General features: G+C 40.5%; 2 protein-coding genes across 5 annotated transcripts; one reads left to right on the top strand and one right to left on the bottom strand.

Annotated features, from left to right (window-relative positions):
* The first annotated feature begins 11888 nt into the window (after window positions 1–11888).
* ECRG4 (ECRG4 augurin precursor) lies at window positions 11889–29903 on the top strand. The gene is made up of 5 exons (XM_075198058.1): window positions 11889–12029; window positions 22879–22998; window positions 27645–27692; window positions 27896–28053; window positions 29293–29903. The coding sequence occupies exons 2-5, from the start codon at window positions 22914–22916 to the stop codon at window positions 29452–29454; spliced, it is 453 nt and encodes a 150-aa protein (XP_075054159.1). The 5' UTR covers window positions 11889–12029; window positions 22879–22913; the 3' UTR covers window positions 29455–29903.
* An 8342-nt stretch (window positions 29904–38245) lies between these two features.
* UXS1 (UDP-glucuronate decarboxylase 1) lies at window positions 38246–87213 on the bottom strand. Of its 4 annotated transcripts, none has more exons than XM_075200250.1 (16): window positions 86930–87213; window positions 77429–77456; window positions 68698–68749; window positions 67897–67940; window positions 59591–59651; window positions 58089–58269; window positions 56910–57014; window positions 56635–56694; window positions 54109–54230; window positions 47777–47896; window positions 46127–46170; window positions 42370–42430; window positions 41743–41800; window positions 40157–40260; window positions 39104–39215; window positions 38246–38999 (listed from the first exon to the last, which is right to left on the bottom strand). In XM_075200250.1, the coding sequence occupies exons 1-16, from the start codon at window positions 87021–87023 to the stop codon at window positions 38968–38970; spliced, it is 1278 nt and encodes a 425-aa protein (XP_075056351.1). In that variant the 5' UTR covers window positions 87024–87213; the 3' UTR covers window positions 38246–38967. The 4 variants fall into 4 exon arrangements, with proteins under 4 accessions (XP_075056351.1, XP_075056353.1, XP_075056350.1 ...); XM_075200252.1 differs by having other exon boundaries at window positions 38246–38994; window positions 68698–68752; XM_075200249.1 differs by having other exon boundaries at window positions 68698–68752.
* Between the last annotated feature and the right edge of the window lie 56966 nt (window positions 87214–144179).

The raw sequence follows: 144179 nt of genomic DNA on the forward strand, positions 1-144179 counted from the left end.
CAATGTGAGTGACCAACACTTGAACACACCACAGGAGGTCGTTACTGTGAGTTCCTTAGGTTCTAACACCCTTAACAAAAGCCATTGTCTGAATATTGTAAACATCACATGATGTAGGATATCACAGAAGTGTAAGTTTTGTTAAGTATAAATTGCATTTAAAATCTAAGAACATCCTGAGATCTGATGAAAATCTGAGGAAATCAGTTTGATGTGGAAGTTAAATTGAGTTAGATGCAGGATTAGGGTACATCCTGATAACATTTGAATGAAATATTGCAGTCTGTGCGGAGCCTTCTCTGATCAGGAGGCTGGCTTTACCCCCTGCACAGACTAGTCTCTAAACCTGTATAAAAAGTGAGCCCTTGTACACTAAAATGTATCATTCTGATGTTCCATCTGACCTGACCACTGATACCTTTAAGCAGTGGAACTGTCCTTGTCAGGACACTTGAGCTAAATAAACATTACTATGCTTCAAGACCCTGCTTGACAACTTCTTCAATATTGCTGTATTCCTGTGACCTACAGATTAGACCCTAAATCTAACCCGTCCTCCGGCTGTTTGAAGTTTGGACCCAGCTCCTAGTACCGCCACTCTGCCGCAACCCAGCAGCTCTGGCCAGTGTGATGGGCCAGGGGGATCGATCCACAGCACCCTGATCCATAGTAAGCGGTCAGGGGTACCAGCCCAAGTGTACTAGCACAGGAGTACACTAGCAGCGACAGTTACCCAGAAGAAACCTTGTTCTGGATGCCATAATGGAGTCCAGTGGTGGCAGCAGGCTCCTCCAACTGCAGCAAGAGGGGCGTATTCGGAATAACGAAAGGGGTCGGTGGAAAAGTAAGCCCAGCTGGTTCCCAGCAACAACACACAGGGTGGCATAGGTGGTCCATCCTGTCACAGAGACATTATAAGCTGGACTGCTGTGAGAGATATGAGTGAAGGAGCAAAGTAAAAAGAGAGAGGATGATAAGTACCCATTTTTCTTATATTATTCAAGTGATTGGACTGAGCCATATTCGTTAGCTAGATAGGGATAGTTAGAGTGATTGGGCTTAATCATATCAAGAGAAAGCAGCAAAAGTGTTCTGTTACACAAGTAATATTTACAGAGGACATTTTCTTGCTTAATGAGGACTGTATTGCTGTTTTAAATGTTTACAGAGGTTTAAAGTCATTTAGATAGATATCGCATATAGAGTTCTATCAATATTTTAGTATAGGAAGTATTGTGTAAGTGGTAATATAGGTACCTCAAGTTTATAATATACTAGAGAGATCTATTTTAGGTGCTATGCACAAAATGTTGTAATGTGTTTTTTTTTGTTATGCTATTGTATTGTACATACTATAGTAGTATATTTTTATATAAAATTAGAAAGACCAATTTGGTGTGAGAATATTTCCTTGTGTGTGCCTGTGGTCCAGTGTAGTGGGCAAAGGGTTCCTTGGTTTCTCTGGTGTTGCTAACTCCAGAGCACTAACCCACGAGGCGCTTACAGTACTTAGACTAAGGTGGAGGCACTGCGTGATACTAAATACAAGGTAAATAGTCCATTTGCAGACAGGACACAGAAAGACTAGTACACCCTAGTCGAGGAAAGGGGCCGTTACACGAAGAAGAAAAGGAAGTGAGGTGAGGTAAATAAATTAAACTAATTGCTGAGGGAGGGGGGCTGGCTTGAAAAGCTAGTGTGTTGGAGTGTGAGGACTCTCTTCAATCAGGGCAGCACTGTTTTATGGCACATGGCTGGATCTGTATTTAGTGAAGCCTTCATTTGTTAATGAAACAAATCCTGTTTGCCTTTGTATGTAAACTACAAGCCTTTTACATAGATTCCTTTATTCCAATAATTCTCTGCTCTGTCCTAAATAAACAAAACAAATCTACTAGGCCACGCTACCTAAGCTTTATAATCGCATGCCACAGGGCTAAAGCTAATTTAAATGGACCTGTCTTCCTAGCTCTTCCAGATACCCCTCCACTTTCCTTTGCTATGCTCTGTAGTACCCATCACCATGGTAGTCTCCATACAGCAAAGGATGATTTAATTTACTATTTATAACTTTTTACCTAAATAAATCATTCTTGGGTTCAGTTCCACTTTAATCAGAGCCAACGGGAGTATTGGTCTTGTTGGATGCACCACTTCTACACACAACTTAAAGAGGTATTACAGTCCAATGTACATGTGCAGACATTTAGCGCTTCCACAGAATCTCTTTCACCTTAATTCCAATTATATAAATATTTCAAATTTAGTGAGAACAATTCAGATGCATCTTTAGCAAAGTGAGAGGGTGACTCTTCCAAATATTGTAAGCAGTCGTACAAAAAGAAGGGGCAGTGTTTTTGTTTTTAACAGATGAGTAAAATAGTTATATTAATAATTTCTTCACATGATAGAAGAGAGAAACATTGTTCCCTTTCAGAAAAATCAGTATATTTACACACACTATTACAATATAATAAATACAGGCCTCCTTATGGTTGTCAGTCATGTCAGTACATAGACACAGGTCCGTTCCTTGCTGTCAGACACCCCATCTGCCACATTCCTCCTCCCTGCTGTCAGACACCCCATGCTGCTGCACCTCATCTGCCACCATTCTCCCCTACTGGACTCTGCACATCACAAGGTAGAAAAAGAAAAGTAGAAATGATATATACATTGATCTCGGTAACTGCATATACAGTGTTTTTATATATATTTTTATGATTAAAAAATAGACTTAAGGTGCGAAATATTTCAAATATAGATAATATACTGTATAACTTATATACAAGGTTTATTAAACTTATTTAAATGAAGAACGTTTTTTTGTTTCCCTGTACACTGCCGAAAGCACCTACAATGAGCATGTGAGCGCCACTACTTGACCATGGAGCAAAGGTAGAAGGTGGCCTGGTCTGAAGAATCATGTTTAAGTTTGCATTATATGGACAGATGGGTGCATGTACATAGTTTCCTGGGGAAGAGATGGCACCAGGATATGCTATGGGAAAAAGGCAAGCTGGCGGAGGCAAAAAACTAAAACAGGTTCCCCTAGGGGATTAGCCTTCGGGGTTTAGCAATAATCCAAACCGAGATTCTGAAACAGCCACTCAAATTAACAGTTGCAGAGAATAGTAGGAACCTGCAGCTTCTTTAATGGGTCATCAGTCAAATATGAAAACAAAAAATGTAAAAAAGCAAAGAGCGCTGTGAACCTACTACAATCGCAAATGTAACAACCAGTAACAGTATAGTGCACTGTAAATCTTAATATTGATAAGAAATGTTTCATATTTAAGATAAACGCTATCTCATTAGAATTGAGATCAGAACAATATGTGGGTAGTAGTATTATCACATAAAAAACTATTTGATGCACATATGTCCTTATAAGCAATATAAAAACAAAAAGCACTATAAACCTGCTAAAGTCCCAATTAAAACGAACAATATCAGTGTAATAAACTATATAACTTCAATATGAAACATATATAGGTAACATCAATAATAAAATGAACAATGTCCCATATAATTTATATCAAACCAATAGATGGATAGTTATATTGTCACATACGAAAACTGTCCATTGCGCATATATCCTTGAAATTGTATTTATATAGAAGCCCGGGCTCTATGATAAAAAACTAATAAAATATATTTAAAAACATTAAAAAAACCTCAAAAATAAGAAACCATACCAGATGCCTCTGGCTAATGTGGATATTAGAACATGTTGCTCTTCCAAATATAATCGAAAGTTCAATTCAGGGAAAAAAATGTATCCCGGCAATAGTAACGTCTCCCAAAGACAAACTTCAGTGCCACAACTTGTACCTTCCTAGCATAGGGGAAAATAATGTACATTATGTCATTACCACCCTTTGCCACTAGGCCTTGCCCACAAGTTATTGTATCATGAGGAGTTTACCTAACTAGAATAAGACTGTAAGGAATAATTTAGGAGGAGAAAAGGAAATTTGTGCACAGGAAATTATGGCTATCTACTGAATAGTCAGATCTGGAAGACTTAATAATACAATCCTATAAAATATATAAATCCCAAAAGTAAATAATAAAAGAGAGGCGTTAGAGTGTCTTAAAGGAAATGCCCACATTTTAATATTGCCCTTTCATAAGGGCTGTTTTGTACCCACTACATGGTACTTGCAGCAGTGGACAGCCCCTATTTCGGCTCCAGAGAAGCCTCAACTGTCTTCATTACTCCACTTGGAGAACACAAGTTTGCAGTAACACCAGCAGCCGTGCAAACTAGAATCGTAATATAAAAATAATACAGAATTAAGTGACACCATTTGGCCACATAGTAGTAGTAAGATGCTCACTAATAAATTTGGGAACCCAACATACCTGCTCCCATATTTAAAGAGGAATATCCAGACTTTAGCCATATTCACTAAACAAATTTTACTTTATTGCTTTAAAATTTGACGAAAATCATTCTAGAGACAATTCACTTAAATGAACACATATTCTTAAAATAGGTAAGGATTTAAAGTTTAGTGGATTTTAAATGAATTGTTGCTTATCCAGACTGAAAAGTTCTGTTTTAAATTTAGCAGAATAATTATGGATTTTATAAAAGGCATCTTTAGCTAAAACCATAATATCTTTGTTAGGCTGCTGGCCCTGATCACCAACCCCCAGAACTAGATGACGGAGTTCTTCTCCTATAGCAGCCGCCTTTCCCTTAGAGCTTGACGCGCTCACCGGTACTCGGATGCCCCCAGGACTTAGCTCCAAGTGTAGTGTGGTTTGGTAATGCAGGACCACAGCGGCGGGCCAGGAGACTGGTAGAAAGCAGCTGGTAGTCAAACGGTAGCCGAGGTCAAGGGTCACAGGCAAGCAGGCTAGTCAGTAAACACGCCAGAGGTCGGGGTCATGGGCAAGGAAGCAGGGTCAAAAGTACAAGCCAGAAGGGTCCAAATCCAAGCAAGGGGCCATACACAAGAAATCCAACAGAGTATCCACAGGACAGGAACAAGGCGCAAAGCAGGTCAGCAGAACTATAACAGCAAAGCTATAACCGGCAGTGAGGCTGCAGACCTCACTGCCTTAAATAGCAAAGTCCACCAATCAAAGCCTAGCTCTGAATCATACACAGCCCCCTGCAGATAATTACATTAATCAGCCCACAGGCTGTACCTGTTTGCGCGCATGCGCCCGGCTTCCAGCACTGCAGGGACGTGGCGCTACACGAGAGGCGTCCGGCCTTGGCAACAGCTGGGCAGAAACTGGAAATGACAGAGGGCACCAGAAGTGAGCCGCGGCGGCTGTGAGTGCCGCCGCGGCCCATATCATTCTTTAGCAATATTTAGAATGAAGGTAAAATTTGACACAGAAGCAACTTGGTAAAGAATTTTCTATGACTGTGGGCTTAAAACTGATATTATTCATTGTAGACAGGAAGTATTTCACCCAAAAAAGTATCTTTTGGAACTGAAAATCCTTCCACCACTTTCACAAACTGTGAATTAATCTGTGTTTTAAGTGCACATTGTTTTGCTTATTACAAACATTATTATGCAAGTTAGTATCAACTAGAGATGGGCGGGTCCGGTTCTCCGAGAACCGAACCCACCCGAACTTTGGGTATCCGAGTACCGAGCTGAGCAGCTCAGTACTCTCCCGCCCATTCCGAATCCAAATCGAGGCCGAACGTCATTGTGACGTCGTCGGATCTCGGGGCTCGGTTCTCGCGATACTTCAACTTTATAAATACACGCCTCCACAGCAATCCATCGCCATTTGACAGAGGGAGAGAGCAGGGTGTAGTCATAGGCTAATTAGAGCAGGGACAGAGAATACAATATTGTTCTTGCAATTGCTCTAACCAAAATCGCTAGTGCAGAGAGGAGGATAGAGGTTTATTATTTTTTCTTCATATATGGCACTCCCCAGCGCTTTTGGGGTGTCCCCCATAATTGTGCATTAATATTTCTGGCTGTCAAAAGTCATTTCTGTCAGCAGTATCTACTAAATAATTTTTAGCACACCTCAGTTCTTTTGGGGTGTCCTCCCTAATTGTGCATTAATATTTCTGGCTGTCAAAAGTCATATCTGTCAGCAGTATCTACTAAATAATTTTTAGCACTCCTCAGTGCTTTTGGGGTGTCCTCCCTAATTGTGCATTAATATTTCTGGCTGTCAAAAGTCATATCTGTCAGCAGTATCTACTAAATAATTTTTAGCACTCCTCAGTGCTTTTGGGGTGTCCTCCCTAATTGTGCATTAATATTTCTGGCTGTCAAAAGTCATATCTGTCAGCAGTATCTACTAAATATTTTTTAGCACTCCTCAGTGCTTTTGGGGTGTCCTCCCTAATTGTGCATTAATATTTCTGGCTGTCAAAAGTCATATCTGTCAGCAGTATCTACTAAATAATTTTTAGCACTCCTCAGTGCTTTTGGGGTGTCCTCCCTAATTGTGCATTAATATTTCTGGCTGTCAAAAGTCATATCTGTCAGCAGTATCTACTAAATAATTTTTAGCACTCCTCAGTGCTTTTGGGGTGTCCTCCCTAATTGTGCATTAATATTTCTGGCTGTCAAAAGTCATATCTGTCAGCAGTATCTACTAAATAATTTTTAGCACTCCTCAGTGCTTTTGGGGTGTCCTTCCTAATTGTGCATTAATATTTCTGGCTGTCAAAAGTCATATCTGTCAGCAGTATCTACTAAATAATTTTTAGCACTCCTCAGTGCTTTTGGGGTGTCCTCCCTAATTGTGCATTAATATTTCTGGCTACCAAATAATTTTTAGCACTCCTCTGTGTTTTTGGGGTGTCTCCCATAATTGTGCATAAATATTTCTGGCTGTCAAAAGTCATATCTGTTAGCAGTATCTACTAAATAATTTTTAGCACTCCTCAGTGCTTTTGGGGTGTCCTCCCTAATTGTGCATTAATATTTCTGGCTGTCAAAAGTCATATCTGTCAGCAGTATCTACTAAATAATTTTTAGCACTCCTCAGTGCTTTTGGGGTGTCCTCCCTATTTGTGCATTAATATTTCTGGCTGTCAAAAGTCATATCTGTCAGCAGTATCTACTAAATAATTTTTAGCACTCCTCAGTGCTTTTGGGGTGTCCTCCCTAATTGTGCATTAATATTTCTGGCTGTCAAAAGTCATATCTGTCAGCAGTATCTACTAAATAATTTTTAGCACTCCTCAGTGCTTTTGGGGTGTCCTTCCTAATTGTGCATTAATATTTCTGGCTGTCAAAAGTCATATCTGTCAGCAGTATCTACTAAATAATTTTTAGCACTCCTCAGTGCTTTTGGGGTGTCCTCCCTAATTGTGCATTAATATTTCTGGCTACCAAATAATTTTTAGCACTCCTCTGTGTTTTTGGGGTGTCTCCCATAATTGTGCATAAATATTTCTGGCTGTCAAAAGTCATATCTGTTAGCAGTATCTACTAAATAATTTTTAGCACTCCTCAGTGCTTTTGGGGTGTCCTCCCTAATTGTGCATTAATATTTCTGGCTGTCAAAAGTCATATCTGTCAGCAGTATCTACTAAATAATTTTTAGCACTCCTCAGTGCTTTTGGGGTGTCCTCCCTATTTGTGCATTAATATTTCTGGCTGTCAAAAGTCATATCTGTCAGCAGTATCTACTAAATAATTTTTAGCACTCCTCAGTGCTTTTGGGGTGTCCTCCCTAATTGTGCATTAATATTTCTGGCTGTCAAAAGTCATATCTGTCAGCAGTATCTACTAAATAATTTTTAGCACTCCTCAGTGCTTTTGGGGTGTCCTTCCTAATTGTGCATTAATATTTCTGGCTGTCAAAAGTCATATCTGTCAGCAGTATCTACTAAATAATTTTTAGCACTCCTCAGTGCTTTTGGGGTGTCCTCCCTAATTGTGCATTAATATTTCTGGCTACCAAATAATTTTTAGCACTCCTCTGTGTTTTTGGGGTGTCTCCCATAATTGTGCATAAATATTTCTGGCTGTCAAAAGTCATATCTGTCAGCAGTATCTACTAAATAATTTTTAGCACTCCTCAGTGCTTTTGGGGTGTCCTCCCTAATTGTGCATTGATATTTCTGGCTACCAAATAATTTTTAGCACTCCTCTGTGTTTTTGGGGTGTCTCCCATAATTGTGCATAAATATTTCTGGCTGTCAAAAGTCATACCTGTCAGCAGTATCTACCAAATAATTTTTAGCACTCCCCAGTGCTTTGCGCTCAGAATGGATTCAAAGCAGTCCACATATGATCAGAATGAGCAACCAGGTACTGTCACCAGTTCTGATGTTAGTGTTCCCAGTACGTCATCTGGCCAAGGCAAACAACAGAGTGTTTCCAAATTAGTGCAAAAAACAAAAAACAAATTTTTTTTTACTGTATTGAAGCGAAAAAGAAGTGTAACTGAGCAAAAGTTAAGTGACAATAAAAAAAAAATTGCAAGCATGCCATTCTACACACGCAGTGGCAAAGAGAGAATGAAGCCTTCACCTTTGGCTATTAGTGGCAGATCCCAAAAAGTTACCCAGCCTACAATTGGTGCACAACTACTGTTATGCGTCAAAGCCGAGCTGCAAGATAACAGTAAGGCATTAGAGGAGAATGTTTGCTCTGATTCACAAATGACAACAATCCCTGTAGAGAGTCCATCCAACAGTGGGATGTCTAATCGTGAGCATTCTGCTGATGTGTGCCTTAATAGCCCGAGTGTAGCCGGTGATACCCAAATTGAGGATGCCACTTTGGAATTAGAAGAGGATGAGGGGGAGATTTGTGTATGCGATGAGGGCGCTAATGATGATGTTGATGATTATGATGCAGACAGATACCAAATTGCCTTTCTCAATTTCTATTTATATTCTAGATTATATAACGGCTGAATAGTTTTCTATTTTACTCCTAGTGGAGAGAGGATCTGATGCAGACAGATACCAAACTGCCTTTGTCCATTTCAATTTTTATTGTACAGTCTATAACGGCTGAATTTATTAGTATTTTATACAAGTGGAGGGGGGCCTAGAGAGACAGAAACCAAACTGGCTTTCTCCATGTCAATTAATATTGTACAGTCTATAATGGCTGAATTTTTTTATTTTTTTTTAAAAAGTGGAGGGGGGGCTATAGAGACAGAAAGCAAACTGTCTTTTTCCATTTCTTTACATATTTAACTATAAGTGTAGGGTGTAATATACATTCAAAGATGATGGCTGCATTGCCAATATGCATAGATGGAGAGGAAGACAATCTGTTTTGTGTGTAGAATAAATGAAGGCCTACCAACAAAGAATTAAACTGTTTTTTTGGATGATTTATTACCTCAACAATTAGATTACTTATCTCTAAAACAGTTGGAGCACTAAATTGGGTTATTTTAGGCACAAAAACATGGATTTTCCAACAAAATAGCAAAACAAAACCAAACAAAACCAAAACCAAAACCAAAACACGCAATGGCGGTTTTGCAAAACCAAAACCAAAACCAAAACACGACGGTAATCCAGATCCAAAACCGAATCCAAAACCAAAACACGGGGGTCAGTGACCATCTCTAGTATCAACTAAGTCCTATGACCAATTTCAATTTATTTTCTTCAGTCATAAGCTAATTCACTTGTCTCACAGAAATGACATACAGTTCTTGCCAGTGGTACCCTATTCATCATCAGTAGTGATCAGGCCTAGGTCAATGTGAATCAGAAAAGGCTGAAGGGCAGTAAACCTTTGGCTCTGGAATAATTCATAGATTGCTGAAGTAGACAATACTGGGAGCTGTTCGAAAGAGCAGCACTCAGGAACAAAGGTGTTTGTTTTTTTTATCAATAGCTACTGAATATTTCAGGTCCTACCTCTTACCACCACTCATGTATGACACATGTTAGTATATAGAGGCATGCTGCAAAGCAGACAATTGCATAGTGCAATGCTATACAGAGCATTGATTCCCCCAGTGTGTCTTAGTTTCCCTTCTGTGCTACCTATCTGACTGTTCCCAATGTGTTGGGCAGGGTGTCACGTTGAAAAGCCAGGGATATCAGATAGGATATAGACAGTTCATCATTATCATCTATTTATATAGCGCCACTAATTCCACAGCGCTGTACAGAGAACTCATTCACATCAGTCCCTGGCCCATTGGAGCTTACAGTCTAAATTCCCTAACATACACACACACAGACAGACAGACAGACAGACAGACAGACCAAGAGAGACTAAGGGCAATTTAATAGCAGCCAATTAACCTACCAGTATGTTTTTGGAGTGTGGGAGGAAACCGGAGCACCCGGAGGAAACCCACGCAAACACGGGGAGAACATACAAACTCCACACAGATAAGGCCATGGGCAGGAACCGAACTCATGACCCCAGTGTTGTGAGGCAGAAGTGCTAACCACTAAGCCACCGTGCTGCCCATAGATGACTATGGAGACAGCGGTTAGCTCCATTAATGGTGCTAACCCTTCCTTGAATAGAAAAGGCAGTGAAAGAGCCTTTTGTCGGCATTTACACTGGTATTTTGGCACTTCACCACTTTTGGTAAGTTGACCTCATAATCAACTTAACCAAATTTAATTGGATGCTTCAAAATCCACCTTTATGTGACAAGTGTAATTATCCTTTAAAGAAACCTATATTGTCCTTAAGTGGAATAATACATCAACTTGAACAAAGCTGTCAAGCGTGGATTGGGAGAAATTAAGTATGACATTAGTGTTGATGCTAATTTCCCTGAAAAGGTTCTGTGATCATTGTGGGGTGTCACGGTCACACTGGAACCAAGGGACCCTTTTCAATGTGCCTGTATTAGCTCCACCCACCACGAAGGCGCAGACTCTAACATGGCAAAGTTTTTCATCAGGAACCCACGTAAGGAGGTTTGATATTTGCTGCTTCACCACGTAGGTCGCGGTTCCTTGGATGGGTACCAGGCAAGACTGAGAAGAAAATAGGATGTTAAACGGAATGGAAAATCAGAATAGGAATGTCAGGATATAAGGATAACTTCAAGGGTAGCGGGTACAGAATACCAGAATTATCTGAAAAGCATATAGTGCTGGGTACCAGAATCTACTGAATAAGAACAAATACAGGATACTAGGATTAGCTGAGAAGCTTATGGCGCTGGGTACCAAGATCTGCTAAATAGGAACGAATACCAGGATTAGCTGAGAAATTTATAGTGCTGGGTACCAGGATCTGCTGAACATGAATGTATACAAAATACCAGGATTAGCTGAGAAGCTTATAGTGCTGGGTACCAGGATCTGCTGAATAGGAAAAGACAGAATATAAGGATTCACAAGTGTAACAGGAGCAAAACATTCCAGCAACTAGCAGGCAAACTGGACATGAATAGAACCAGAACAGGTGCCTTAAATACTCAAATACTCTGGAGGATGTGGGGGGGGTGAAAGGTAATCAGCCAATGGCTGAACAGGGAAATCTATAAAGGACAGGATGCATATTCATCACTTGATTCCTATCTTCATGGTATTAGCCTATTGCACCGTATTGTCTTGATCTCTAACCAGCAACCTAAATCTTTTCTCTCTTGGTGCAGCACTAATATTCAGTGCATGCTGCTCTGGGAAAAAAAGATTTCTACTTTTCGTACTTGCTTATTTACATTCCATTTCAATACAGGACAAATAGCTAAAACAAAAGGTCCAACCATTCAATTAATTTAAACTTACACAAAAAAAATGCAAAAAAAGATATAGCGATAAACCTTTTCCACACATCTGCAAGTAATCCCAGTTTAGGATGTGGCATTTGTGATTATACAGAAACCTGATTCCTCAGGCTTAGAGTCCCTAGCCAACGTTTTTAGAGAGGGTCTGGTATTCATAAGTTATGTTTTTTTTCCTTTTCATGAAAGTGCCTTTCATATGAGTTCACCTCCTGTCCATCTAGACACCAGTGCAAGTCTTTAAAACACTACCTACAGAAACAGGGTATATAAGGCATACCTTGTGCTGCAGAGGAATACAAGACACCATTGTATACTGACAAGCACTTGGAAAGGACATCATTTCAGAGGTAAAGTAATAAATAAGTTTGCATTTTTTTCAGGAGTTAGAAGCACATTAAGAAAACAAACACATGCTCATTCCAGAATAGCTGGTCGGGTTCAGAAATGAAGAGGTTTACATATTACAGGTCAGTGATCTATGTAACAAGTCAGAGTATGTGGGATGTACTACAGTGTGTAGACCAGAAATTGTGCTTGAATGTCTATGATTTATTGCTTGCAGCTCTTATACAGTAAGATTGTAATTCTGACTATAACTTGTTGCTGTCATTTTATGCTTTACACGTGTATTATTGTTTGAAACTATATAATAAAAAATAAAAACAGAAAATAATAAATTCAAACAACTTTTGAGTTGTAAAGATGATGTAGTAACAGTGAGTTTAGTGTCATTTTCATGGTGGGATATAAAACACGTATGTACACGCATATTGTAGTATACACTTAATTACCAAAGATTTGAAAGCATTTTATTTATTTTTACTGTATATTGCTCAGAACTTTTTGCTTTGTTTCAATTATTTTTTTTACAAAGATCATACAACATAATAAGGTAAGTAAGAACCAGATATTTGCTACATTACTTTGTAAATTCTGATTTTACTGATTTAAAGACTATAACACACCTTGTATTTGTTTTTCCTCACTCCTATTGTTCCCAACTTAAGCAACTATTTAGAATATCCAGTTTCTTATGAATCTGCATTTTTTTCTAACAATCTGTATCTCCTTACTTCTTAACCATATCATTATCCCCCTTTATGACCTAGACATTTTTTTTTATACTTTTGGGTCATCACAAAGAACTTTAGTAGCATAATGTAACAAATATGTTTTTGTTGAGTTTGTTTTATATGGAAAATAGGGAAAAATACAAATTTTTGGAACAGTTACACGGGTAGTAAAATGCCATTAATTCACCTTCAAATGAAATCAGCTAGATCTCATGAGTATAACAATACTAAATATATGTAATATATTTAAAATGTGTAATATTGATACAGCTATAAATATAAGCTGTGTATTTTTTATTTGTTATAATAGTTTTTTCAACAATTTATATATATTTTAATGTTTTACTATTTTGCAAGACCCAGGTTAGGATTTAGTGTAAACTGGATCTAAAAAAGCATCTTCTATTAGATCTATGAGTCTGCTGGAAAGACCTGCAATGCCTTGGGACTACTTTCTGCTGGGGGAAGTCCTTGTGACACCACTGTAGTGAAATCACAGGATTATTTTTTCAGATGAGGAAGTAACACATAACTTTGAATACATAACTTAACACATAACTTTGAATGCTACGTGCTATGATTGGGGTGCTAGGAACCAAAGGAAATGAAATATGGCGACTTACTCTAGTTTCTTAAGTTTAGTGATACTAATTGTTCTGGATTTTTAAAACTGCAGTGTATGGTTAAGCAGCAACCGATCAACCATTTTAAATGATCAGCAAGTGGTTAAATATTCTTCTAAAGCAGTATATAATACTAATTCATAAATATATTGTTGACTTTACAACTGCTTACTAATGCTGACTAAACTGAACACCAATAGACATCTCCTTTAAATAGAGGATTGGATACTCTCAAGGCAGTTATTTCCTGTTAAAAAAAATAATTTGCTAATGAGTACAATTATTCGATTTAATATATTATTTTTATATTACATTATTGTTTACAAAAGCAAGAAATCATAAAATACAGAGTGGTCCATAAGTGGGGAAACACCCTTTTAAATTATTTTAAAAAATTAGGGTTGTATCCAAGATGGCCGACTTCAAAGTGGCCGCCATATTGGCCACATACCTTAAAAAGTTTTCCACCACACCCAGATCATATGTGTAGACACTTCACTAATATTGTAATATTGCTTTACTCATTTCCGTTATAAAGGGTGTATCCACACTTATGGACCTGTACAATAAATCATTAACAAAGTATACAGCAAAATAAAGTAAAACAAATAGTAAACTACACTTTTATTTTTATTTGACTTTAGTCTATGTTATATTAACACAAATCACACAGGTTGGCTATTACACCAATCAATTGCCCTTTCGACATCAGATAAAATATAACTTGTCTATGTGTCTTAGAATTAGAATAGAACAAATTACAAAGCTGCAATTCAATTTCCTATAGTTTAAAAATGAGATGCTTAATTATGAATATAAATGATATTATGCCCTAATGGGGAGAGTTTAATTAAGTAAATTAAAACCGACAGCCTGCTTATCTGTATGCCAATTTTTTATCAATTAATGTTACTGGGCCACAGTGTAAGATCTCTAAAATGGATTTAGTGTTTGGCAATTCTTTTAGTCCTATTTGATTACTGCTTTGTGTCTTCAATCAATTAAGAGAAGTATCAGCCACATAAGCAAACTAGTGAGTGAGTTCCCAGGCAACATCTTACCATGCACACAGGTTTAGGCAGGAATGCTTGGCAAGAGGGTGTCATGTAGACTGTGAATGACACACACACGAAAATATGCAACGAAGGTACTAAAACCTGAATGAATTTACTATTTTACATTATGTCAGAAAAACATATTACACACTACTGGATTACTGGGCTATGCAGGGGAATTAAAAGCAGAATAAAAGGAAGAGCCATCGGAAATGGTGACGTTTATTAAAGTTGGATGTGTTAAGCAGTACTATTTAATGGCTGAAAACTACATCTACGTGCAATGTACAAAGGATGATGGGAGATAGCAGATTCATTATTGGGGGTGAGGGGAACATGTAAGGAAAGAGAATCAATACACATTGACTTTTTAAGGCAACACGTTGCATTGTATAGCGCATATCTAAATTACCTGCAATACGTTTTGGCAGTTTGACAGAATTGTACTATGCATGGCAGCGGAGCGTAAAGTACGCAGCACATGCATACTGTGCATTGTGAATTAAATTTCTATGTTTCTCTCCAGCTCAAATGAATGAACTGGCAGCATCTGTGGTCTGAGAAGAGCTGTCAGTCACATGCAGAAAACAGACAACTGAATAGTGGAGAACTGCAAGTGATTGACAGTTACCATGCTCAGACCACAGATGCTGCTCTGTATAATTAAAATAAAAAAAATTCAAAAGTCATACCCATATTATCAAACAGCCCCAGAGCCCAGATACAGTCTTGGCTGATTTACATTATATCAGGAAGACCATGAGTATGGAGTCCTCATAATGCATTGAAAGCTAATTCCAGGCTGGTCAGCACAGGGCTGGTGCCTCTATGGGGAGGAGGGCTACAAAACCCAGCATGCACCTTCCCTCGCCAGTCTGAAAAGTGCTGGGGCACATACTGGCCCCCCATTGGCTGTGGGCGCCAAGATAATTAATAAGATCAGGACCCCTAGAGTGGCAACTTTGCCACCCAGTTGTTCCAGGATAAATCATACTACATGGGAAAGTCATGGCAGTAGAATCACCACATGTTAAAAGATAGTTGTATATTTCTGTTTTTTTCTCCGCCTAATCATCATCATCATCACTATTTATTTATATAGCGCCACTGATTCCGCAGCGCTGTACAGAGAACTCATTCACACCAAATCAGCAAAAAAACTGATTAAATTGTTGTATGTGGCTTATATAATCTTGCAAATATTGCAAATGCCGTTTAAACACATAGTAAACAATCATTACTTGCTTTGAACAGTATAATAAGATTAAGGAAATAAAATGTTTGACAGCTTCAGCCTAGATACAGTGGTTTACAATCTTTGTTGTGTTTGACACCTCTGTCACATGTGAATAAATTAGAGATGCTCACTGACCCCCGTGTTTTGGTTTTGGATCTGGATCTGGATTACCGTCGTGTTTTGGTTTTGCCAAACCGCCCTTGCGTGTTTTGGTTTTGGTTTTGTTTTGCAATTTTGTTTAAAAATCAATGTTTTTGGGCATAAAATACCCGAATTTAGTGCTCCACCTGTTTCTTGGATAAGTAATGTAATTTTAAAGCTAATAAATTATGAAAAAAACTGTTTAATTCCTGGTAGGCCGTCATTAATTCTAAACACAAACCAGATTGTCTTCCTCTCCATCTATGCATATTGGCCATGCAGCCATCGTCTTTGGGTGTATATTACACCCTACACTTATAGTTAAATATCTAAAGAAATGGACAAAGGCAGTCTGTTTTCTGTCTCTCTAGGCCCCCCTCCACTTCTAGAAAAAACTAAAAAATTCAGCCGTTATAGACTGTACAATATTAATTGAAATGGACAAAGCCAGTTTGGGGTCAGTCTGTGTATGACACCCTACCCCTATTAAGAAATTGCCAAAACAACAGCCTTTCAAGACTGTACGTGATATAGAAATGCCCCAAGTCCCTTTCCTATTTGGGGGTAGATTGCACCCTACACTTATACTTATAAGTATACTTAATTTTTTTTGTGTGTGTTTTTTTCCCTGATTTAAAAAGACTATGTACTTTTACATAGGCTTTACCAGATGCTGTACAGGGAAGACTACCATCAGGACTGGTGTCAGCACCTGCTTGCTGATTCTGCTCATATGTGGACTGCTTTGAATCCATTTTAATGAGCCCGAAGCACTTTTTGACTTTTGACAGCCAGAGAAATTAGTGTTTCACACTGGGGAACATGGGACACCCCAAAGCACTTGTAGTGCAAAATATTGTCTTATATAGATACTGCTGACAAAGATGACTTTTTTTGACAGGCAGAAAAATTACTGAAAAACACTGGGGAATATGGGCCCCCCCATAAAGCACTTGTAGTGCAAAATATTGTTTTAGATACTACTGAAAAATATGCCTTTTGACAGCCAGAAAAATTACTGCAAAACACTGGGGAATATGGGACACCCCAAAGCACTTGGAGTGCCAAAAATTGAAAAAAAAAAGCCTCCTCTATCCTCCTCTATTACTGCTCTAACAATTGCAAATCCAATTGGTATTAATATTAGAATTGTATAGAATAGAATAGAAACGATTATGTGTACAATTATTACTCTGTCCCTGCGCTAATATAGCCTGTGACCTAACCCTGCTCTCTCCCTCTGTCAAATGGCGATGGATTGCTGTGGAGGCTGGTATTTATGCTTTTCAAATCTCGCGAGAGCCAAGCTCAGAAATACGAATACGTCACAATGACGTTTTACCTCGATTTCAATTCCGAATGGGCAGGAGAGTACCGAGCCAAGTACTCGGATAGGCGAAATTCGGATGGATTCGGATCTCGGGGAACCGAGCCCGCCCATCTCTAGAATAATAATAATGCATGTTTAAAAAGAAAACTACATTTTGTCATAGGAGATTAATATTTAGGTGCATTTATTCACCTTTGCTTGTATTCAATTTATTTTAAGCCTTTTTACCTGTTATCCCTGAATTGACAAAAAAGAGCATCTGCATTTTGAATGAAGGTCTGACTGAGTATCACCAAGTTCGTGTAAACAAACTTTCAAGGGCTTCTGTGTGTAATATGTCTTCTTCGAGGTGACAGAGTTTAGAACATGTAGCCCAAGTTGCTACAGATCCAAGTGTTTTCTACATTTGAACGTCTTTAGCTCAAAAATAAAATAAAAATGCAATAAATGAATATGCAAACTATTACAGGTGCCTAAAACATTCTAAAATTATGTTTGGTCTCCATAGAGATTTTTAAAATCACACCACACAAAGCAGATGTAGTCATCTTTTTGCTAAAATTAACTGTTTATTAAGACAAAAAAAAACAACAAGTTTGTTATTGGTATGTGTACAACCTTATCTCCCCCATTTAAAATGCAAGCAAATGAAGCACAAATTTTAAAGATAAATAAACAACAAACTATGAAACATATATTAGTGAAGCCTCACAAAATGCCATTACTCCTAGTAATTTAATTACATTACAGTAATTATACATTATTATAAATTAGTTGTAAATCTTGTTGTGAAGATTCATTTACATTGTAATGTTCTTTTCTTGGGCTTACTGGTTAGGATATATCTTTTCTGTAGCCAGCCACTACATGGTAATATACTTCAGCATTAACAGTTTTAGTGTATTTTCTACCATGGTTCTACCAAAATCAACTATTTTTATATAGTTTGGTAATGTTATTGAGTTAATATTGCAGTGATATTTTATTACATTTGTAGATTTTTAAATTTCAATTTCTTCCAAAACTATCTTTTGACCCAACCAATAACACCATTTGCTTCATTTCTTGGGTACATTCGGTCTTCTGTATGGGTGCTTAGAAAATTAATTAGGAAATAAAAAGCAACTATTTAAATGAAAAACCTCAAGTATTATTTTAAATTTTAAATTATTAATATGTTCACCACAAATCAATGCACTACTTCAGGTATGGACATTAAGTTGCAGCAGAAATTATTTTTCATAGCAATTTATCGTTTTAGTTGTTTAGTCTCCGATATATATGGCTGTCCCGACAAACACATACCTGTCCAGTGTAACCTTTCATCTCTTGCTGTACACTCTAGACCTGCCATTGTCTACTGCGCCTTCACAGTAACATGGCCTCGACCAAGAGGTGATCTGTGATGACATTTCACAGAAGACAATGACATCTCGGTGTTTGGTATACTGTCATACTGCCCCAGTGTTTACAGTACTAGAGCGGCTGACAGACTGTGACAGACATACCTCTCACTTCTCACTATGCCTGTCTATCACATGTAGTCAGGTGTTGGTGTTACAGGATCCATGTGCTGGTTTTGTTAAAGGCCAATCTGACAATCCAATTAGCAACTGCAAATGTGAACTGGAAGGAGGAGAGTAGCGTGCAGCCTGCCGGGGAGTTATCGGTAGAAATCCCTCTACATCAGTTATGGACATCAGATGGCCCCCTGAGCTCTCACCTGCGGCCCCCATCTCCTTCCTCATTCTTTATCACATTTGTTTGTTATATCTTGTAACACGTGGTATAAATGCCTATGGATATGTTATTCAGATAGGTGTCTCTTTCTTTTATTAAATGTATTGTTATAACTTATTACTGAGATCGGGGGTAATGTGCGACCCTTTTGAAGGTTAGAGGGCCGCATCATGCGCCCTTGAAAATGTATCGGGTTGCCTTATGTGGCACTCTTCTCTCTGGTGGACATTTACATAAAGGAAAGAGTTGCTAACATCGAAGACAAACTCTGAAAAGCTAAGCTTTTGTAGCTTGATAAATATCCCTGGATAAATTCTCCTTCCCCATAAAGAACTATGAGGACGGTGGTATAAATCGTTCCTTTAGTGAGCACTGTAGATATCTATTCATGTATTAATCCAATACTTAAATTTGCTTCAATCGTGTGGAAACTTCAGTTTTCACAGAATTTAAGGCAATGAAAAGTTTGATATAGTAAAAAACTGTGGTGGAAATCAGAAATTGTGCAAAATCCTCAGTTTGCATCCATAATGTAACACTAAGGCTAGGTACACACTGGAGCGTTTTCGTCCAATAATTTGGCAAATCAGCCAACATACGACTGTTCGGTCGGAAGTCGGGTTAGTGTGCATAGTGACACGATGGTGGAAAGGCATTCCAAAGTGTTGATTGTCAGCTCATTTGATTGGTTGTACTGTTTAATATTATCCGACCAATCACCTAATGATCACGTAGTGTGTATGCACTCATGCTCATGATCCCCATAGAGTTTACAGAGTCGTGTTCTTTTTAGTCAATGCTAGCAATGAATGTCCTGGTGAATAAATGTAGAGAGTACTGTAGTTGGAATAATTAATTTGCTTGTTCTGAGACAGAATGTTTTGTTTCAGAGTCACAGAAGCTAATGAAATTCGTTAGAACATGTGTATAGCTATAACAAGACGGTTTTAATCAGTGTGACAATAATGAATGAATGAATATTGTGCTGTCATTCTCTGAAGACTAGAGGACCAGATGAAGAGCACAGATCTGAAGGTAAATCGTATCAGTGTGTATGCATGATCTGCTAGACCAGGCCTGTCCAACCTGCGGCCCTCCAGGTGTTGTGAAACTACAAGCCCCAGCATACCCTTCCAGCTATCAACTGCTTGTCTACCGGCAAAGCATGCTGGGACTTGTAGTTTCACAACACCTGGAGGGCCGCAGGTTGGACAGGCCTGTGCTAGACTGATCGGACCTTCAGTTGTAGGTTCAATCGTTTGAGATAAAATGTCGGTCGGAAAATTCTTCAGTGTGTACCTAGCCTAAGAGAAGATATGTTAATTTATAGTATCAATAAATACACACTACAAATAACAAATAACATTTCAGTTAAAGAGGTCAAGAGGAAGAGTAGAAAAATATAGTAACATTTACAAGTACATATGTAAAAGTTTCAGGAGTTTATCAGAAAGGAAGATATTTGATATATATAAAAAAAAAATAGATTGTAAGAATTGTTTAACTATACATTGCAGAAAAGAAAGTTAGTTACAGTATAAAACCAGGTACATAGGTAACAACACATTTTACTTGACAGTGATCAAACAAATGTATTTCAATGACGTGTTTAGTACTTTTTCCATATTGTACTTGGAAAAGGTCAACAATGCAAAGAGACATTACAAGAGGAAGCATTTTTTAACTTTTTTAAAAATCTTTTTGGAGGAGCAAAGTAAGAAGGCAGAGGGCAAATAGATATGGGAGAAATAAAGGGCATGGGTTAGAGGAGACAAAGGGGGCAACCATGACACAGGGGATCAGGAGAGGCAAAGAGAGGAGCAATAGACAAAAGAGACATGAGAATGAAGGTGAAGGGCCTGGTTCATCAAGGCACACATACTGAGCGCAACTTGTGCTGGTTTTAAACCACAAACCAGCTCTGCGCACTCCCGAATTCATCAAGAAATGGATCTGAGGATACGATGAATTCAACTGTAGGTCTACTATGTTCTACTACACAAGACACTGCAGGAGAAGTCCAATACCTATGTGGATTAGAATGCATAGAAAAAAATATAGAATGGATGTAATCAGTTAATAATAAAGGCCTTAATGATAAAATGGTAAAACAAAAAAAAGGACTTAGACTAGCTCTGTAGCTGGAGCAAGAGATATGGCAGAAAAATAAGTAATTTTGTGATGTCCAGAGCTTGATTCGGACGTGGCTGCGTGGGCTTGAGTTTGGCACACCTCTACTGTAAATTGACTACAGCAAAACACTCCTTCCTCACCCTGTTCATTCCCTGAAATTGTTGGCTGTAGTAAATAAATATTGTGCCCGAGGACAGAGCTGACCTGGCTGCGTTTACTGGCGTGTGGTCCAGTTCTGGCCATGCGCAGAGTGATTTTGCGTATGATATGCTCACAATCGGCAGATAGTGCCTTGATGAATCAGGCCTGAAGATGTTAGGCAAATGGATGGGTGAAACAAGAATCAAAGATAAGTCAGGGAGGCAGTGGAAAGATGAAATATAGGGGGATACAGGATGGTAGGTAAGGGGCATATACATGAGAAAAGGGGCAATAGTAACAAAGACATAAAGGGATAGACAATTCATACAACCACCCTGGAAAATAATGGCATCACAGAAGAAATATCTGAGAACAACATACGGCTAATTTACAGCCAGGTGCAAAATTTACCCAGGCCCAGAATTTGCAGTATTGTAATGTTGGCTTCAGGGCCCTATCTGTGTGAAGTTTCTATGTTCTCCCCGTGTTTGTGTGAGTTTCCTCTGGCTGCTCTGGTTTCTTCCCACAGTCCAAAAACATACTAGTAAGTTAATTGGGTGATGACAAAAATGACCCAAGTGTGTGTGTATTTCATACAACCCATCTGTATAAAATATGTGGGCCTCAAAAGGGGCAGGGCTTGCAGACGAATGGGTGGTTTTGTCCCAAAGTGGGCTTTTTTGAGTGGATGAGGGTGGGGTTTTTACAAATGGGGGGGGGCTTGTTTTGTCACTATTTTGCATGTCTAAAAAGTAGGAAGAATTTTATGCTTATATGTGTTTGTGTGATAAAGAATTTATACTGTAAGCTCCAATGGGGAGCAGGGACTGATATGAATGATTAAATGTTTTCTGTTCGGCCCTGTGGTATACGGTAGTGCTCTATAAATAAACTTGAATAATAAATCCTATTCCAAACTAATCATGTCCTGGTCACAAATACTATAACACACACGGAACTGACATAGTACATGATATTTTGATTAACTGGCCTTAAGTTTTCTCTATATTTCCCTTCTTGTCAGAGCATCATCAAATTTGTTATCACCAAAATTGTATATCTTTTCTATATTCCAGGCATCTTGGTCAAAAGTAAAACTGTTTTATGTACACTGTAATGAAAGTGCAAGTGTTTATCAGCCATGACTTGAGCAAAATGACAGCAACATTTCTTATATAGAGTTTGACACAACAGGTTAATTTGAGGTGTGATGTTCTGGTGATATAATCTTTGGATTCCACTTTTGCATTTCAATTTCAGCAGTGCGTTTGTAAAGTTGCATTTTGTGGGAAGAATAGAACAGGGGTGACAATGGTCAATTTATTCTGCTGAGGTTGGGGTAGGACTAGAACCACTGAAAGCCAGTTACTGACGGCAAAACTTGTTAAACTTTGTAGCCAAATGTGGAAGTCTTAATTTTCCAGTTGAGCTGCTTAGAATTTATAAACATTAAATATTCCAAGCAGTTTGTAAATAAATCACTGTACACAAGCCCAAGAAAAATAAGATGCGTTTCCACCTAGATGTTATGTACTTATTCATGTTGATTACTGCCAGCATTCATTAGAATGAACTGAAGTAACCTTTCACATAAAGCGGTCACTGCTGAAAAGATTTTATTCTGTTCTGTGCCTCCCTTTTATTCCCACCTACTTAATGGAGTTATACTGGCATGGGAAGGTTACTGGGCATTCTCACTGACTATCGCCCATACTGTTCCTAGGTAACGAGTGACAGGTTTCTTTACCAGCAAGCAAGATGGGACTTCTTACTTTCTTACAGCAGCGCTTTGGAGTCTCCTGTTTGGTCTTGGTAGTTCTTCTCGTTGTACTTGTATGCCCTGGTGAGTATTATAGCTGACTATTGTGCAATGTAATGGTGCTTTAAAGATGCATAATTGCATTATGCATAATGGTGCTTTAAAGATGCATTTAATACATACAAAGATGACCAGAAACACCCTCTTGAATTATATGCACAGACACCTTCAAATAATGACATGTTCACGAAGCTGAACACAAATACTGTTATAATCGTTTTTTGCATCCAGTTCTCTAGTATTTTTCTCAGTTGACCACGCATTATGCATTTTGTCTATATTTTTTGCTTAGCAGTACATTTAGTGCAGTACACTGGTGGAAAGTTAGTTGGTTTAATTTTTAAGCAAAAATGTATTACAGTGCTTAACTTTAACAATCAAACTTATTTTATGCACCCACATTCTATTTTTATAGTTATGTTTTAGAATAGAGCATTGAAATAAATAAGGGATTAGATATGCTGCAGTGTCAGAAATTGCATACACATTTTAGAATAAGCTATACAATATGCTGAAGGACTTTTGCCTTCGGTCCAATGTCTTCTCATTGTTTGAAATTCCTCATTCAGGTGTCATTATTATACCACCCTTTATCGTTAGAGTGGTGACCACGGCCAGCTTACTTACACTGGTTTCACATTTGTGGCACTAGTGCAAGCTGTGAAGATTGTTCATATTTGCTCTAATGCAGTCAGTAATATGGTATCATTTGATATGTAACACATCATAACATATGAAGAAATTGAGACTTGTGTTATTTATACAACCACACTGCTTTGATCACTCACATATTCTGCCTTTTCTCGTGGATTTAAACGCATCAGAGGTAAACATAAGGATCGTAGTAAAACGAATCTACAAAGTTGCAATAATAAAAACTAAAATTCACTGGTTGCTAGTGTTTAGTTATGTAGCAGTTTTACCTGAGTCAAGATATAGTGAGACCTGAAATAGTATTATAGAAAATACAGAGTATAGAAAGAATGTCCGCACCATTATGTATGTTCCAGAACTACCTTATTCAATACCAGACACAGGTAAGTAGGTACAATATGCCATGGGATTACTGGGAATAGTGGGATTACTTGGTTTCACTCAGCAGTGGGTACCACCTGACCCATACATCACAAAAAGTTATTTCTGCAGACCCTTGTCATGGGCATCTGAGGTGCACTAACTTGTAGATCAAATTGGTATCCAAAAGGGTTGTACTGCTCAGGACCCTGAATAGTTTGTCCAGATGCAAAATAATTTGCAGGCGTCTTTTGCAGGCGTAATTTGCAGGCCCATTCCTGAATGGGCAAAAGTGGGCAGTTATCAATTTATCAACTAAACCAGTTATGGAATTTATTAATAAAGACCCCTACGTTGATAATCTTTTTTAAGCCAATTTATGAAGAAAGTGTCAACAAGGCGGCCAAACAATGCCCAGCTCCCTGGTGATACTGGCTGGCAGCTGTAAGAGGAGTGTTACTTCTTGCCATGCCAGTCCTGGGACCAGATAGATTGTGAGATAGCATGCCCTGGAATGCTGAAGCACAAGCAGAATTTAACGATTGTGTAGCTTGAACTCTGCACCTCTGTGAAAGGGCCTGGTTGCCATGACGCCATGGGTGCGCGGACACCCAGACACGGTCTTTATTATAGTATCGGTTACATGACCAAACTTACCTCCTCCCTGCCCCCTTACCAATCACCCTCTATATATAGCTGTTCTGTTCTGGACACCACTAGGGTTTCAGAACGGTTATCTTCGTTATCATGCTTGTGCCGTCTCCTGGCTGCCATATTCCTGGTACTTCTCTCTCACGCTCACATCCAGGGATGCCGACCTGAACTACCATATTACTAGAGCATCTCATCCCTGCACATGGACCACACTCAAGACACAGCCCAGGGGCCGTGACCTGCTAGACGCACCCAGCCAAACCTATACCTTTTTCCAGGGGTCCTGGGTGAATATCAGCCTCTCATTAGACTCCATATCCTGGGTACCAGTAGTGCAAACTTGAGCTAGTTCAGGACATTTATCATCAAGAGTCCTGATCCTACACCTATTAATTTTGGTACAGCAAAAGAGCAGCATTCTGGACAGATTAGTCTTTTGTTGAAGGTCAATTGTAAATTTTAATTGGCAGCTATTTTTCCTTTTACTAATAGCACTTAAAATATAGCGGTTATATTATCCAGTGAAGGGGCCAGAAAACAGTTACTTATGGATGCTGGCCCTCAGATCACTCTCCATATTATTCAAAGTGTATACTATGAAGAACTCAATGGGGATGCCTAGACTTCCTCATTCCGCACAGGAAATCCGGTGGCATCACAAGGGTGACATCATCAGGAATTCTCCAGTATAGGAAAGAATTTGGTGCTTGAGGGAAGCTCTGTTTTAGATCTTCCCTGTGGGCCAGCACTGGTATACTCAGTTTTAATTGGAACTCATAGCGGCTGACAGGTCAGACACTACTAGATCCATGTTACACTGAATCTACCAACTCTGAACACATGGGAAAACTGTGACAGGCTGCTTGGTTAATAAATAATACAAATTAAACTTAATTAAATCTAATAAAAATAAGATAAAAAAAAAAATGCCTGGGCTTTATAATTCTGTGATACCCTACACATGTTTGATAAAAAAATATACTCAGACCTACTGTAGACAATTGTGGTTTTTTTTGTGGCGTGATTTCCCTATTTTTACAGTCCATCCACTGCCCTAATGTATTTAAAATAAGTTTTTATTTTGCTATGCAACCAATGGAAGGTTCAATCAGTCCTAGAAAAAAAAGTGAAATATACCAGGGGCAACAAAGCACTTTAACAATGACTCCAATTTAACAAACACATAGCAATACTGAAATGAAATTACATATGAACATAACAGTACTTCCAGATATATTATTAAGCTCAGTTATAGTCTGATATTTAATGCCCAAACTTTGCTTTACAGTCTGAGTATACTTACAAGTTAAATTCTGATTGCAATAAAAATAATAGAAATAAAGTAATTAATCACATGTCACTAAATACCAAAATTAAACAATTTTCAATTCAGGCAATTTTACTCTTCTGAGCAAAAGACTTTACAAATAATCACACAATTGAAATACTTTGTACACTGCAGCTGTACCCAAATCCCCCCCCCCCACCCCGTGGTTCATGTTCAGGCACAAGCGAAATGTCATGACGTTGATTGCTCCCAGGAGATTATTGCCTTTGGTTGCTCATCCTACTCACATCCCAGGGTAAATTTATGAAGCTACAAGTTTCCGGCTGGTTAGAAAAGTGGAGATGTTGCCTATAGCGACCAATCAAATTCCATCTATAATTTTGCAGAATGTACTAAATGAATAACTAGAATCTGATTGGTTGCGAACCCGTCAGAAACTTGAAGCTTGATAAATTTATCCCCCCACCCCCTTCCAATGTGGCCAATTAACAAAGTTTGCTGGTTCTGTATTACAGAACTGGCAGATCCCCAGAATAAGTAGCTGCATTTAGCAGGCTCCAGGGATCTAGCAGGGGAATGATTTATATAGGGAAATATTTACTAACTGGTAATGCAGCTCTAAAGGAGAATATTCATTACAGGAAAGGTTAGTTTTGTGACATATGGACATCATTTCCATTTTTTTTTATTACTCTAGTTGAATGCACTGGATTTTTTCTCTTGAAGAAAATTATATAAAATATCATGACTCTCTATTACTTTACTTCTGAGTATGATGATGCCTGGGATAAAGCTGAAGGAGTAAGCATGGATTGCAATGCATGACATCATTAGGAGGACTTTGCTAGAGAACAGATTACACTTCAGTTTTAAAAACAAAACATGTCACCTAAGCCCGCTGGAGGCAGCCATTTTGTGAGCCAAGTCGATAATTAAGAAAATGCTTCATTCCTAGTGAATTGATCATTTAAATATCTGTTTAGCCTACAAAATGTGATATTACTGCAGCACCACATGAGCAAATATTTTCTGGAGACATTGGAGGAAAGGTATAAGATCAGTTCACAAAATGTACCCACTCTGTGCCACAGTGGCTTTGAATTGGCACATGGAGGCCGATTGCCGGAGAAACCAGGTGGAGGATATTGGTAACAGCCCTAAAACATGCTTCATTCAAAGAATGATTTTCATCTAAGTTAACCCTTACTGTTCCAGGTTAGTACCACTGAGCTACCCTGGCAACATTTTTTTTTTATAGAAATTACAGCAATAAAGATTTTTTATCGCCACAATAGAAAAAAAAAATCATCATCATCATCCCTGGTATCCCTATTAATAAATCAGCCCATGATCTCTAATGCAGTGTATGCTTCATTTATAAAGACAGGACATCCTGGTAGAAAATTGAGCAGTGATCTGTAAACATTTATAGCTCAATCAGCCATACCACAACAGTTCATTGATTAGGCATTGTTAGGAAGCCTGGCAAACATATTGATTTTGATATTGGAAAGTAATACTTCCTATTTCAAAATGAAATGGCTGTGTAAGCTCAGTGATCGTGTAGAACTTCCTCCATTTAAGGGCTTTTACCTCCAATAAATGTGTCTGAAAATATGAAGATATCCTTAGATCTGTAAACAATAAACAGACGTTCTGTAACCAGCCCTTATTTGTAGACACAATATATACTATATACTTTTTATATTTGTAGATGTTTCAAGTGGGAACAAACTCCGAAAGATGCTCCAAAAAAGAGAAGGTAAATTAACGTCCATTGAAAATCAAGAGGAAAAATTGTTGATAATTATACAATTACCATTTTCTTTTTGAGCTATTATGTGTGAAAACTTTAACTGTTCAGCTAGCGTATAAATAAGTGAAACTAACACATGTCTAACGCAACAATATGTCAATTTCATTTTTGAGTTTTTCTTTTTATTATTCCTCATTGATTGGATGTAGCTAAGGAACCTGCCAAAGCCATTGTGGCTGTAGAAGGAAACAAAGCCAATGAATTTTTAAACTCACTAAAGCGACCAAAGCGCCAGCTGTGGGACAGGAGTCGGCCTGAAGTGCAGCAGTGGTACCAACAATTCCTCTATATGGGCTTTGATGAAACTGTAAGTGGAAGGAGGTGGTAATTGTAAAATAGTAGTATATAATGGTCCATCATGCATTCTAATCAGGTGACCAGGAGAAGTAGAGAATACTACATTCCATAATAGAAGATCCTAGTGCTAGGAGAATACTGTATCACCGATACAAGTGTCAAACAATTGGGGTGGGAAAAAGTCAGAAAGGGTGGAAATTAAATCCTTATTTTATTAACTTAACTAGAGATGAGTATAATACAAAATATAGTCACAGTTCCTATGTGAGAATAGCACAGGATCCTCAGCTGAACATATAGGCAAGGTGAGCTATATAGTAACAGAAGGGGCGCAGATATGTAAAGCAAAGTAAGAGAGAAAGGGGAGGAGGGGCAGTGGTGGATTTCCTAGTTATGTCACCAATATAGCCAAACAAATGTAACTGAAATTCATGTCAGAGGCAGCAGGTATAGTGTCTCTTGGGAGTAATGTCAAATTTAATCTTCACAGTGTTGGAGAATGATATGAAAACACTGCACATAGTGTACACTTTGGAGCAGTTTACGTCTCCAGAGTCTCTAAAGAAAGTGTACACACTGGGGCACACAACAAAACAGCTGATTCAACATTGGTAGCAAAGCTAGCGGCCTGTGTTTTACTGGGTAGTGTGGATGTTGGGTGCTAAAGGTGCCAAATAAACAAAACAAGCCGCACACTGTCCATATCACGTGCATGATACCAAAGTGCTTTTTTGATGCATTAATTAACCTGTAAAGAACAAACATGACTTCCCTTTTGGCCAAATTGGTAAATTTTTAAATCATAGTGGCAAGCACTACACCATTACCTTTATGTGATAAACAGCACAGAAATTTCCATGGAAAATAATTCCAGCAAGCAGTAGATTACAGAAATTGTTAGTAGTAATAGATTTTGCCTATCAAACCATTTGGAGATCTAGTTCTAATCACAAGTTTATTCTATGGAATGTAATGAGCATCATATGTGCAATTTTGATGTGCTGAGCACCATTAGTTATATATAATAAAGTACTGTTCAGTGCAAGAGAATACATGTCCTCTGAGGGGATATTAGTGTAACTTGCCTAAAAAGACTTCCTTGTGCAACAAACATTTTCTGAATCATCTGTAAACCCAATAAACTGGAAATAGCTGAATTTGACTTATGTATCCAGTTTATACAGCAGTATATATGATCATAAGATGTGAAGGAAAAAAAAACATCCCACATAATTGTTTTTAACTGTAGAAATATGAAGACGATATGAACTACTGGATGAATCAAGGCCGTGGTGGAAGTGAGTACTATGGCGGTTTCCATCAGCACCACTATGACGAAGATGCAGCTATTGGACCCCGCAATCCATATACATTCCGACACGGAGCTGGCGTGAACTATGACGACTATTAGCTCAGAAATTTACCATTGCACTGAAAATGAAAATCATTAGCCGTATCTTTGAATAAAATGCTTTTTAAGGAGGTGCATTCTGGTAAATAACTGGTAGATGGTTAAAAAACAGTTGAAAAGAAAGCCTTGATCCGTAATCATGAGTTACTAGGTCAGTTTATACCTATGGTGTCTTTATTCTGTAGTTTTGTTTAACTATTTGTAAGTGGTCACACTGTTGACTATACAATTAAAATTTAGTATGAAGAAAGCACTGATATTTTTGACGCACAAAGACAACTATGCTTTCCTTATTTTATCGGTTTTCTTACAGTAATAAAATATCTGTTCGTAACTTTTTCCCTTTATATAAGCAGACAGTACTGCAAATAAATGTAACTGTGGATGCTGTAACAAAAGCATATAAATGTTTAACATGTGTTTACTATAAAGAAATGTTGTGGAACTTTCTGGGACAGTCTTCATAAGAAACTCAACTGAACAGTCTGCCCTCAATTATAGAAAACCTATAAACACTAGTTATAGGCCCCAACTGTGTTTTCCCTCCACTGACACAGTAGTCCTGTAATCCTTCCACTAAACGGGCAAAGCCTCCAAGCTCATAACCACAGTTAGGTCAAGCAAGCACAAAGGGGCATAATCAATTACACGCGATGTTCCTCCGAACACTGCTGCACACCATTGTAGGTGCTAAGGTACCTCAACATCATGGATTTTTCCTCACACCTTAATTCTGGAGGGGGGTGCTGTGGGTGAAAAGTGATGTTACATCTCCGGAGTGCCATCAAGGCTATTCCGGAGGCACCATCGCCGCTAATTGAATATGCCCCAAAATGTATACATGGTTTTCTATAAAACACATTGAAGGAGAACTCCAATCTCTTTATTTTTCCCCAAAATGCAACCCAATTTCACGCTTTTAACTACTAGTAAGTTAACAGAGGATAAAAAAGTTAGCACTCAGTTAATCCGATATTATACATGGAACCTGTTGCATAGCAATATATAAATGCCCTATCTGTATCTTGTGTGTATCTAGCAAAATGAAAAACATGAGGTATTTGTTCATATAATGATAAAAACATTTGAGCCTCCATCCTGTGAAGGGTACCTCATTGTATACAGGTCCTACCCTAACCTATCTGCCTCAAACACCAGTAAAGTGGAGTTAAAAGGCCCTCAGCTTCCAGGTCCACAGACATCATCATATTTTTTTCTCTGGTTTTGTTACAAAATATTGCCTTGTGTTGTCTTGCCAGCTATTTGGCCTCTTTAAGGCCTTGTCCGATGTGGTTTACAAGCCAGCCCTTGTTAGATGTGAGCTCCTTTATTTATTTTCTAGTAAATTAACAAGTGAGCAAAGTTTGTTGTAACACACCCAAGACATGTTGCAGCAGCATTTTTTTTCCCCCTTTTATTATTTGGCTTCCCAAGTTATCTCATCAATGAAACCGACTGGACCATCCCTGGAATTCTGTAGCTAGTGCAATCAGTTGTCTCAACAAAATCACGTAACCCTGCTCATCTTCAATTCTTCAGGCACATAAGGAACGAAGCAGGGCTGTGCACCAATTTGCTAACTGATGAAGTCCACGTAAAATCTTTTGAAGGCATAAAGTGAGCCCTCCTGTAAAAGATAGGCAGTTGCAAATGTCTTATTGGTTATCTGCAACAAACAGCTCTTAAATGAAAGCACAAAAAAGGCAAAAGCAGATGGGAGTTTAAATTTGAACTGTACTAAAATAGTATAAGATAATAGGATGTAGAGGAGAACTAACTATAATGTCTTGCCCTTCCTGAAATGTCAGAAATATGTTTATTCAGAAAATCTGTATGCAGCCATATTTGTGTATATAAAGGTTTATCCCATATACTCAATTACTAAACAGATGTAGCTACCAATTTACATAAAAGCTTATAAAAGTAGAGAATCTATAGTAATCCATATAGTTCTGTTACCATAACATTTTCTTAGTTCTAATATATACAGCACAGTGCCATACATTGTAAGGGATCATCGTGGAAACAAAAAACTGCAATGGCAGAACTGATGAAAGTTGTTATGTATTATCTATTTATTACCTTCAGTATACATATATGCTTCTAACAACTGTTTTAAAAGGAGGGTTTTCATTTTTGGGCAGTTTAGATCCACTTGAGAAAAAACAAACACCTATCCATGCCTTACAACCCTACTCAATAAGTCTAAGTTCTGCTATGTATAATATCTCTTTTCTCTAGTAGTTGCTGCTTGTCTTGATACAGTGTCACTTGTAATTAACTAAAGGTTTATTTTTGTTTTAAATGATAAAATGCATTCAAGTTTGTATACAGAAATGTACTGAAGCAGAAATCTACCCTCCTTAACTTGTATGATTATGTACCATAAGTCAGTGTGAATCCTCTGAACTGAATGTGGTTCTCTAATTGCAAAAGAAAGAATACAGTCCCACAATCGCACTTGATTTGATGACAGTATTGAAAACAACAATTTCTTTCTGCTTACCTCCGAGTTATTCACAGTACCACAAGCTTCCATTTGAGGATAACTAAAGCGGACATTAATAATTCATTTATTCAGCAAGATTATTCTGGCAGGAACCCAGCTTTTAAAAATGTCAAAAGATATTCCTTTGTTAAATTTAAAAAACTTGAAATCAGCATACAAAACCCGCAGCAAACAGTGTTTGTGGCTTAAATTGCAGTGGACTGTTACATGTAATGAGCTTATTGTTGCCAAGTCAAAAAGTGTAACAGATATACTATTATATGATACTGTAAAGAGAGCACAATAACTGACAACATATCTAAGATGATACATAACAGCTGTCAATAAATTTACAGAGCTGCACAAACGTGGCACAATCTTTACTGCAACATTGGCTCATATTGTTCCTCGGGGAAAGATTAGACTACTTTTTCCATTGAAAAACTATGATACCCACACCCACACCCATCATGGGACATGCTATGTATTTTGTGTCTGTGATGAACGATTAAAACAGCTGACCGACTATTGGGACCGAAGGCTGATGCATATTACCAATAATTTTTTTGCTATGGATATTTTTTTTCTATATATATATATATATATATATATATATATATATATATGTTTAACCTTGATGGATTAACACAGAATAAATATATTATAGTATGTTACAACTGAATTTGGTGCCTCTTCCTCACAAGCACTACAGGCACAACCCTCGTAGAACCATACAAGTGACAAAAGGTGGTTTGGCTCCTAGAATGTCTGTGCCAGTGTATCCAACACCAAAAGGTGCAGCTATCCACTGTGATGTATGGTAGGTTGCAGCTGGAACTATTGGATATGCAGAATCCTCTTCTCTCTGTCAGTGAGTGGCCACATCTGGCTCTCATATCTCGCTCAGCAGAGCCGTTACTGTATTTCCTGACAACAATCCTGTGCAAGTGAAGAGAGCTGGCTATCTTTAGAGCATTATATACAGATATCACATACTTGCAGAAGCTTAGTTGTGAACTATATGTAAGGCAATTAAATTTGCAAAAAAAAAAAAAGGAGCACTTACCTAAAAAGCATCATGACAGGAAATTAATTTAAATTCTTATAAGAGTTTCTCAGTCCTCAGGAACATCATATGGTTGAAGCAATTGATAGACATCCTAGGTCAAACGTAAAATGCCAACATTATCCTAATTCTCTGATCATCATTTATAAAAGCATCAGCAAACTTCATAGTGCTTTACTATAAAACAATACTGGGTAAGACAAGCAAGAGGGCCCTGCTTGCAAATTTACAATCTATGGGACAATGGGAGTTTGATACATGAGGTTAAGTGCTATATAATGTATATTGGCCCAGCCAGATTACAGAGGAGTTTTGTGGGCTATACTATCCAGTCACACAGAAATGTTGGTCAAAGGGTTGATGTCTTGAGTGAACTGTGTAAAGGGTGGTAATAGGGTAACCTAATGAGGTTTAGAGGGTGGTTGAGGAATTTTATAAGCTTGCCTGAAGAGGTGGGTTTTCAGAGAATGCATTAAGTTTTGAAGACTAGAGGAAAGTCTTGGGCTGGGTACACACTACAGTGTTTCAGCAGAGTATTGGTTCAATCAAACGATAAACGACTGTTTGGCCCGATGAACAAGGATCGTTCTAAAGCACCGATCATCATTTGATTTGATTGTTCAGCAGAACTACAAATCCCGTTCAGTTATGGAACGACATCTTTACAATCCTGCAGTGTGTATGCACTCATGATCAAGATCGCCAGAGAGGCTAGAGAGTCACGTTCTTTTTAGCCCATGGTTATGATAGTTGAAGGGCACAGATCTGAGGGTAAATCTTTTAAAAAACATGTATAGTGCGTACGCAAGAATTGTCATGCTGGTTTATTTTTTTTTTTGCTAGTCGTTGGTACAATTGTTATAGATAACACATTGGTTGGAAAATTCTGTAGTGTGTACCAGCCTTATTGTGCGGTGCAGCCTGAAAAAGTTCCTGTAACTGTGAATGGAAGCAGGTAATGAGTGTGGATGAGAGACCCAAATCTTGTGCAGAATGGAGGTGTTGACTTGGGAGATATTTTGAGATAAGTGAGGAGATGTATGTTGGTGCAGTTTTAATGCTTGTCTATGTTAGTAGTAGTATTTTAGATTGGATTTGGTGAAAAACAGACAACCAATGTAGAGACTGACAGAGTGGATCAGCAGTAGAAGAATTTGCAAGGAACATCAATCTAGCCGAAGCGTGCAGAATAGATTGTAGGGGTGAGTGTCTAAATTGGCAAAGACCAGTAAAGAAAGAATTGTAACAGTCAATGTGGGAGATGGGAAGTGCACAATTTAAATTAATTTTTGAAGTGTCTTGTACAAGATATGTGTGCATTATGGAATTGTTTTTTAGATGTATATAACAGCACTTAGATATAGGAGTCTATGTGGGGAACAAAGGATATTTCTGAGTTAAGGATAACACCTAGGCAGTGAGCTTGTGGGGTGAAATTTATTGTTATGTTATCAAGTTATTGCAATCCATAACCATTAGTGCAATGTCAAAAGACTGCAAAATGCCTGTATTTACCTAAACAAAAGTTTTTAATCAATACATTTCCCTATTATAATCAGGGTTGATGTTGGTTTATTCTCACATGATCTTTTTTACAACTCTACATAGACAATAAGAGAAAGACAGATTACAAATAGCTGTAAACACTATTGTTTGAAGGTCGTGTCAGTCATATCCCTAACCCAAGTCCTAAAAATAAGAACAATAAAAATATGTTAAACTTTAGGTTGCAGACAGGATAAACAGTCTATATCCTATTGGTGATCTAGGTTCCAGGTGATAATCACGTATCTCAGCAACTGTACAAAATTCAGCAAAACTGCAATGTCAAAACTAGCATATTTCTAACAAGACTTCAGAATGGCACATTAAGTCACTGTCAAATGGTACTTGGTAGTGAATGAGCAGATTGTCTACTGACCAAATTGTAGTGTTTTTCCACCTCCTTGATCCACAGATCTGTGGTCCTTATGGAATGGTTCAGTGCAGCTGCAAATTAGTGTTCTTAACGTGTGTTAAACTCCACCTCCTTAATCCACAGGTGTGCGAGTATCACCACCATTAATTGGTTTCTTTTTCTCAGTGTATGTAGAAAATGAGTTCAGAGAACGGCAGTGCAGACATCTCCACCTCCCACACTTACTTTTGGGTTATCCAAACTTGTTTTCCAGATTGCTCTGCTGTGGGCTATTCACCTAAGACAGATCCTAGACTAGAGTCTATGGGGCATATTCAATTAGCTTTTGGATTTGCGGTAACGCGCCGGAACAGCCGCGAAACGTAATACACGGTACCGCAATAACGTGGATTTTCGTTCGCAACCCTATGGGCTGTGAACGAAAATCCGCGTTAATGCGGTACCGTAATACCCGCAAGAACGCGCACTTTTCGCGGTAACGCGCGTTACCGCAAATCCAAAAGCTAATTGAATATGCCCCAATGAGTTCATCTACAGAGTCCTCAATTTTGTTCTCCGTAAAGCTATACTAAATAGTAAAATTGAAAAGACAAAAAGAATTAATTCTTAAGCATTTATATTTTTAGCCAGCAGGCAGACTATAGATAAAGCATATAAAAATTCCACTCAAAGGGGCCAATTCAATTACTAGTGATGTGCTGCGTAAATTCTGTGGCTAAACAGCACAGATTATTCCTCACAGCTCATAGAGGTGCGGTGTTATCCTACATACTGTACTATAGTATGCATGATACTGTAGTACCCGGAAATGTGTGTAGCGGGACATCGTAGTGATGTCCAGCGGCGCGTCACTAGTAACCGAATCGGCCCATACATTTTGTGGACATTGCAAACCTAATGACAAAGCTCACAGCCATCCTTAACAACTCTCCTGTTCCTTGGATACTTTACCAGTTTCTTCAAATCTGATGAACCACCTCACGTACGAAATAAGCCCACGTGGTCTGGCATGTCCCCATTTGGACCCTTCTTTTCCTTTACTTCTCTCTTTCCCCCTCTCTTCTCCCTTTCTATTCTCTTTCTCTGGCTCATTTTCGCCTTTCTATTCTACTTCTCCCCTTATCTTGAAAATCTATGCAGATCATTTGAGATCGATCTTAAGAAGCCTGTCAAAAGTTGATTTGGGATATGTTCTGGTGGCCTCGAATGGATCCCAAGTTACTGTTCTTCCTGACCAGATAAACTCCCAAAAACCAAAACACACACAAAAAAGCCACACTCTCCTAATCTACCAATTGTTGTCATTTCATAGTGGATAATAATAAAGGGGGGAAAAGTTTATATAAAGTTATTATTATTATTATTAATATTGATGAAAGTTCTTTTACAAAATTTGCTCCTATTTATCCAGTGCAATATGGGTCTTATTCATCAGGGAACTTAAATGCCGATACGTGCCGTACTTTGCGTAAAATCGCTCTGCGCCTGCTTAGAACCAGACTATACACCAGTGAACCCAGCAACAGCCGATTCCCCTTCAAGTGCAAAGGACCCTTATGTCAGCCTACGAATTCAGGGGTGGGAAGGGGAAGGATCATATGCACAGTCAATGTACAGTAAGGGTGTGCCAAGCATGTGGGCAACCAGCAATGTCCGATTCAAGCTTTGTGTGAAGTTCTGCAATACAGTGATAGGGAAATTGTAATATAAGTAGGGTCAATGAGACTGTCCAGACAGACAGACTGCAGAGTTGAAAATGGATGAGGAAACAGATGTATATCAGTGCATTACCCTATTATAATCAGAGTAGATTCTGGCTTCTTCTCACATGATCTTTTTTACAGCTCTACATAGACAATAAGAGAGACAGATCACAAATAGCTGTAAACACTATTGTTTGAAAACCCTGTCAAAGTCAGTCATATAATATATAGCACTTCCAGTCAAATTTTGATAAAATTCTGTCAACTGAGATATTAAGCTTCTACCTGAAAGCAACTATTCAAAAAGTCTCCCTATAATTTGACTCCACATATGGAATTAAAATAAATGAAAATAATTACAGAGCGCAAGACAAACAACTATCCAAATATTAGAGTATAAAGCAGTAACTACACAATTTGTGAAATTCTGACAGCACTGACAAAAGGCTGGTAACACAAGCACTATGCAGATGCTTCCACATGATCACTTGTTGCATAGGGGGTCAGATATTACTGTGGTAATTACATGAAGTAAAATGCATAAACTGCAAAAAGGACTGTGTGTGTAAATACCTCTCCATCTGACATGATTGAACACTAATTATATATATATATATATATATATATATATATATATATATATATACACACATACACACACACACACACACACACACATACATACAAGTTAACCCGTGTATGATACTCATGCATTCTAGTCAAATCAAGCTGCTTAAGGTGTTAAAAAGGTTCTTGTCATGCATTTGGGCCATAGCCCAGGCCTCAACCACCAACCACTCCCCACTGTCACCCCCGGCAACCACCAACCACTCCCAACTGTCACTTCTCCTTCAAGAAATATATATATATTTTTTTTTTAAATCTTTATAAACACTTAACAATTAACAAATTAAATTAACAAATTAAAAACATCTTAGTATACCAAATTTCAGCCCTTTCTGAATTTTTTTCCCCACACACAATAAGAATTTAGTAGGTCAGTGTATAACTCCGCCCAGCAGGTGGCGCTGCAGCTTGGTTTTATTTTTTCCACACACACAGACAGACTAACACACACCACTAAGCATTTATATTATAGAATATATATATATATATATATATATATATATATATATATATATATATATATATATATATATATATATATATATATATATATATATATATATATATACACACACACACACATATATATATATATACACACACACACACATATATATACACATACACACACGTTGTAAGCAACATTAAAGAAATAGACGTTAAAAGAGCTTTCTTAGCCACAATCCTTATATTAAGCAGTGAAATATAATGTGTGGAACTAAATATATATATATATAGCAGGCCAACTGCGAGAGACTAGCAATTAATGTTTTCCCATTCCCAGTTTGGAAAAAAAAACAACCCATGTGATTACAGATGGAGCAAAGCTCAGGAAACATGGCACCTGTGGTGTCACAATGCGCAATCCTATTTTTTCCTTCCCCCTATCATCCCAAGGGAAGATGCTAGTTTCACTTGAGACAAAAGCGCCTTTCTAATAAAATACAAATGACAAAGATAGTTTATATGGACAGAAAAGATGCAGTAGATATCTTACTTTTCTTATTTTATTAAAATAGCATATTCAACCACCATAAACTGATAATACTTTATTTTTATCCAAGATTACACTTGACAACACAATAATGATTCAAAATATTCTTATTTATAATAGCTGCTTTTAAATTCAAATATACAGCTTGGTGAATCTTGAGGAAAACCAAAAAATAATATTTAAGTAAAAACAAACCATAAAAAACAACAAACAAACAAAAACCCACAAAGCTTTCTCACATAATTTGTACACTCTCCAACCTCATTACCTGTAAATGAGTTTATCAAAATCGGCAGGATGTCAAAGCTGATCCAATGGCAACACTGCCACCATTTTATGCATAGAATACATCTAATATTTAAAAGTACCCACCAAATCTTTGAACATATATAAATAAAATTGGCATTTTCTGTTTACGTTTGTAGCGTCAGCTTCAAAAAGAAACCAGTTTTTAAACCCGTTGTTCTCGGCAGGGTCTGAAAAAGGACTGAACGGCAATACTTAGCTGGCCCCACCACCAGCAACAGGGCTGACCTGTCCCGAGACAGTAGTCAAAAACAGTCACAGCAAGATATATAAAATGTGGAGATTTCCATGTATTTCCTACACTACTGTACATAGAAAGACAAATTTAGAAAGTGCAAGGCAATGATTGCAGTTCAATGTTTTTAGGCACATCCATTCCTTTAAAGCAAGCTTCATAGGGAAATTCCAGTTTTATTCTTCATGATGCCCCTCAGAAGTCTTTTCTTGTAAAAGAAACAAAGGGGAAAGGGAGAACAAAAATTACATCCTGTAAACCGTCAAGATAGCCTTCCTTCTTTATGGAGTGTTCAGTTCTGTCGCATTCTACCTTTTTTTATTCTTGCCGGCTTAGGCTTGGGGATATACTGGTTGTTTGCTTGGTATTCAAGTTCTTTGCTGAAGTAGTGGATGGTTTTGTTCAAGCCTTCCTCTAGCGGAACCTGAGAAGAGAACAGAGGAGAGCAACAGAGACTGATATTTTATAAGGAGCGTAGCAAATATGCACAACGAAGGGTTCCGTCTCAAAGCTTAATGTACTAAAGTGGTTAGGAATGAAATACCAGAAACAAATATATTTTACAATAACAGTGCTGTGCTTCAATTCTTATGGGACCACAGCTACACTACATATCATGTTTTTGTATCCAGCAGCAAAATATAAATTTAAGAGATCGGTTCTACAAAATTAACAGAGCAAACAAAGTCAGCATCGCACTTAATAAGCAAACAAATGATAATAATTAAAGAAACCAGAGAAACTGAAGTCATTACAGCAATTCCAGAGAGGCTACAAACAGCATAGCAAAGTGAAAACAAATGTCTCTAAATAATGTAGCTCTTGCTGCAGTGTAAAATAAACATATACAAAGATAAGGACAACAAGGAATGGCTGTTGTCTATCACAGGATATCTTTGGATATATACAATGTGCGCATAAACAGAGTGCATTAAGCCCTATTCACAGCAGTGTGTTTATGGTGGGCTTATATTGCGTTTATAACATACTAACCGGGTCACTCGGCGTTGCGTGGGTCCAATTTGTAATTTGTAGCAGTGTTTATATATTGGCAAACTATTTGGTAAATAGGCCAAAAATGCTATTTAGAAAATAAGATTTGTCGCTTTGTCGTGTTGTGGCGAGGTTTCCTTCCAGCAGTCAAACAATTGTTTACAACCCAAAAATTATGTTTTCAGTATTTGTCACTATGTGGTCTAATAGGTGACTTTTCCATACTAAATAACTATGTTTATATCTTCCACAATGCAATACATAACACAGAAAAAAACAAAAACACACAAAACTGTGCTCAAGAACTTAAACTCAGTTATACATATTTAACAAACAAAAAGTAAATGCAAGTGTGTCTTCAAATTTACATACCACAGGCTCCCAACCAAGCAAAAGCTTGGCTTTCCTGATATCTGGTTTTCGTCTTTGTGGATCATCCTGAGCTTCTGAAAGAAAGTGGATTTCCCCACCACTCCCTACAAAGAAAGCAGACCACTGACTAAATACAATATTAAACTTGGCTAGTAACTTTTTATGCAGCTTAAATAAATAGAAAGAAAACTTTGTTCAAATAAAGTGATTTTTGGTTTTAAGTGCAAGATTGTAAAGCTCATAGCACTAAAAAAAAACAAACAAAAAAACAAAAAAAACGCAACCTGATCCAATGGGACATTTCCTACAAACAATCAAAGCAGTACTTGCTAAACTTTCCTCTTGTCCCCTGATGTATCCCCATTACCAACATATTGAACTGAATGGACCAGATCCAGCACTTGTGGACAAATACATTAGCAAATCCATGTATTTCTGCATTAATTCAATTTCAACTTTACATGTATATGTGAGCCTCTTAAAAGGGTGTGGATTTCTTGAATTCTGTCAGTCATGTAAATGCAGTGTTAGACGAAAGGTTTAATTAAATATATGGCAAAGAGGAGCTAAACTAGTGAGAGTTGGGAGGTCCATTTAATACACACAAAATACTGGAGTTACAGGAGATAATTACTTCCAGAGAAATGGCATTGTTCATACTCCAAGCACACAGGACAAGAGAAGTGGTACTGTGCAGTTGTCCAAGGACAAATATGCTAGAACTGACACTATCTTTTCAATTTAGAATACGGAAAGGAAGTAACTACATAATATGTATTATTCTTTATTTAAAAGTGCCAACATATTAAGCTGTGCTGTAAATGGAATGGATCATAATACAAATAAATTACATATAATGACATGAAACAAAAGGTATCGATGAGCTTACAATCTAAAGCTGGGTGCACACTATTGGAAATCACCAGATGCAATTTCTGTAATGATTTCACCGATGACTGAAAGTCCCGATGATCATACCGATTCATGCCTACATACTTACACAATTTACCTGTGATCATCTCTTATAACTATCTGCTGAAAAGATCGCGACCATACACACTCTACAGATATTTGACTACACTGCTGGTCCTGAGTGTATATGTCCAGACATGGTTCCAAAACCAAATCAAACGATACAATGTGTTTTATTGCGATAAAGCATGACCGTGGGAGCCTACACACTCGTGCTACATCTGACCAAACGGTAGTTTATCCTGTGATCTGCAGGATGATAGCACCAGGGTGTACCCAGCTTAAGAGGTGTGGGGAACAATTTATACATAAAATTGTAGAATTTATGTATTAATACAAGAACACATTCTTCTAATTATTTTATCTTGTGTGCTTCATCTCAAGCCAAGTGTAACAGCAGATTTAATTTGATTACCCTCTTGGGAATTTATGTAGATATTGGTGAATTAAAGTTTTAGTATATATACTCTTCCCTTTCACATGCATTCAAAACTTTTGTCACTATGAGCAGAGCTCTAATTACAGTCCCCGAGGCATCCATGTAATTATCCACCTCATGATTACACATCTAAATCAACAATTGTCAGGATATCTCAAGGGCAGAAAGAACTCACCAACAAGGTGTTTAATTAATCTGGCAAATTCCAGGATCGTGTGCTCCTCTGGATTCCCCTGTGGGAAAAAATGAAAGTACATTACAAATTTAATTGCAAGTTGCAATTATTAAATTCTCAGCTGCTAAATTCAATACATAATTAAGTTTCATGTTGTGAAACTTTTCTGCAAATATTTGGCATTTAATTTGTGCTTTATTTTGGAAAAAAAATACAATTGGTACAAAAATACACATTGAAGGATTTCAAATAGAATGTAATTATTTCAAAGACTTCTATACCATTTCATTACATGTTATAGCTGCCTTTATTTTCCCTCTGCGCCAATCTACTTGTAACTCTCCCAACAACTTTCACTATACAGTTCATAAAATCCGTCAGCCTTCAGTTTCATATGAACAGCTGGAGGTCAACAAGTCACCATCTATTAATCCGAATGGCTCAGGATGGTAAAGGGTTTAGCAGGGGGCACCAACAAAACATTACTTCCAAAAGTTTCCACTCTCTTTATTTGCTTTGTAAAGTCCTGCCTGGTAAATGCATTGGTAACATTTCATACTAATGTACTGTAACTTAACAGTAGGAAAGAGATCAGGTGGAAAATAAATCAACAAAACAAGGACTTACCAGATTCACAGGGCTGCTGACATTGCTGTTCATTAAACCTACAAGTCCATTAACCAAGTCACTGGAAAAGAAAAGACAGCAGTATTTATGTTGTCCAAGACTCCAGAACATGGACAATGCTGATAGAACTGCTAACCTATGTTATATTTATTTGATAAGGGATTTAGAAGAAGTTCTTCGCACCAGCCTCCAAACATGTTCTACATATTGTTTTAGCTTTCAAGAAAGTTCTTGGGTCCTAAACATCTGCCTTTCAAATGGGATACTTTTGTACAGTTCTGCAGCTATATTGGCATTATACAAATACACATGTATTTATAATAATCCTTTATGAATCATCTGAACATTTTCCCAAATAAGGAGTAATTTTCCTATATAAATATTACTAGGGTCTTTACATGGCAAGATATATACTGGTAGCATGAGTACACTGCAATAGAGTTAGCTTAACCTATAGTACTTTCTACCACACTTTAGAGTGACTGTCAGTAATAACAACAATAGATATATGTGCGCACAGGTACACAAATGAATCATAAAACAGCAGCTAAGGATCTACAGGTGATCCTAATCTGTCAATACACATTAACAAAGGGAGTTGATCCAGCGCTAGTGGGTAAACTAAAAGGAGTGAAAAGTCATGAAGCTATGGATTATAATAATGCAGATTAACCCCTTAATATTCTAGGTAAAGTAGGAGATTAGAACTAGTGTCTAAATAATGAAGACCTAGAATATGTTGTTCATTAAATCTGTGGAACTCCACATAAAACCGAGGATAAAAAGTTAAAATAGATTTATTACATTAGCATAAGTGTACAAAAGCAAGCAATACCAACAATATGCAGATACAAATTGGAGTACATATAGTACACAATACTAAATTCAATACAACTGTTAGTCCAGCGTCTCTGCTCAAGATATGTAGTTCATACCCACAGAAAAAAAAATACCATAATTTACTGTTTTCAGGACAAGAATTCAAAGATTGAAAATGAATTGTGATTGCCAGTAATGATGATTGCCAGTAATATCCCTGTGATAGGGGAATACTCCAGTTTATTACCACTCTATCAGACTCCTTCATTTAATTATGCTAATCACAGGAGAGATTTTATTATTATTTATTTATGTAGTGCCAACATACTATGCAGCACTGCTAAAAGAATGTTAATTCATTCACATAATCTTCTGCCATCTTGAAGCCATTTAACTTGCATTTTAAACAGCGTAGTTTAGGTTTGACCTGTATTAATATACTTAATTATTTATTATGGTGTAATAGGTGTTACCCTTTATGCCTTGTTTTCAAATATTAATCCAATAAAACCAATCTGAGCAGAGGACCCATTTGATCCCAGTATAAGGCAACTACATGCAAACATTTAAATGTTCATAAGGGAAATTAAAAAAATACATTGTTTGTCTTACTCTTGACTCTCCATTGCAGCTCTTTTAAAAAGTTGAATTACTTAGCTACTCCCTCCTCCTTCAGAAACTGCTATAATCTTCCCAACAAGTCTTGGGGTTTGATATAGCATGGAATACCTGCTATGCTGGTTGTGACCGCACTGTCCTTTTGTACGAATTCATTACTCTACAGTCTGTGCCTGGCATTTCTGTTACCTATGTTACTAGCAAGCCAACCACATGAGCTCCAACTTTGTACAGCCCAGAGTGTGGCAAGACCGATAAGCACAACCTAGCAAAGCAGATCAAAGCTAAGCTTTCGCTAAACCATACGGGACACGTTTAGTTACATAGTGTATATGTTAAAGGCACATGTTTTTAACCATCAAATACACAGACTTTAATTCAGATATGGATAAACCTCAGGAGTCAAGTAGACAAATTGCCTAAAACTTGGAAATTCTGCTGTCATTTATTTCCCAAGTCTCAAGGATTCACAACTATACTGAGAAACCATTTATAACCTTAAATGGTGTTTACAACCACCATTCCTAACAATAGTACTTTGGTGGAGGTCCCTCCCTGGGACCCCCCAGTATTTGCTGTATAGTGCAGGGTCCAGGCACTTTAATATAGCTGGGACCGCCAACAATCACTTAATAGTGCTGCTCAGGTCTCTCTGTAGCAAAAGCAATCCGACACAGCTGCTTTAACGGAAAGTCTTAAATTTGCTTTGTCCCCTGTTAGAACCAAAACATTGCTGAAGGGGAATGGAAAAGACTCCAGCAATATGTAATTGTTGGGACACAGTAAACAGTAAGGGGCAGATTCAATTGTCCGCGAGGTTCCTAGCAAGTAACGTAGATTTTTGCTCACACCTCTAAGGGGAGCAAGCAAAATACAGCGTTACTTCTTAAAAAAAAAAAAACAAACGGGCAAAAAAAAACCAGCGCGAGATGTCTTGCGCCCGTTCGAGGCACCTCGCTCATACTTTTTAGACTGAATCTGCCCCTAAGGGGCATATTCAATTCTTTAGTTTCCCCACGGCGTTGAAACGATTACCGGTATTACGATAATAGTAAGCTGGATTTCAGCTCGCAGCTCCCTGAGCCGCGAGCAGAAATCCAGCGAGAAAAGTACCGTAATACCGGTATTTACGCGCACTATTATCGTAATGACGGTAACAGTGCACGCGCCGCGAGATTTTTGGCTATAACGCCAACAATTCAATATGCCCCTAAGTGTTCCAGGGAAGGGAACTCCACTATAGGACTAATACTGACAAGAGAAGGGATTTGATGACATGATTGAAGTGTAAGACCCTTTTAAAGGGGGTAAAACTATGTATACATATCCACCCTCATGTACTTTTCCAATGGGGATTTTCCCTGCCAATACTAGAATACAGCCGCAGGTCTTGCAATGCTGACACCAGAGGAGGAAAGAACCCAACCCATCATAGGTTTTCCAGCAGAAAAGGCTGGGGTGTGTTGTGAACATAGCTCCTGAATGGATCCACATCAGCTCCACTGAGGAGTCACATTCACAATTTACATACTGAGTGGGAGTTTGAGTCTCCCTCTAGCTGTCACAGCCAGTGCTGTCAGCCCTCTTCTCTCATGGCTTTCAGTGTGCAACTGTAATCTGGTAATGGATGGAATTCCTGAGGTGAGGACCCCACCAAAGGAGTACATTGAGATATGCTTTAGCAGCAGGGGTTGTGAAATGTGTAGAATTCCTTTAAAAAGGGGGATAGCTATAAAATTCATTCATAATTTTGTTTGTGGAAATGTTAAAAGGAATGTATACAGATCGGTCACTAGAGGGCAACAAAAGTCAAGTAGATTTAGTGTCTTCATCACAGAAAAATGTATGATAAAGTCCATAATTACCTCAATTTTGAACTAATCTTACTGATAAATTCACTGATCAAGCAAACCCTAATCAGACATAAAACAAAGTAACTTCTGACACTATTGTTTAGCCCCAGGTCCTGATGTGTACGTATGTGCACTTGCCTTTAAAACATCACTTTTAATTCTACATAGTGTCTGTATGTTTTACCAATATATAATTTATACTGTAAACTGTAGTTTTTCCGTATCTTGTCACTTTTGTCTTTTTGTAAGGAGCGGAGTATGTTAGTGCCAGTATAGAAATAAACAAAACATACTGCAACAGAAAGTGTCAGTGTGGTAGGAAGAGTGCTCTAATAATGTAATTTCCACTTATGCTGTTACATTAGGTGCTTCGGCATTCTGAATCATCACAGAATAAACACAGACTTAAAAATTCTGAAAAAAAAGAAGTATCCCGAGAAAACAGATAACATGTAAAAACAACTTACCTGACATATTGAAATGCTCTGGTTTGAGATCCTGATCCATAAACCTACAGAAGACAATTATTAGTGACTATATTCATTGATCATTCAATAGTCATATTTGCAGAAGATCTTACAGGACTGGTGCAATATATGACCATAACAAGTTAGAGAATATGAGAAGGGACTGAGCTTATAGAACCACAAGAGGGATGCATTCTACAAAGACAGAAGCAAGATCATAACCTTCAATACAAACTATTAGACATAAAGCTACAATTAAACAAGGGTACAGAATAGAACAAAAAAAAGGAAAAAGGTCATGAATATTCACAACAAAAAAAATAAATAAAAAGGGGGAATATTAGGCACAAGCTTTTGGGATGGAAAAACCATATGCAGCAGAGCAGGCAGACCGTGTGGGGGACATGTTAACATGGACGTGCTTTTTTTTAGTGTATATATATATATATATATATATATATATATATATATATATATATATATATATATATATATATATATATACACATACATATATATATACACACATATACACATACATACATACACACACACACTAATCTGTAATCATGTAAGTGATCATTTTGTGCGAGTATAGGATAGTTTCAGCTACCCACTGTACTTCAAGGATGTGTCTAATTGTCACATGATTAGCGGTTACAGTATTAGATATTGATGTGGTTGACTAATTCTGTGTGCCAGTCAGCAATGGGTGGTGCAGGAGTTACGTCACTAATGACTTGGAGTTACGTAGTTAGTCTCTTTGATGTCGCTGTGCGTTTTTATCACTTCTTAGCGGTCTGAAGTGGGTAGAGAAAAAGCTGTGCCAAAGATCAGCCGGACATGTGGAACAGAAGGGTGTATATTGATACATGTATCGTTGGCGTTTTACTTACTGGTAATGGAACAACAAATCAAATTATTCACAAACAAGCCCTGCTAGGGAAACACTATTTCCAATTAGTTAGATTCCATGTTTAGAAGTATGGACACTCCCATTTCTGGTTCTAGAAGAAATAGACCGCTATATGGCAGGACTCATAGCATTCCTGCTTCCAACAGCACTGTCAAAATAAGCTGGAAAGGGGACAGGTTTCCATACTATATGTTGTCCGAGCATTCACTCTGCTGACAGGAAGAACACCTTAGAAAACAGGAATATGTGATGTATTTTACCACAGGGACACTAAATGAAAGAGAGCATTTCTGTTAGTGGTTATTTTATGTTTATGGTGTGCGCTTTTAGTTTAAAGTGACATCCACCCAAGTCACAATATAGCTGGACAGCTGTTTTGCCTTGTGGGTGTCAGTACTACCACAATGATGCCACCACAGCACTGGTGCTCACTACCACGAGAGATCAGGCACAATATGCTAGGAAGTGGTGTTCTACTGGATATAAAAATTAGCCACACCATGATTACTTTCTAAATAGGGTTTCTGCCTTGCTCCCTTTAATAAATGATAGCCCTAGGGGCCAATGTGGGTGCCAACATATACAGCAGTGCTGTACGATCACAATGGTTCAAGTTGAGTGTCTCTATGCAAAATGGGAAACAAACAGAATCCCAGGTGCAACTTTATATTACATGCAGAATATTCATTGAGCTTGATTGTGCACACCACAGTATGACATTAGTAAGTACTTACAGTTAAAGGTTCTCCTTGTAGTGCCTGCAAAACAAAGTTACTGACAACCCTTCCATCATTCATGTGCATACGTGGGCCAAACGTATTAAATATCCGAGCCACTCTGACCTCCACACCTTCCTGTCAACAACAAGGACATCAGTTCAGATAAAAAGAGGAACATGGCAAGATAACCGTGAACAATACCTATTTTTTTCCAAACACACAAATATATTCAAATATTTCCTGTACTTTATAAGGCCTCTGTAAGCCACTGTCTTGCAGCTAGACTGACCACATGAATGATTTTAACTCTGCCTATTGCATACCCAACATACACTATTTTGACAACTGGGGTGCATACATTACACTATAGCATTTGAACAATAAATCTCATTTATCTACACCATGTAATAATATATTTTTTGTACATTTCTGTTCTTCTGTTAGTAACTTAAATACTGTATAAGCTCAGGCATTTTTTTTTTATTTTTTTTTTAATTGAAACAAAGTTTTACAATTTTATTATGTAATTAGAAACTCGCCTACTTGAGCCAGAAACTTCAAGTGTAATAAAATATTTGACAAACATTTGTTACAGAAGCCACCTGTTCTCCATCAACAGCCAAAACAGAGAATGGCTCCAATGCACATCTGAAATATTCTAGGTTGGCTGCCAGAAGTTTTTTTTTTTCTAAATCAAATCTCAGCATTTTCGAAGACATCCAATATCTAAATAGTCAAATCTATTTTCACAGGGAAAAACAATGTACAATTTCATGGTCTATTGGAATAACCAGTAGTCCATGACAGCTTCAAGTTCCAGTGCCACAGAAAATGGTTCAAATCTATTCCCAACCGTGGTCCCTTCTGCATCGAAATTAGAAGGTGTTTATGTCATTACCAGGGTACCTGGACACAATGGGGATTCCCTAAGCCTAATAAAACCCAGAAAGGTTTGCAGAATGTGCTTCCAGTTTTGACACATGCATAAATAACTAGACCAGTGGTTCCCAAACTTTTGCAGTTCGCGGCACCCTTAGAGTCTGCATAATTTTTTTAAGGCACCCCTCCAAAATAATTACCAAGCAGTCCTGTTTTAGAAGTAGTTGGGTCAAAAAATTGTATGCAAGTATTTAGGTCAGGACAGAAATGCTTATTTAGTTGTATGCAAAAATTCCCCCTCTGCATCCAGACACTCTGCCCTCTCTCACGCTGTCCCCCTCCACTGGCCCTCTCACGCTGTCCTCCTCCTCTGCCACGCTGTCCCAGCTCCTCTGCCCTCTGTCACGCTGTCCCAGCTCCTCTGCCCTCTGTCCCCCTCCTCTGCCCTCTCACGCTGTCCCCCTCCTCTGCCCTCTCACGCTGTCCCCCTCCTTTGCCAAGCTGTCCCAGCTCCTCTGCCCTCTGTCACGCTGTCCCAGCTCCTCTGTGCCCCTCCTGTCACGCTGTCCCTCTCCTCTGTCCCCCTCCTGTCACGCTGTCCCTCTCCTCTGTCCCCCTCCTGTCACGCTGTCCCTCTCCTCTGTCCCCCTCCTGTCACGCTGTCCCTCTCCTCTGTACCCCTCCTGTCACGCTGTCCCTCTCCTCTGTCCCCCTCCTGTCACGCTGTCCCTCTCCTCTGTCCCCCTCCTGCCACGCTGTCCCTCTCCTGCCACGCTGTCCCTCTCCTCTGTCCCCCTCCTGCCACGCTGTCACTCTCCTCTGTCCCCCTCCTGCCACGCTGTCACTCTCCTCTGTCCCCCTCCTGCCACGCTGTCACTCTCCTCTGTCCCCCTCCTGCCACGCTGTCACTCTCCTCTGTCCCCCTCCTGCCACTCTCCTCTGTCCCCCTCCTGCCACTCTCCTCTGTCCCCCTCCTGCCACTCTCCTCTGTCCCCCTCCTGCCACGCTGTCACTCTCCTCTGCCCCCCTCCTGCCACGCTGTCACTCTCCTCTGTCCCCCTCCTCTGTCCCCCTCCTGTCACTCTCCTCTGTCCCTCTCCTGTCACGCTGTCCTTCTCCTCTGTCCCTCTCCTGTAGCTCTCCTCTGTCCCCCTCCTGTCATGCTGTCACTCTCCTGTGTCCCCCTCCTGTCACGCTGTCCCTCTCCTCTGTCTCCCTCCTGTCACGCTGTCACTCTCCTCTGTCCCCCTCCTGCCACGCTGTCACTCTCCTCTGTCCCCCTCCTGCCACGCTGTCACTCTCCTCTGTCCCCCTCCTGCCACGCTGTCACTCTCCTCTGTCCCTCTCCTGTCACGCTGTCACTCTCCTCTGTCCCCCTCCTGCCACGCTGTCACTCTCCTCTGTCCCCCTCCTGCCACTCTCCTCTGTCCCTCTCCTGTCACGCTGTCACTCTCCTCTGTCCTCCTCCTGTCACTCTCCTCTGTCCCTCTCCTCTCACGCTGTCCTTCTCCTCTGTCCCTCTCCTGTAGCTCTCCTCTGTCCCCCTCCTGTCATGCTGTCACTCTCCTCTGTCCCCCTCCTGTCATGCTGTCACTCTCCTCTGTCCTCTCTCACTTTACCCCTCTGCCGCGCGCCAGCCATAAAAAAACCAAACAGAAACACTTACCAATCCGCGCGGCGCTGGGACCCAGCATCCTCCTCTCTCATGCAGCAGCTGTCACTGATATGACAGCTGCGTGAGAGAGGAGGATGATGGGTCTCGGCGCCGCGCGGATTGGTAAGTGTTTCAGTTTGGGTTTTTTTATGGCTGGCGCGCGGCACTCCTGAGACAGCGCCGCGGCACCCCTGGGAGCCGCGGCGCACAGTTTGGGAACCGCAGAACTAGACCATAATTTTTGAAGACTTTTCTGACCAATAGATGAACATTTCAGTGACAAGCTTTTACTCTCTTGGGAGAACAATGCTAGCCAACCAATAAGGGGGTATTCTGAGGAACAGAGGTTGCACAAGCACTTGCTCACAATGCAGGATCATAGGCCGCTGTTTGGCTGCATTTCAAAAACTGCATCATTGTTACGCAGGTCACATTTAAGATAAAATTACCTCATATTTGAAAGAATAAGCACTTTCATGAATTTAAAAAAAAAAAATAATAATTTTGATTTTTGATTTTTAAAGTGAAGGCTCTTGGATTTCAGTGTCCACAAAAAATTAGCATGATGGAGATTTATGTCCCAAGTCTCTATCGAAATGTCATTTTAAGGCTTCTTAAAAATTTACCAGACTATAGATAAAAAAGCTATATTCATATTCACGTTAGAACATTTATGCAAGAATATTGAATCTGCTCAATTTTGACCGATATCATATTCTGTGACTGAGATTAATATTGTTCAGAAAATATTTTGAAACTGAAAGTCACCTAGACTACATTTTGTTATGGGGGATAGTTTGATAGATCTAATATTAGTTGAAATATTACCGTATAGACTTGGATCAGTAGTAAAACTTTATGTTCATACAATTTTTAAATCACTCATTTGGTTGGAACACCATGTAATTACTGGGGCAAAACATATTACATGTGTATATACAATACTGTGCACAAGTTTTAGGGAAGCGTGGAAACAATGCTCAAAACTAAAACTTTTGCACAGTACTGTTTGTACACACTTTTTAACCCCAATTTTAGGCAAATCTGTTTGGCTATGAGAAAATATCACAAAATAGTTATATTTCTGAGTGCTTATTGTAGAACCTGAAATGTTAATTTAGTAACATTAAATTTAGTGTAACATTTCCAATAAACCATATAAATTGATTTCAGTGTCTAGCTTGCATTAGAAATATGCAAGCACAAAAGTAGGGAAGGAAACTGTATCTGAAGCACTCTTAAGACTCACAAAATTATAATAAAATATAACTTTTATTGTTTTCTTTAAAAAGAGGTAGAAAAATCCCCTTACTCATATAGATAGTATAATCCTTAATAGAATAAAGACTTGGCAGCGAAATATTAAAAGCTAAATAAAGTGAATGCTGTGCAAATAAAAATGTGATGTAAAATAGCAGAATAACTGCTAATCTGTGTTGCTGATTGCTCCTATATCAGGGACCACTTTACACATATTCTCTCATTGGACTCCACAATAAGCTCCAGTCATATTGTTTATTAATATTTATTCCCCTATATGAACATTGATACATTATATATGATAAGGGGACATTAAGCAGCAACACAGATTAGCAGTTATTCTGCTATTTTACATCACATTTTTATTTGTTTGCACAGCATTCACTTTATTTAGTTTTTAATATTTTGCTGCCAAGTCATTATTCTATTAAGAATTATACTATCTATATGAGTAAGGGGATTTTTCTACCTCTTTTTTAACAAAAACAATAAAAGTTATATTTTATTATAATTTTGTGGGAGTCTTATGAGTGCTTCAGATGCACAGTTTCCTTCCCTACTTTTGTGCTTGCAATTAATAACACTGTGTGAGTGCACCGTCCCTGGTTAACAACTATTAAGAGAAATTTTATGCCAAAATACAACAAATATAAATTTTTGTGTTATTAATATACTGGGGAGGACTCATCCAGTGCGGTTCACATTTGTCTAGTTGCATTAGAAATATAAAAGCCAATTCCTGATTGGTTACTGCTCTGGGCAAGTACAAAAACCCTAAATTTAAATAGACTAATTCTCAGAGATACCAATTATGTGTACTCTATACCATACTTGCCAACTCTCCCGGAATGTCCGGGAGACTCCCGCATTTTGCGAGAGTCTCCCGGACTCCCGGGCGAGTGTGGCAATCTCCCGAATTCTGCCCACTTCACTAGGAAGTGCCCACTTCCTAGTGAAGTGGGCAGAATTAGATCCCAAACGCCGCGATTCCCGATGAATCGCGGCGTTTAGCCCCGCCCCCCGCTGTCAAATGACGCAATTTGCGTCATGACGTCACAGGGGGCGGGGCCGAAATGACGCGATTTTGGCCGCCCCGCCCCCTCACGCCCCCCTCCACTGGCTGGCTCCCGGAAGAGAGCTGAAGAAAGTAGGTAAGTATGCTCTATACCAGGCCCCTCCACCCCAATGCATATAACAAGTACAACATGCTATCTATGTTTACAAGGTTTTTGTAAATAATAAAAAAAAAAAAAAAAAAAAAGAAGAAGTTAGCTCTCTCCTGCACAAAAACACTATTAGATTCAATTTCATTTGATCCAATAGCAGCTTATATGCAAGCTGTCATTACATACATTTAACATTGGGTCTAATAGTTTTGATAGCAATGGTAATCTAATCAGAACTGCCCATCATTGCTATAGGTCTCCACCACAGAAGGAATCCCTGGAAATAGAACCCTTGCTGCTGAATGTGTAAGTACTTTGTATTCACTTTGAGCACAGCATGCTGCGGATCACAGGGGCAGAAACCTTTCACTGTTCACTGACAGACCATTAAATTATGGGGGTGCATACTGGGGCTAATACGGACCACAGAAAAACGGGTGAGAGACCTATTGTCTCATTTAGAGTTAGGAGTACATCCAGCTAGAAGATGCTATTTTGCCCCCTTAACAAAACACATGTTGTGCTGTAGGGTGGGGCACATTTAAAATATGCAAACAGATCTAGAGTGGGGAGGGGGACAAGTCTTAGTTTAACTTTAAATAGCAGTATACAATTAAAGCTGTCCAGTATTCTCACTGTATGCAAATAAACTGCATTTGCATCGTAACCTGGTTTGTCCAGGTGCAAATTTGCATTGAGCTTCTGTTAAGCATAATTTATCATGACCTAAGACACCACTAACATCTAAACGCATGTTATTGCATGTAACTAGATGCTCTGGTAATTTTAGCTTGGAAAAATACAAAGATGTAGTTGGATTTGTTCTTAACTCTAATGAGGCCCACAGAGCCTCCAGCCTGATATAAAGGTACTGTGGGCGATCAGTAGCAAGTTAACAAGGATTTCAATAAAGTAAAAATCAATCCCCAGGAATCATTGTAAGTGGATGTTCCATAGGGTTTAAGTTCACAGGAATCCTAATAAATACACTTCAATGTGTATAAAAATGTCTAGAAATACTGTCCAAAACACAAGGATTCTAGTATTGGCAATTAGTTGTTACCTTTGGGGGTCTTACATATTACAGTGACACTTTGAAACCTATAAAGAGAAGAAAAAGTCTTCTGCTCTTCAGGTAGAAGTGAGGTACTATATAGTATTTAGAAGGGGCAACAATTTGAGCATTTTGTATTTATAGTATTTTAACTCCATCTAATCAGGCAGCTGATCATATGTGATCATATCTGAGTGACATCATCACCAGGCAGCAGAAATTCAATACCAACGCGAGAATAGATATTTAAACATACACAGAAAACAGATTAGTGCTGCAGAATGACTACAGATGTACAGCATGTTGCATTACATCCATCTTCTTGCAAACTAACCTGTTTCATATAAGCGTAGCACATTGTTTCAGCCACTCGCTTCCCCTCATCGTAGCATGCTCGGGGACCAATTGGATTCACATGTCCCCAGTAGTCTTCATTTTGAGGATGAACTTCAGGATCTAAAGTTAAAGAAAAGAAAACCCCAAACACACTAATTTTACTACATGCTTGATAATTATTTTTGTATGTTAATATAGGAAGATCATAAAATAAAATTTCTATAAAAGGTTTTGTTTATAATACAGGTCATTATATAAAGCACCATGAAAGTATGACATATTGGATAATAAACACAGTTTGATTTATTACGCTAATAACTTGCTCCCCTCCCACCAACTACAGATTATAAAAATATTTTAACTGGAGATGCTCAGGCTCGGTTCCTCAGAAACCGAACACACCCGAACTTAGGGGATCGAAGTATCGAGCAGAGTCGGCTCTGTACTGTTGCGCGCCCTCGGAATCGAAAATGAGGCAAAATGCATTTGTGACATCGTCGGATCTCGCGAGTTTTGCATTCCTTTTTAAGATCCAACATAGCGAGGGGTTTCCCCCCATTTTTCTTTTTTTTACACGCGCCAATGTGCCCTAGATGTGCTAGGAACTGCCATGTGTTTGTGTCATTGCTCTGTCACTAAGCATCCAGCCAGGTCGCTGCAGTATTTGTTCGAAAGTGTTTGAAAATAATATTGTGACCTGTGAGGTGGTCTAAATTGACTGCAAATGACTTGAAATTAGTGTTATTGAGGTTAATAATAATGTAGGAACAAAAAAAGCGCAAAATTATGTGATAGCATATTTTTGTATTTTTTTTTTTTAGAAAGAAATCTTAAACCAAAAACACATGAGGGTGGTTTTGCCAAAACCAAAACACGAAGCTAATCCAGATCCAAAACCAAAACCAGTTCACAGGGGTCAGTGAGCATCTCTAATTTTAAAAATGAGCCCCTATGGTATCAAACAATTGATATTTTGAAAATATAAACACTTGAATCACAGATTAAATATAATTAGGTAATTCTAGAATATTGAGGTTCCCTTAAATTTCCATTATATGTTCACCAAGGAGATAACATTAGGAACACTGTAAAAGGGTTTTTCCCCCCCTTTTGGGTTACAATCTCCTTAATATACTGGCAAATGTATGTATGACCATTTAATACCGTTATATATATGACTATTACCGTCAACCAACTCCTCGCAAAAGGTATTTCTGAATTAACCCAACGAATATCATTTTTATATTTCTTTATATCGACAAGTTTCAAGAATAATCACGACAAGATATAGATTCATTTAAAGTGTGTTGTATTATATTATAGAACAATAAACAGCGTAACAATATTGTACACAAAATATAGATTTTGTGCCATATATAAAACACTTATTGCCTGTAATATAGATATATATGTAATTGTGTGTGTTTTGACTAACTATTGTCCAAAAGGTGTAGTGTGTGCGCATTGTGTAGTGAAGGGGGAGGGGAGAATCCATATAGACCAGCATGCATACCTCACTCAAAGTCCAGCGGCCATTTTCAAACACATGGTTTTAACCAGTTCAAAACCTGCACTTTCTATGCATATCTAACTATCTGATCACTTCCTGAAACCAACACAAAACCACACAGGACTATGTATAACACCAATACAAAATGTTATATTTAACGATCTGATCACTTCCTAATCCATCACTTTCTATGCAATGTAGTCACCATCCAAAATGGCTGACTTGCCATGCTTTGTAGGCCCACAAGGCCTCACTTACTAAACAATGTATAGTCAGTACAGACCCATTACAAGCAGTATTTAGCCAATCCACCACAAATAGCTCTCTATTCAGCCGTTAACACACAATGTCCACTGGCCAATTTTAACACATGGTATTTCACACAAAGCGCCAATGTTTCCAGGACCAAAATAACCAACAAAGAACCGTGCATAGCACAAACATCTCCATAACCAAAGCCTAACCAATCGATCCCAAGCACAACAGGAATTCAAACACAAATGCTTTCATTTATCCCAACCAGGCATGCATTTATGTCAGACTTTCATTCTCATTTAAACTTTCACTTACAACATTCATTCTCAAGTTACAACATTCATGTATCCATATTCACTCACCTTTTTACTACATTCAGCTCCATCATCCACACTAGTTAGGGCCTATGTAAGCCATGACCTGCATCATAGCACGTCTGACCTATCAGTCCGGAAATCCAGCATGGAGTGAGGGCTAATTTCTCTGTGTACAGTAAAAATACCTTTGTAGGCGGAGTCTAGAGCCTTGCTACAGGAATTGCTCATAGCATTCATATGCTTATTACTGACCAAATGTTCAAACCTGTTTATCAAGTAGTTACCACCCATAGTCCCAGGTGGGGGGGAGGATTGCTGATTTTGTGCAAAGCTAGTGTGCTAATTCAATTGTGACTGAATCTCTGTTATATGTTATAAAATGAAACATAAATAATAGATTATTTATGTACTCTTTATAAAAACACAATCATTTGGCGTTTACCTCCATAGACCTCTGAAGTAGAGGCCAGCAGGAGCCGAGCTCCAACACGTTTCGCTAATCCTAGAAAACAAGATTTTTGGTTACATTTCATAATGCATTCATGATTTGTTTTTAGGGAATTCTGTTATATATGGGAAAGGAATACATATTTCATGCAAAGAGTGATAAAAGCAAAGTTGCAATTTTTGATGCACAAGATCTAGGTTCAGATTAGATAACAATACTACTCACAATTTACAATAAAGCATGTGCACACCACATCATATAAAACTCACCTAACATGTTCAGTGTCCCTATTGTGTTGGTTTTTAGTGTCTTGATGGGATTATACATGTAATTTGGAGGAGAAGCAGGAGAAGCCAAGTGGTAAATTTGGTCCACTGTGGGAGAAAATACAGACATAAGACAATCACTTTCAATTTGTAAACTTTACTCCAAAGACAAATTAATATGCCTCCATTTCCTTCCTGAAAAGTTTGACTTCATTGGTAATATATAGTCTTTATTGCAATTTAATGCATCAGAATAAATATTAGTAGCCTTAACCAATTTGCAAGCAATATGCAGTCGGTTCAACAATCCTATTCAGAAGAGTTACATTTAGAGGATGTTAACATACAAGAGTCTTTTCTACTGGAAATGTAATGTGAAGTTGAATGGTAGATGTTTAGAAGTGGGTTATACAGCTAAATATGCTCAAAATTATTTCAAACCGGTTCTCAAACTGGTTCTAAAATTTGTAAATTCACTTTACTTTTTTTTTTTTTTTTTATAATGTGCGTTTTACAAATCAGAAAAAAAGGACTATAAAATGTAGGCATTTAAGCTTGGAGAGACAGACTAGGAAACACTGTATAACATTTTTGAACTGCAAGCTGCAAATCTGAATTCAAACTTCAGATTTCAGTTAACAGATTTGTAGTTTTAAAATGCACACTATGGTGGTTGAACCAAGAACTCATTTTGATATTTTTGAGGTCAAATCAAAAAGTTGGAGTTAACCTAGGTGCTCCTACCAAACTTAGAAGCAACTCAAATAATTTGGACATCTCTACTACCATCATTTCATTAACAAAGTCAAGTTGTATTTTGGCTTTTTAATTTCCATAGTACAGAGCTTATTCCAAGCACACAACAGACAGGGTCTTCCATTTCTTCAACTTTAAATGTAAATGATACCTCAAAAACTCTGACTCATTAAAACATGCAAATATGCGGACAATTAAAAGACCTGCTTAATTAGTAATTGTTGAAGCAAAAAGCAAGTTGATTAAAACATCTTTAATAAGCAACATTAAGAGGTAACCCATATCTATTACAAAATAATAGATTTGGGTACGACAACTTAAATCCCTGACTGGGTGAGTACTCCAGGAAGGTGATATTACCAATGTTCCTAAAGGAGACATGTGACACACACAGCTTATCCAGAGAAGTGATGTGAAGTAGATTACCTTCAATGTAGAGTGGCTCAACGACATCATGATTAATAAGTTCAAAATTCTCATGACCAATCCAGTGTTCCACATTTCTTTTCCTGCCAGTAAAAAAGTTATCCACAACGGTGACTTCATGGCCATCCATCATAAGTTTATCAGTGAGATGCGACCCGACAAATCCTGCTCCTCCCGTTATCTGCATGAGGAAAGTCAACATTAGGTCATTAAGTCATCACCAGGAAATATATTAGTATAATAAAATGCATTAGATTTTCAATGGGAGTTAAATATAAATGTTGGACCATATTATGAGGATTGTGGTACAAACAGGTTAAATGCAATATTACTTGTACTAAGGAACACCTATAATAAGCTGCTACATATATAGTGTATCAATTTTAAAGTGGATTTGAGACTATGAAGCAATAAATAAAATAACCTATTATGGAAGAAACTTTCTAGATATGCTACAGTTTTATGTTGTGTTCTTCATATATATCCTCTCTCAATGACAAGAGTGCTTGGAGATGGGGTTTTGACATTATTAATTTTAGATTATTATTAAGTTAGGACTTTAGGGTGAGGGTTTGCTCCCTTGGGACCTCCAACCATTCACTGTATTTAACAGAGACACAGCACTTACATAAATCCCAGACCTCTACTGATCACCCTCCTCACTCCCACTAAGCACTCTTGTTGCAGAAGGGATCTGAAAAACTGGCTCGAATGGAAGAAGTCGTAAGATCGCCTTGTCAGATCTCCCATGCTACGAACAGAGCTGATCAGGTCAGAGGGTGAACAGCAGAGGTTCCAGCTATACGCAAGTTTTGCGACACAGCTAAATACAGCAAAAGGTGGAGGTCCCAGGTTAGGAATCCCCTAAAAGATGTAATTATTGAGAAGAAATTTAGTAAAATTACTTTTTACATCCAAGATCTGTACCCTTTGTGGGGCTATAAATGTATAAAAGCAGGGACTGATGTGATGATTAAATATCATCTCTGTATACCATAATGGCATTAAGATGATAATAATAATAATAATAATAATAATAATAATAATAAATCATAATCTGAGGGAAGGGGTGTGTGTGTGAAAAACCCCCCAAAAACATTTAGTGGGTCAGTAAGCTGCCAAACCATCCCGCCTTATTAAACTGTGCTGTATGTGATAGTGCTATACTGTACCATCACATATTATACTTGCGTACTCTCCTGGAGAGTTGGGGAGACTCGTGATTTTGGGGTAGTTCTTCCAGATCCTGCCCACTTCCTGGGACAGGGGTCTTAATCACACAATATGCTGCAAATCGCGTCATATTGGTCCCGCAATGATGTACTACTTTCAAATAGGAGCAGGAATTTTAAGAGTTGGCAAGTATGTTACATACTGCTATACAAAGTCTAATATATTACTGTGCTATAACAAACAGCAGAATGGCAAGCAGGCTGGACATTCTTAAAGAGACCTACACAAGTTTTATATATACACACACAATTGGATCGCTGGTTATTTACCAGAATTCTCTTTCGGTCTTTTTCGGATAGAAACTTCACTGGTGGATACTTTTGTGTAAAACTGCAATCAAGAGATAGGCAAAGTTAATGATTTGTACAGAATACAATATTAAACAAAGATCATCTGCATCAAATAGTTTGCAAAATTAAATTACTAGTAGACATGAAGACAACTTATATGAAACATTGTTTAACAGTACTTTAAAAATGAGCCCCTATGGTATTAAACAATTGATATTTTGAAAATATAAACACTTGAAATTGGAGAAAAACACACTCTTGTATTGGGCCTATGTGCATTGTTTAGTCACTGAATGAGCACCAGCAGGGACCAGCATATTAGAAACCCCTCTCCCCCTATCACTCTGTGCATGCACACCTAGAGGAGAATTCAGTTAGCCGCGAAGTGTCTAGTGGGCATTCTAGACACTTGGGAGATTTTAACAGAAATTTTCCTCACGTCCCATAGAGATGTGAAGAAAATTGAGCGGCGATTTTTACCATAGTAATGGTAAAAGTGCGCAGCCGCCATGTTCTGAGAAACATTGTGGCTAATTAAATCCTCCCTTAGAGGCAATAAAATATTCACGTAGGGTAGAAAGAGTGCCCTATATACTGTATATTCTAGGATACAAATAAGCTTTGGTGTTTCTCTCTCTCCCATGGCCCATCACTGGCCCCTGAATTTCAGAGCAAGCAGCTTTTCACACCATAGATCATCAGACTCATCCCCCTCCCTTTACTCTGGTGTTCAGAAAGGACTGTGGAAAGTCTTCCAGGTTCTCCCTCATTGTTCCACACACCATAGAACCAGCTTCGTACGGATATTTAAGAATCTAAATTCAGGTAGAATAGTTCTCAAAATATAATGTATACCACAGACATAGCTGTGGAGCAAATAAATCACACACTATTTAACCACTGGTACCCAACACCACCCTGTCTTTTGCTTCATCATCTCAAAAGGCACAGGTGTGGCCAGTGTTACGCTCAAAAAGTTATATAATTTGACACCATACCAGGCTTGATCGCTTGTGATGTATTCCTTAATATCTAGCCTCCATGCAAAGTGATTTTTTTTTTTACAATTACTCAGAACATTTTAAAAGTATGTCTCTAGCCAAGGAGGAATATATATTCAATATTGTCAGTACCGATCCCAGTGAAATCCTTCTTAAAAGAGGATGACTAACTTGATTTCCAAAGAGGCTCCTTATTTACAGAGAGTTACTCTGCACAGTTCTGGATCCTTGTGTGAGCTAAGCAGACAATGCAGGTTGGTTCCACTATACTCATTGTAACACAGGCCGAAGCAGAGAGCCGCACTAGTAGGACTGCAGGTTGGGTGATTGCTTGCTTTCGACCTCTCTAGGGGACTTTAGTTACATTTTGTGAAAGCCACTAATGCGCTTCTTTTATGTAGCAGGGCCGCCACAAGTCTCCTCAGCAATGCAGGATCTCGTGCCCCCAACAACAGCTTAAGGCTGATGTGTCAACCTGTACCAGTGATGGCTAACCTGTGGCACTCCAGGTGTTGTGAAACTACAAGCCCCAGCATGCTTTCCCAGTAGATAACTAGCTGATAGCTGGCAAAGCATGCTGGGACTTGTAGTTTCACAACTCCTGGAGTGCCACAGGTTAGCCATCACTGGCCTATACCATAAGAAGTAAATAGGGAGCTGCTGCAGTCTTTCTGGAAATCAAGTTGCTGGTCACCTTAACTTATTTCCTACTGGTAGACAATCAGTCTCATATGCACAACTAGACTGATCTGGAGAAGTGCCAGAGCTTTGCAAGGTATCAAGGATGCCTGTTTATGCATGAACACGTTCCTTGGTCTTGAGTCATCAATTCTGGGGCAGTTGGTATATAAAAATGTAAAATAGCTTATTCTCACGCACAATGTATATAAGCTTATTACATTGTATTTGAGGAACTTTAGCCCACTGCTTACAACATCACTTCTGGGTATTCATTAATGTCACAAATGTTGAGGTTTGGGTTGACTTGACAATTCCTAAAACCTTGATGCTTTTCTTTTTCAGCCATTTAGTGGTAGATTTGCTGTAATGCTTAGGATCATTGTCCTGTTGCATGATATAATTACAGCCAGTTTAGGAAGATGCAAAATGTAGCTCCCCCAAATATGCTGCCTGCTTGGTCCAGAAATCCGTGTGCTTCCACATAAAAACTGGTGCACTAGCAGAAAGATACATACCATAATAGCACAAAAGTTTAGAGGATTTATCATTGACAAATAAGGCTCACTCTAAAGAAATGCACGTCTGCCCTTGAAAATACAGTCTTCAGATCGACTCCATACTACTTATGCCATTAACTTTCTTCTACATCCTAACCCTAAACCTTCTCATAATAGTCAGAGGTCTCACCAATCCTTAGGTAATCATACCAAACTGCAGTCATTTCAATACTTGCAGTATCTCCTTCTAAAGATGAGCACATTAAAAGTTTCCCTAAATTCTACAAGAAGTGATCTTCAACCAATGTTCATTCACACTCTTCCAATCCATTGCAACATTCAGCTCCAGATCTCATCAACCTTCCTAATTCCAGGTTTCAAGGATGAATTTTACAGGCAATATAATTAAGGGAAGATACCCCCCCCCCCCCAAAACTGTTTTCTTTTGTATACTTATTTGGGTTTCCCTCTCTCATGTCCTTTGCCCTCTTTCATCACACCTGCTAATCCCAATGTATACATCTTATGTAATCTTATCTCATAAAACTAACAATCAATGTGGCAAGCAAATAATAATGTTAATTTAGGAGCCTAAAAAAAAAAAACGCAGACCCACACAGTTTCTTCACTTGTGCAAGAGCACATATTTGTCCACTGAATGCTGTCTTTTCTAGCTCAGCCTTTCTTATCCAAATAAAAATGTGGTGTTATGGGCAAGTAGACAGGTTAGGGATAGATTATCATCATTTATTTATATAGTGCCACTGATTCTGCAGCGCTGTACAGAGAACTCATTCACATCAGTCCCTGCCCCATTGGAGCTTACAGTCTAAATTCCCTAATAGACAGACAGACAGAGACAGAGAGAGACAAGGGTCAATTTTGATAGCAGCCAATTAACCTACCAGTATGTTTTTGGAGTGTGGGAGGAAACCAGAGCCCCCGGAGGAAACCCACGCAAACACAGGGAGAACATACAAACTCCACACAGATAAGGCCATGGGCGGGAATTGAACCCAGCGCTGTGAGACAGAAGTGCTAAGCATTAAGCCCCCGTGCTGCCTAGATTAGTTAAAGCATTTGCTATGGGTAATGTACAAGGGAATAAATTTTGTTGCATTTACACTCAGCATTACCCATTTCAGTATCATATGTAAATAAAATATTTGCAAAAAACACAAACAATTTTGTAAGCATATTAGAATACGAATCTGTGAAAGCTACAGATTAGTAATTATAGGGCTGTTGAACATTCAGGAAAGTCAAACTACTGCTCTCCTCCTTCATTCTCACAAAAGACTAACTCTATATAGTCACTGTGGCTTGGCAACCGAGAAGCAGGCTACTGTCAACCACATAGCTGAAAGCAGTGCTTTTTTTGTCATAGAACTCACCGAAACTGAGTTCCAGAACCTTTTTTTCAGCACTGGGGTCATGAGTTCAATTCCTGACCATGGCCTTATCTGTGTGGAGTTTGTATGTTCTCCCCGTGTTTGCGTGGGTTTCCACCGAGTGCTCCGGTTTCCTCCCACACTCCAAAAACATACTGGTAGGTTAATTGGCTGCTATCAAAATTGATCCTAGTCTTTGTCTGTCTGTCTGTGTCGGTTTGTGAGTGTGTGTCTGTATTAGGGAATTTAGACTGTAAGTTCCAATGGGGCAGGGACTGATGTGAATGAGTTCTCTGTACAGCGCTGCGGAATTAGTGGCGCTATATAAATAAATGATGATGATGATGATTTGATGTTTGGTCAACGTGGACTTGAATCACCCTGTTGAGCATAGCAGGTCGGCGGCAAAATCATTAAAACGGTGCATGCGGGCTGCTTGTGTGTCGAGTCCGATGCATGCGCACTTCGTCCGTGCTGGTTGTGATGGCGCTGCTTGGCTTGTGGCGCTGTAAGCTTGTGATTGGTCATGTGGTCGCGCGCTGACTGCTTACTGCGGGCGGAAACCATTATGTTTTGTTACACAACTGACGTGTGTGGATGTCATTGACTATGTGATGTGAGTTCCGGCACCTTTTTTCTTCCAAAAAAAGCACTGGCTGAAAGTAATGTTAAAGTCTTGTGAAGGCCTGGAACTCATACGATTTAGCCAGTATATATGCTGAAGTGCCGTACTACCGTAATGGCTTAAAACCAATATACAGTTGATAAGTATATTCTCAATTGAATACAGTTATAAAATGTCATATTGAGAAAGTGAAACCTCACTAAGGCTGTCTACAGAATGGAGTTAAAATTATTACTTTAAGATGTTACTAATCCAAGCTAAGCACAAGTAAATGGATGTAAAATAAAAGTCCCTGTATCAAATGATTACATATTCGCATTTATAGGATTCCTTAAAGTGCATTACGCTGCAGTGACTTTTTTAATGCTTCTGGTTTCATTTCATTGCTTCAAAACATGCACTAATGCACATAAAGTTATATTCATCCCAACAGAAACGCATTGTAAACTCGATGAGATGCAAAGAGTCCTTACATTTGCTTTTCTACATGCTTTTGGCTTTCACAAGAGATGATCATAAAAAAATGCAGACTGAATGCCTTATCTACCCACTGCCAGCTAAAATTACCGGAAACTTTCTCAGTCAGAAGGTAAGATTTCTGCATTGGCCATCTGCTCTAATACCACAATACCTTCTATTTCCCACTGCTGCTTGCCACTTGGCAAACCCCACCTGGTGCATACCAATCAAGCTTGGCATTATTTGTGCCAATATGCCAGGCATTATTTTAGCCAGAATTTTAACAAACTGATTCAATAACAAGATTGATCTATAAGAACGAGGCTGCAACAGATCTTTACCCAGGTAATAGCAGAATCTTGATGTGGGCAGTTTTTTCCTTGATATTTTCACACTTGTTAATAGTGCAAACAGTCTAGTTAAAACATCTGAAGTTTCCACCTTGACATCATACATCTCTGAAGGAAGTCCATTGCGCCCCAGAGCTTTACCCTCTCTTCAGAGATTGCACTACCTTCTCTTGAACGATTTGCTTAGGATCTTCATTCATCTTACCATCCTGTCCAAACATAGGTCATCTTCATAGCTTTGTTCTTGGCTACAAAGGATAACATTTTTCATGGCATCTCTTTCTTGTTATTTAATTGGGCCGGTGCAACCATTATGCTGGCTGGGCTACATGCAGGGCCGCCGAGAGGGGGGGGGGGAGCGGGTACATTTTACCCGGGCCCGGGCTTGCCAGGGGGCCCGGACCGGGCCTTCGCTGCAAATTTGTTTGGTTTTTTTTGTTGTTTTTTTTTTTCATCTTCCGTCTTTTCATTTTAATTTTTTTTTTTCCGCGGGAGGGGGAGGGGGGGGGGGGCGGGGGTCGGTCCGGCAAGATCGTTGGTGGGGGGAGCTGGGACAAAAAAAACAAACCAAAAAAAATTAATACTCACGTGATCGGCGCCGCGTCCCTCCTCGTTCTTCTCTGCACCATTCACACTGACTGTCGGGCGTGATGTCATCAAGTCACGCCCGTCAGTCAGTGAGGAGCGCCGCAGCCAGCATGAAGAAAGCAGCATGAAGACAGAAGAGAAGAGAAGAAAAGAAAGAAGCTGACAAAGGTAAGCAAAGAAATGGAGAGGCAAGAGGAGGAAAGAACAGAAAGGGACAGTACTATAAAGAAGGGGAAGAGAGGCACAGAGGAAAATAAAATGGGAAGAGAGGCACAGAGGAAAATAAAATGGGAAGAGAGCCACAAAGGAAAATAAAAGGGGAAGAGAGGCACAAAGGAAAATAAAAGGGGAAGAGAGGCACAAAGGAAAATAAAATGGGAAGAGAGGCACAGAGGAAAATAAAAGGGGAAGAGAGGCACAAAGGAAAATAAAAGGGGAAGAGAGGCACAGAGGAAAATAAAAGGGGAAGAGAGGCACAGAGGAAAATAAAATGGGAAGAGAGGCACAGAGGAAAATAAAATGGGAAGAGAGGCACAAAGGAAAATAAAAGGGGAAGAGAAGCACAAAGGAAAATAAAATGGGAAGAGAGGCACAGAGGAAAATAAAAGGGGAAGTGAGGCACAGAGGAAAATAAAATGGAAAGAGAGGCACAAAGAAAAAAAATAGGGGGAGAGAGGCGCAGAGTGAAAAAAAGGGGGAGAAAGGCACAGAGGGAAAAAGAAGGGGGGAGAGCAGCATGGAGGGCACAGTGTGAGCATAAGGGGGCACAGTGTAGTTGTAATGAAGGGGCACAGTAATGTGTGTGATGGCACAGGGGGCTTGTTGCAATGTAGTGTGTGAGGTAGGTGGTGGCTAATTAATAGGTGCTATTTTGTTTGTAGGGTGATGGTGAGGCAATTTAATAGTGGGGACTATTAATTTAAGATGGGGAGGTTTGGGGGCTATTGAATGTTGGGGTGAGTTTAGGGAGAATGAGGTCTATTTATTAAATGTGACTATGAATTATTTAATGGCAGTGATGGTTGCAGGAAATAGGTATTGCTGGGGCTGTTTGCAGGAAGGGAAATAGGTTTATTTATTAAATGTGAATACTATTATTTTAATGTTGGGGCTGGAGGAAGACCTAATTATCAATTGTGGGTGCTATTGATTTAACGCCGGGGCTGGCTGTAATTTTCTAAATGTAGCCATTTTTTCCAAATAGGCCCTTCAACATTGCAGGATCCGGACAAGCCGCAACAAAAGAAAGCAGCAGCCACAGGTGGAGAAAGTGAGAAGAACAGGTAGGAGAGAGCAGCACAGTGTGTGAAATGTTGTGATTCTAGTAGGGACAATACCAATTTTTGGTGAGTGTTGTGCCCAATGTAAGGTGCAGGCCAAGACTGAACTGTTTGTGTACACACTGCATTCTTTGTATACTACACTGTGGTGCTAGATGTCCTGAAAGTCAGGAGTGCTTGGACATATGTGACGCTCCAGCGAATTGAGAGCCTAGTGATTTTGATGCTAGCCACGCCCCAATGGCGCATTTACCACGCCCCCAAATGCATGAACACACCTCCGAAAAATTTTGCGCCGTCGGTAGGCTAGCCACGCCCCAACGGCACATTGACACGCCCCTAAATGTATGACCACACCCCCGAAATTTTTTGCGCTTAGTCGACTATGAGGGGGGCCCCATGAATTTGTTGTACCCGGGCCCTGAATTCCTCTTGGCAGCCCTGGCTACATGTATTGTATCTCCATATGGCAAATTGCATCTCACAAACATCATTGTATGTCAATGGATCCTCTTAAAAAGCCGCAATATAGTGTATTAACAAAGCTGGTCACGGCCAGCCTCAATCTATGTGTACATTGCTACAACACTTGGGATAGCGCTCTTTCTGTAAACTGCACTAAAGTCAGTAGCTATGAGCACCAAGCAGAAATGTTGATAAATATCACTAATTATTAAGAGGACACCTTAGTAGTATAATTTGCAACAAACATCTTTAGTGTAACCACTGCTGCTCTAAGTAAATGGACTATTTAGAAGTAACATAACACTCTTGGGTATAATTGCCTATGGTGTGCAATACAGCCCTTGTAGCAAGGTTTGTTAGGATTTGTTGGTTACAAACAAACAGTTTAAGAAATGTGACTTGGGCATAGGTACAAAAATACAGTAAGGTAAGTAATCTGCTAGTGAGCCTTCTAGTGAGCCCTGAAAACCAGTCCCTTACAGCAGTGTTTCTCAAATCTGATCCTCAGAGACCTCTAACAGTGCATGTTTTCCCTATGTCCTGGCATGTGTACTGATTACTGACACATACCAACAGATTTACAGCTGATACTAATTATTTCACTTGTGATTCCATGAGGAGACCTGGAAAACCTGCGCTGTCAGCAGTCCCTGAGGACAGGATTTTAAAAACACTGCCTTATAAGGGAAAACAGAGATTTGCTCATTTTACAGATGAAGCCTAATGCTAGAATCATTATTTTTTTTTAAGGACATAAGCAAGTTTGAAGTAACAGAAATTTAGGATATTACAAATAAATGAATACTACATTTATACAATGCTTTTTACACAACAGATGGAAGAACAAACATGTGTATTAATAATATAGTACTGTGGATGTTTACAAGAAACTCACAATCCATACTGACGGAAACAAACAAATCTGATTTAAAGGATTATGCATCTTACCTCTTCTCCAAATCTCTTATCTTTTCCCTTAATGGTGCAATAACCTATACAAGACAAAGAACGCAAATAATTTAGTGTGTTCATCCTGCATAAAAAAGCAACTTCTTCCTATTAAAATAGGACTACGATGGTTTGCTCAATGGTAGAAAATAATAGATTTTAACAATCAATCAATTTAAGAAATTCATTTGTGAATACCAAAGATCAGCATAACACATGTAAGCATTGCACTCAGTCATACACATGTAATAGAGTGTTTGTTTCCTTTTTAACCTTGGAGCCAGCTTTGTGGATCATGGTTCTATTTGTAATTTGATGCATTCCTTTTTGATTACTTTGCTACACATTATTGTTATAAAATATCAAAACAAGGTTACATAAAGGCACATATTTTTATGTGAACTGTACATGTGGAAAAGTGCTTTGAGGGCGAGTGACTGGGGTGAGAAGGAATTTACAAAAATAATGAAAAACAGAAGGTTAAAAGGGTAAAAAGAGGGACAAAAATAAAATCCCTCATCATTCACGTTACTATAGTAAACGTATTAAATGCATTAGTTAAATACACCGTATTCATTCCACACAAAAAATGTATATGTTTGCTTTCCTTATAGCATTCCATCTCGATATACTTGAACTGGAGATTGCTTTATTCAACATGACACTCCTAAATACCATTTTATTGGTCTTTCACTCCATAGGGCTGGCATTTCAAAGGAAATAACATGATGGAATTTACATTTTTAATTCAAAATTAAAAGTTGTAAAATAAATGCTGTAAAAAAAAAGAGAATAACAAACCTCTTCTATTTTCTTTTCCATTTTCTGCTCTCCACCGCTTTCCTGGATAGACCTGCTGAGAGTAAATAAGTAGGTAAACAAGGTGGAAAGGATATATAACTGAAGAGTGAAAAAAAAAAAAAAGGATAAAATGTATCTAATTTCTGGCATGTACACCATGAAATTAGGATGCACGCCATAAAAACTTATTAAAGGGACAACAATCTAGAAAAAAAAATGTGTGACCAAAGGGTGATGAGCCCTAATTTTCAGGGTGTTCACAGCACATTAAAAGCCCTGCTAACATGATATACCGCAGAAATATTATCTGCGCCCATGTGTATGTGGCCCAATTATGCCTAGCACAGGGGCTTGTATATGCTTTGTTTTATGTTATATCCTCTGTACAGGCCATGTGCAAACTTAAGGGTTTCTGATAGTTCTCTGCCTAGCCCTGTCATATATCCAATGCCATTAGGCCACATCTTCAATATACTGTATTGTGAGAGGGTTAGCAAAGGGATCATTCGCAAGAGAAAACAATAGAATAGCACTAAATGGAGATCAGCTTTATAAGCACCATCACAGCAGCCTTTGAAAGTCAAGAAGCATCTTATACATTCATGCCTTAATATTTACATTACCTATCTATAAAAAGAAAAACATAGAATTAGAATCCTTTCAAATGCCCTGTAGATTTTAGGGGGTGGCGAGATACCAGATGATGGCAATTAGGGTTTTGGTACCTAGAACAAAAGCTCTAAATTCAGTAAATAAAATATACAATATCCTAATTTATTAGGAGTAGAAAATGGAGAGAGGGGAAAAAAAAGAACCTAACAAACAAAAATAGTTTTTAATGATTTCATGGATTTAATGACACCTGCAAGTTACTCCAAACTAACTGATTGATAGATTTACAGCAATTCAAGAATCAAAGAAGTTCTCTCTCCTTTGCTTTTTAACTTTTAAACAACCTATTTAGTCAGTGGCTGTGACCTGTAGTTTCTGTGATGTATGATTAGTGGTGTGCCACAACCTTATGCAGCCTGGAGTGTATGGCTGCACCATACTGTACCCCTTTCTATGTCACCAAGAACCCTTCCACCAGTCAGCATCAACCGGGATCATCAAAAGCAGGATATTGTTACGATCTGCCTGCAACTTTCTGCTTTTACATGCTGCTTTTATTGGCAGCTCCAGCCTCCAGGACTTTTTGACTTGTTACATTAAATGTATTATCTGGCAGTACCTCTATTCACCAGAGGTGCTGCTATTGTGGTTTATCCTTTGTCGTTACTAGGGGTTATCCTGTACCAACAATTCTCTCCTGCACCTGGTGGTTCCCTATTTATACCTGCCTCTCTCTATTACCTGGGCTGGTCATTGTTGTCTTGTTACTATTCCTTATGGTTGTGTTTTCCTGTTTCTCCTGTGCTCTGGGACTGTCACATGCCGCTGCTGACATTACTATACCGGATTTCTCTCCATCCAGCCACTCTATCTGCATCTGCTGTATTCCTTTGTAACCAATTCAGCTTACTCAGAAATCCCTGTGCCGTATCAGCAATATTTGGTTCATACAATTTCCTGTATGTTCTGATTTAAACCTGCTCAATAAACACCTTGTGCTTTCATCACATCCCGGGCTCCATAGCTGTAATTTCCATTGTAGCGTGACAGATATACATGATGTGACACCAATCATCTAAGATGCCTCCTTTAGTCATTGTATTAACAGCATAGGGACCACCATGGCTATTTCCTGCATTCATACCAGTCACTGTGCCGCTAATACAGAGAGTGTATGTATGTTAGGGAATTTCGACTGTAAGCTCCAATGCGGCAGTGACTGATGTGAATGAGTTCTCTGTACATCGCTGCGGAATCAGTGTCGCTAAATAAATAAATGGTGATTATGATGAAGAGCAGGTGATTGGATCACCCTGCAAATCATCCTGCAGTCAATGATTCTGTGGTATGACGATTAGTGTAATAACCAGAAGAGGAAGGAGAAAGATTAGGTCAGGCAGGACCCTGTGATTCTCATGTCACATCGAGAGCAGAATGGTCCTGTATATGATGGAATAGTAAAGAAATCACACTTTCCTTTTAAAACACAGTTGCAACTGAAAGCTTAATATTGAAGTTTGCTTTATACACCAGAAAGATTTTTTTTAGTTGCAAACAATTTTAAAAACATTCATCAGATAACATTTTGGAAAAATCTGAAATGTGGAAGAATTGGCATAGAAAATGATGAAGAAAGGCTTTTACTATAATTATATTAACCTGTAAAGTCTAGTGTGTAAAGATGATTTCCTTTATTCACTAGTCTCCCTCAATAAATTTGATAGATGTTTATGTAACTTGTAACCAAGGTACAGCTATCGGTGTCATGTTTGAGATATTTGTTTACCTCCAATAAGGGTGTTATAGGCTGGATATTGAGCATATTCTTCTGTAATCCTCCATAAATTCAAGCTGGCTCAATGCTGTGCTCTTCAATCCATTTTCACACTAACCTTATTACAGAACACCCTATTACATTATATCAAAGACAAGCTCCTGAATTTTTTTTGTTTTGTAAATCTACTTTTTTTCTGCCAATGGAGGACATACAGGAGGCAATGTCGGGAACCCTCACTTAACAGTTAACCTGATGGTCCCGACATTGCCGCTTTAAATAGAAATTAATTGAGGACGCACTGATGTCAGACACTACTGCCGAACACCTGTGCATTCGGAAGGAGGTCCTGTCAGTCTTCTGCTGCCATCGGATATCTGGAGAGTCGCTGTTCAGGTAAGTCTGTATATTCTTGTAGTTTTCTTCTCTAATCGCTTTTCTTTTGTAGGTGTGCTCTGTGTCGGCTTTATCAGCATCGTCGACGCGTACCCCACCCATAGAAAGGACATTTCTGTAGTGTCTTGGGGCGGTGTAATTTTAATTCTGGACAGGCACGCCTCCCCCAAAAAGCTGTCTGAGTAGAGACTGAAATCTAGCGAATAACTACAGCAAAAACCACACATAAGGAGTTTTTATTCAATAATTATACATGTAGTTGGGTATATCAGTATAATTTTAATAGGTTAACCCTGTCCTCCACATACAAAGTTAATTTAGACTATGTATAATTAATCATACATTATAAGTACCAATTAATACAAAAGGCACAGGTAAAGAACCTAAAGACAGAGGGGTGAACTTAGACTTTTTCTGCTTTAACAATAAACTTGTTTAAGGGGTATATTTAAAAAAGTCATCATGTTTTTTACACAGTCTTTTTCGCAATGATAAGGAATGAAAAATTGTGACTATTTATTAAAATTGTTTCGGAACAGCAGTCATGAAAAAGTGCTGTCCCTGTGAACATACAAGTGTACCTATCTCCTCTGTTTCTTCACTCCAGATGGGATTTGCGATGCAGATCAGTGTTGAAACTAAATGTGCGCATGCCCAAGGTTTTTGGACGGAGCATGCACACATCTAGTATAAACATCCCTGTAGACAAACAGGAGGAGATGCAGCATGTGAGAGGAGGGGATCAGATGATCCATCTACACATGCGCTGTGCAGCTCTGCTCTGTCGAGTTCTACTGAAAACTCACACGATAGGAAACGCCAGACTGAGCTGGCGTACATTAAGGAGAACAAGTTCTGAAACTTGTTAAATCGCACAAAATAACAGTCCATGGGGACTACAGGGACTGCTTTTGCAATATAAGTGACAGGGACTGCAGCAGACAGCAGAGATATCTGCTGCAATGCCCTAGTTATAAATTGATACAATCCTTAAAAATGCTACTGTCCGCCCGAAAACTGCCATTTTGAGGAAATTTTAAAGAAAAAGGAGATTTATAGATAGGCCCCTGAATTACTTTCTGAGTTCACAAATGTAAATTAAAAAAAAAAAAGCTATGCATTGTGTCAAATAATAAAGGTTTAAATGGTATACATTACTACCTTTTCTTTTCTGTGAATTGAGATAAAGGCATCAATGGTTTAAAGAGAATACCAATCTTGCCGTTGGGTACAATGGATGTACAATGGAAGAAATGACTAGATAGTATTGTGGGCAAAGCCTTTGCTAGCACTTTGATGCTAGAATGTAATAAGGAAATTGGCCTATATACCACTCATAGTAGCAGGCTTAAGCCTACAGCAACAGTAACTGTAATTACTGCGTCAAACATGGAATCTGGAAAGGAATCGCTGTTATATGATCCAACACATCCTTCCATGTTGTAGGTATCTCCATATGAAGACCACCAGGCTCTGGCATCTTACAATTAGGGAATAACTTTGCAGCAGCCCCAAGGTAAATTGTGATATAATTTTATAAAAGAATGAAAATTACCCTCGGGTCAGTCGTACCACGCATAAGACGGAAATATTAACATCCCCCCCTAATCAATACCGTCATTCCCCCAAAGTATGTGCAGCATGGACCAGGTTACCCAGGGCCTCGTTAAAGACAAACAGCTTCCCACCCACTACATGTGTTTCTTGGAAGCAGAGTACATCTGCTGAATAGACTTTAAGATAATTAAACACCAGTGCCCTTTTAACCCTATTTCCCATCCCTCTCACATTCTGTGTCATACACATGCTAGTTATTTGTTATGTACATTAAGCAAACATAAAAATGATACTGTATGCTATACAGTACAAAGCTGCACAAAAAAAGATAAATTTTCCAGCAAATGTTGCACAGTAAATTATTAGTATAACGAATTTGATGCAAAACAAAGTTAAACAACAACACTTACCAACAATCTGGTGGTAAGAAAATATAACCAAGAAAAAAAGTTACAAAGATACAAAAGTTAAAGCTGCCCTCCCACCTTTAACAAACATGGGTGTAGGAGGCACACTTGGTGGAGAAGCTGACTGTAAAGGAGTCCTTGCCAAAAAGTTTAAACAATTAGGTGTCCATACAGCTTGTAGGGTCTCTCAACCCTGCTATTCTTGCATTATTCCTTAGCCTGTTCGCCAAATCATCCATCACTAAAGCAAACAAGGCAACTTCCTGTTAAACTGCCTGAATACCTGTAATCAAAGGCAGGACTTCGCCCTCCACCTACTTGGTCTATACAATAGTTGCCAAGTCCCAGTTTGTTTGTTTTTTGCCATGTAATATTGCAGTAGCCCAATGTAAGACTTAGGGCTATATTTACTAAGCTGCGGGTTTGAAAAAGTGGGGATGTTGCCTATAGCAACCAATCAGATTCTAGCTGTCATTTTGTAGAAGGTACTAAATAAATGAAAGCTAGAATCTGATTGGTTGCTACAGGCAACATCCCCACTTTTTCAAACCCGCAGCTTAGTAAATCTAGCCCTTAGTGCCTTCTATTGGCCCAGTAATATCTTCTACTGCAGAAATCTATTGTTTACCACCTGGAGAAAAACCTACAAAAGAGAGGTCCAGATCCAGAAATATTTCAAAGGCATTTTTTAGGTTATTAGCCTTTCATAGCTTAAAATTGGATTTTAAATTTAGTGGTCTAATATATATATATATATATATATATATATATATATATATATATATATATATATATATATATATATATATATATATATATATATATATATATATATATATATACATATATATATATATATACATATATACACACACACACACACACACACACACACACAAGTTAACCCGTGCATGATACTCATGCATTCTAGTCAAATCAAGCTACTTAAGGTCTTAAAAAGGTTCTTGTCATGCATTTGGACCTAGCCCAGGCCTCCTCAGGGGAAGAGCGTTAGTTCCCGACGCAAGCGGCCTTTTTAATGTGTGTTCATGAGGTAAAATTACCTCACGAAAATGAGTTTGACCCCTTAACTCGTAAATTTAGCCTTTACTACCCCTCCCACGGAGGAAAGGGGGGATGATGGAAGTTAACTGACTTGACTATTCTAATTTTTTTGTCAAATAATGTCAGTATACCAAATTTCAGGTCAATTGGATGAGCCCTTTCTGAGAAAATAGTTTTTTCCACACACACACACTAACGCACGCCACTACACATGTGTGTTCATGAGGTAAAATTACCTCACGAAAATGAGTTTGAGCCCTACCAAATTTCAGCCCTTTTTGAATTTTTTTTCCCACACACACTAAGAATTTAGTAGGTCAGTGTATAACTCTGCCCAGCAGGTGGCGCTGCAACTTGTTTTGTTTTTTTCCACACAGACGCCACTAAGCATTTATATATTAGAGATTAGAGAATATATATATATATATATATATATATATATATATATATATATATATATATATATATATATATATATATATATATATATATATATATATATATATACACACACACACACATATATATACAGGTACTCCTCACTTAACGACCGAGTTCCGTTCCTACGACTAGGTCGTTAAGCGAATTGGTCGCTAAGTGAGTACAGTACTGTTATATGCACCTACATGTATTGTAATCATTTTTATTGATTCTGAATGAAGAAATAGACTAAAGAAAACTGTATTTTGTTAGTTTGCTTTACATTACATAACACTGCATAACAGAAAATAAACATGTTAACAGTAAAGCTCTACAAACAGCAGCAATTATAACAATGAGGACCCAGGGAGAACCTGGTTGTAACTCCGAGCGGTCATTAAATGGGTAGGTTGTTAAGTGAGGAGTACCTGTATATATACATACATATACACATACATACATACACACACTACATAATGGATTTAGTTTTAAAGCTCTACTGAAAATGATCTAGTGTTACAGACACGATCATCTGAATGTATCCTTCTGCATATATCTTTATATAAATTCTAATTAATGATAAACAACCAAATCCTCAACAGGAGATGTAAGATGATATGGTGTTGTGGTGGAATCCATGCTTTTTTCCATTGATTCAGATTCAATCCAACACAGTACCACATTTGCTGCGTCTGTGGACAGAAGCACTTGTTATCCATTGGCATTTTGTTCCTAAAAACCCAGGCTGCAAAGGCACTGTGATTCTGTGGCCTTCAATGCTCTTTAAAAAGTGTCCCTGGCAATTCTGCCCCCCCTCCCCCCTCAACCTTAAGGATGAGTATTTCCACTGTACTATAAACCTGCCACATTGCCCCATCCTTTAGCCAACTTAGTATTTGAATGTGATTCTTGGGTCTGTGCCGAACATCTGCCTACAATAGTACATACAGGGGAAGACTGGAAGAATCTGGGTCCTTGGAGGTATTTCACACTGCATGAACTGTACAGGTAATGCCTGTACAAGGGACATAGGAAGGGTAAAGTTTACTTGTCCAGAGTCCTCCAACTATACAAGTGGCATCTCTACACAACAAGCATAGGTGAGCCAGTTAATCCCAGTAATACCACTTTCACAATGCCGCCTCTGCAATATCCCGGGTTTTTAAAGCTGGGTTTTTGCTGTGTCACAGAACATCCCAGCTCAGAGACCCCATTCACACTGCACCTTGGACCCAGGAATATCCCGGTTCTACCCCGTTCACCCCCTGGCAATAAGTGCGAGTCATCATGATTGGCTGAAAAAAGGATGTGGCCATTTAAAGGGGATTTTTTTTTTTTTTTGCACAGAAAGAGGAGGACAAAGTGGTGGTGACTGTTCACAGCATTGCTTTAATCATTGCCGATGAGTTATGTTGTGTAGCCCGGAGTTCCTGTTTTACTGCGTTTCCGGCTGTTTTCTTAAGCAAATGAGAGCTTGATACAGTTGCCAACACTGTGCTTTCACACTGTGCCAACAGTGTGCTTTCATTTCCTCCTCTCCTCTACTGTCCAGCGGCTCACGAACGTCTTCCTCTAGCCAGTGTGCCATGATTTCTCCTCTCTTCTCTGCAGCACTGAAATGACGACATCCTCCAGTGTTCCTAATCCCTCCAATCAGCTTCTTTATGCGAGACCTGGATTGAAAAACCTGGATCGCACCATTCACATGTCAGGTGACCCAGGACTGACATGGGAATAACCCTGAAAAAGTCCCAGGTCTAATTAACGGGTTATCAGTCCCAGGATTTTGCACCGACACCCTTTCATACTGAGCCTCTACCTGTGTCGTCGGAGCTCGCCCCAACAAAAACCCGGGTTTTTAAGGTAGTGTGTATGGGGTATATGTAACACTAAGGTACTTCACTTAGTAGCTCCAGTGCGAGGTCAGAGAAAAAGCAATTGCATTCATGTGGGAAGCACTGGCTCTGTTGGCATATTCATTTGTGAGACACTGGCCCTGCTGATATAATATAGTGGGCATGTATGTATAGGGGTACCGATTGTATAATTATATGTGGGAGGGGTGACTGGTATAATCTAAATAGGACGACAAAGGTGAAAATGCAGAGGTACAGATAAACACACGGTTTAGAGAAACATTGAGTTAATAAAGTCAGAGAAAATGAAAGCATTGTGTTAATAAGTAAATACAATTCAAATAAATTGGCAAAATAATAAAATACAATTAGTTTAACTATTTTGTCTGGTCACCAAATGATTGTACAAGTATCTGATAACTAAAACTTCTTTAATGCTTAATTCCTTACTTCACACTGGAACCTAATCCCTTTACGCAGAAAAAAAATCTTGAAGTCAATTTTGTACATCCCTGTTCCTAGCACTAGCACCCAATTTTATTCCTGAAAGTATGCCAACTGGTCAATGTTAAAGGGCAATAAAAGAGCAACTATACAGGATGTATACATCTGAATTGGAAAAAAAAAAAAAGTTGAAAACTTACCTCATGTTGACAAAGTTTCCCCAGACAGCTAGAAAAAAAGAAAGAAAAGATACATTAAACCATGAATAATAAAACACACAATTGCACATTACAATACGTCTCTCCTCGTCTCATTGGTCAGCCCCAGGGCAGCCAGTCTGGTAGGTTTCCTGACAATTTGGGTTACTGCGAATTTTAGACACCAGCCCAATTATATTTCTGGAAGGCACATGTCCAGCTTTCAGGAACACAAAGATGGTCATTAAATTCCATTCCCTAATATTGGTTTAGTTTTGAAATAAGGTTTTGTTAGGTTTATATTGTCTGGTTCTAAAACAGCATTAAGCCATATCCAGAGATTAATATGCATGACCTGTCTAATTTCTAGACACCTATCTATTTGAATGAACAAGCTTCTCTGAGCATTCAAGTGATTGGCTAGAAGACAGCTTGAAGTACTGGGCAGACACATGGGGGTATATGTATCAAGCCGAGAGTTTTCTGGTGGGTTTGAAAAGTTGAAATGTTGCCTATAGCAACCAATCAGATTCTAGCTATCATTTTGTAGAATGTACTAAATAAATGATAGCTAGAATCTGATTGTTTTTTCAAACCCACCGGAAAACTCTCAGCTTGATACATTTACCCCATGAACATTTAACCAGTGGTTTAAAAGCAAAATGTCTCAAGTGGAAATCTATTAAAAGTGAAAAGAGGAGAAAATTTGCTCACAAACTGCTTGAATTATAGTAGGCTGCAATTATGGGGCAAACTACAGCTGCAAAAAAGTGTGCACAATTTACGTTACATATATCTTACAATGTGTACAACTCAAAATACAGTGTATATATATGTGGCCACATCAAGATGCTCTGAGGTACTATATGTTCCTGGCGGGCCCTGGCCGTAATTTTACTAGTGCCAGAATGCCCGAGCAGACAATTGCTGCCAAGCTGCCTAACCTGTAGTTCCACAATAGTACTAATTCTAGTTTTGTCAATCCGGAGGTAATCGTAAAAACGATTACCACCATTCCGACACCGGAGATACCTCCATGAAAAATGCTAAAGTTCCTAAAAACGATTACTATTAAAGCAGACTTCCCTTTAAAACAACTGCTTACATCTCTGATGGCAGCACCACACACCCAGCAGCTTATTCCGATATACAGATGTCCGGCAGGAAATTGTGATGTGATTGCAACCAGAGTAAATTTTAATTTAAAGCGGCAATGTGAGGTTAAGTGTTTATACACTTCACCTGAGGGGCCCAGGCATTGCCGCTTTAATTTACAACCGTACCCCACCCTTGTCAATCTAATATCAACTTCATACCAGTGGTCCCTACACTTTGTTTTCATGGAGTACAAATACACCTTTAAAATTTAAAAAGCATATATCTGTTCAAAGAGGAATGTAACATTAACATGCATTATGTTATAATAGTTACTGAACTGTATTATGTTGTCATATGTAATAGTCATAAGCAAAATATAGGTTTTAATCACTGGTATGATGATGTGTACAGAAGTGCCATCTACCGTGTGCATGCCACAGTAGTCTGAATGGTATTATTATAATCCTCCCTAATGAGCTGCAGGAAAAGGAGAAAGAGATGCACAGAGTCCGTCTGGAGACTGTTCCCTATATTATGTGCGATCGTAGTGAAAAACGGAAGTAACACCGCAGCAGGAGCCGCGAGAGTTCTTTGCTATTAATTTTTTTCCCCCCCGATAGTGTCATGCATAGAAATAAGTATGAAGAGTACCTGTGTTTTGTAAAGCATCATACATTCCTGTATAGGTGTTACTGTGACCACCACTGCTTTGCCCCCAAAGCTCCAAGAGTGTCAAGATGAGCCCCAGGGCCATTAATGCCTGGGGAGGGGTGTAGCACACTTCTTGCAGGGACCAATTTTCCTAGCAAACTCTACCTCTGGCTGACCAGGGTGGGGCTGGTTATTTAGTCTAAAGCAAAAAAAAAACCGCTGATGATGTCATCAGCATGTAATTTTACAATAATGATTAGGCAGCAATAGTTATATCTCTTATCTGGTGTTTCAAACAAATCTATCATATCCCTTACTGTGCTCTGTTTGAGCTTGCCTGACTCCAATATGCCTATAGTATTAATCAAGCAAAAAAAAAAAAAAAAAGCTTTTTTTTAAAAAAAATGTTTTAAAGAACAATTAATTCATACCAGTGTATTCTATAGATGACAGATAATTATTTTTTGGGGAGAAGGGACAGTTTCACAATGTACTGATTTTGCCTTTAAAGAAATATTCTAATATTTGTTATTTTATGCACAGAATTTCTTCTTTCCTGTTATGGACAGCCCAGTGCTGTGCAAGGGCCTTGCTAAACAGTACTTTGGTGGGGTTCGTTCTCTCTATTATTGGTAAGGTGGGGAAATACTGGGATTATTTAAGGTGGAAAGACACTTAAATAGTATTGTAAAAGTAGAGTGAATACAACCATAAAAAAATAAAAAAAAAAAGTTTAACAATGACATTAAAATTCATAAAGAAAACATAGGCCAGTCCACACAATTGAATAAGTCAAGGGTCACAAACTATGCAGCACTCTATACAGCACCTTCTGACATATCAAAAAGAAGGAAGTAGAATGAAAAACAAAACAATTGGTCTGTTCATGACTTTGAAGAGTTCTAACCAGCACAGAGGCAAGTTACTATAAAAACAGACAAGGGCAAAAACAACGGGTGCAATCTGCATATAGAGATCAGTCCACCAGAGAAACTCGCTAGTTACTCAAGGGCTTTGGTGCCGACAAGAACACTGATAAATATCCAGAGGTGGCAAGTAATATCCCTGAAAGGATAGCTTATAAATGGACAATAGGTCCATGAAACCCATGTCCATTACACTAAAGTAACATAAAGGGGGGTATTCAATTGTTTCTTTTAACGCGCTAAAACCAAAAAAAACGAGCACTCTAAAAAAACTTCATATTATACGGTAATTTTGCGCGCGTAAACAGTTAATACGGTACTTACTCGCTGCCAGTGGGCTGAATTTCAGCTCGCTGCTCAGGGAGCTGAGAGATGAAATTTAGCGAGTAATTACCGTATTAACGGTAATATTTTTAGAGCGCTCGTTTTTTTTTGGTTTTAGCGCGTTAAAAGAAACAATTGAATACCCCCCTAAATCTTAAACAAAAGTTTTAAAATTAACTTATAACAGTCATTTATAACAAACATTTAATTGGTTTCTATTGTTCACAACTGTTACAGAATGTGTTCAAAACAACTTTTTCAAAGGCAAATTTGTTCAGAATTCCAACACTTTTTTCTGCTCCTATTCCCAAAATATTTTGATACATGGTGAAACACCGATCAGTCAGTCATCAATCAGGATACATTTGTGTGTCGCAAAACCAGTCTGAATACATAATAAAATTGATGAGACGTGAACTATATTTTAAAAATTGTAACTGAAAGGATTGTGACAAGTTATCTGTTTTTAAATGGGGGGGGTATTTTACAATTCGAGTCACAACATGAAAAAGCTGGGAACCACGGATTTTATGAGGTTTTATACTTTAAAATCAATAATTCCCTCCCTTCCCAATAACAGTATGTTGAGCTGCTGTGTCGGAGCTCTCCTCTTATGGCGGGAGCTGAGCAGCACCGAAGGCAAGCAGCAGAGGACCTAGCTAAATGCTGCCTATGGTGGAGGGACCCCACAAAGTTATTATAATTGGAAAGGGATTTAAACAATTGTACATTTTTAAAAAAATGGCCCATTACTTTTTTTCTATACAAGTGCTTCCAGATTGATAGTAAATTATTATTATTATTTTTTATTTTATTTTTTTTAAAGCGTTTGTTATTTTTTGTTTTTTATAGAGCAGTAGCAACACTTTTATATATGTTAATAATCAGTTAAATCACGAGGTCACATGCCACAGTAAGAGATCCATTACATATATATGACATTTTAAATGTTAAAAGAGGTCTTTTCATATTGGATCAACTTGTATTTCAGACTAAGTAATAACTTGTGTAACTGCAGAATACAGCATATGTTAAAATGAATATGTAACAGGTGTGCAGTTGCTCAAAAGATTTAACCAGTCAATTATTTGTCAGATTCAAAAATAGAAGCATGCACTGACAGATACAGCTACTGCTCGTATGTAGCCATAATTCATCCACCTTTTCAACACACTTGCAAACGCTTCAATTTATGGGTAGGAAAATGCTCTGCTCCTGAACTTCCAGACTTAAATTTACTATTACAGTTTATTGTGCTAAATTAATTAACTGGTGTTAAATTAAAAAACAAAAGAAAACCTTCTCATTTATTCATTAAGCACAAACTTCAATAGTAAAGAAAGTGGTAAGCTCAGGTGCCCAGCATTTTGTACTAGGATAAGAGTTCATGTTGGAAGGTCTACAGCCAGTCAAATTTAGAATCCAGCATAACCTTTTATGCAGCCACGGAAGACAATGATTTCTAGATCAGAGGGGGGAGTGTAAAAGTACAATGGACTGTATCAGCTTGGGTACAACACCTAATAAATGGGGAAAATTGCTGTTCCAAACTAAAGGAAACATGAAATGAAATGTTCACAAAAAGAGGAAAAGGATATGCCATTGGGCTTCTAGGTTTTTAAAGGTGTCTTCTTTTTAAACAAGAAGATCCCCACATTAACTAATGCTGGGAACTGATCATTCTGACCGCTAGCCCTGTTTTTCCCTGTTTTCTTAAGCTTCGGCCTTCTTCTCGCTGATTTCTACCATCCCTTTCACTATCTGTCCCAGAAATAATCTGATTTGCTTTAACCTGTCACCTGTGTTTGTATATATTTTTGTATCATGTTGTGTCTTGGTTCGGTTTTCTGTATATGTAATGTACAGCGCTGCGGACCCTTTGTAGCGCCTTATAAGTCAAAGATAATGAGATGATAATAATAATAATAATAATAATAATAATAATAATGTTACAGCTCAACCAGGGATCTTACAATACAATACATTTAGTTCCCCTAAATAAAGTTCTATGGAGCTCTGTTAAAAAGAATTGCCCAGACTGAGCAATCCAGCAAAGGGAGCAGTGGCATGAACCACATCCTGGCCTTAGGTCTGGAGGTCGACCCCCATTTAGTATCACTAGCAAGTAAAAGTCCACAAACAAACACAGCACCCCCCCCCCCCCCCATGTTACCATGGCGACTCATACTTTGGACCCGACCAATATGTTAAGTACCACTGGACTAAAAATACAGTTATAGAAGTACCTAACCCAGTAGGTGAATTTAGGAATTCAATGCTAAACCTCATCGAAGCAACCTGGCCTGAAAGGAATGCTTTTTTCTTAAGTACTTGTTTGCCTAAACAGTAAAAATTTAAAGTCTAGTATCAGAAGATAACGACTACTGGCATGGGTCAAAAAGAAAATTGATACTTTTCTCTATAAGCTACTAAGTTATTCCCTTTCATACTTGCTGTGATTCCTCTGGATACAACAACAAGCAGTAACATTATATGTTACTGGAAAGAACTAAAAAACAGATATCTTTGACATCACAGCACCTATTCCCACAGGCATGTTTGAACACTAAAGAATAAATAATATTATTATTAATTATTATTATTATTGTACTATGGTAACAAATTGCAGCAGAATGTATTCAGTACTCATGGCAAAATTTTTAGCCAGTCATAACCCCTTCTTGATGTAAATTTAAACCAAACCCACTCCAATGCTGTTGCTATATTGGCCACAAACATGACTTGCTAAATTCAGACGTTATACAGGCACATACATTTCATACCATGTACATTACAAGCCAGATGTGTTAAGAAAAGATCAGCACTTTCAGTGCAAAATTCATTAAACCAATTTCAAAATGACTCAAATTTAATTAAAAACATATACATCATTTAATGGTTATGATTCCTTAATTAAATATTTCCCCAGTTCACTTCACTCTGAACAGCCTTTAAATGCAAATCGTATAGCAATTGAAATAGTTTTACCTTTAACCAAAGTATATATAGCATCCTACTACATTATCTATAAAAATTATATAGAATTTGATAAAAAATTCAATAACCAACCTCAAACATCTACTAATCGTCCAATAAAAATTCAAAGTTTAAAAAAATATTCATTTAAAGAGCAAATAAGATTTGCAATAACAATCTTCTAATAATCGTCCAAAAGGGGTGAAAATTGTGATATAAAATACGTATGGTAAGAATTTATCGTTTTTTGGAGAACTACTTTTTCATTTGCTAGAAAAAACAATATAACACTACAAACATACAGAACACTGGTAAATTACTATTTTTTTTGTCTTTATTAATATGGGAACGCTTGTAATAATATATCTATTTCTATAAAGAGACATGTTAAAAGTAACTAGTCCCAAAGTAAGGAGACCTACTAGTTGCTCCTCGTATGTCAACATTTGAAGGAGATGCCTATAGTGTTCTTTACTTCATCAAGACAGAGGGTGATTTACACCCTCATAAACAGGCCTATTTCATGCAGGTTCAGAAACACTAGTACTAAAGCTGGGTACACACTACAGAAATTTCGACCAACTTTTTATGCAGAGCAATTTTACATGCGATCGATGATCCGATCTCTCGGTCCATGGACTGCATACACACTACCCTTGTTTAGGACGATAAAGGGAAGAGCGGACGTCCCTTTAGCGACTTTTTACAGCCATGTTGTCGTGAGCAATGACTGTAATTTCGCACTCACTGTTGTGGATCGGTCGGAAGTTTATACACACTGCACAGCGGAAACGAGATTGGACCAAAAATATTAAACGGTACGACCAACCAAATGAGGCGATCATCGTCCATTTGGGCAGACTTTCGACCATCGTGTCACTGCACACACTGACCCGACTTTTGAACGAGCGGTCATATGTCGGCTGTTTGAGCCGATTATTGGATGAAAACAGTGTAGTGTGTACCCAGCTTAACTTATACTTTTAATACACCCAAACACATTTTCTAATGTTTTCAGAATAACAGGTTTGTTTTTTAATAGGCATTAGATATAGATCAGACAAAATATACACATTTCCATAATTTTCAGGGGGGAGGGAGTAAACTCTGTCAAAGAATAGCATTTACATCATGTATGATACACATTACATACTTTATAAATGAAACATTATTAATGTTTATTTATATAGGGCCACCATATACCACATAGCTGTACTGAGAATATTTGTCACACATCTGTCCCTGCATCACCAGTTTAAATTCCCTAAAACAGAAGCAGGCATACACACGCAGTAGGGTCCATTTTATTCAGCGCCCAATTAGCCTACTATCATGTTTTGGGTGGGTGGGATGTTGAATGTGGGAGGAAACAAAGTACCCATACAAAACACATGCAATCATGGGGAGAACATACAAATCTAATCTACATACATCCACTACAGGACCTACTTGCAAAACAAATCCAAAATATGACTATCACCTCCAACTACATTTAGAAGCAAAAAAACACTTGTGAACAGTTTAATACCAGGAGATTATTACACAAGCAGCAGCACTATTCAAGTGTGTATTTTGTTACTTCCAAGATTTCTTCAGACATAAAGACTACACTAATGTCAAAAAAATAAACCAAACTAATTTGCGCTCCAGAGAACAGGAGCAGCCCACTCCTTCAGAAATATACCCACAAACAACTCAAATAAGCAAAACAAAGAATAAGTGAACAAAGATTGCGCTGATGCTTTTCCACAAAAAACAAACAAAATAATAATTTGAAACTAAAAAAGTTTATAGTCTTTTTCTCCATTTCTTCTTGATGAGTAGTAATGCTTCTTTTAGTGAACTGTCTCCAGACTTTCTTGAAGAAAATATGTCCCAAATCCATAAGAAACATTGGGGGGGAATTCAATTGGCCGCGTTACTGCTGAAAGTAATGCGGCAAGTGCTCCATTACCGTTAATATGGTAATTTTAACCTGCAAAAATCAACGTTAAAAATTACCATATTAACGTTAATAGTGCGCAGACCGCATTACTTTCCGCAGTAATGCAGCCAATTGAATTTCCCCCCAATGTGTCAGTAAAAAACAAAAATAACAGTAAAATAACAAAATAAATCAAATAATTCGTTGTAGATGTTGGATTGATTTACAACAGATTTTTTTTATTATTATTTGTTTTACTAACACATTGGGGTATATTAAATGGACTGTATTACTGTCAAAAGTAACACGGCCTGCACACTATAACGGTAACAATGCACATCATCACCATTCACTAAAATAAGCATCACTACTCATCAAGGTTGTTTTGAAGACAAAAAGACTATAAACCATTTTTTTTTCAAGTGGTTATTTTGTTTGTTTTTTGTGGAAGAGCATCAGCGCTATCACTCTGTCCACTTATTCTTTATAAAGACTACACTGTAGGCTTAATTGTGACTTACTACTTAGCTAAGGCTTTTAACTAAATAGATTGCCAATGCTATAATGACCGTCCCTTGTAATTTCCAATTGGTAAATGAAGCGACAAAAGTTTTCATTTAACTCAAATAGGCAACTATACATTTACACTTTTACTTAGAAGAGACCTTACAGGTATGGTATATTTGAAGTTTGCAAGCCTATCAAATATATAACTACTGAAGGTATTTAGCAAATGTATGTGTATTCATTAAAATTATAGAAAACAAAAACAATGAGTCCAGATAAAACACCATCCTTGTTATGACTACTACATGGTTACAATTTAACATAAACAATGCAACAGGGCAGCAATTCATAACATTGGACACAAAAAAAGTTAACCTCATCCTTGGCAAACTGAAGTACTGAAATTTTAGACTGCGTTTGCGCTTACACACTGGCTCTGATTGAGGACAGAAAAAAACTTCCAGCTTGGCATCTCATGCAGTCAGCTACTAATGAGATGAGTTAGATGGGAAGGAAGGCTTGCAGACTATATGAAGAAAAGGGGTGCTTTGTGCTCTAGTGCAAGACGTCATACTCTGCCCTGCTCCAGTGTGGTGAGAGGGGGGTGTATGGTGTCCTGCTGCCTATACCTATTACACAGCGTGTACACTGTGGAGCGATGCCTTAAATGGCACATAGCATAAGGCCTGGTTGCTATATCACACACACATGTATACGTTTATAGGCTGCACTATGGCACCACTCCTGTCACTGTCATCACTGGTTACTCTTGCAGGGTGTCTGTACTGATAGGACATTTCCCTGGACTGCCCTACACATAGGGATTGCTCTCAGTATTATTCTACATCACAGCCTTATGCAATGCACGTGTAGTGCTCTGGGCAGCCCTGCCAGGGCTATGCATGAGAGGGGTATGTGGCACTGGGCACAGAGCAGCACACGGTATCAGTCAGCACAATACAGTATATGACCGCACGGTGATAACACAGCAGGTAATAGCCGCCGTGATGTTTACTGAAACAACAACAAGATCCCTTTTGCCCCTACTACCCGCCCCGGGCTGCACTGGACGGAATGAATGGGCGAGTGGGCACTCACAGGCTACATAGGCGATCAAGGCGAGTGCAATGAGCAGCTTCATCATCCTTCTATTGATTGCAGTCAGCAGGCGATGCACACGGTTTCTCACCATCACCGGCCGGACCGCGTTCCGTACCCAACCTCGAAGCCGGGGACATGGAAACCGGCGTCACAATAAAAGCCCAGGGAGGGGAGGAAGCCCAGTAATAAGGGGACAGGAGTGAGTTCCTGCCCGGCCTGGACACCGCGCTTGCGCAAGACTATGCTGCACTTCATACGCTCACGGTACGGGAAGAACAACATGCAAATAAGGTGTAGGCGCATGCGTACCACGGACGTGACGGTCCTCTGCCACGTGATCTCTCGCTTTATGCTCGGGCTCGCTTAGCAACGCATAGCTGTGGTGTCTCAGTTGTGTCCTGCTGGTTATACCTGAGCTGCTGGCATAATACCTGTCCAACGGACTGTGCTGTTCATTTGTTGTTCTAATCAATACTAAGCTATAATTAGACACAGACAATGGTTTTATATATTACCAACATTGTAAAATTGTTCTATTTAGGCATGTCTTAGCAGACCTTGGAGAACTGCAATTCCCATCATGTCATGTTTGCAGAAGTTGTTTATCGTGCACATTTTGGGCTAGATTTACTAAGCTTTGAGAAAGTGGGGATGTTGCCTATAGCAACCAATCAGATTCTAGCTGTCAATTTGTAGAAGGTACTAAATAAATGAAAGCTAGAATCTGATTGGTTGCTATAGGCAACATCCCCACTTTCTCAAATCTGCAGCTTAGTAAATCTAGCCCTTTGACTTTTAGAAACTCTTGCAATACAGCTTCAACATGGTAATGGGCCAATTTAATTAGCAGCAAGATTCCTTAGCAGCCTTATGTTTGTGATACCACCTGATGTAGGTGAGCTCATGTGGGTAAGATAGAAAATGAGGAAACTTTTCATTACTGTAATTGCTGGTTATGTATGCGGAAACCTAGCTGTAAGTTTACTCTATGGAACCTCACAGCTAATTGAATAAACCCTTATCTTTGGGAATTGGGACAGGGAGTGTAGCCATAGTGCAATACAAAAGGGATGGCGCTACCACAAGACAAATGTAGGTGTTTGCCTATTGCCCCAGAGTTTAGGTTGCCCCTCACTCATTCAGTGTTTTAAGTTACCCCCGTGGCTTCCCCCCCATATCTGTCAACAGTCCTGACTGAAAGAAATGTCTTGATTTGTGGGGCAATGCCTAGAATTGGTACTGTCCCACCTAAATATTAACAGTTGGGAGGTATGCAGTACATATTAATATATATTAATTTACAAGACCTATATAGCAAGAACAAATGGTAAGAATTATGTATGAGAAGCAGAAAAAGATTAATTTTATTTTGCAATTGGCCGATACTGAAAAAGAAAGATGTTTCCAGTGACAAATATTCTAGTGTAAAATGTTTAAAACCTGGTCTCTGGAAACTATATATACAAACCTATACACAGTTATCCAAAAGTGAACAACCCTTTTAATGTTGACCAAACACAGTACAACTCCTCTTCTTCTAAAGTTTGTATACAACACTCAGTATGTGTTTTAATACATTATTGCATAGATGAATGTTTATTATATATATTTTAAAGGACCTTTAGTGGCAATTTCATTAATTAAATATTCCTCCCATATACAGAAAATAAAGGGTTCCTTCCAACTAAAACCTCCATTATCTGAAGCAAAGCGCCTGTTAGCTCGAAAATTGTGCCAGTTTTTGCTATTACCGCTAAAGGCAAAACAAGCCCAATGCAATATGCTATTGAGCACTATGGATGCACAGTTTTCCAGTGTCGAGAGCTGTGACAGAAGCTAATTAATTAATTATAGGACAACCAGCTGACATTTAATACTAACCACACTTTTATTACAATGGAGGTCTTTTATATAGCGCAGAAGGCTGCTCAGCAGTTCAAATACAGGTTTGGACCCGCCGTAGACTCAGTTTGCACAAATGCATTCTGCCGTGGTAAATAGGTTTACAAAGAACGATGCCTACATTTGGGGAGGAGGAGAAGCAGTTTGCACAGGCAGTGTTGGGTGGAGTAAAGGTGTTTTAGTGAGGTTCAGAGTAGGTGCACCAGTATGCCTTCTTTTGTAGAGCAATGTAGATTTAACTTTCCATGCACAGTCATTCTAACTCTGCAAAAGGACTTCAATTCTTTACAAGCTGAAAGCTGGCGGAGATGGAGTCTCATCCTATACTTTAAAAGAGACAAAGCCATTGCCATGCAATGTGTTTTGTACCAAATCTAAAAAAAAGAAATAAAAAATGACCACCATGCCTCCTCCCCAAATCATTAACCAGTCCCAGCGCTTTTTAGCATTGACAGGTCTTCACCAAAAGAAGGAGATCACAGACATTTGTTTTGCCTGTCATAGTGAAAGCCAGCCTCAGCCTGGCCAGCGCAGGCCTGTTGCCTCTATGGGGATAGGGGATGCGCAAAATAAGAAGGATACTACCTTTCCAAGAGGCTACCCCGGGGTTCCTTTCAAAATAAAGAACCGACTAATTGTAAACTCCACAGAAACCTTGTCCACCACTTTATTAAATTAAAAATAAATGTAATTACAAACTGATTTTAATTATTTAAAATGATAAATTAGAACTCATACCTATTACTTAGTCATGGCAAAACAATAACTATGACTAGGTAATAGTTATTCATGATCATACCTTGTTTAGAAATGACATAATTGGAAAGAAGGGAAATAGAGTTGCTTTATATGTAAAACATTAGATAAAAGAAAGTTTAATACTGGGCATTGCAGATAGAATTTAGAGCATTTGGGTTTCTTAAAATTAGTGAGAGAAATGTTTTTCGAATAGGGACAATTTTTAGACCACCAGAACAAGCTGAGGAATTGGATATATTATTATAATTGAGGAACTCACTGAGATGTCAATGAAAACTGAGGTGTTAGTTTATGGGAGGTTTCAATATGCCTGATGTGGACTGGAATCTGTTCACTGCTAAATCGGCTGGAAGTAGTGCTTTTTTTGGATTGCTTGCAAAAGGTATCTCTCAAGTATTTAGTTAGGCAGCCAATGTGCAAGGAAGCAATTCTAAGTTTAGTATCAAATGCTACTGAAGGAGAGAATTTAGGTCAGTCTTTGTAAATTAATATAGAAAACATTCTGTCTATACTAGGAATAGTCATCTGGACACCAGTCACGCATGTGATTGGTGTCCAGGTGACCCCCAGAATTGTAACCTGCACCTTCGCCCTGGGAAGGGAAAAATGAAAAGCAGGCAAGTATGAATAACATGCATAATAATGATATTCACTGAAAATTTTGTTAAACTACAAATAAAAAAATTATATTTTTTCTTGACTTGAATATTTTTGTGCATGAGAAACTGTGAAGACATTTTTCAAGGATACTGATACTAATACATATTTACATGCAGCTAGCCAGCATGAAGACAGCTGGTTAAAAAATATTCAGCAGAGCCAGCTCACTAGAACAAGAAGAAACTGCTCTAGGGCTATAGATTATAATCTACAGGCTGACATGATTATTAAGAGATTTATTGAAAAAGATTTTGACCCTGATTTTCTTACGTTTGTAAAAAATGAGGTTGGTGCTTTAAATAGTGCTACTTTACATCAGACTACTGACAGTGCTTTAGTACTATGGCACAAAATAAAAATTCGGAATATAATTTCTTTACTAATTTTGAAAAGCATTTGGAATTACCATGTTACAAATACATGGATCAGAAGTAAAAATTTTAATATGTGTAGATATAGTCATAGAAGAAGTTGCATTGTTTAATAACAATCATATAAGATTAAGGGGTATATTTACTAAAATGCGGGTTTGAAAAAGTGGAGATGTTGCCTATAGCAACCAATCAGATTTTAGAGGCATCAAACCTTAGGCTTATGGGGAGGCCCTGCCGGGAAGCGAAATTTTGTATAGCGCGTACCCAGCCTAAGGCAGATTTTTTACCCGATTATCGTGCCAAGCACACAATAAACAGCCATTAGGTCTGATATCCTATTAGTGTGTACGCTCCAACAATGATGTTTTATCGTTCCAAAGCACATCGTATCGTTTGACTTGGTTTTATAAACGGACTAAAATTCTCTACAAACGATGGAACGTTGTCAGATAAATTATGAAGTGTGTACGCACTCACGACCAGCAGTGTAGGCAGATCTCCATAGAGTGTGCAGAGTCACAATCTTTTCTGCAGATGATTATGACAGATGATGAGCACAATTCTGAAGGTAAGTCTTGTAAAACGTGTATAATGTGTACACATGAATCGGCATGCTGATCTGGAATTTCACTTGTTGGTAAAATCATTAAAATATTGCATCAGGAGGACTTTTCTCTAGTGTGTACCCAGCCTTACCTCTGCCTATTAAACTTTGGACTTATTTGTCCATGGATTTTATTGTTAGATTAGTTCAAAGGGATATAATATTCTCTGGGCAATTCTGTATTGCTCTAGCAAGATAGTTCATTTTGTGACCCTTACTGGATTACCTTGTGCTAAGATACTGGCCTCTTTGTTCATTCAGTATATTGTCAGATTACTTGGGGCTAGATTTACTAAAATGCGGGTTTGGAAAAGTGGGGATGTTGCCTATAGCAACCAATCAGATTCTAGCTATCATTTTGTAGAAGGTACTAAATAAATGAAAGCTAGAATCTGATTAGTTGCTATAGGCAACATCCCTACTTTTTCAAACCCATAGCTTAGTAAATCTAGCCCTTGGTCTCTTGATTAAAATTGTTTCTGACAGAGGATCTCAATTAACGTCCAGATGTTGGAAATCCTTTTTTTTGGATCTGGGGATTGATTCGTGCTTTTCTTCTTCTTTCATCCGCAGACTAACTGACAAACTGAATACACTAATCAATTCCTGGAACAATATTTGAGGTGTTTTGTTTAGGATATGCAGGAGCACTGGTCAGAGTAATTCATCTGAGCTGAGTTTCCTTGCAATAACTCTATACACTTGTGTTTGGGGGTGTCATTAGTTTTCTGTATTTATGTACACCCAAAGTCTTTTCCTTTTTCTTCCTTGCGGACCTCTGATGTTGCTGAGGTGGGACTCTCCAATCTGCGGTTCAATCAAGTATGGCGCGTTTGGTTTCTTAGTGTAAGCGATTTGCTGATTTATGGCATAGGCTTTCCTGCAAGTTGATAGTTGGAGACAAGGTTCGGCTTTCCACAAACAATATTGGATTACGACAACCCTCAGGCAACTTAGGGCCTAGATACATTGATCCTTATACGGCTATCAGATTTATAAATCTGGTGTCTAGTCAATTAGATATGCCTAATTCCTAAGACATTTCAGTCCTAAATCATTAAGGAACGTAAATGTTGATACATGTCGTATTTTGCATTAAATTGTACTACGCAGGTCCAAAAACTAATTCTATGCCAGAACATCCAAAATATCTTTGAATGCAAAGGACACATCCGACAGCCTTCGATTTCATGGGCGAAATGGAGAGGGGAAGAGGCATATACACTTAGTCAATGTACAGTAACGGCGTGCTAAACTCGAGTCCACGCAGCAGTGTCCGATTCAAGCTTTGGGCATCTCTCAGGTACTTGTTTTTCAGTCGTATTACTTGCACCATTTACAGGTCAGTTCTGAGTGATAATGATGACAGTCGCATGTACATCTTAGAACAGGGGCGGATTGAGAACTTAAAGTGGCCCTGGAAAAAATTATTGAAGTGGCCTCATGTGGGCGGGACCAAAATAACTGTAGGTGGGGCCAACACAAAAGTAGGCGGGATTTAGAACTACTGGAAATTGGTTGTAGTAACATTTAGGAAAACCTAGATGTGAGGACTTTACACATAGTGGTCATTTCTAAAGCAATGCAGGGCAAATGCTGCCAATCCTGTGTCATAAAATTACATGAATCCTTTTACATTATCTGCGACTGGTTTATGCCTCTGTGCTCCAACTTGTTTAGTTGCTACTAACACGTACTTCCAAAATTCCCTTCATAGAAACATACCTGACTTTGTTTAATAAGTTTAACTATTACGTAAGATGTTGGCACAATCGTATTTGATCAGTCTGCCAGAGCAGCGTATGAGCACCTCACGCACTGTTGTTTCTCTGACGTCACAGATGCAAACTACCAGTTAAATCTCTCTCTATATATAATATATAAATATGTGTACTGTGTGTTTCAAAAATGCATTAATAATAAGCCTTATAATAAATGGCTGTCTAGTTGCGATCATCACAAAGGGGAAACAACATCTGCAAGAAAACACTTCATTTGCAACAAATGTGTATGAACCCTAAATGTGCCCAGTGATTGGGGGGGGGGGGGGGGGGGGGTTTGAATTTACAGTGTAGGGAGGGTTGACAGACAATGGCACAAGTAAAGGGGAAAGCTATTACAAGTGTTTGCTGGTGATATACTAAGTGCAAAGGAGGCAGGATTAATTATATTGTCAGTGCAATGGGGGCTGGCCATATTTTCAACAAAGTGATCTGAGAATGGGACCAGTGTAAGGTAGAAGGAGGCAACGGAATCAATGCAAGAACCACTAAAGTATCACCAGAGCTGGAATAAGGCTCTGGGGGGGGGGGGGGGGGGCACTTAAGACAGGGGGGTTATTATTTTAGATACATTTTAGACAAATACACAGGCAAAACTGTGTGCACTATTGTTATATACACGCATCTCTGCCTTCACGAGCAGTACAGTGTGAAGCGGGACATACCTCCCAACTGTCCTTGCTGTCTGACCAATTCCTGACTAAGCGAGACAGTCACCCAAATTCGGGACTGCCCCATCAGATTCAGGACAGTTGGCAGTCTGTCCTGCTCTCTCCTACTTGTTCTTGTCACTTACACGACCTGTGGCTGCTGGTTTCTTTAGATAAGTTGCTGCTTGTCTGGATACTGGAATGCTGGAGGCCCTATTTGGAAAAAATAATGGGTACATGAAAATTAGAAAATTCCAACCAGCCCCAGCATTAAATCAATAGCATTCACAGTAAATAATTAGACCTCCCTCTAGCCACAACATTAGAATAATAGTACTCACATTTGATAAACATCAGATTCAGGACAGTTGGCAGTCTGTCCTGCTCTCTCCTACTTGTTCTTGTCACTTACACGACCTGTGGCTGCTGGTTTCCTTAGATCAGTTGCTGCTTGTCTGGATACTGGAATGCTGGAGGCCCTATTTGGAAAAAATAATGGGTACATGAAAATTAGAAAATTCCAACCAGCCCCAGCATTAAATCAATAGCATTCACAGTAAATAATTAGACCTCCCTCTAGCCACAGCATTAAAATAATAGTACTCACATTTGATAAACAGATCTATTTCCCTCCAACCAGCCCTGGCAATAAATTAATAGTATACACATTTAATAAGTAGACCTATTTCCCTCCAATCAACCCCAGCAAAAAATTAATAGAATTACGTTTAATATTACCATTTCCCACAACCATTCCCAGCAATAAATACTTCATATTCACATTTAGTAAATAACTCTCCTACCCAAAACTCAGTCCCATATAATTAATAGCCCCATATCACATCAGCTTTGAATTAAAGGTCCCGCCACCCCATCTTAATTTAATAGCCCCCACTATTTAATGAAATAGCCCACAAATAAATTAAATTGCTCCACCATCACCTCACAAATAAAATAGCACACATTAAATAATTAGCCCCCACCTAAACGCCACCATTAAATTAATAGCCTACCTTCCACCAATGTGCTATTAAGACAGCCCTCCTCCCTTCCCTCATATCACACATTATAGCAACATAACCCCCTTTCCTTCACAAAGTATAGTAGCTCCTCCCTGTCCTTCACACTCCCTATAGTTTAGTATAGGCAGCTCTCTCTTAGTATAGTATAGGCACCCCCCTCTTAGTATAGTATAGGCAGCCCCCCTTAGTATAGTATAGTCTAGGCAGCCCCCCCTTAGTATAGTATAGTCTAGGCAACCCCCCCTTTGTATAGTCTAGACAGCCCCCCCTTAGTATAGTACAGGTAGCCCCTCCCCTTAGTATGGTACAGGCAGCCCCTCCTTAGTATAGTATAGGTACCCCCCCTTAGTATAGTATAGGCAGCCTCCCCTTAGTATAGTATAGGTACCCCCCCTTAGTATAGTATAGGCAGCCCCCCCTTAAAATAGTCTAGGTACCCCCCATAGTATAGTATAGGTACCCCCCCTTAGTATAGTACAGACAGCCCCCCCTTAGTATAGTATAGGTACCCCCCCTTAGTATAGTATAGATAGCCCCCCTTAGTATAGTCTGAGTAGCCCCCCCATAGTATAGTATAGGTAGTTCCCCCCTTAGTATAGTATAGGCAGCCTCCCCTTAGTATAGTATAGGCAGCACCCCTTAGTATAATATAGGCAGCCCCCCCTATTAGTATAGTCTAGGTAGCCCCCATAGTATAGGTAGCCCCCCCTTAGTATAGGTAGCCCCCCCTTAGTATAGTATAGTAGCCCCCCTTAGTATAGTACAGGTAGCCCCCGTAGTATAGTATAGGCAGACCCCTTAGTATAGTATAGGCAGACCCCTTAGTATAGGTAGCCCCCCTCACTTACCTTCAGTTACTCAGGCCAGTTACTTTTCTCACATCAGGCAGACATGAAGTGAAGTCAGACTTCCTGGCTGCCGAACAGCAGCCTGGGAGCCCACACAGCAACAGGCAGCCTAGCGATTGGCTGCCTATTGCAGCCCACTGAACACCAATGGTTAATATTACTTCCCTGCACCCCCTGCGGCCGGGCACGAGCCCCCTGCCTGCCTAAATTTTTTTTTTTTTTTAACTCTGACACAAAGTGAGGTGCCCTCCGGGCAGCCTCGTTAGGCCATCGGCCTACCGGGAAACTTCCTGGTAAGGTCTATGGCCAATCCGCCCCTGTCTTAGAACATATGTTTGCAATCAAGAGCAACTGTAAAAACACATTTTATGTACAGCAGACATTAATAACATCCTGATAAATGGTGTATTCCGTGGGGAAATTTGTTTTTCATTAAAGGTTACAATAATTGAATACTTCTGTGCGTACCTAGACCTGTATTCAACAAAATACATTTCTTCAGATCCACTTGTAGTTGAATATGGACGTGCGTATGCCTGATTTACGTGCGTTTTTAAAAAAATGCACAATACGTTAATTTTGTGTGCCTTAATCAGGATCTTCATATAGAGTCATGGCCAAAAGTTTTGAGAATGACACAAATATTGGTTTTCACAAAGTTTGCTGCTTCAGTGTTTTTAGACCTTTTTGTCAATTATTGCTATGGTATAATGAAGTAAAAGTACAAGCATTTCATAAGTGTCAAAGGCTTTTATTGACGATTACATTAAGTTTGTGCAAAGAGTCAATATTTGCAGTGTTGACCCTACTTTTTGAAGACCTCTGCAATTTGCCCTGGCATGCAGTCAATCAACTTCTGGGCCACATAGTGACTGATGGCCGCCCATTCTTGCCTAATCAGTGCTTGGAGTTTGTCAGAATTTGTGGATTTTTGTTTGTCCACTGGCCTCTTGAGGATTGACCACAAGTTCGCAATGGGATTCAGTTCTGGGGAGTTTCCTGGCCATGGACCTAAAACTTTGATTGTTTGATCCCTGAGCCACTTAGTTATCACTTTTGCCTTATGGCAATGTGCTCCATCATGCTGGAAAGGCATTGTTCATCACCAAATTGTTCTTGGATGGTTGGGAAAAGTTGCTCTTGGAGAATGTTTTGGTACCATTCTTTATTCATGGCTGTGTTGTTAGGGGGGTGTTACTGTTAAGAGCAATGTGTGCAGGTGTGCACCACCGCTCTTTGCAGCTTCCCCCCAACTGCTTAGAAGTGTCTATAATAAACCATAAGGTGAGTAGTTTAAGGTACAGGCACATGAATGCATTGCTGCACCTTTATAGTGCAGGCAGCTGTTTCTTTCAGTGTCTGTGATATAAGTGTTCCTGCTACTGTGGGTCTGAAAATCTCTAATATTTTTTTTCTTGGTTCTAGTACTGACCTTTACCTGATTCTGACAGTTCTCAGAATTGCCACTTGCCATAACCAGTCTGACTTGTACCATTGTATGACCATTCTCTGGATTGCAATATGCCCTTCCTCTTTGCTCTGACTTGATCATTCTTTGGATTGCCCCCATACTTGGTTTGGTGCCAAACAGACTTATGCTTAGACATTGAACCTTGTTTCAACCTGTGGGAGTACCTGCACTTCTTTTTTTAACATTCCTCTTTATGGTTTTGATTCGTGTCTCCAAGTATTCCTTAGGGGTATATTTACTAAACTGCAGGTTTGAAAAAGTGTAGATGTTGCCTACAGCATCCAATCCGATCTAGCTGTCATTTTGCAGAATGTACTAAATAAAGGACAGCTAGAATCTGATTGGTTGCTATAAGCAACATCTCCACTTTTTCAAACCCGCAGTTTAGTAAATCTGGCAGTGACAGCACCATTCTCTGGGGGGAATTCAATTAACAGTGTTACTCGTGAGACTAACGCGGCCCGCACACTATTACTGTTACTATGTTAATAGTGCGCATTATTACCGTGAGTATGGTAATTTCAACGCTGATTTTTGCTCGCAGCTCTGAGAGCAAAGAAATCTGTGTTAAAATTACCATAGTAACGGTAAAAGTGTGCAGGCCGCGTTATTCTCACAAGTAACACTGTCAATTAAATTCCCCCCTATGACTAAGCCTCTACTACTGCATGCACAAGACTAGGGGATACCTGAGAATCTGTGAGCTAGGCAAACAAATGTGGCTTGTATAGCCAAAGATGACAAGTAACTGGTTCTAGAGGCTTAGGAATTTAGCGTCTGGCAATCACAGTATGGATAAAAATATGGTATTATCACCTTTGCCAACATAAATTTAAATTTAATTACAAATGCTGATATTTAATATAGTTAATTTGCTCACACTATTTAGACACATTTTAGCTAGCTGTCTTTTATGTTAAGATAAACTGACCTTATTTTGTGTGCACATTTTCAATCAAAATCCAAACTAGTAAATATGTCTATTCTTCCTGCATCAGTTTAGCAGTATCATAATGAATCATAATTATTAATGTGTTCCTTTCACGCTAAATCTCTTTGTGTGTGTATTGATGCTTGACACTATTGTACAAACAAATCATCACATGGTCCCTGTCACATGACAGCCTGACCTCACTTACACATTTACAGGAGTGAAGAATTTATTGCCTTTCAACAAGATCTGAAGATTACATAGCTCCCTACACTATGGTAGTGTTTTTGGCTTATAAACTGAGAACATAATGGACAACCAGGAAATTAAGATATAAAAATAGATGTATGAAAATGAAAACCAGGGAACACTAATACTTCAACTCTAATAGTTATTGAGGGCTTGTAACTAGAGATGCTCAGGCTTGATTCCTCGAGAACTGAACACACCCGAACTTAGTGGATCCCAATGACCGAGCCGAGCCAGCTTGTTACTATCGCGCTTTTTCGGAATCGAAAATGAGGCAAAACGTCATCGTCGGATCTCGGATCTCGAGAGTTTTGAAATCTAGAAATACCACCCTCCATGCAAATTGAAAGAGGAGGGGGTAGCAGTGTTCAAGAAAGTCTACAGTGACATTAAGGAGAGCTCCATTGCTGATTCTCATTACCGAAAAATACAAATACTAGTGCTATCAGGGTTGGTGTAATTCTGCAATCAAATTCTACTGTGTTATATCAGTAACACACAAAAAGGAGTGCTCCATTGTTAATTCTCATTGCAGAAAAATACAAATACTAGTGCTGTCAGGGTTGGTGTAATTCTGCAGTCAAATTCTACTGTGTTATATAGGTAACACACAAAAAGGAGAGCTCCATTGCTAATTGTCATTGCTGAAATAAAAATACTAGGCCTTGTAGGCTTTTCTTTTGAATTTGCAGTCAAATTGTACAGTGTTATATACACCCAAAGAGAAGAGCTCCATTGCTCCATTGCTAATTGTCATTGCTGAAATACAAATACTAGGCCTTGCAGGTTTTTTTTTTGAATTTGCAGTCAAAGTGTACAGTGTTATATACACCCAAAGAGAAGAGCTCCATTGCTTATTGTCATTGCTGAAATGCAAATACTAGGCCTTGCAGGTGTCACTCACCGGACTGTTAGGGCCTCTAGGTTGGGACATGGGTCTCTCTCGCTCCTGCCGGCGCCTCTCCTTAGCCGCGGCCATCCGCCATCTTGACTAAGATTGCGCATGTGCAGAAACCCTGAACTGTTAATACCTCATTGGTTAATTAATCACCTCTCAGTACTTAAGGCACCTGTTGCCCTATTACCTTTGCATGTTCTTGGTTCTCATTCCTTGAGACTCTGAGGTGTTTCCTGTCTCCTCTCCACATCGGTAGTAGAACTTACCCGCTGCAGACTACTCTCACTACCTCCGTTACCTGCCTGCTTCTGGACAAGTCTCCTCTTCACATCGGTAGTAGAACTTACCCGCTGCAGACTACTCTCGCTACCTCCGTTATCTGCCTGCTTCTGGACAAGTCTCCTCTCCACATCGGTAGTAGAACTTACCCGCTGCAGACTACTCTCGCTACCTCCGTTACCTGCCTGCTTCTGGACAAGTCTCCTCTCCACATCGGTAGTAGAACTTACCCACTGCAGACTACTCTCGCTACCTCCGTTACCTGCCTGCTTCTGGACAAGTCTTCTCTCCACATCGGTAGTAGAACTTACCCGCTGCAGACTACTCTCGCTACCTCCGTTACCTGCCTGCTTCTGGACAAGTCTCCTCTATACATCAGTGGTACAACTTGCCTATTGCAGACCACTCACGTTACTCCGTTCCACGCCTGCACCTGGACAAGTCTTCCCTTCACATCAGTGGTACAACTTGCCTATTGCAGACCACTCACGTTACTCCGTTCCACGCCTGCACCTGGACAAGTCTTCCCTTCACATCAGTGGTACAACTTGCTTATTGCAGACCACTCACGTTACTCCGTTCCACGCCTGCACCTGGACAAGTCTTCCCTTCACATCAGTGGTACAACTTGCCTATTGCAGACCACTCACGTTACTCCGTTCCACGCCTGCACCTGGACAAGTCTTCCCTTCACATCAGTGGTACAACTTGCCTATTGCAGACCACTCACGTTACTCCATTCCACGCCTGTACCTGGACAAGTCTTCTCTACAAATCAGTGGTAAAACTTGCCTATTGCAGACTACTCACGTTACTCCGTTCCATGCCTGCACCTGGACAAGTCTTCCCTTCACATCAGTGGTACAACTTGCCAATTGCAGACCACTCACGCTATTCTGTTACACACCTGCGCTGGACAAGTCTTCTCTACATATCCGTGGTGAAACTTACCAGCTGTAGACCATTTATGTTTCCTTGTGATATAGCTACTACTCTGTATGGTACCTATTAGCTGGACTAAAGTCTACAAGTGCCTCTATATTGTAGCTGCAAGTCGCTGACTCTTCTACTATATTGTTGTAACAGATTCTGGATACTATATTACTAATCTTGATTAGCGCTGGCTTACCTGAGGTGCGGAGTCTAACGATCTCCCCGGTGTTCACCAAGAACCGCCGCAAGGCGGGGTGGGCTTCGCTGCCAGGAGTCGCAGGTCGCGGTCCCCAGGTTCGCCTCAAGATGTAGTACAGCGGAGTGAAGCGGTGGTAGCGGAGTCAACAAGCCGGTTCGGTACACAGGAATGGAGTCAGGCAGAATCAGAAGGCAACTCGGAGTCAACAAGCCAGGTTCGGTACACGGGTCACAAGAATAGGAGAATGGTCAGCAAGCCGGGTCGGTACACAGGGAATGGAGAGCCAGGGAAGTCAAACAGGCAGAGATCAGCACACAGGAGACACAGGAAACAGGAAGACACTGCAATCCACGAAGAGCAGGAGCCAGGAACAGGTAAGTGTTGCTCTGACACTCAGCGAGTGTCAGAGTGAGGTTTTATACAGAAGGGGATTCAAAATCCCCGCCTCTAGGTTGTGGTCATGTGACCGCCTCCGGGTGCGGTCACATGGTCCTGAATGCGGAAGTGCGGCTGGACGGAGCGGCGGGGATAAGGTAAGTCCGTAACAGTACCCCCTGCCATAAAGGTGGACTCCGAACACCTAATAGGGTTTCAAAGGAAATTTTTTATGGAAGGATTTAAGTAGACGGGGAGCATGTAGGTCAATGGCTCTTACCCATGAGCGCTCCTCAGGGCTGTAACCCTTCCAATCCACCAAGAACTGTATGGCACCTTGAACTTTACGAGAATCTAGGATAGTTTTAATCTCGTATTCCACTTGATCCCGATCCACAGCAGGAGGAGGAGTTCTGGATGAGGTGGAGAATCTGTTGGTTACCATCGGTTTTAACAAGGAGACATGGAAGACATTGGGTATGCGTAAGGAGGGAGGCAGACTCAATCTAAAGGCTACGGGATTAATAATCTCAGATATAGCAAATGGGCCAATAAACTTGGGAGCAAATTTTTTACTGGGAACCTTTAAACGAATGTTCTGGGTGGATAGCCATACCCTGTCACCAACTGCAAAACTTGGAGTCATTCTTCTCCTTTTATCGTAGAATTTTTTGGAACGAGTAGTTGCTTGTTTTAAGTTTGTCTTGGTTTGTTCCCAAATATCAGAGAAGTTACGAACCAGAGAGTCCACTGCTGGAACTTCAGAAGATGAGACTTGAGAGAAGGTGGGTAGTCTAGGATGGCAGCCATACAGAACAAAAAAGGGGGAGTTAGAGATGGCCTCATGAAAATGGTTGTTATGGGCGAACTCGGCCCAAGGGAGAAGGTCCACCCAGTTGTCTTGGTTACTAGAGATAAATATTCTGAGAAACTTCTCTAATTCTTGGTTGGTTCTCTCAGTAGCCCCATTGGACTGGGGATGATATGCGGAAGAGAAGTCAAGCTTGATCCCGGATTTATTGCAAAAAGACCGCCAAAATTTTGATATGAATTGTGATCCCCTATCGGAGACAATATGTTGAGGACAGCCATGGAGGCGAAATATTTCTTTAATAAAAATATCGGCTAAGGAGGAGGAAGAAGGAAGGCCTTTGAGAGCAATAAAGTGGGCTGTTTTAGAGAAGCGATCCGTGACCACAAGCACTACAGTACAGGATTTGGAAGGGGGAAGGTCCGTGATAAAATCCATGGAGATCTGTGACCAAGGGTAATCAGGAATGGGTAATGGGAGCAAGCATCCATAAGGCTTCTTCCTAGAGGTCTTGTGTTGAGCACATTTGGAACAAGCAGCAACAAATCTCTTCACATCCTCCAGCAAGGAAGGCCACCAGTAGCTTCGGGACAATAAGTCCCAGGTCTTGCGAATGCCGGCATGCCCAGAGAAGAGTGAGTGATGAGCCCAGTGAAGGAGCCGGGTGCGTAGATGTGGCAAGATGAATGTTTTGCCTGGAGGACAACCCTTTTTCAGGTGTGTAGCTGCCAATACTTGACATGGATTTACAATGAATTTCTTATCTTCCGAGGATTCCATGTCAGCTGGATCAAAAGAGCGAGATAAGGCGTCTGCCTTCGTGTTCTTAGATCCTGAGTGAAAAGTGATGTTGAAATCAAAGCGTGAGAAGAATAAGGACCACCTTGCTTGACGAGGATTTAGACATCGGGCAGTGCGTAAGTAAAGCAAATTCTTATGGTCAGTATATATGGTGATAGGGAATTGCGCTCCTTCTAGTAAATGTCTCCATTCGGAGAGAGCCAATTTGATGGCCAGGAGCTCTTTGTCGCCAATCCCATAATTCCTCTCAGCAGGTAAAAAGCGACGGGAAAAGAATCCGCAGGGATGAAGTTTTCCAGAAGGACCTCGCTGTGATAGTACGGCTCCTGTGCCAACAGAAGAGGCATCTACCTCCAGGACAAAGGGACGAGAACAATCTGGCTGTTGAAGAATGGGTGCGGATGAAAAGAGAGACTTTAATAATATAAAGGCTTGGATAGCCTCAGAGGACCAAATACCAGCATCAGCAGATTTGCGGGTCAATGCTGTGATGGGAGCCACGAGAGAGGAGTACCCCTTGATAAATTGACGATAATAGTTGGAGAATCCTAGGAAGCGTTGAGTGGCTTTAAGGCCTGAAGGTTGGGGCCAGTCAAGTATGGCTTTCAATTTTGTGGGATCCATCTGTAGACCGGTGCCCGAAATAATATATCCCAGGAAGGGAATTTGTCTCTGCTCGAAGGTGCATTTCTCCAATTTGCAAAATAACTGATTTCTTCGGATACGAGAGAGGACCTCCAATACATGAGTACGATGAGATGCTAGATCTTGAGAAAAGATGAGAATGTCGTCCAAGTAGATGACTACAGATTGGTACAAGAGGTCTTGAAACAGCTCATTCATAAAGCTCTGAAATATGGCTGGGGCATTGCATAGCCCGAAAGGCATGACCAGATATTCAAAGTGGCCGTCTCGGGTGTTAAACGCCGTCTTCCATTCATCCCCCTCCTTAATGCGTATGAGGTTATACGCTCCTCTGAGGTCAAGTTTAGAAAAGATGGTGGCACCCTTGATCCGGTCAAATAGTTCAGAAATCAGTGGCAGTGGATACCGATTTTTAACGGTAATGGCATTCAGGCCTCTGTAATCAATGCAAGGGCGGAGGCCCCCATCTTTCTTTTTTACGAAGAAGAAGCCAGCCCCAGCTGGGGAGGCAGACTTGCGGATGAAGCCCCTGTTTAGATTTTCTTGGATGTACTCCTCCATAGCCTTAGATTCCGGGAGGGAAAGGGGGTAAACACGGCCCCTGGGAATGGGTTTACCAGGTATCAGATCAATGCCACAGTCCCAGATTCTGTGAGGGGGAAGTCTAGTGGCCTCTTGTTGACAGAAAACATCAGAGAAGGTTTGGTATGGCTCAGGCAGGAGAGTCACAGGAAATTCTTGGGTACGTCTGGGACTATTCGGGGGAACCACTCTCTGTAGGCAGCGAGAGAAGCAGGACTGTCCCCAGGACAATATGTGACCCGATTTCCAGTCCAAGGTGGGAGAGTGGGCACGAAACCAAGGAAGTCCTAGGATGACTGGGTTGGTAGATCTTTGTATTACTAGAAAAGAAATCTTCTCCCGATGAAGTGCTCCTATCTGAAGTAGAAGAGGAATAGTGCGTACCAGGATGGACCCCTCAGGGATTCTTCCCCCATCAATGGCCATCAGAGAGATGGGTTGTTCCAAGGCTTGTGTGGGAATAGCGAATTGTTTAACTACTGTGGCAGAAATGAAATTTCCTGCGGCTCCGGAATCTAGAAGAGCCGACTGCGGGAAGGTCTTTTGTCCTAACTGAAGGGAAATGGGAATAGACAGGCAATCATTACTATTGGGAACTGACTGACACTGAGAAAAGAGGCCCAACGACACAGCTCCAGAACTCGTTAGGCCCTGTCGTTTCCCGAGCGTTTGGGACAAGAACTCAGAAGATGGCCACTCTCTCCACAATATAAACACAGCTTGTTCCGAAATCTCCTCTCCCTCTCTTCGGCTGATAAGCGGGTCCTCCCAAGTTGCATGGGCTCTTCAGGGGGAAGAACAGGGGTTTGGAAGTTGGGGGCCAAGCGAATCATGCTACGCCGCGACTGTTCCTTCTCAGAATTACGTTCCTTGAAACGCAAATCAACTTTGACACAGAGGGAGATAATGTCGTCCAAAGACGTAGGGAGTTCCTGGGATACCAACTCGTCTTTGATTCGGTCTGAAAGGCCCTGCCAGAATGTAGCTACTAGAGCCTCATCGTTCCAGCGAAGTTCAGAGGCCATGGTTCTGAAGAGGACCGCATACTGCCCCACAGACTGGTTTCCCTGGCGGAGACGTAGTAAGCCGGAAGCGGCATTGGACACCCTTCCTGGCTCATCAAATATTTTCTTGAAGGTGGACAAGAAGAGGTTGAAGTTATGTAGAATGGGGTCGTCCCTCTCCCACAAGGGGGAAGCCCATGCTAAAGCTTGACCGGACAATAACGAAATCACATAGGCCACTTTCGTTTTTCCGGAGGGGAAGTTCCCAGGTAGAAGCTCGAATTGTATGGAGCATTGATTTAAAAATCCTCTGCAATTTTTAGGGTCTCCATCTAACTTAGGTGGGTTAGGTAACCGTAGCTGCGAGGAAGAAGCTGCTGCTGCGGCCTGAGGTACAGGGGCCACTGCCGGCCCAGGTGATCCACCAGCCACTAGGGTGTTCTGGACAACATCCAAGCGAGTGGATAGACTATTGAGGAATTTTAAAAGTTGCTCTTGGTTAGCTTCTTGTTTATCCATCCTTCCTACTAAATGCTCCAACAGATCTTTAGCTGTGGTATCCATGGTCAGAGCAAACTGTAACAGATTCTGGATACTATATTACTAATCTTGATTAGCGCTGGCTTACCTGAGGTGCGGAGTCTAACGATCTCCCCGGTGTTCACCAAGAACCGCCGCAAGGCGGGGTGGGCTTCGCTGCCAGGAGTCGCAGGTCGCGGTCCCCAGGTTCGCCTCAAGATGTAGTACAGCGGAGTGAAGCGGTGGTAGCGGAGTCAACAAGCCGGTTCGGTACACAGGAATGGAGTCAGGCAGAATCAGAAGGCAACTCGGAGTCAACAAGCCAGGTTCGGTACACGGGTCACAAGAATAGGAGAATGGTCAGCAAGCCGGGTCGGTACACAGGGAATGGAGAGCCAGGGAAGTCAAACAGGCAGAGATCAGCACACAGGAGACACAGGAAACAGGAAGACACTGCAATCCACGAAGAGCAGGAGCCAGGAACAGGTAAGTGTTGCTCTGACACTCAGCGAGTGTCAGAGTGAGGTTTTATACAGAAGGGGATTCAAAATCCCCGCCTCTAGGTTGTGGTCATGTGACCGCCTCCGGGTGCGGTCACATGGTCCTGAATGCGGAAGTGCGGCTGGACGGAGCGGCGGGGATAAGGTAAGTCCGTAACAATTGTTGATTGGTCTTTGCCTAACGTTATCCAGTTATCAAGTTCTGGCCTGCTATATGCTACCTGCGTGCTAAGGCGCTTGGACTCTTTCCTCATTTATCCTGTTTACTAAACTGCCGTACCATCACAGTTCCACGGTGCCAAGACTGAGCATTTATACTATTGACATTCCTTTCCTCTATTCTACTGTATGGTTCCACTGATTCACCACACTACCCAGAGGTCTGCACTTCTGGTAAGTGTAGCTACACCTGGTGAATTCTGGGGAAAACTCCTAGTGCCCGTGACAGCAGGCTTTTCTTTTGAATTTGCAGTCAAAGTGTACAGTGTTATCAAAAATGATTCACAGCAATATATAGAAGGCCAAGAGCACCAAGCAGCTGCTGCCACCAGTCATGATGATAGTAATCCCTGTACGTCATCTGGTAAAGCCTATGTAAAAGTACATAGTGTTTTTAAATGAGGGAAACAAAAAAGTAAAAAAACACCTTTTACCTTGGTCAGGAAAAAAAGAGCTGTAATCCAGGCAAAATTATCTGCAGAAAAATTTAGAATTGCCAACATGCCCTTCTACACACGCAGTGACAAAGAAAGAATGAGGACTTCGCCTTTTTCTATGAGTGCGAGTTCTGCAACTGTTACTGAGGCATCTTCTTGTAAGGTCAGTCATGACCAAGCAAGACCTTGTCATTCGGACTCCAAAAGTGGTGCACAATTACTTTTACATGTAAAAGCCAAGCTGGAAGAAAACAGTAAGGCATTAGAAAATGACACAAATGAAATAAATTCCTGAGGAGAGTCCATCCACGAGTGCTATGTGTAATCATGATCATTCTGTTGGTGTACCCATAAAGAAGGCCCCTTTCAGCCTTTCTGCAGATGTGTGCCCGAACAGCCCGAGTGTAGCCGTTGATACACCAATTGAGGATGCCACTTTTGCTTTTCAACAGGATGAGGGGGATATTTGTGTAGCTGACGAAGGCGGTAATGAGAATGTTGATGAGAATGATGTTGTTTGTGCAAGTCCTGCATCGGTGAATGCAGTTTTGACACGTAATAAGAACCCACAACACCATCCTCATCAATATCCTCAGTAGCGATCAGAGTTAGTCCTGCATCCAAGTTGCTAAGGCTAGATGACTCCTCCACTACCCTGGATTCCTCAGAAGAATTCTTGAGCGTTAGTCCCACTGCTTCTGCTGCTGCTGCTGCTGCTGCTGCTGGGGGTGGGTGAATCTTCATCCCAGAAGCACACCGAGAAAGAGACTACTGGTAGTGTACAGCAATTAACTGTTAAACAATCGTTTGCAAGAGGAAGCAAGTATGAAAGCTAACCCTAATCCTAACCTTAGGCCCTAAAATAGTACTTACATGACATAAATGACAGGCGAGTCCGTCCATCGCCGCTTTAAGCCAAGTCACGGGTGCTGATGACATCATTTTCTCCAGTTGGCAGCAGAGCGAGTCGTGATGTAAAGTAATCTGCATTCCAGTAAATAGTTTTTTTGGCAGGTCGGTATACTATTGAATCGGACTCCTCATGTCATTGTCTTCTCTGTCAAGGTAGTCAGTACCGTTAATAGATACTACACCCTACTAAATGTCCCTTTGCCACCTATGTAATTTTGGCAAAAAAATTCAGCAAGAAAGACACCCTGCCCTGTGTAAGGCACATTCAAACAAGCAAGTGTGAGGGGTTACTGATTAAGAGAGGCTATCAATATTACATTTAGTCCTTGTGTATAATTGATGAGTCTATTATGAAAAAAACCAAAAAAGTTATGTATGTATGTTATGTATTAGACTATGGGTTATATTTACTAAACTTTGGGTTGAAAAAGTGGAGATATTGCCTATAGCAACCAGATTCTAGCTGTCATTTTGTAGCATGTGCTAAATAAATGATAACTAGAATCTGATTGGTTGTTATAGGCACCATCTCCAGCTTTTCAAACCCAAAGTTTAGTAAATCTACCCCTATGTGTTATGTTTTTTTTAGTTTTATTACATTCTGACGCAGTGAGAAAACTAGTATCTTAAAAGCAATTATTTTATGTTTCCTTTCCTAGTGTTTTATATATCTACTTGCCTGTAACTGTCCTGTAGAAACATGATGCTAAACAAACAGTACATCATGCATTCAACAGTTACAGGTACACAATAAATAGCTATTTCTGTATTATTATTGTAATAAAAGAAGGACCTTTGTTATCTGTGGGCTTTGTCTGTAGTGTGATGGAATCACCCTGATGAGTAATTCCTTCATGTCTACAGATGAGCATGGAGATATCATCTGTCACATTGTCTATTGAGGGTGTATAACTCTCCAATTGAAAACACTGAGGGGATCATGTTAAGTTAAACGCAAATTTTGTTATGGGCATATAATATGCTTTTTTACATTTGAGCATGCACACAAACCACTAGTTTTAAAACTAGTGATTTGTATGGTTGTGCATAACAAAAAAAAGCATATTATGCAAAAACTACGCAATTTGTGATCAATTTAACATCATCATCATCATCATTTATTTATATAGCGCCACTAATTCCGCAGCGCTGTACAGAGAACTCATTCACATCAGTCCCTGCCCCATTGGAGCTTACAGTCTAAATTGCCTAATATAGACATGAGTCCTGAAATTAATTCTTTCAGTATAAAAATTGCACAGTCATATTTTGAGATAGATGGTTAAATACGTATGAAATAGATATGTTGTGTAATATGAAGGTATGTGAACTATATAACTTTTGAAGTCACAAAAGATTTCTTTGACCATATAAAAGCACAAAGCTTTAGGCTGAGTGCTTTTACACTGGTCACTAAAATGTGAGATGACTATTAATGTCTTTAATTACTGTAGATGAGGACATTATTTCTTATGATACACTAGTTTTCCAAAGGAATATTAAAGTAATAGCATTAAAACTCACTATTTTTTTACAGCTCTTTTTTACAGGAGTTTAAAAAACTAAAAAATAATTATGAAATAGGTATATAGATATTGTAGCCATCTCCTGGGGTAGATGGTAGTGTACAGCAGTTGAAAAATTATGCAAGTCTAAGGTTTTGGTACAACTGCCCTCTACCAGTTTTATTAAGCAGAAAAATATAAACACCTTGCCTGTCTGACACTAACTAAACACAAGGGGCCTGATTCATCAAGAAAAGTAAAGCAAAAAAACTTTGTACCTTGGCAAAACCATGTTGCATTGGAGGGGAGGTACATTTAAAATGTGATGGCAGATTTATATTTGGGGTAGGGCATGTCCTAGGTCAACTTTAAATTTCAGTGTACAAATAAGCTATCAAGTATTTGTGTGTTACATGAAAAAACAGCCAGTATTTAAGTTATGTGCAAAATAATAAGCTAATTTGCACCCCTTGCATTGTAAAATGGTTTTGTCCAGGAGAATACTTATTCATTGTTTGCCTTACTTTCCGTAATGAATCAGGCCCAAGTTGTTTCTGACTGTCAAACTATAAAAGAAAACATTAGAAGTTCAAGCAGGTATAGTTTTCTTACAAGAAATTTCAAGCTTTCTCTTATGCAGACTCTTCAGTCCCTTCCACCAGGCAGAGCAGCGAGTATGTCTAGCCTGACTGCTTTTTTACAACCTTCCACAGGTACAAGGTGTCAGGCACTGGACCCGCTGCCACTCGGTCAGGATCTGGCACTCCCACCTACCTCTTGCAGCTGCTCTCCTCTTCTTATCGGGTCCCTGTGGCTCACACTGGTGGGCGCCATCTTGCCGGTCTGAATTGAGCATGTGCATACCTGGGAAAAAATGTATCAAGGTGCGATTTTGCAAGTCCAGCAATTTTCTTGGGAGAGTTGAAACTTGCTGATGTATGAAGCTGAGATTTCAAGTAAAATCGCCAGAGATGTGTTTCTGTCAAAATCGCTATTTTTAAAATCAATAGAGATCAAAGTCCGAACTGTTTGACACTCTAGCTATACAAGTCTCAAATGTATGAAGCTGCGATTAAGCAAACTCTCCTGAGTTAGCTTTAAAAATCGCCAGATACATTACGCGGCATCCTAGCGGCATGATTAGTAAACACATCACCATTACACTGTTCTGTCTATACAGCTGTTACAAATCTAAAGCAGAGGACTTTGGTACTAACCCTGATCGACCCTGGCAGAGCAAGAGGTGCGGAGTCTAACGGATTCCCTGGAATTCACCAAGAACCGTTGCAAGGCAGGATGGTCTTTGTTGCTGGGAACCCGCAGGGTGCCCCAGGGAGCAGTACAGCAGAGAAAAATGGTAACAAGGAATGCAGGAGGAAATCTGGAGTGAGCTCAAACAAGCAGAGATCTGGTACACAGGAGGTTAATCAGGAACAAGGTCAAGCAAGCAGAGGTCTGGTACACAGGAGGTTAATCAGGAAAGTGATCAAGCAAGCAGAGGCCTTGTAAACTAGAGGTTAATCAGGAACGTGGTCAAGCAAGCAGAGGCTTGGTACACAGGAGGTTAATCAGGAACGAGGTCAAGCAAGCAGAGGTCTGGTACACAGGAGGTTAATCAGGAACGTGGTCAAGCAAGCAGAGGTCTGGTAAACTAGAGGTTAATCAGGAAGGTGGTCAAGCAAGCAGAGGTCTGGTTCACAGGAAGTTAATCAGGAACAAGGAGGCTAGATGCAACCCAGGAGTCAGGAGCTGGCAACAACGTTGCTCTGACACGAGTGTCAGAGCGCAGTTAAATACCTAAAGCAGGTTTGAAACTCCCGTCCCAGCCGCAGTCACGTTAGCCGCTACCCGTAAGTGCCGAGCAGCGGTGCAACGAGACATCGCTGGAACGAGGGCTGGTGAGTCAAAGAGCAGATTTGAAAAACCCGCCCCAGGCTGTCATCATGTGAGCAGCCACCCGGAAGTGCCGGCCAGTGGCGCCGCAAGACAGCACTGGAGCGAGGACGGGTAGGTCGTGACAGTACCCCCTGCCGTTAAGGTGGACTCTGGACACAGTAATAAGGTTTATTGGGAAATTTCCTCTGAAACTGCTTAAGAAGACGAGGAGCATGTATATACGAAGCCTTGACCCACGAACGTTCCTCAGGACCATAACCTTTCCAATCCACAAGAAACTGCACCACACCTCTGGATACACAAGAATCCAAAATCTACTTCACCTCATATTCCCATTGGTCTTGGGTCCATACAAGAGGCGGTGGTTTAGAGAGGGAAGAAAATTGATCCTGAACCACAGGTTTCAGAAGAGATACATGAAACACATTTGGAATGCGAAGGGAGGGTGGCAATTCCAATCTGAAGGCTACTGGATTAATGATATCCAAGATCTTAAATGGACCAATAAATCTGGGTGCCAATTTCAGGAAGTTTTTAACCGGATATTCCTAGTGGATAACCAGGAACCAGTTTAGGAACCGCACGTCTTCTTCTATTACTTGTATTGGAATGACTTGAGGCTTCTTTTAAATTGTCTCTGACCTGGGTCCAATTAGAAGAGAATTTGCGAAAAAGAGGATCCACTGCATGCACTGGAGATTTCGGAATCTGTGATATTGTGGGAAGTCTAGGGTGACACCCGTACATCACGAAGAAGGGGGAGTTAGAAGTAGCCTCATGAAAATGATAATTATGGGCAAATTCTGCCCATGGGAAAAATTCAACACACTCCTTTTGATTAGCAGACACATACATTTGAAGATATTTCTCTAGTTCCTGAATGGTTCTTTCGGTTAAACCATTGCACTGAGGATGATAGGCAGAAGAGAAGTCCAGTTTGATCCCCAATTTCACACAAAAAGCTCTACAAAATTTTGAAACAAACTCTATACCACAGTCAGATACAATATGAAGAGGACATCCATGTGAACGAAACACCTCTTAGATAAATAGATCTGCCTAGGTAGAAGAGGGGAGACCCTTGAGAGGGACAAAATGAGCGGCCCTAGAAAACCGGTCAGTGATGACTCAAATGGCCGTACATGTTTTGGAAGGAAGTAGGTCTGTAATAAAATCCATGGACAAGTGAGACCAAGGAGTTTCAGGAACAGGCAGAGGCATGAGAGGCCCATATGGTTTTCCTCGAGGGACTTTATGCTGAGCGCACACTGTACAAGCAGCTACAAAAGCTTTCACATCCTTGTATAATGAAGGCCACTAATAGCTACATGAGAGAAGCTCCCAGGTCTTCCTGACACCAGCATGGCCAGCAAAACGGGAGTCATGGGCCCAACTAAGCAGTTTATTCCTTAAATGTGGAAGAATGAAGGATTTCCCAGCAGGGGTGGATCTAGAATTTTATTTTATCCAGGGCGATTTAGGGGGGGCAATTTAGTCCACGCCCCCTTTTTGAAAACTTTTGCTGCCGACGGCTGCATACTATGTGCAGGTCCGTTCGGCAGAGACAGGCAGGGAGAGTGTGCTGCCTGTCTGCTCTGATTGTGTTTAAAACACAATCAGAGTGGCCGGGTGATGGGGGCAGGGCTTAATGACGCAAATATTGCGTCATCTTAGCCCCACAACCTGCTGTAATTGGCAAAAATGGTGACAATTGTTTAGGGGCGGGGCCAAAAATGATGCGATTCATCAAGCCCCACCCCCGCACGCCCACCTCCCCCGGGATCTCCCTGAAGCCGACGAGGAAAAATGCACTCATAAACCAGCACTAGACTGTGTTTAAGCGCACAGTTTTCAGCAAATCTAAAGCCCAGACTTGGTCTTCTCAAAAGAAGGGCCTGCCTCTTCCTCCTGCTCCTCACTTCCTAGCTCCTCTCTCTCCTCCTCCTCAGCCTCCTCACCTCTCCTTTCTTTCACCATGCTGAAAGACAAAGAACACACAGGGGAAAGACAAAACAACAAACAAACTCACTCACAAAATAAGCACTGTGGAAATACAGAAAACATCTAAAAACAACACTCACCAAAAAAAATATATTACTAAACACACAGACAATAAGACAAATAAGGGCAGCTAAATAAAAAAAACAAAAAAACTCACTTTCCACACTCCTTAACATGAATTCAACTCTCTCTTGCACTGTCACCTGCTCTCTCTATGCTCCTGAAACCCCTATTAACTCAAATAAGGAAGTATTTTGCTTTTTATTAAGTTGGTGAGGTCAAAATCGTGTGAGTTCTACATGTCAAACTTCCAACCAATCAGAAAAAAGTATTGGTTTGTAAATGGTGATTTTACAGCAAAACACGGGCAATTTAAAATCGCTGCAAATCATGAGAGATCACCGGCAATTTGAGCCACCAAGTTGCCTTATGTATTAAATATTATTTGAAGTCTCAAATAAGAAATCGCTGTCAATCTCGAGCAAGGACTAAGCATACGACTAAGCATACAGCGAAACGTGCGTCGGCGTTCCGCTGGCTGTAACCCATTCCTATTCTAATCAAGGGGAATTTAAGAAACTGTCTGCTCCATTAGATCCAAAGATAGTGGGAGCAGCAGATAGGTAGACAGCAAGACATGGTTTATTTCTTTATTAGAATTTAGCAAGTGCATCTGTAGCATCTGCTCCAGCAAACCTATAGCTTTATGCAGCAAAAGACAGGCAGATAGCAATACATTATCCTAATACTTAGCCTCTATGCTCATAGATAGCCAGCAACAGTGATTACTCTATCTGAGACCTGCTCTGTATACCTGCGTTATTATTTAGCCCACAGTCTTGCTTTAGTGTATCCCTTGAATAATAAATATATGTATAGGGTTCATCTGGCGGATTTTAAAGCACACAGTTGTTTTTAGGTTTATATCATTTTATATTTCGCTGAAATTAACAGCCAATAAAGGTTAAGTTTTATGATATAGTTTCAACTATTTCTCTAGAATATTACATTGCTCAGAGCATTAGGCATCCTCTATATTCTCTCCTTTTTTCTTCAATCTCGAGCAAGACCAGAAAACAGCTGTCTCTTGGTGCAGATGGCTTCTCCATGGTCTATTATAAGAAATTCACGGATAGTTTGGTTTCCCACCTGAAATCTGTATTCAGTGCTGTACTCCAGGGAGCCCCCTTCCCTAAACCTATGCTGGAAGTAGTTATACCAAAGGAAGGAAAAGATATCTATGATTGTGTGAGCTTTAGAGTCATCTCATATCCCATGGATTGAAAACTTGAGAGCAGGGCCTTCTTATCTCTCTGTCTGTATTACCCAATATTGTTTTATTTTTAAAGCGCTACGGAATTTGCTGGTGCTATTTAAATAAATATTAATACTGCTGATGTCATTGCTTAACAATGACATTAAACTATATGCAAAGTTTCTAGCAAATTGTCTAAACAGAATTGTTCCAGAAATGATCCACTATGATCAAGTGGGCTTTCTCCCAGGGTGTCAAGCCAATGATAATACGAGGAGAGTAATTGATCTGATACAGATTATAAACAAGAAGAAATTAACAGCTATTATTTTATTCCTAGATGAGGAAAAAGCTTTTTTCCCGGAAACTCATATTCTAAATGCCAAGAACCTTTACAATTATAGGAATCGCTACTCTTTATACTTCCCCCATGGCTAGAGTAATGATCAATGACTCGCCATCAGATACTATCTTAATCTCTAATGAGTCTACGAAAGAATGCTCATTGTCACCCCTGGCAGGAGTGGAGTGGAGGTGGCTGACCAACAATATAAAATCTCATTTTTTGCAGCACACATCCTTTTGTTTCTAACCCACCCCCAGACTTCTGTCACTGGATTACATGAACTAATAGATACAACTGCCAGTCTCTCTGGATATAAAATCAGAGTCCATACTGTTGCATTCCTCACAACATATTAAGTAAATATTCGAGCCAATACCAAACGTGAATGACAAACATGTAAAAGAAAATGTTTAGCAGTGTCTATCAAGTCTTCCTACAAACACCTATACCAGGAGAGTTTCTCCCAACTTCTCTAAAATAAATTCGGATATGGCTATGTGTATAAAATATGTTATTTCAGAGCTGGGGAGGATAATTGCAATAAAATTAACCTGATCCCAAAACTACTATACCTTTTTTAGACCCTACCAGTCAAAATCCCTAGATTATTCTGTATGGATTTACAATCTGCATTTCTTTAATTTTTCTGGAATGATAATTACCGTAGATCCTCTCTGTCTGTACTAAAGAAGCCCAGGAACAGGGGGAGGCAGAGACTTCCCAAATGTTAGGCTATACTATCTGACCTCCCATTTCAGCCAAGTAGCAGCAACATTTGCCCCACCAAATAGTATTGCATGAGTGGATATGAAATTAAATTCATAATCTGGGGACTACCTAAAACACTTAGGGCTAGATTTACTAAACTGCGGGTTTGAAAAAGTGGGGATGTTGCCTATAGCAACCAATCAGATTCTAGCTGTCATTTTGTATAAGGTACTAAATAAAAGAAAGCTATAATCTGATTGGTTGCTATAGGCAACATCCCCACTTTTTCAAACCTGCAGTTTAGTAAATCTAGCCCTTAGACCGCCTCAACTAAACTCTATAATCCTCCCTTAAATTTTACTAATCTTAATTCACCACATTAGTCTCCCCATTACACCAATATGGTTTTAAACACCGGAGGCAGGTTGGAAAAAGTGTGGGCTATGACATTAATGTATTTCTCTAGATAACATCTTCCAAACATTTTCTTCAATCAAGTTTTATCAAGTAAGACATTTCTTTCTCTTCTTTTAGATTCCCTAAGAGATTCAACCCCATTTGACAAAATCTTGCTGAAATCCCCAACAGGTAAAGGTTTGCTCTATATGATTTATAATTTGCATATAACATAGTAACATAGTAACATAGTTGATGGGGTTGAAAAAAGACACCAGTCCATCAAGTTCAAGTTCTGTCTTGGGCTGAGAGATTTATCTTTTAAATCTCCCGCCGAAAATGTCCTGCAGGGACCCTGTACTTAGGTCTGGCAATCACCCCTGGCTGAAAATAGTACTAGGGGAGAGCAGCCATATCTTGGGGCAGCAGTCCCTGCCCTGTTGCTAGCTGAAGCTCTTTCAGCTCCCCTATGCGGCTTAGCCTCTGAGGACCCCCAGGAGGCGCTGCACCTTCTGGATCTATGTGATCCAGAAGGCTGGTGTGGAAGTCCCTCCGGCAGCCTTTGAAAGCTGTCTGCCTGAGGGTGAAGGATCCAGGGCTGCCCCTGCAGCCCCTGCTGGACCACAAGGGACAGGGTAAGTACCTTTCTTTTATTATACATATAAACATTTACATCTTACATTTAAATTACACATATTTATATACACATTAAAATTACATATAGCTACACTCCCAGCGCCTAGCGCCGGGGTTAACCCTTGCTGTATGCTCGCTAACTACCGGCGCTGCAGCACCTATAAACATTAAATTTTTACATTTCAACATTGTACACTTAATATACACATTTTTACACTCCCGGTGCCTAGCGCCAGGGTTTAACCCCTTATATGATGCAGCGCTGGGTACTACCTTCCTAGAGCTGCAGCGTACATTTCAAAATACATTTTTATTTAATTACAACATTTATACAAAGTCACTGATGCACGCGGTGCATATGGCTGGTGAATTAACCCCTTAAGCGCCGGGTATTAACCCTCCCAGCGCCAGAGTCCATTTCAAGATGGACCCAGCCACACTACCTCTATGACAAACATGCTAAACTTGAGGCCACATGGGCCCCCTGGTGTGTTAGAGAAAGCCATCTTATCATCGTCTATCAAGAGTGCCAACGCTACTCTGACCTTACACTTGCAAACATGCAACCAACCAAACATGCTTAAAGCCACTTCTGGATCCTCTTCATGATTGTACATGGCATGATCCTTCTTAATATATAAGCTACCTCATTTTTATTATATGTTTCACAGCTATTCCAGGCCCTGCAATTATATACTTTTTATATAGAAAAAAAAAATTGATAATAGAGGGCCTGATTCATCTTGGAATTCAATGTGAATGCAACTTGCATTTAAAAAAATTGTACGTAACTTGCGCGCACATCCTCCTGTATTCCAGCACATGCAGATCTCAAGAAATGTTTTCATTTGAATATGGGTATAAGTACGCTCTGGCTGTACTTAACTTGCATTATGCAGACAGACAGAACAGACTGCAGGATACGCATGTGCATAAGTGCAGTGTAAAGTTCCATTAGAGCGCATGCCAAAAAAAAAAGAAATTCTATTAAATAAATGAACAACTCTTGTTACTATAATCATTAATAAAAATAAGTGTACACATTTTTTTTAACATGAAATACACTATTCAGGATGTTCTTAATGTGTACTGTACATAAAATACATTTTATAGTTTCTCTTACTTTCAAACACATGTTCTGGCATGCATATGTGTCAGTCATCACTATCATTTGGCATTTACACCTTCTCTCTAGCTGATGCAAGTGATATGGCTAAAAAACACATACCTAAGAGATGCCCAGAGCTTACATCTGCTTCGGCACGCCCTTACTGTACATTGCCTAAGTGCGCCCGCCCCTTCCCTCCCCAAATATGCTTTTCAAGTTGTAGGCAGCTGGGAGTGTCATTTGCATTTGGACATGAATTGCATGCAATTGCGTTCACTGGCGTAAGGTCTGTTTCTGAGCATGCGCAGAGCTATTTCACACAAGATACGGTACGCAACAGGACTTCAAAAGTTTAATCAGACCTGGAGTGTGTGCAAAAGGTTTGCACTGACTGATAGGTACAGTTGCTAAATGCGGATTAGGTGAGCAAGGGCTATTGGGACTTTATAAGATAAAGTGGTGGAGAGGGCACATTTACTAGGGCGTTTTCAGCTTTGTGGGATGGTGCAGAGCCTTTTTCTCTCTGCAAAAGCACTCACATTTTTCTGGCACCTCTGAAGTGTTGGAAATCAGGGGGTAAATGTATCGATTTGCTGTTTTTTGCATGTAATCAGCAATTTTGCAGGGTAGATTTTCAACAGCAATATCTTTAAAAGGAAAACTTGCCTTTAAAGACATTACAAGTATTAAATCTGCCCTGCAAAGTTGCCAACTATCAGAGACTTACAAAAACCGCAGATTGATACATTTACCCCCAGGTCTCACCTCTATACTTGTAATGGGATGCTGTGACAGGATGGACTGCCTATGCCACCCTGTCTGTTGTTGCTGGGAACCGGGTGGGCTTACTTTGCCACCGTTCCCTTTCGGTATCCCAAATACGCAGTAGGAGGGGCTTACAATGCTGCCACCAGTGAACTGCTTTATGGCGCTCAGAACTACGTTCCTTCTGGTTAACTGTCACTGATAGTGTACTCCTGTGCTGGTACACTTGGGCTCCAGACCTCTTCCTATGGATCTGGGTTGCTGTGGATGGATCCTCCCTGGCCTATCACACTGACCAGTGCTGCATGGGTAGCGGGCAGAGCGGTGGTACTGGAAAAGCTTGGGTCCAAACCTCAGATAGCCGGAGAACGGATTAGATTTTAGGGTCTAATCGTCAAGTCATAGGATTACAGCCATATTGAAGAAGTTGTCAAGCAGAGTCTTGAAGCAGATTGATGTTTATTGCACAAGTGTCCTGACAAGGACAGTTCCACTGATTTAAGGTATCAGTGGTCAGGTCAGATGGAACATCAGAATGATACATTTCAGTGTACAAGTCAGTGCATTGATACAGATTTGGATACAGGCTATTTTTAGAATCAGGATGTACCCTGCTTAGCAAAACATAAATTTACATGCATTGCAAAGCTAACAATATTTACATTTATATGTGAAATGCTAGAAACGCTGTGATGTCCTACACCTGGTTTTCAGATGCAGAGAATCCAGGGGCCAGTCTTAATTAAAAGTTCCTGCCTTCAATATTTGACCTTCACACATCAAAAGATCTAATTAACATGTGGCCTTTCATCAGACCGTTCGGAATACATATTCACACAGAACAACAAAAACCAAAAACAAGCTAGTTTCCCACATCACAATACACAAGAGGCTTTGTAAACAAAGACTCATTGTATCAGATATATACATCAGATATAGGCATATCCTATATCAAGGTTAAACAAGAGACGAATTTCTTCCCCTGGTCTCAGAAATAAGGATTTCCTATCTCACAATATACACAATATCAAAAATAAGTGCATGTGCAATTATATATATAAGTGCCCTGCGCTATTTGCTTTAAATAAATTTTTACCGGAAGTTATTTAATAGTGATCCAGTCACAGATGCATGTTGCACCTTCATGGTATGTAATGAAAGTTTCAAATATATTAAAGACATTCTCAATGTCCTCTTATTCTCAAGGTCATTTTAAAAAATATCTCATTGGAGCATTAAAGTGCTAACTATAGTATAAAAGAAAGTATAACTTACAGTAGAGTCTACATTATAAAAATATAGTTATATGGTGCAATACAATAAAGCACATAGCAATAAAAATGACAACATAAGAAAAGACTGAGATCCCAGGTGTAGTCAGATTTTCCTAGATGCAAAATATCAAAATGTAGAGTATATCTTCAAGGTTTCATAGGTTATTATTTATGGATTTACTACACATATGTATATACATGTTTAGAATATTTTCTGTCAACTTTTGCTTCCCTCAGGCCAAACCATTAATTTTAAAATTTCTTGTTTTATACCATTGTGCTATAAATTATTTTACTTCCCCAAACATCAAATATTTTTTTGCACATATTTCTTTATGTAAAGGTGATTCTACCCAATCCACCCAAAAGCATAAAATTGTTTGTTTTTAAACAAGGAGCGGCTGGATCACTTAGAAATAATTTATTGTAGATATTTATATCAATTAGAGGCACAGCGCAGTACAGCCTGCATCTGTATTTCATTGCAAATATACTGATTTTTGATATTGTATTGTATGTTTATATTGGCGCCTGTCAGGTGTCGTCCCCGCACATTTACTTGGTGTCAGGGATAGATGCCTTCCTCCGTGACAGCGCTGCCGTATCTCTCCTTTCTGGTCACAGCCAGCGGGCGCATGCGCAGTAGATGCGCCTCTTTGTTGCTACGCAACAGAACGCTGGCTGTTTGGGAATCAGCTGTTCTGCCTTCCTATTCACTGCCACCATATGAGAGAGCAGCTCTGTCTATTTAAAGGAGGTTCTGTTGCCATGCTGGTGCCAGAGTATCAAGGTCTCTTTATGGTCCAGCATTCCTGTTTGTTTCCAAGCATCCTGACTGACTCCTCGGCTACAGGCTTGGTTTTCCCTGACTTCCCTTCTGGATCTCCTTCTGGCATTTACAAATTTCCTGGCTTGACCTACTGCTTCCTTGCTACACTCCTGTCTAACCCTGTTGCACCTTTCTGCTTGCACAGCCTGACCTCAGATTGCTTGACCTCGCTTATTCACCTATTACGTCACTGGTGGCTAACTAGGAGGGCCGCGACCTGCGTGTCTCTGCAATGAACACCAAACTCCTTTACGGGTGTTCCTGGCAAAGACCAGAGGCACGTTTAGACTCCGTGCCTCCTTGTTTAGCAGTGCCAATACCAGTAGGTAGGCCTCAGTTTCATGACAGCTGTGAGAATTCCATGTAGGAAAAAATGTGTTTTTTGTAAATTTTCTAAAATAAGTTTCCCATGGTAATTAGACATTTTCATTGTGAGTGACCAATTTAGTCTGAATGCACAGCAGGAGGTCGTTATCTTTATCCTCTCTTGTTAAATAGGTGAACCATATGAACAATGCAACCAGCAACTAATTTAGATAATCACAGATTGATGTGAATTTTGCATGCTGATGGTAAGCATTCAATGCAACATGTCAGACTTTGTGGTGTCAGCTGGTAAAGGGACTGGGTTACCCCCTGCCAACATCTGTGTCAGAATCTGTATAAAAAGAGTACTGTTTGACCATGTTATGTATTATTCCGTGAAAAGACCACAAGAAAAACTTGGGGTGGTCCCCAGGCGCCTGTACATATAAACAATGGTAGTGGATGAGTTAATGAGTATTTATTGAGACATAAACACAATGGTGAAGTGGAGGCATAAACTTACACCTTCTAGTGCTGCAATAATATAAAACAAGCACAGTAAACATTCAGCAGTCCTGCTGGTATGCATAAAAGTTCCAAAGAACAGACAGCCGTCTATTTGATACTCTTCTAATAGAAAAGTGGTTGCCAAGTCTGAAAGCAATTAAAAATTCGCCATGTGTATTAGGCCCAAACAACAATAGGTATTGTGATCTCGTTGACTGTAAATAACTAGTATCCGTCCAAGGTGCACAATAAACAGTTAGTTGAAAACAATGTAAGTTGGCAATTGCTTCAAGGGTGCTAACAGCTCCGGTAAACCTCATAGGGGATAGGGAACAGAGAAGGGGGTTTACTCACCCTGCTTCTGCAGGATCTAGTCCACAGGTGTCCGTATGGGGAAGCCGCTGTACGAGTCTCCGTCCACGCTGTTAGACATCCAGCTGCCGAGTGAAAGTTGGTTGTTCGCGCATGCGCATGCGGATGTGATTATCCAGTCTGTATTAGCGTGATGCCGGCTTGTCAGTGAGAGATGTAAATGCTGTTGGTTATTGGTAAATCCGTTTAGAATAGGTACCCTACGCGTTTCACCCAATGAAGGGCTTCCTCAGAGATGTAGCAATTATGTATTATTCCATTTATAACTTCTGGAAGATCACTAGTACTTCAAACTAGTGTGTAACTGTCTTTATTATGTCTACTTGAGCTAATAAAACATCCCTGCTTCAAGATTCTGCTTTGATGCCTACTTACCTACTGTAATTCCTGTGTGCTACAGATTAGGCCACTCTAATCTGTTATCCGGCACTTTTGAGGTTGGGACTCAGCATCTAATGCTCTGCCCACAACCCTGCAGCTCTGACCAGTGTGATAGTCCAGGGGGAAACTTCCACAGCAACCCTGATCTGAAGGAAGAAGTCAGGGGTACCAGCCCAGTTGCCCAGCAAGGGGGTACACTAGCAGTGAGAGTTACCCAGGAGGAAGCGGTCCTAGGCACTGGTGAAGAAGCCTAGTGGTGACAGCAAAGCCCCTGTCACTGCATTTAAAGAGGCACGATTAGGATAAAGAAAGGGGAGGGTGGAAAGGCAAGCTCAGCTGGTCCCCAACACCACAACAGGATGTCATAGAAGCTCCATCCTGTCAGACAAGGGTATTGTTGGGTGCTGATATTGTATTCACATTTACAGTACACTCTTTATGGCTATGGCTGATATGATAAATAACAATGTATTCATTATTCCCAATATTGCCCACTCAGGGGGGAATGGCAAACAATTTAAAAGATAGTTAGATACATATTGTTGTCTCTGTTTCCAAAAATGTCTGATATAGGGTATTCCCACATACAGTGTATGAAGGAAGCATGCTGTTCATGGCATTTTGGGTAAGTATTTGAGTCTGATAATTCATTCAATTTTCTGCCATGGGGAAAGAGATATCCTCTATGAATTATATTGTAGAAAATTTATCTATATGTACTAGCTGTCAGTGTAGAAATAGAATATTATCATGTTTTAAAAATCTAGTCTAAAGTTATATGGAGGAAGAATTTCAGCCAATAGACAATCCAGATTTCACCTTCATGTAATCAAAAGATAGAATATGTAATATTTAATAGTTGGCTGAAATTACTCTTCCTCCCACCATCCATCATCATTCCTATATCATATAGTGTTTGAGCAATTCAGTGGATACAAATGTTTAATTACTGTACTTCCATAATGTTGCGCCTGGCAAATAGCAAATATTTGTTTATGGGGTTTCTCAAATGTTAATTGTGAGAGATTTCTTTGAGGAAAGATTCACAAAGAATCTAATATTAATAACATCCTTTTCCATCTCCCACCACTCTTCATACTCCCACCCACCACTCGCTTCTCTCTCCAGATATGAGACTACAGTATCCACACATTCCATTTACTGAAAAATCCCGAAATCATGCTCCCACTGTGAAACAACCCAGCTTTTCTCCCTGGACAGCAAGAATCCTCCTTCCAACACTGGTCCTGGTGAGAACTCAGATTTCTGATCGACATAGTCCTTATGCGTATATTCCCTGAATTTGCGGACAACCAACGACACTATGACATTCCTCATGACCTCTTTTACCAATACCTTCAGTACCTCCAATACCTCCAGCTAAGACACCTTTATCACTCAATCCCAGCATTTAAACATACTTATCAATTCATGCCTTTAGAATACTTTTGTAGAAGTAAATCCCTCCTCACTGGCTTAATCTCCACCTTTTACAATCTTTTGGTGGCTTTTCGTCAACCTGTCAAAGACCGTTATGAACTAAAAAGAGAATAAGAACTCGGTTTGGTACTAGAAGTGGATGAGTGGTCCAAGATCTGTGTAAGAACTAAGGAGAACTCATATAAACTGCTAAATAGATGGTATTTGGTCCCCACCTGCCTAAAAGCTATATATCCAGATTCCTCTTGTCTATGTTGGAGGTTCTGTGGGCATGAGGGCTCATTCCATCATATTTGGTGGTCCTGCCCCAAGATGTTGAGGTTCTGGCAGAGGGTTCACAATCTAATTTATAGGGCCACCTTACTACAACTCCCCCCGTCCTTCCTTCTCTCTCCTACACAGACCTGTATCTGATATTGACACATATATTTGATAGCACTTGTGGGCCATAAACTTAATGCCGCCAAATGTGTAATAGAAGTGAACTGGAAGCAATCCGAACCCCCTGCGCTGCCTGAAGTGAATAATAGATTTTGACAGACTTACCGCTGTGAACATATCACAAGCATCATTAACGACCGCCCCAACAAATATTTCAAAACATCTGGCACCTCTTATGGAGCAGACCGACCAGGACCTGCTCAATGCTGAAATTGATGCTACTGAATCAGTTGCAAACTACATACTGTGAGTACCTATCATTCACCAAGATGTCAGGCTGGGCTCCGTCCCCTTCCTCTTCTTTCCTCGCTAACACCCTCTTCTTTTCTCCTTCCCCCTGCACTTTTACCCTTCCTCCTTTTCTTGTCCCTTTCTTCTCATTACCTCTACCTTGTTGTTTTTTTTATCATAGTGATGCTCTCAATATTTTTTTAATGACTAATTGGTCTTTGCAACCTAGTCTGTATACTGTTAAAATTTTGAAAAATCCCTAATAAAATATGTTTTAAAACCCCCCAAAAACCATCCTTTTCCAGCCATTTGTTAAACAGCATGGCGTGTCCATTTTGGAATTCAGGGATTCCTATGAATGGCATAAAAAATGAGTGGTAACTATTAAGGTTACTGTTGCTAGACGCCACCATTGTGTCTCATCTGTTTACCTTGGGGCGTGTCCTGACTGTTACCCTGCCGGGATGCTCTGTGGTCCACCAATATTTTTAACCTTTAGAACAGGTGGTGAGAGGTCTTCATCTATAGCAGCTGCCTTTCCAATAGAGCTAGTCATGCTCACAGGTACTCGGATGCCCCCAGGTCTTAACTCTTGTATAGTAAAGGTTTATGCGAGGACATTGTATTGTGGAGGTAGGAGGAGTAACTGAAATAAAGGAGACAATATCCAGGAACAGTCCAAGGGGCGTGGGTCCATAGCAAACAGGATTATCAGAAACAAGTCACAAGGTCAGGGCATGTTGCGAGCAAGGAGAATCCAATATACAGGCAGATTTCAGGGGAAATCAGAAAACAAGCAGGGTCCAGGACAAGCCAAAGGTTTCAACAAAGATCAGTCTGAATTCGGGCAGAGTATCCACAGGAAACCTGAAGCTGGTCAGCAAGTGTGGTGCACAGATGCTGTTTCTAAGTAATGGTCTGAAGGATCTCCTGTATATTTCTTTAAAGCTTTACATGTAGCATTATGTAATAAATTATACTCTACTTGGTATTCTCTTCTCCTTTTAACTCGGTATGCAATAGCATGTCCAACTAATACAGCTTTACAGGTTTTACCGAAATAGAACTGAATTGTCCCAATGTTCTAGAATATCATCCACATATTCTAACCACTTAGAATTAAGGTATCTCCAGAATTTGTGTGGTAGACTATGTGTGCGTATTTGTATTGAGGCATGTATAGGGGCATGATCTGAAATGATAATGCTATTAATGTTGGAAAAGTAATTATAGAGTATTCTTGATACAAAATCAGTAGGTAATCAATTGTAGGAATGTCCTGTGTACCTGTGAATGGAACTAATATGACCCGTCAGTTGGATTAGGAATCCCATGGGTCAGAAAAGTTATGTTGGTTTATCAATAAATTAATATCTTCCCAGCAGAATCAGAAGGAGCCATAGATTGGTGAGATTTATCTAGAAGGATTATCAACAGTGTTGAAATCACCTCCATTAATCAAATTAGAAGCATCTCTCTGCATTAGAATGTGATAAATGTTTGTAAAAAACTGTGGTTAGGCATAAATGTTTAATAAAGTAATTTTTTCATCTTCTGTGGTCACATCAAGTAATATATATCTACCTTCTGCATCTGATAATGACTCATCAATTCTATATTGCAATCTTTTGTTGAATAATATAGCAATCCCTCGTTTCTTGGTTAAATATAATGCCGAGGTACATTCTTGACTCAAAAGAATCTTTTAAAGACATTCACTGAAATACACAATGGAATTTTCTGGTGATAAGGTTTGCAAATGGGTTACAACTTCTTTCTTTTTACTGGGCTATTAAGGCATCCATGATATAATACAAATTCCTGAAGATATGATTGTGATTGTTTACATTTATTGTGATGGGTACATAAGCCAATGCCTTTCTTGGAGTAGATCCAGATGAGATAAACAATTTTACTTTTGGCGATCATCCCAGCAAGTATAAGGAATTTCCATTCTTATGTCTTGCTTAAATTGAACATGCCAAGGTTACCATGTCATAGATAGCAAAAATAAAAACACAATGTAAATATATTTTTCATTTTGTAAACAGAAACATTAAACAGAAACATTTGACATATGCCTCCATTGCTATGTCTATTTAGCTCCATCTTAACTCCATTTTCACATATTACTTTCAAACATTAACCAGAATACCCATATTTCTGTGAGTAAGGATGAGTAAACATATAACTAGAGAAAACAATTTTAACATTAAAACTTTTAATTTATTTTATGCTATTAGGTGACAAGTGTGACATTTCATCTGGTATGTTCATATCTTTAATATATTCCATTGCACTGACCTGGTCTTCAAAAATTTGAGCCTGTCCTTTATTTGTACTTAGCTGGGTACAGAAGAACCAAGCATACATGGTTTTCCAATATACATCTACATGGGATATCAAATTCTCATTGTTTTGAGATACTGAAATTGGTTATTATGTGTGTGTGAGGGGCCATTGTCTGAATGTATTATGTGTGTGTGAGGGGCCATTGTCTGTTTGTATTATGTGTGTGTGAGGGGCCATTGTCTGTTTGTATTATGTGTGTGTGAGGGGCCATTGTCTGAATGTATTATGTGTGTGTGAGGGAACATTGTCTGTTTGTATTATGTGTGTGTGAGGGGCCATTGTCTGTTTGTATTATGTGTGTGTGAGAGGCCATTGTCTGTGTGTATTATGTGTGTGTGAGGGGCCATTGTCTGTGTGTATTATGTGTGTGTGAGGGGCCATTGTCTGTGTGTATTATGTGTGTGTGTGAGGGACCATTGTCTGTGTGTATTATGTGTATGTGAGGGGCCATTGTCTGTGTGTATTATGTATGTGTGAGGGGCCATTGTCTGTGTGTATTATGTGTGTGTGAGGGGCCACTGTGTGTGTGTGTGTGTGTATTATGTGTGTGTGAAGGGCCACTGTGTGTGTATGTGGGGGGCCAGTGTATTTATATTATGTGTGTGTGAGGGGCTGTTTGTGCCAGGGAAATAGGTTTATTTTTTAAATGGTAACACTAATAATTTAATGTTCTGGTTGGAGGGAGGCCTACTTATAAAATGTGGGTGCTATATTGCTTTAACACTGGGGCTGGTTGGAGTTCACTAAATTTCATGTACCCATTTTTTTTTCTGAATAGGGTCTCCAACATTCCAGGATCCAGATCCCCCGGGAGGGGGGGGGGGGGCAAACCAATACCTTGCCTAGGGCACCATGAGGTCTAAATCCAGCTCTGGACATAGCGGCTGCAATGGAGGCTTGGATGACATCTAATTTTTGCTTTATCATGGGAAATTTAATTAGTGGCATCTCCTTTGCTGGTTCTGAAGCAGATAGGATAACAGGATAACAGGAGATTCTGATATTACTGGCGTATTTGCTTCAAAGATACTAAAGGAGATTCAGGGAAAGCAGGTGTACTCCTTTTTGATTGGGACCTAATAGCTGGTTGTTTTAAATTTACCCATTTTTGCCTAAATATTTATACATGTGAAGAACATTAGCAGAGTAACATCATAAGGTCACCTATGTCAAATAAATACAGCCAGTCACATGAATGTATTGTCACTTTAGTAGAAAGACTATTTTATATATATGTATATACTTTCGTGTGCCCTCGGAAGTGAAAATGAGGCCAAATGTCATCGTTGCGTTGTCGGATCTTGCGATTTTTGGATTCTATAAGTATCGCCCTCCTGGGAGATCCGCCATCATTTCACAGAGAGACAGAGAAGAGGTAGCACGGTTCTTGGCAGTCTCTTGTGCAGTTGGGCAGCGTCATATCTAAAACAGAAAGAGGAAGGATGGCAGTTTTCTTAAAAATCTCCAGTGACATTCTACTGAGTTATAACTCACACAGAAACAGGAGAAGTCCCAGTGTTGTTGCCAGTCTACAGTCTACGTGCCATTACTTCATTGCTAATTGTCATTGCTAAAATAGAAATAATAGGGTGGGCAGTGTTCTTCAAAATTAGCAGTCACATTGTACTGTGTTTTTATAGCTCACACAGAAAATGGAGAAGTCCCAGTGTTGTTGCCAGTCTACGGTATACCTGCCATTGCTCCATTGCTAATGGTCACTGCTGAAATAGAAACAATAGGGCTGTCAGTGTTCTTCAAAATCTGCAGTCACATTGTACTGTGTTATTATAGCTCACCCAGAAACAGGAGAGGTCCCAGTGTTGTTGCCAGTCTACAGTCTACGTGCGATTGCTCCATTGCTAATTGTCATTGCTGAAATAGAAATAATAGGGCTGGCAGTGTTCTTCAAAATCTCCACTTACATTGTACTGTGTTATCAAAATGGATTCACAGCAGTACACAAAGACCAGAAGCACCAAGCAGCTGCTGGCACCAGTCATGATGATAGCAATCCCTCTACGTCATCTGCTATAGCCTGTGCATAGTGTTTTTAAGCCAAGGAAACAAAAATGTCACAAAACACATTTTACCTTGGTAAAGAAAAGAAGACCTGTAATCCAGGGAAAGTTAACTGCAGAAAAAAATACAATTGCCAATATGGCATTCTACGCACGCAGTGGCAAGGAATGCTAGTTCTGCAACTGTCATTGAGGCATCTTCTTGTAAGGTCAGTCATGATCAAGCAACACTTTGCCATTCTGACTCAAAAAGTGGTGCCCAAATACTTTTATGTGTAAAAGTCGAGCTGGAAGAAAACATTAAGGCATTAGAAGAAAATGCATGTCCAGATTCAGAAATTACACAAATCCCTGAGGAGAGTCTATCCACGAGTTCTATGTGTAAGCCTGACCTTTCTGATACTGTACCCATAAACACGCATCCTTTCTGCATTTCTGCAGATGTGTGGATGAGCAGCCTAAGTGTAGCTGGTGATACAGAAATTGAGGATACCACTTTGGTATTGCAACAGGATGAGGGGGATATTTGTGTAGCTAACGACGGCACAAATGAGGATGTTGATGAGGATGATGTTGTTTGTGTAAGTCCTACACCAGTGGAAGCAGTTCTTGCACGTGATAAGAAGAAGGCCATTGTCATGCCTGCGCAAAGGACCAAAAAATACACCTCTTATGTGTGGACTTATTTTTACCCAAATCCTGACTAATTTGTCTAGCCATTTTCAGCGTTTGTAAAGCCACAGTCAGTAGAGGTAGGGACCTTAACCATCCAGGAACCTCATCCATGTTACGCCATTTGAAGCAAGTTCATGGCAAGCTGTTGGGAAAATCTGAAACTTATGCTAAAAAAATAACAACAAACAGTCCAGTTTCAGCTAGGTCCCTTATCTCAGCTAGATCCCAGCACCTGCCATCTACACCTACAACACCTTTATCATCAATATCCTCAGTAGCGATCGGAGTTAGTCATGCATTCAAGTTGCTAAGGCTAGAAGACTTCTCCACTATCCAGGATTCCTCAGAAAAATTATTGAGCGTTAGTCCCACTGCTGGTGCTGCTGCTGCTGCTGGGGGTGGATCTTTATCCCAGAAGCAGACCAAGAAGAAGACTACTACTAGTTTACAGCAATTGACTGTTAAACATTTTACTCAAGCGCAGTGGAGAATACTTTCCGTGTTTTACAAGGTGCTGAAACCATTCAAAGTAGTCAACTGTGAAGTGAGTTCAGACAATGCTAGCTTGAGCCAAGTGATTCCCTTAATTAGAGTTTTGTAAAAGCAGCTTGAGAAGCTGAAGGAGGAGATGAAACAAAGCAATTACACTAAGTATGTCGGACTAGTAGATCAAGTACTTTATTCGCATCGCCAGGATCCAAGAGTTATCAAAATCTTGAAATTGGATCACTGCATTTTGGCGACTGCGCTTGATCCTAGGTTTAAGAGCTAGTAATTAGAATTACTTCCGGCTCTGGAGGAGGAAGGACGTGCCGCGCGAGCTCTCCACTGGGGTCATATCCTTGGCTCCCTATTCCCGCGGATCCGCCCGGCGCCTCCCCGTTGTCCTTCCCTCCTCCACCCGCCTCACTTACCTCCACTCACCCGTCTCCGGCTTCAGCTCCAATCGGCGATCCGCCCGACGCCTGCATCCCGCGGTGCCACCTAATCGAGCCCCCGGCTCCGGCCCGCTGCCTCTTGGTGTCTCCGGCTCCTGGCGCCTGCTGCCTCCTGGCTCACTGCTCCTGGTGTCTCCGGCTCCTGGTGCCTGCTGCCTCCTGGCTCACTGCTCCTGGTGTCTCCGGCTCCTGGTGCCCGCTGCCTCCTGGCTCATCGCTCCTGGTGTCTCCGGCTCCTGGTGCCCGCTGCCTCCTGGCTCATCGTTCCTGGTGTCTCCATCTATGGCCCAGCTGCCTCCTTGCCCCTGCTCCTAGCTCTCCCGGATCTCAGGCCCAGCTGTCCCCACAAGATTTCCTGCCTCCTCCGGAACTCCGCTGCCCGGCCCGCCTGCACGTCTGCAAGGCCTACTTCCGACCGAATCCCCGGCCTCGAGTGCCGGTTTCCTCCCCCACCTTGAACTGCAGCTGCCTCCGTGCCTCTGCTCCTGGCTTTCCTGGATCTCCTGGCTTTTCTGGATCACCGCAAGCCTTGAAATCGGCTGATCATCTCCCAGCGCTGTTCCTCGCCCAGGTCACCTCCTGCTCCACGCATCACCATCGGATAGGACCCCCGTGCTCCTGGCCTCCAGCGATCCTGCTGGCCCTCTTCACCTGATGCCCACCTCCTGCCGTGGCTCCTCTCCTATCCTCCTCTGATGCCTTCTCCACGTTCCTGCTCCCCTTCATCTCATCTGGCGCCCTGCTCCTCACTCGAAGCCACAACCGTCTCCCTGGTCCTGTGACTCTGCCTCACCCCCTCAGCGTGGCTCCTGTCTTCGTCCTTAACCTCCTCACCGTGACTTTACCTTTTCCCCCTGGATCTGCACCTTTGCCTGCACCTCAGACTTGATTGGTACCTGATACTACTTTACCGGTTTTAATCCATATCTGTTTTACTTCACCTGATTTTATTTTACCTGCCATTATTTTTGTTTCATATTATTTCACCTGCCTTTACTGTTTTGCTTCTTTTTTTCATGATTTTACACTTACCTGGTACTATTTTATTTTTGTTACTATATATATTTTTTAATATTTGTACCTGTTTTATTCTGACCTGTTTCATTGCCCTTAGTATCTCTCTGTCCTGTTGTTCCATGCCTTCCACACCCTAACCTTGTTTTTGTCTCCCATTTTGCTATTGTCTTAAATCTTGCTATTGTCTTCCATTTTGCTATTGTCTCCCATTTTGCTATTGTCTTCTTTTTTGCTATTGTCTTCCATTTTGCTATCGTCTTCCATTTTGCTATTGTCTTCCATACTGCTATTGTCTTCCACACTGCTATTGTCTTCCATACCGCTATTGTCTTCCATACTGCTTTTGTCCTCTATTCTGCTATTGTCTCCCTGCCGTCTTCCATTTTTCTATTGTCGCCCTGCTCTGTTTTTATCTATATTTCTCTGTCCTCTTTATCTCACTGTTCTGTTACTCCTTCCCTTCCTTGCCATATTTCCTGTTTTTGTCATCCTAGCCCTCCCTGTCTTATATTTAGCTCCATTATACTAGGCCTCTCTTACCTACCTCATACCCTCATATCTTTCGCTCTTGATCTCCCTTCCTCCTCCCTCCACCCTCTACTTTGCTATCTCTCTCCCTACTATGCCTCCCCGCTCTCGTTCCATATCCATACTCTCCCCCCGCCCTACCTCTCCTGCTCCTCCCCGCCCTCCCCCACGAACTGCCCTTCTTGCTAACCTCATCCCCATCTCCCCCCTCTCATCTCCCCCTTTCTCTTGTGCCCTCTGGAACGCTAGATCAGTCCGCAACAAACTGACTGCTATCCACGACCTCTTTTTATCCAACTCCCTTAACCTTCTTGCCATTACTGAAACATGGCTCTCCGATTCTGACACCACCTCCCCCGCTGCCCTCTCCTATGGTGGCCTCTCCTTCACCCACTCCGCCAGACCTGGTGTCCTCCTTTCCTCCACCTGTACTTTTCGTGTCATTCCCCCTGAACCCTCCCTCTCCTTCTTCTCCTTTGAAGCCCACTCCATCCGCCTCTTCTACCCCATCCATCTCCATGTTACTGTCATCTACCGCCCCCCTGGCCCCACCTCCCTCTTCCTTGACAACTTTGCTGCCTGGCTTCCTCACCACCTCTCCTCCGACCTCCCCTCCATCATCCTTGGCGACTTTAACTTCCCCATGGACAATCCCACCGACCCTGCTTCCAGCAAACTGCTCACCCTTTCTTCCTCCCTTGGTCTCACCCAATGGACCTCCTCCTATACCCACTGCCTTGGCCACTCCCTTGATCTTGTCTTCTCCTACCTCTGTAGTCTATCTGACTTCTCCATCTCTCCTTTTCCTCTATCCGATCACCATCTCCTCTCCTTCTCTCTCCCTTTCCCTGCTCCCCTCCCCCTGCCCAAACCTACTCTGTCCATTCGCAACCTCAACGCTCTCAACCCGGCCTCTCTGTCCTCCTCTCTTGATACCCTTCTTTCTCCCCTTTCCTCCCTGGCCTGCCCCAACCAGGCGGTCTCCCTCTACAATCTCACCCTCACCTCTGCTCTGGATGCTATCACCCCTGCCCACTCCGTCCACCCTCGCTGTTCCAAACCCCAACCCTGGCACTCCAAATTTACCCGCTTCCTCCAAAAATGCTCCCGTACCGCTGAACCCCACTGGAGAAAATCCCGCTCCCTGGCTGACTTCCTCCACTTTAAATTCATCCTTTCATCCTACAGCTCTGCCCTCTCACTCGCTAAACAATCTTTCTTTAAATCCATCATCTCTTCCCAATCCTCTAACCCCCGCCGCCTCTTCGCCACCTTCAGCACCCTTCTGGCCCCACCCCCTCCTCCCACCCCCTCCACCCTGACTGCCTCCGACTTCGCCTCTTTTTTCTCCTCTAAAATTGAAGCCATCCGACTTAATATCTCATCCTCCACTCTCTCATCCACCCCCCCACTTTTCCGTACTCCCCCCTAGCCACCTTCCCTTTCCCTCCTTCCGCTCCACCACGGGCGAGGAAGTCCACTCTCTCATTTCATCCTCCCCCCCATCTACCTGTCCCCTGGATCCCATCCCCTCCCACCTTCTTCGCTCCCTTTCCCCCACCACCTGCTCTCACCTCGCTCACCTCTTTAATCTTTCCCTCTCCACCGGCATCTTCCCCTCCTCCTTCACACATGCTCTCGTATCCCCCATCCTCAAGAAACCTAATCTTGACCCTACTTTTCCCTCTAACTATCGCCCCATATCACTTCTCCCCTTTGCCTCCAAAATTCTCGAGAGGCTCGTCTGCAGCCGTCTCTCCTCCTACCTCTCCGAACATTCCCTCCTTGATCCTCTCCAATCTGGCTTCCGCCCCTTCACTCCACTGAAACGGCCCTAGCTAAAGTCACCAACGATCTCCTCTCTGCTAAAGCCAGGGGCCACTTCTCCCTTCTCATACTCCTCGATCTCTCTGCAGCCTTTGACACCGTCGACCACCCCCTCCTCCTCCACACCCTCCAATCCTTTGGCCTCTCCGGCCCAATCTTGTCCTGGTTCACCTCTTACCTTGCTGACCGATCCTTCTCTGTCACCACCTCTGGATCTCTCTCCCCCCCTCCATCCTTCCAGTCGGAGTCCCTCAGGGCTCTGTCCTGGGACCCTTACTCTTCTCTCTCTACACCTCTTCCCTGGGTGAACTCATCAGCTCCTACGGCCTCAACTACCACCTCTACGCTGACGACACTCAACTTTACCTCTCCTCTCCTGATCTCTCTCCCTCCCTCCTCTCTAGGGTGTCCGTCTGCCTCTCTGCCATCTCATCCTAGATGTCATCTCAATTCCTCAAACTTAACCTTGCCAAAACTGAACTCAAAGTCTTTCCTCCCTCTCACACCTCGCCCCCTTCTGATCTCTCTATCACTGTCGACAACAACTCTATCTCCCCTGTCCCCCAACTTGGCTGCCTCGGTGTCATCCTCGACTCCTCTCTCTCCTTTGGCCCCCACATTCTCTCTCTCGCTAAATCCTGCCGCTTCCAGCTGCGTAACATCGCTCGCATCCGGCCCTTTCTCTCCCAAGATGCCACCAAATGTCTTATTCACTCTCTGATCATTTCCCGCTTGGACTACTGCAACGTCCTTCTTACTGGCCTCCCCCACTCTCATCTCGCTCCCCTTCGATCTGTCCTCAACGCGTCCGCTAGGCTTATCTTCCTTTCTCGCGCTCCTCATCTGTCTCCCCCCTCTACCTATCCCTTCATTGGCTATCCTTCCCCTACAGAATCCTCTTCAAGCTCCTCACTCTTACATACAAGGCCCTCGCCAACTCCACTGCACTCTACATCTCCACCCTCCTCTCTATTCATGCTCCATCCCGCCCGCTCCGATCTGCCAATGACCGTCGCCTCTCTTCCCCCCTGATCACCTCCTCCCATGCGCGTATCCAAGACTTCACCCGCGCTGCCCCCTCCACTGGAACAAGCTCCCTCCCTCTATCAGAACTTCCCCTAATCTGTCCAGTTTCAAACGGGCTCTAAAAACCCACCTTTTTCTTACAGCCTTCCAGTCTCCCACTTAATTTCCTACCTTTTCTTCTACCTCTTCCCCTTCATTCCCCTTCCCTTATCCTTATCTCTCCCTCTCTCCCCTGTGTCTCTCTGTCTGTCTACCCCACCCCTTAGATTGTACGCTCCTCTGAGCAGGGTCATCTCTCCTCCTGTCCTCACCACTCTTACTCGGCTCTCAAGCTACCTAGCCCTCCTCCTCGAGGACCCTCCCCCCCCCCCCCCCGTCCCCTCTCGCTCCTTCCTCTCCCCTCTGGGGGTTTCCCTATCATCCTGGCCCTCCCTCTCGGGCTCAGATGTATGCAGAACCTTCCCCTCTCCTGCCCCTCTAGCTGAGCTTTGAGCTCACCGAGTCACTGTGCTTATTGTTTACTGTACTGTGCTGTCTCACCTTGTATTGTAACTTTGTTTGTCCCTGTACGGCGCTACGGACACCTAGTGGCGCTCTATAAATAAAAATTAATAATTATAAAAAAAAAAAGAGCTATGTCTTCTCTTTGTTTCCATCTTACCCAGATCTCAAGAGATGCAAGGAGCTCCTGGTGAGCAAGATGACAGCTCAAGTGTTACGTGACAGGACAGCATCTCCTCATTCAGTTTCTCAGTCAACTGCTGGTAGGGAAAAACTTGGCTTTCCCAAGAGACCCAGGGATGATGCAGATGACTCAGCACAACATTTTGACATCTGGTCTGGTCTAAAAGAATTGACTAAAAAATGTAACACCTCTGCCGTAACTCCACCTGATCCTACTATCCACATCCAAAGGATGGTGGTGGATTATTTTAATAACAGTATAGAAATAGACACATTAGAAAGTCCCTTTACATACTGGGAGGAAATAAAGGGAATTTGGAGACCCATGTACCAACTCGCTTTGCACTACCTAAGCTGCCCACCCTATAGTGTGTACTGGGAAAGAGTTTTCAGCACAGCCGGGAACCTTGTCAGCGATCAGCGCAGGAGGCTACTTCCTCAAAATGTGGAAAGGATGATGTTCATCAAAATGAACTACAATTTCCACAAGGAAGGCCTTTCCCACCAATTACATCAAAGTACAGAGACTTCTGTAATGGTGGTTTCCAGCGGGGATGAATTAATAATGTGTGAGGATGAAGTACACACTGATGAGGGTGAGGCTGAGGATGATGACAACAACATCTTGCCACAGTAGAGTTCATTAACAGCACTGTTAGCTTAGGTGCCTTAAGGCCATTGTTAGCTTGTTTTGTGGGGGGCCAAACAAACCAAGCACTTCAGCCACAAAAGTGGCACTCCTTGTTGCTGAAGTGCTTGGTTTGTTAAAGTGAGCATCTCCTTTTTAAGATCCAACATAAAGGTGAGTGGGAGGGCCCAAGGACAATCTCAACTTGCACCACTTTTCTTTTCAGCTACCGATGTGTGCCAGTGTTACTTAGATGTTTTAGTAGCAAAGAACAACGTTGCAGTAGTAATGTAAGTAATACTCAAACCTTCCACAGCTGCGTCTATATATTGGTTTAAATCTCTCTTCAATGCAGCTTATTCCAACATGACGGATTTCGTGCTGCCCACATGTTCCGTGTCACAGTCTGTCTGAAGCAGATGTAATGCCACTCCAGTTGTAATATCCATTCCTGTGTCTACATAAGTTTGGCAGTTCTTCAGGGATGAGAGAGAGGTATCCACAGAGGAGAAGGAGATTAAAGATGAAGCACGAGTAGATATGGTTTAATAATGTAGAGTTCATTGACAGCACCGTTGGGTTTAAGGCAGCTAAGCTATTGGTAGCTTGTTTTGTGGGGCCCAAACAAACCAAGCACTTCAGCCACTAAAATGGCACTGCGTGTCGCTGGAGTGCTTGCTTTGTTAAACTGTACATGTCCTTTTCAATATCTTATATAAGGGTGGGTGGGAGGGCCCAAGGACAATTCCATCTTGCACCACTTTTCTTTTCTGCAACTGCTGTGTGGCAATGTTTCCTAGATGTGCTATGAACTGCTGTGTGTTTCTGTCATTGCTCTGTTGCTTAGCATCCAGCTAGGTCGCTGCAGTCTTTGTCCAAAAGTGTATGAAAATAATATTGTGAGCTGTGAGGTGGTCAAAATTGACTGGAAATGAGTGTTACTGAGGTTAATAATGTAGGAACAAAGAAAAAAGAGCAAAACTATGTGATTTTAGCATATTTTAGCTATTTTTCTAAAGAATACAGATCCAAAACCAAAACACATAAGAGCGGTTTTGCCAAAAGGGACTTGGGACCTGGGCAGGGCTAGTACTGTTCAGACGTGGGAATTTTTTTTCCAATTTACTCTGGTTAGCTCTACTAATCTTTCAGTGGTGGAAACATGGTATAAGGTTCTCTCAAGATTAAACAAGTGCCAGTTCAAATTTAGTAAAATATATCCGGATGTCTCGGGATTCTGCTGGAGGTGTGGCTTGGGACATGAGACCCCCTTACATATTTGGTGGAGCTGTCTTGTCCTGGCTTCCTTTTGGAGACAGGTTAAGCAACATATCATGGAGATACTGGGTTTCCCAGTGCCAGAGGACCCTGACTTCTGGCTAGTGAAATTAATTCAATGTTTTGATCTCCCAGTACAAAAAAATTATTGCTCAGGCACTTAAGTCATGCAGCGATGGCAGTAATTCCAATACATTGACGGTCTACTGTTCCTCCAGTTTTGGAGGAATGATTTTGAAGGATCAACCTCTATATGACTATGGGTGACTTCTCCATGTCTGGTCAAAAGTGGTTCACTGACTTCACAGTGATGTGGCTTAGTTGGCTGGAATATAAGGAGCCCCCTTCCTATCACTCCATTATGGAACGTAACTGAATCTATGCTGCATTGTTTGAGCTTTCTGGAAGGGCCCTCCCTGGGTAGCTGAGCAGTCTCTCTAACCCACTTACTACTAACATTCTGAAATTTTAGGGAAGCCCTGAGGATCTCCTTTCCCTTTTCTTTCCCTTTTTCTCACCCCTACCCTGCCAGATCCCTCCTCTTGTCTCTCTATTTTCATCCCCTTTTTTTCTATTGTCTTCTTATATTGCAAATTGTGAAGTCGATTTATGCTTTTCTATTTCAAAATGTTTTGATGTACTGGTTAGAAGTTATTGTTTTGCCTCAATAAAGAAAGATTACACACACAAAAATAAAAACATCATATATAGTACAATACAAATAAGTCAACCAAATATTTGATAAACCATTCCACTTATGGCCAGTGGGTGGCAGCATAAGATTAGGAACATAAACTAAGCCTCAAATAAGTGGTGGGGTGATTATTTAAAAGAAACAGTGAAAATCACAGATTTTTTTTGGGGGGGGGGGGATTTCAGGTCAATTTCATGTCTAATCAACATATCTATTAAAGTCAAATCAACAGTTCCCCAAAACCCACCTCCCACCCCCTGCCAGACATTTAGTAAATCACTGTGAAAATCAATAGAAATGTTTTCACTGGTTTAAGACACTGAAGGTTACTTCAAATCTGTGAGGTGAGGTTAAAATGGAACAAAAAACAAAACAAATGTTAATATATGAATTGAGCTCCCCCATTAATTGCAATGGCATTTCCAACATATGCACTGCATGTAGAAATCCCATTTAAATTAATGGAAACATCTTTGGTAATAACCAACCAGCCCATTATAGCAGGCAAACCATAAATGTGGGGTCAACTTGCCATAGAGTCGATGCCTCTGTTTGGAAATAAAACAGTGTTACCCCTCTCCCAGAGACAGTTCTGGGAGTAAATGTATGAAACTGTGTATTTTGCAAGTCGCTGAAAATCGGAGACTTTGCAGGGGGAGTTTAAAGCAGCAATGGGTTTGGACTGCAAAGCCATGGAGCTGTTCCAGACCACTCTGGGCTTTGAAAAGATTGAGTCTCTGTGTAATGTCCTAGTACAATTGCACAGGTCCCTAAGACCCCTGCCCACTGTACCAAAAGAGTAAAAATAAGCAAATATACACAATTTTATTATAAACTTGAATAAAAGACCCCCTCACTCAAACCATTGTTCGCCACAACACAAATTAAAATATTTGTTCTTATTTAATTGTAGTCCAAATGGAAAATAATATCTTATTTTATTCTTTCTACTGTCTTGATCCATAGTCTATTTTCGGTACAGACTACAGTTCACCTTACAGAGATTTTAGTCAAATGTCACATGATTGCAGACATAAATAAATATGTTCACCCAGCACCATTTGCCATTTCTATGTACACAATACAGTAAAGAATATATTTGATATGCTATACATATCATGAAGTATAGTGAGGTAGTGAACAATTATGTGTAGTAATGCAATTAAGGATATACTTAGTGTGCCATGAACAGCAGAATCCACAGTATGGGTAAAATAATTATATAGTATGCATACAATCCCAATATCCACCAAAAACATGCCAAGTAATATACTGCCAAACAAGTAATTTTCCAGGTAATATGCCTGTCAGGATGTAACATGCCCAATAATATATGCTGGCTCCACCCAGTTATGTACTCACTGTTACCCACTTGCTAGTTTCTAGGCGGAAGGAATCACTGGGATATGTCTGCTAGATGTTACCTGCAACTCCTGGTGGCTTCTTCTCTTTAGCTAGGAACAAGATGCCAGTCTCCTGACATGACACTCTCCTGCATTAAACTAATGACAACCCTTCTACCACATCCCATGAAGCGACATGAGAGTGCCACCTACTTCTAAGTTGATGCTAGCAGTGTTGAATTGGAAACTGGTGACATTAGGCCGGCATTTCAATACAAGTTTAATCACACTGGTGAAAAAATTAAAGGTCCTGGAAAAATGACCACAGACATCCGTGTTCTCATGCGGGATACTAACCCCTGGAGATTAGAGAGGAGGTGACAGTAACTTCCAAACTTCTTAAATTTGCGACTCCTTAGGGATGTCGATTAGTACAGTTTATATGTGTTCGCGTAATTGCGACTAAATCAGACCACAAACACACCTGCAGATATGCCAGTCAGGAGGTATCTTTTGTGGGTTCTCGCCCCCTGGTGCAAAAATCTATTCTGATGATTATGATCCTCAGCATGGACCTTTGCAGTGTAAAATAAAAAAAAATAATAAAAAAAATGGGATAAATCCACCGCTCAAAAGTGATGCGTGCAGTCCTCTTGTAAAAGTGGGACTCCACCCCAGCCCGTTCAGCACAGGACTGGATTCCATAGGGAAACTGGGCCCCATTTCTTTGTCCAGTACTTTATTGTACTTCTAATTCACAACGGCTCCACTTCTTACTTCCTGCTATTGATCGTAAGGGAATAAAAAAAACCATAGTTATGCTGCAGGACAAGTTATAGTTTCATTCTATTTTTGTTGATTGTATAGTCCTTTGTGTGTATTTATTGGGTCTGAATCATCAAGGCACACATTGTGAGAGCAATGTGGATTTGTTTAAAAATGCTCACAAATCGAAATCGGATCTGCGTACTCCAAAATCCAACAAAGAACGGATCTGAAGATACATGCAATGAATTTGGGGCAGGTCTGCTGTGCTGCTACCCAAGACACTGCAGGGTACGACCAATGCCTATGTGGACACATTTGCAAAAGAGAACACAGAAACAAAAACTATTGAATTAATGTTACCCGTTAACAATATAAGCATTAATGACATTAATGTTTTTTGGATGGTTTACTGGCGGTTTGTCTTTTAGCAAATGCGGTGGTTTTGCAACTGCCGAAATCTGGCATTTTAGGCAAACCACCCTTTAGTAAATCTAGCTCTTAAAGTGAATCTTGATATGCTTTAAGCATATCTTCATGTAGCAGACGCACTTAACAATCTATACTGAGTCACACACATTTTAAATGTGTGTTTTAAAGCAAATGTAATCCTATTCTACATAAGGCCCAGGATATATTCACTGCTATTTTACTGTGATTTGCAGCTGCTATTATTCTTTGTATGTCAAATCTTAAAATCACATGAAAATCACTTTATATAGTAATGATTGTCAGACATTGTTAGCAGCGAAAATTGCTATGGGAAAAAAAGCTCATGCAAATAAACTCACGGACCAGCAGACTCCTAGTTATATAATGAACTGACTTTAAAGACTTATACGTTCTCATTCAAATAGCTCACCACCTTGAGATAGGCTGCAGAGGAGAAGTGAGGGAGCCACTATTGTCCCTCTGTTATTACTGCAATATTCTGAATGTCAACATTTCACAACCAACCCTTTCACAAAAGTATTATAGGGTCCAACATTACCAGCATGCTGAGTACTGTAATATTTTGACAACATAAACCAGTGGTTCCCAAAATTTTGCAGTTCGCGGCACCCTTAGAGTCTTCAAATTTTTTCAAGGCACCCCTCCAAAATAATTATTGAGCAGTCCTGTTTTAGAAGTAGTTGGGTCAAAAAATTGTAATAAGTATTTAGGTCAGGACAGAAATACTTATTTAGTTGTATGAAAAAATGCCCCCTCTGCATCCAAACATTCTGCCCCCTTTGAATCCAGACACACTGTCCCCTCTGCATCCAGACACACTGCCCTCTCTCACACTGCCCCCTCTGCCCTCTGTCACGCTGTCCCCCTCCTCTGCCCTCTCTCACGATGTCCCCCCTCCTCTGCCCTCTCTCACGATGTCCCCCCTCCTCTGCCCTCTGTCACCCTTCTCTGCCCTCTGTCACGCTGTCCCCCTCCTCTGCCCTCTCTCACACTGTCCCCCTCCTCTGCCCTCTCTCACGCTGTCCTCCTCCTCTGCCCTCTCTCACGCTGTCCTCCTCCTCTGCCCTCTCTCACGCTGTCCTCCTCCTCTGCCCTCTCTCACGCTGTCCCCTCCTACGCTGTGTCCCCCTCCACTGCCCCTCTCACGCTGTGTCCCCCTCCACTGTCCCTCTCACGCTGTGCCCCTCCTCTGCCCCGCTGTGCCCCTCCTCTGCCCCCCTCCTCTGCCTCGCTGAGCCCCTCCTCTGCCTCGCTGAGGCCCTCCTCTGCCCCGCTGTGCCCCTCCTCTGCCCCGCTGTCGCACTTCTCTGCCTCGCTGCCACAGTCCTCTGCTCCGCTGTTGCACTCCTCTGCCCCGCTGTCGCACTCCTCTGCCCCTGTTACACTCCTCTGCCCGCTGTCGCACTCCTCTGCCCCGCTGTCGCACTCCTATGCCCCGCTGTCACACTCCTCTGCCCAGCTGTCGCACTCCTCTGCCCCGCTGTCGCACTCCTCTGCCCAGCTGTCACACTCCTCTGTCCCTGTTACACTCCTCTGCCCCTGTTATACTCCTCTGCCCGCTGTTACACTCCTCTGCCCCTGTTACACATCTCTGCCTGCTGTTACACTCCTCTGCCCCTGTTACACTCCTCTGCCCTGTTGTGCCCCGCTGTCACCCTCCTCTGCCCCTGTTACACTCCTCTGTCCCGTTGTGCCCCACTGTCACCCTCCTCTGCCCCTGTTACACTCCTCTGCCCCCTGTTACACTCCTGTGCCCCTGTTACACTCCTCTGTCCCGTGGGGCCCGCTGTCACCCTCCTCTGCCCCTGTTACACTCCTCTGCCCCTGTTACACTCCTCTGTCCCCTGTTACACTTCTCTGTCCCGTTGTGCCCCGCTGTCACCCTCCTCTGCCCCTGTTACACTCCTCTGTCCCCTGTTACACTCCTCTGTCCCGTTGTGCCCCGTTGTGCCCCGCTGTCACCCTCCTCTGCCCCTGTTACACTCCTCTGTCCCCTGTTACACTCCTCTGTCCCGTTGTGCCCCACTGTCACCCTCCTCTGCCCCTGTTACACTCCTCTGTCCCCTGTTACACTCCTCTGTCCCCTGTTACACTCCTCTGTCCTGTTGTGCCCACGCTGTCACCCTCCTCTGCCCCTGTTACACTACTCTGTCCTGTTACACTCCTCTGTCTCCTGTTACACTCCTCTGTCCTGTTGTGCCCCGCTGTCACCCTCCTCTGCCCCTGTTACACTCCTCTGTTCCCTGTTACACTCCTCTGTCCCGTTGTGCCCCGCTGTCACCCTCCTCTGCCCCTGTTACACTCTTCTGTCCCCTGTTACACTCCTCTGTCCCGTTGTGCCCCGCTGTCACCCTCCTCTGCCCCTGTTACACTCCTCTGCCCCTGTTACACTCTGTCCCATTTTGCTCTGCTGTCACCCTCCTCTGCCCCTGTTACACTCCTCTGTCCCCTGTTACACTCCTCTGTTCCCTGTTACACTCCTCTGTCCTGTTGTGCCCCGCTGTCTCCCTCCTCTGTCCCCTGTTACACTCCTTTGTCCCCTGTTACACTCCTCTGTCCCCTGTTACACTCCTCTGTCCTGTTGTGCCCCGCTGTCACCCTCCTCTGCCCCTGTTACACTCCTCTGTCCCCTGTTACACTCCTCTGTCCCCTGTTACACGCCTCTGTCCTGTTGTGCCCCGCTGTCACCCTCCTCTGCCCCTGTTACACTCCTCTGTCCCCTGTTACACTCCTATGTCCCCTGTTACACTCCTCTGTCCTGTTGTGCCCCGCTGTCACCCTCCTCTGCCCCTGTTACACTCCTCTGTCCCCTGTTACACTCCTCTGTCCCCTGTTACACGCCTCTGTCCTGTTGTGCCCCGCTGTCACCCTCCTCTGCCCCTGTTACACTCCTCTGTCCCCTGTTACACTTCTCTGTCCTGTTGTGCCCCGTTGTCACGCTCCCTCTAACTCCTGTGTCGCACCAGCCATAGAAAAAAATAACACAGAAACTTACGAATCCGCCGGGTGCCGGGACCCAGCAGCCTCCTCTTTCCTGCAGCTGTCACTGACGTCGATATTCAGTGACAGCTGCGGGAGAGAGGAGGCTGCTGGGTCCCTGCGCCTGGCGGATTGGTAAGTTTCTGTGTTCTTTCTTTTTTTCAATGCTTGGCCCGCAGCACCCCAGTGACGGTGCACAGTTTGGGAACCGCCGACATAACCTGTAAGTGGTTTTCTCTGCTCCACACAGCAGTTAAATAATTATTGCATTACTTGGGTATTGCCTTGCTTGGTGAAATATGCTTTCAATGTGGGGGCTAATTTTTTAATGTGTGCTATTTTATTTGTGTGGTAATGGTGGGACAATTTAACTTATTGGTGGGGCTTATTAAATTAAGATAGGGTGATAGGACCTTTAATTTAATACTGGGGTGGTTTGGGGCTATTAATTGAATGTGGGGCTGAGTTTCGGGAGGAGGGTTATTTTTATTAAATGCGAATATTAGTTATTTAATGCTGGAGAAGGTTGTATAAAATGGTTATATTAAACATATATGCTATTCATTTATTGCTGTCACTGTTTGAAGGGAGGATAATAGGTTTGTTTACTAACTGGGAATACTATTAATTTAATGTCAGGGGTGGTCGGAGGGAAATAGATCTATTTGTCAAATGTGAGTACTATTATTTTAATGTTGGGGCAGGAGAGAGGCCTAATTATTAAATGTGGGGTCAAATGCGATTGTGCCAACATGTTTCGTAAAATTTATTAACAAAGTAAGATATGTTTCTATTAAGGTGATATTGAAAGGATGTGTTAGTAGGTAACTAAACAAGTTTGAGCATAGAGGTATAAACCAGTCGCAGATAATGCAAAAGGATTTATGTAATTTTATAGCACAGGACTGGCAGCTTTTTCCCTGCGTTGCTTTAGAAATGACCCACAGTGTAATAAGTCATCACATCTAGGTTTTCCTAAATGCTACTAAAACCAAATTCCAGTAGTTGTAAATCTCACCTGTGTTTGTGTTGGCCCCACCTACAGTTGATTTGGTCCTGCCCACATGAGGCTACTACAAGAAATGTTCCAGGGCCAATTTAAGTTCCCAATCTGTTCTTGCTGACAGTGCAACCCACACCCAAATTAAATCTGGTTGCCTGTCAGGACTGAGCACACACTAGTATAGCCAAATAGACAATATAATAAACTAGTACAAATTAGATTTAAAACAACTGGTCAGATTGATGTATAAATCACTCAGGAATAAGGGTAAATGTAA

This window comes from Mixophyes fleayi, chromosome 2 (assembly GCF_038048845.1).
Source record: "Mixophyes fleayi isolate aMixFle1 chromosome 2, aMixFle1.hap1, whole genome shotgun sequence".
Taxonomy (NCBI): domain Eukaryota; kingdom Metazoa; phylum Chordata; class Amphibia; order Anura; family Limnodynastidae; genus Mixophyes; species Mixophyes fleayi.

What these genes read in the sequence shown, in the direction of transcription:
- UXS1 (XM_075200249.1), bottom strand. Translation starts at nt 87,023, where the DNA reads ATGGTGAGAAACCGTGTGCATCGCCTGCTGACTGCAATCAATAGAAGG. An exon ending in AGGGACACTGAACATGTTAG is followed by an intron (nt 56,695 to 56,909) that starts GTGAGTTTTATA and finishes CTTGTTTTCTAG; the next exon opens with GATTAGCGAAACGTGTTGGA. An exon ending in ATTAATTAAACACCTTGTTG is followed by an intron (nt 40,261 to 41,742) that starts GTGAGTTCTTTC and finishes CTTTCTTTGTAG; the next exon opens with GGAGTGGTGGGGAAATCCAC.
- ECRG4 (XM_075198058.1), top strand. Translation starts at nt 22,914, where the DNA reads ATGGGACTTCTTACTTTCTTACAGCAGCGCTTTGGAGTCTCCTGTTTG. An exon ending in GATGCTCCAAAAAAGAGAAG is followed by an intron (nt 27,693 to 27,895) that starts GTAAATTAACGT and finishes GATTGGATGTAG; the next exon opens with CTAAGGAACCTGCCAAAGCC. An exon ending in ATATGGGCTTTGATGAAACT is followed by an intron (nt 28,054 to 29,292) that starts GTAAGTGGAAGG and finishes TTTTAACTGTAG; the next exon opens with AAATATGAAGACGATATGAA.